Source organism: Aulonocara stuartgranti (assembly GCF_965226115.1).
Source record: "Aulonocara stuartgranti genome assembly, chromosome: 1".
Lineage (NCBI taxonomy): Eukaryota > Metazoa > Chordata > Actinopteri > Cichliformes > Cichlidae > Aulonocara > Aulonocara stuartgranti.
The window spans coordinates 34,522,006-34,666,184 of record NC_138939.1 but is presented as its reverse complement, the minus strand read 5'-3'; the positions used below and the strand labels follow the sequence as shown (position 1 = coordinate 34,666,184).

At 40.7% G+C, this 144,179-nt stretch overlaps 1 protein-coding gene across 2 annotated transcripts; it reads left to right on the top strand.

Annotated features, from left to right (window-relative positions):
- The first annotated feature begins 49,734 nt into the window (after positions 1-49,734).
- Positions 49,735-129,796, top strand: mpped2a (metallophosphoesterase domain containing 2a). 2 transcript variants are annotated; one of them, XM_082535733.1, is made up of 8 exons: positions 49,735-50,237; positions 51,585-51,694; positions 52,496-52,767; positions 78,245-78,426; positions 86,718-86,943; positions 124,975-125,090; positions 126,477-126,590; positions 127,862-129,796. In XM_082535733.1, the coding sequence occupies exons 3-8, from the start codon at positions 52,655-52,657 to the stop codon at positions 127,978-127,980; spliced, it is 870 nt and encodes a 289-aa protein (XP_082391859.1). In that variant the 5' UTR covers positions 49,735-50,237; positions 51,585-51,694; positions 52,496-52,654; the 3' UTR covers positions 127,981-129,796. The 2 variants fall into 2 exon arrangements, with proteins under 2 accessions (XP_082391859.1, XP_082391860.1); XM_082535734.1 differs by lacking the exon at positions 51,585-51,694.
- The last annotated feature ends 14,383 nt before the right edge of the window (positions 129,797-144,179 follow it).

The window sequence follows — 144,179 nt, the reverse complement described above, 5'->3', positions numbered from 1 at the left end:
ATTTTGCATTTTATTTGGAAATGAAGGTTTCTTAGGTCTGAAAGAGGAGAGAAGAGGTAGAGAAGCAAATGTCTCTGAAGTTCAGCATGACGTTGCTGCAGACTGTGATGATTTGGGGCGTCACATTGGACCGTTGTGTTTTATCAAGATGTAGAAAATCTCTGCAGTATGAGCAAGTGAACGATGAGAAGCACATCATCTTAAAACAAAAACAAAAAGAGCTTGAAAATCTTAACTTTACATGCAGTGAGTATAGAATATATGAAGGTTTACCTTTTTACATTAAATTCTCGGATGTGCACTTGTACAATTACAGAACTCTATAATAAAATAGACCGCAGTGGGTATGGCTTGTATGGAGCACCTACCTGCACTCATCTTGAAGAGAACAAAACAAAAAGAGTAAATGTCCCCTCTTATCCAACAGTGAAAACACATCAGCACCTTCTTAAGAGATTATTTTTGCACCTTTACAACTTATTCTGACGTCTTAAGTCCTCTTAATTTTGTAATTTTATTAATCTAAACATCTGTTAGCCTGTGTGTGTGGTTAAGGAAAGATAATATAAACCTCGAGTGCACACACATTCAGCTAAAAACAGGACGGGATCCCTGACATTTCTGCAAACACAGCCCTTGTGGTCCCTCAGTTAGCCTCTCGGCCTCTCAGCTGGCTGATAAACTTCCCGTGACGCCTCGTATGATTAATGATGGTTAACCGAACTGAATTAAGGTTAAGAAAGACGTGGCTGCGGTAGGAGGGGCGGTCAGAGGGGAGGGAGGGGGCAGAGCTGGGTTGAAGGTAGCAAGTGCGGTAAATAACTTCTTTAGAGGAAATATACGACGGCCCCTCCTTTGCGCCCTCGCCGCCATGCCAAGTAATTACTCGCCCCGGCCTCCTGTAATAATTCCTATTACAAGCAGAACGGAAGAGTCGGTAACTCAGCGCGCAGGACAAGGTGAAGGCAAGGCCACGGAGCAGCGGATCAATATTTCATTTACTCACCCCGCTTCACCATCCCGGCCCTGGATCAAATTCACGAACACGGGCTGACGTAGGGGGAGAGAGGGAGAGAACAGGCGAAGGAGGGAAGGAAGAAGAAAAGAAAAGAAACATGGTCCACTGAGAACAACGACACAAGGCCTCTAATTTCCTCTGGGTTTTGGGGCAGTGGGGGGAAGCAAGCACGGGCTCTGAAGAGAATGCTTGCGGAGGTCAGGTGTGCGCATGTGAGCGTGAGTGCACAAATAGTATAGAGATGGTCCCACAAGCGTGCCAATCAAACACAATGATCGGAGAAAAGAAAAGGAGGAAACAGTGTTGTCCTTGTGCTTGAATTTCTAAGGCAATTCCTTCTTTTTTCTTTTTGTCCTCTCATATGAAACAGGTTGTATTTCCAACTATTTCCAAACATCTAACCTTATAATACTGAAAATATGTTTTTTTCTAAAGCAATCAAAATGCTGTAGATGTTCATCTTTTCTTCCCAACTCCTTATCTAGGTAGATATCCAAGACATCCACTCCAAGTGTTTTCATCATGCCGCTTGCTCCAGACTTCAGTTTAGACTCACTGAAGCAGAGTGTGTGTTTGATACTCCTGGATCAGCCGTTTGCTCTGCGCTGATTGTACCGAATCAAGGGTCATTGCAGTGGCAAGCAGTGCCTCAGTCAGATTAACCTGCTTTTAAGGTGTGCGTTCCACACCTGAAGCCTTCCTGAAAAAAATAAATGAAAGCCAACTCTTTTTTTCTTTGCATTTACTGGAATAATCAATATTTTTGTATTAACCCTTTTCACCTTACACATATCTGTAGCAGGACAAGCCACATCTATTTAGACTGTTTAGACATCTGCCAAGTGTGGCATATTTAGTGAAGATATCTGATTGGAAGTGGGAGTGTCCTGCTTTATTTCTCTTTCTGCATTAAATCTGGGATTGTGATTGACGGCTGGTTTATTCGTAACTAAATTATGTGAATAATGTTTTTACTCACTCTCCAATTAGGAGTTTCCATGAGATTTTTAGTGTTTCAAATTACCTTTCAGCCTGGTGACTGGAGCAAAAAGCTTTCTTGTATTTAAAAACCTCCTAATTGATGCCATATGAAAGTTGTTTGCAGTTTTGAATCCACATACTTTTATCTATGTTGCTATTTTTTACCTAAAAACCTCAAAGTGCTTTATTATCTTTTGGGTTGCTAGCAAGCACCAATAAAATGAGTGGTTCAGATTGTAAGTGACTAAGTTGGTCATTTTTTTCACCTAATGATCAAGAGGGATATACTACAAATGAAGTTCAACAAGGAAATTTCAACACAGTCAGAGAACATGAGCATCCCAATGGTGGTCATCAAAATCATCTTTCTCTGGTAAGTCGGGTTTTCTGCTTCAGGCTCTGTGTGAGCTCACATGAAAAAAGGAGGTGGTGCAGCCCTAACTATGTGTTTTATCAAAAAAGGAAAATTTTAAAGTTTGAAAGTAGATACAGTCTGTCTTCCAACTCCAAACTGGGAACTGGTCCCATAAAAGAGGCGTCTGACAACTGAAGGATCTGCCTCCCATTCAAAATAAATTCCAATAATTTTCATTTTATTGATTGAGTCTGTGTTCTTGGTTCTAAATAGCCCAATCAGTTTCCTAATCTGTGTTCTACAATATAATCGATTATTAGCAACATATTAGAATCAAGTCTGAAATCATTTGTGCTTTTTTTGCATCAGCAACTTAATGCATGCAATGCATTACCACATTTGTACTATTGTGACTTTACAGCTGGACTTCATCATACGGTAGTGCGTTTCTTGCTCCCAACCAGGTACTGTGTTCAGCATAATTTCTTTATGCATGCTCAATTATCCAGGTAAGTAAGTCCCAAGAGGTTGATTCTGTTCATCTGGACGTAGAAGTCACTTGGATGAGTGACGAAACGTTTCTATCACTGAAAACGCTACATTGAGATGAACGGAATCAACCTTTTGGGAGCATAAGTTACAGCGTGGTGATTTAGTCAGGTAAAAAGAGAGCCACTTTTGTGAAACAGAAAACTCTGAGTGTCGGCTCAGAAAAGCTCCCAAACCCATTAATCTTCAGATTATTTTCTCAGGAGCTAGCGGAGAACAAAGCAAACCCTAAAAGGAGAGTGAACACTGGACTTATCTGGCTCGCCTAAACTGCAAACACTCTGAGAGGCTGGTATACAGTCAGTAGTAAAATTTTGAATTCAAACTACTTCATAATTATTATATTAAGTGTCAAAAAGACTGACTCTAGTTGGTGAGCTGAACAGTATTACTGTTGTGGGTAAGAGTCCAACATATGATATCAGGAATTTGTGAAATGTGGGCGTTCAGGTCTAAATGCTAATCAGAGGGTTTGAAAAAAGAAAAACAAGAAGTAAAAAGACTCCAAAGCCAGAAACCATTACATAACCACACCAAATTTATCATCTATTTGCAAGCAAAACACCACTGGATGTTCACCAAAGGAAATTTTAATTAAAGTCTTGCCCAAATATTTATCTCTGAGATTTCCAGCTTCCTATCTGTGTGTGCAGACGCAAGAAGAATTTAATGAGAAAATACTGTGTAATGCGTTTTGCAGTTTGGGTTGAACTAATGCTTTTAGTCCCCCGAAAAATAAGGACACAAAAACATTGTTGATTCTGGTGTTTGTTTCTGCATGTGGGTGTGACAGAAAACAAATCAGAACTGCACTTTGTGCCCTGCAGTGTGACCACCGTGGCGTAAAAATATTCCAGGCCGACTCGCTCCTTCTACCAAATCAAAGCAACTCGTCGTCTGCTGCAAAGCTGACGGGGGTTTGGATCAATAAGTGAGAACACTCCTGACTTCCCTGGTCTTCTCTCGCAATCGTTTCAACCCAGTCCGAACTGCAAAGGTCAGATTACCTGAAGAGAGGACAGGAGAAGAGAGGGCCAGCTCATGCATTAAAGACTGAAGGGAGTTATGGGCTTTCGGGAGAAGGAGGTAGAGGAGTGAGTTTAATAAATAACAAATTCCCCTCAGCTCCACAGAGCCTTGCTTTGTGTTTAATTGCACTATATTGATTTTTCTCTCTCTTTTTCTTTTCGTTCCTGGGTCGGGCATTGCTCTCATTTTGGAACAATCAGGTGGCCAAGGTGGTCCTCAGAGTCGAATGTCATTTGTTCTCCACCTCCTCCTTTTTCACTCTTCTGTTCTCCTCCTCCTTTTCCTCCTCCGTCCACCTCTCAGCATCCTCGTGATTTCTTTGTGCCTCACTTTCAAGGTAATCTCAGAGCACTTTCTGGCTTTTTTCTGAGGTATTTTGATTGCATCAACAGGCATAAGAGGTCTTTTCACCCACAGGCATTTTGTATTCCTCATACTTGTGAAAATGGACGGAAAAGCGAACAAATAAGGGGCTGACTACAGGAGCTAAAAATCTAAGAGCACATGTGAGTTGTGCTCTATGAAAAGGGAACATCCTGCTGTTCTTTACAAAAAGCAAGCCCCATTAAGATAGGAACTCGAACCTTTATCGCATGTGAGTCACTCAAAATTCGGCCACAAAGAGAGCAGTCTTTAATTACATCTTTTACAATACTTGAGGTCAGGTTTTTCACGTATTTATTATCATAATTTATTTGTCCTTTCTTTTCTTCAGCATCATTGCTCATGTTAATCAAAGTGTCAGAAAGTTTGAAAAATACTTAGGAGGTGACACATTGCTTAGCGGGAGCACCATACACAAAATAACATGAAAATCCATCATCAAAAATAATAAAACTCAGTGGTTCTAACGGTGTGTCAGCAGCCCTAACCTTTAAATAAGAGTGTGTGGGAAATTATGTGTTTCCAGCTGACAGGGGGGTGCAAGTTAAATGCCATGAATAAAACTACAGTAGCCCAACCTCTGGTCTGATGAATCAGGTAGAAAATCACACGTGTCAACAGTGCCATCACACAGCCCAAAGCCTTGTCCGTGGACAGAGGTGTATATTTTCATCTAAAAGGAAAGCAATTTGCAGAGATCCTCCCCTTTAAAAGCTGACTTGACATTTCCTGCCATTATGAGCACAATGCGCTCTATTATGAAATGAATGGCAATTAAGCACATAAGAAAATGTCAGATGAATTAGACGAACCTGGTGACACGAGGTCACCGTCACCCACTTCGATCCTCCTCTACCCAGCAGCATCGCACCCCCTCATCTCCTCAGACAACCTGATCGGGGGAAGTTCTTTTAGGTGCACAATAAACTTTTATTGCTCGCTCCCAAGAGACAAAGACAGAGGCAACAGATCCAGCACTCAGTGTTCCTTTTAACCACCTCAGCATCGCAGTTTGAGTGCTTTGCTTACAAGTGGCTCTAATATGCATTTCCTTTTTTTCTGTCATATACATATATATATATAAATATATATATATTAGGGGTGCAACGATACACAAAATTCACGGTTCGGTTCGGTTCGATACTTTGGTGTCACGGTTCGATATTTTTTCGATACAAAAAAATGTTCATGCATTTTTAATTTGTCATTTATTAAAATTATAAATATATATTTTAACTCAAAAGTACAGTTTTTAAATTTAACCCTAACCCTTGTGCGTGTTTTTTATTTTGACAGCGAATGCGCACCTGCGGACCACTTATGTGCAGCCCTGGTTATTTAGCTCATCATATTGCAGCCACAGAAATTCTTTTGTCCATGAAACCATAAAGCTGCACTTTCTTTTTGCCTTATAGTCTGATTTGTCATAACTTCTCCGTTTTGTGGTAAGCTTTTCTTTGGCTGTCACTTCTTCACCCTGACCTGTCTTATTTGGCTCAGCAGAACTGAAATGCTTTTACACGCTCACTCACATAAGCTCAGCGATTCTCTGCGCGATCAACCTCTCACATGTGTAAGCTGCGGGAGATTTCACTTGTCATGTTTGCATAGTAAGCTAACGATTAATAAGACGATGTCAGAGGAATTGGTGCACAAATTATCATCACTCACAGATCAGTGCTGTCGCTCTCTATACACAGTTCGCACAATTGCAAAGTGAAAGCAAAAAAACAAGCGCAAATTCAAACGCGACTTCAATATGTCACATATTGACAGTGGCTCACCGATGCCAATGACATAATTACCCAGCTACATTTCTGAAAAAATGCAAAAGCATTGACATATATTTTTCCTACAATAGCCCGACGGGCAGGGAAGAGAAAGATTTTGGTAGCCCGACTGAAAAAAATCGCTAGCTCCAGGACGTCGGGCTAGCGATATTGCGAGCCCTGTATATGATTGAGGAATCACTCGTCTTTGGAAAAGAGAGTTTATTACAGAGAAATGGCTCTTTCCAAAATAAAAGCTATACTATCCGCTTCTTCTGGGCTATATTCTCAGCAGCATAAGGAGAATCATGTGCTAACAGCTGTCTAAATGACTCGGCTAAAGTTAGTAGCATGCTTGCTTTTTTTTGTCTGCTTCCACTTGTCTTTGCACTAGGATGATGTCGGCGTAAATGTGCAGTCATATTCGTTGTGTTCCCACTAGTGCTTTCAGGTTAATCTCGTTGAAATGACCTTAATGCCACAACACGGCAAATCTCCGTTAACGAGCTACCGCCGATCACTCCGTGCATGGGGCTAGACGGCCAACACGTTAACGAGCTAACTGCGCTAACACACTAGTTCACACCAATGTAATTGAGCATTGCATGGCACATCCAACATACTGTTTTACTTTAGTCCATGATTCGCTTACCTTCAGGGTCATACGTCACATGAAAACCAAAATAATTCCAAACGCCAGATCTGAATGAGGTTCAATTTGCCTGTTGCAAGTAGAGCTTAACTTCTGTCTCGCTAGCTTGCCCTGCGCTCTTCCTTCTGACTATGCTGTCTGTGTTGAGCGCTCAGTGGATCTGCGCTCCACTGCACTGTCGAGCGCAGATCCACTGAGCGCTCAACACAGACAGCATCGTCAGAAGGAAAATTAATAAAATAAATTACAAATGTTGTATTGTTCGATACGTATGCGTACCGAACCGAAAGCACTGTATCGAACGGTTCAATATCGATACGAATATCGTTGCACCCCTAATATATATATATATATATATATATATATATATATATATATATATATATCACAAAAAGCCAAACAAAGGGAACATATCAGAACTGGACCATGGAGCAATTGAAGGGGGTGGCGTAGTCTGATTATGTTTTCTTTAACATCACGTGGATGGAGGCACTGTGACGCTTTGAGCAACCGAGCAACTGGGAAACCTTGGGTCCTGTCATGCACGTTGATGCACGGAACCAAAGCATTGTTGGAGACCATGTATACCCTTTCATGGAAAGGCTATTCCCTGATGGCTGTGGCCTTTTTCATCAGTTTATGTGCTGTGCCTCTAAACAAAAATGGTTTAGGAATGGAACAACGAGTTTGAGGTGTTGACTTGGCCTCCAAATTTCCCTGATCTCAATCCAATCTGTGGGAGATTTTGGAGAAACAAGTCAGATCCATGGAGGCCCCACCCCACAACTTACAGGACTTAAAGAATCTGTTACTAACTTAGTGGTGGCTATCTTGGTGCCAGAGACAACAGTACACCTTCAGCGGTCTAGTGGAGTCTATGCCTCGATGGATCAGGGCTGTTTTGGCAGCAAAAGGGGGACCAGCATAATATTAAGCAGGTGGTCATAATGTTATGCTTGATCTGTGTATATACACTGTTACAGTAGTGGATGCTGATATTAAATATGGCTTTGGATGCCGCTGAATATGCTGTTTCTGATAGATTTTCCATTCTTGGCTCTAGATAATAGCTGAAAGCAGACAACTCAAAATTTGTTCATGAGGGGCAGCCAATCAAAGTTGGCTTAACAGCAAGGAAGGGAGCTTGCTAATTTTAGATTAATTTTAGTGTATGAGTTGAAGGCAGGGGTGTTTTTAGCCCATTTTGAATCAAAGCATGCCCAAAGATTTCTTACTTTCTTTTTGACAATATTCTGGTGCCCTTTGTGCCAGAGCGATGGTGGCTGAGACGCAGCAGAGCGGAGGTGGAAGTGCCTGGCTTAAAACAGGACATGTTAGCTGCATTTAACCTTCAGTTACTCTTTATATAGTTAGGTAGGAGTCAGGCCATGTTTCTTTTTAGCTAAAAATGTTTGCTACCCTACAATCCGTCCTACTCTGTAGTAAAATCAGCGACATTTGACCGTCCTGTTGCTCCCATTGAAATGTATACAGCCTATTTAAAATCTAAAACTTAAAATTGTCCGTAGCCTGCTGTTGTTGCCACTGTCCTGTTTGAAATGGAATGAGAGAAGCTGGTACTTTTGTCATATGTGCTTGTGCCAATATTGAACCCAGGAGCAACATTCAGGTAAAAGTGTAAGAACAAATGATCTGCCAATAAAGGATAATGTTGGATCAGTGTTTCAATATTAATATCTTTTATTAGATGTCCATGTGGTTGGGTTATTTGCCTTTTGGTTGAAAGTACACTGAGAGAGGACTTTTTTTTACTAGTGATCTTACTAATATGTTTTTTTCACATTAATATAATTTTTTCATCTAATTAAATACAACCTATTTGTGTATGATTGTCAGTCCAAAGGGGGAGAGAGGTATAGGGGGAACGTGAGGAGAGAGTACAAGGTCAGGAAGAACCAGGTATGAAAACAGACAGGGAACAGTGACAGGCAAAACAGAAACCGTTTAACTGCTTGAGAGAGTTGACCACCAAAAAGTGATAGACAGATTTGCCAACCTCAAGGTGAGGTGACATAGTTTAAAATAAAGTAAAAAATCTGCAGCGCCATATTAGTATCTGCAGTAAAGATATTTTCATACATTGTACCACAGGCAAAGTTGCCTCCATTTTTATATATTTTTTTATCAATATTTTGTACATTTGTACATTTCAAGGACTCTATTTTTGGAGTGTATTTTTATATATCTGTATTTTATTATACATACACATTAAAAGTGAATCTCTGTCCAAAAAATGCACTCAGTTTACTTCTTACTCACTATGAGCATCATTTTCCCCCAGTAATGAAGGTTAGGATATGTATTTTTTTTATTCCAATCCATTCTTCTTTTGCAGCATTTAAATAACCTTTATCAGATTTGATGGTTTTGTTACAGACTTTTAAAAAAGTGTTTTGCTTTTCTTTCACAAATATGGGGATTAAATTGTGTTAAAATGTACAAAACAGTGATGTCATGTTTTGAGACGAGGACCCAGGCACAGAGAGACTTAATGAATTTAAGAATCTTATGATTTAATAAAGAAATTTACAGACTTGCACAGAGATGGTAAAATTATGATGACTGATACGGAGATGAAGACAACAGTCGATGAGGACAGGGAAGAACAGGGGTTTAAATGCACCAAGGAGACAGTCAGAGAGAACTCGGGACAACTGGAGACATTTAAGGATGGAGGGACTGACAGAGACAGGGAAGAAGTCTCATCGTGACGAGTAAAGTTTATCTTGCCTGGCTGGGCAGCTCTCTGGGTGCTCAGCACCCCCAAAGCTCTGATCCTAGAATCGCCCCTGGTTGAAGGTCTACGGTGTTAGAGGAATCATACAAAGCTCTCCTAGCTTGACATTACAATACTGAAAATAAGCACAAGGTCAGCTTCAAGCAAAAATAAAGAAACTAAACCTAATCATTTTACTGACATGTTTATCAGTCAGTGTTGCTGAAGGTTTCAACAAAAAGCTATTTGTCAGTCTTTCTGCCCTCAGGTGGGAATATGTCTCAAGGATTAACATTCAAAAATATCAAACAACATCCTTAATGTTTTTTTAAGGTTCTTATTTAAGCCTGCTGTATTTTGGTGAAAGTAAAAACCTCTGAGATGTATCGCACAACCTGGTCATTAAAAGCTTCAAAGCCCATATGTAGAAATACAAAGATACAAGCAGCAATGCTTCTGTGAACTCAAGGTGAATTATTACTGAGATGAAACCTCAAGCATTTGACTGTTTCTGTCCTTACAGTGACTCAAAACCTGTGTTGTCCCCAAAATTTGAAACTGAACAACTGGTTCCCTGCTTTCATTTTCTCTCTCAGAATCTACTGGAACTGAGAGGGAAAATCACATTGACATGGATGTCCCTCTGCCGCTGTTATTACTGGATAAAGTTTTCTAACCTTAGCAACAGTAACCACGTTGAGCGGAGAAGTGTGGAATGTCATTTGATTGTACAGGAGAGATTCACTGCTGTTCGTCTGCTCAGACGGTCGTTCCGCTCTATGTCTGCTGAAGATTCCTTTGTTAAGCAGTCATTTTGGCCACCTTGAGAGAAGCAAGATAATGTGACAAATACTTGTGGTCTTTTAAATGTCTGATGGATGTTTGTCATGTTACAGCATGACAACTGCTCTAACAAAAGCACAGACAGAGTGTTAATCTCTGCAAGTAGTGCACATTTTTTGAAATTTATCTTAATAACTGAAAATATGACCATGTGAACAAAATGAAAACTAAATCTCTCAAATTAAATAAAAGCAGCATCGCTATTAAACGCAGTGTTTCCTCTGTTTAATGTGTTAGCATGTTAAGCATTGCATAGTATAATTAAGATGGCAAAAAAATGAGCACAAGACAGAGGCAATTACATGCAAACTGTAGTGATAAATCAGCAAAAATTGTCTTTTTTCAAATATGTTGCTGTATACAAACACATAAATATACACTTCTTACATCCAGAGTCAATCCAAAACCTCAAAAGAAAGAACAAAAATATAAAAATTCCTTCACAAATAGTGATTTAGTTGCTACAGGAAGGTGATTTAACTGCAAAATTACTTCCAGTTAAATCAGTAACCTTGTTTTCATGTGGAAATATAACTTAAAGCAACCAGTTAAAACCAGCTGCTACTGAAGGGTTGCACTCATTGGTGGAGATTTACTCAGAATGATTTTAACATGTTGGCGTTTTGTCTGTGTTAATAAATCAAATGATAATTATTTAGAATACATTTCCTGTCTGCAGTCAGCCTGAGGCAGATCATAATTGTTTGGAGACAAGTTGCTTCCTATTAACATGTCACCTGAAGTGGTTGCCCAGAGACTGAGGGTGTTACATGCTCACTGAAGCATATCACCGGAAGTACTGCCATTTCCGACACTCTTATGCACAATCTCATTCTTTTGGTCACTACCCAAGCCTCGTGACCATAGGTGAGGGTAGGGACATAGATTGACCGGTAAATTGAAAGCTTCACTTTAACGCTCACTCAGCTCTCTTCACCACTTCACCCTGAGATTCTAAGCCTACAAGTTCTGTCCATAAAAAATATGAACAGAATCAGTGACTGGCGGAGTGCAACTCCTTGCAAACGGTTGTATAAGGATCGAAGGGCTCGTACCAATGGACCAGACACCTCATACTGCCGAAGCGCTTCACACAGAGCACTCTCAGGGACATGGTCAAATGCCTTCTGCTTGGACAGATGGACTCTCCTTTCCAGCAAGCACCCTGACATAGACATTCCCAGGATGTGATTCCGCTATAGTTGGAGCCCGCACTCTAGTCCCTCTTCTTGAAGATGGGAAAAAATCTCCTGGCTCTGCCAGTCCAGAGGAACCAGGAGGATCCAGGAGACTGGTTCCAGCCCAAGGGACCAAGCCATTTGTTGAGGTTAGCCTGACTATATCTAGCCGGTATTTCTCAACCTCACGCACTAGCTCAGGCTCCTTTCCCACCAGAGAGGTGACATTCCAACTCCCAGTCACTAGTTCATTTACCTGTTATTACCACACACCAAATCCGGTCGTTGGTACTTGCTGGCTTGTGTAGCCACTAGGTAACAAAAGTTCAACATTGTCCTAGCATCCTGGAGCACTTCTGTTGTCTTTTGTACGTGTTTTGGAGTTTGTATGTGCTTCGGAGTTTGTACGTGTTTTTTACGTGTTTTGGAGTTTGTACGTGCTTCAGGGTTTGTACGTGCTTTAGGGTTTGTACGTGCTTCAGGGTTTGTACGTGCTTCAGGGTTCGTACGTGATTTGAAGTTTGTATGTGCTTTGTCTGTAGGGGCCACCGTAAAAATATGCGAGATCTCGCAAAACTTTTGCGAGATCTCGCCAGAGATCTTTGCCGAGATCTTTGCCTCAGGGCTCTTCCACTCCAAGCTGGAGGAGAAAAATAAGAACATTGTTTCTGCCCTGGAGAGCCTGCTGCCTCATCAGAAAACTACTGATCATTAGGGTCCAATGTCTCCAAATTTAACACAGCTGTGCTGTTTTCAAAAGCTAATTTATAAATTTGAAATTTCACAAATTCTCGTGTCTGAGGCGGCATGCTCTCCAGAGCAGGAACAAGGCTGAGGAGAAAATATTCTGTTGGAGACGGGCGTGGCCTCTTTAGGGACTCCAGGATGGCCAGCTCCACCGCCGATGGACCGTCCTGGGACCCGTCCCTCGCCCGCCTTCGAGCTGTCCTCCTCTGTGGGCCTGTAAAACACAGCACAAAACAACACAAAGTAATGAGAAGGCTGCTACTAGATTTTCATTTTCAAAATTGAAAAAAAAACCAGGATATGAAAAGATTGGTTGTAGATATTTAGTAAAGGTGATCACAAGGGGATTCAAGCAAGTAAAAAGCTATCAGTGCTTGATGTTCATACCTGTGGGTGCAGCAGCAGGAGCTGAGGGACCAGGGACCAGTGTTGCCAACTTACCGACTTTGTCGCTATATTTAGCGGGTTTTCAGACCCCTTAGCAAAAAGACGCGAAAGCACGTTTCGCTTTTGTTTGGTTGTCGCGGCGCCATTTGACGCTGGAGTTTAGATTTTTCCAACTCAAGCGGTAGACGCGTAACGTGCGTATGCACAAAATGCAACACAAAAACTCACGCGCGTGGTTTTTTTCGCGAGTCAAACGCTCCAAACGCGCTAGACTGACGCGCGTTTCAGGCGTTTTGGTGTTTTCGCGACGCAAATCTGCTCCCGAATTTTCGCGGGAGCCGCAATCGCGGGTCATCTCGCTTTTCCATTGACTCTACATGTAAACCTGATGCTCTGGCCGCCTCTATCGCGTTCAGTGTGAACACACCGTAAGAGCCATTTCGTTCGTGACCGACCCATCACTATAGTAAAGGGACCTCTGGCTAATATGACAGGTTCCGTGTCAGGCTTGTAGCCGAAAAATAGCTTTACTTTGTTGTCTGGGTCAACTTTGCTTGTGAGAGACAGAGAGAGGCGTTGAAAGACTGCTCCAACGGAACTTATTGTTTCGGAGGAAAACACAAACACACTGTACAGGCAAGTCTTAATAGCTTACTTAAAACTGGGCTCGTCAGGCACTCTTTTTGGCTGCAGTGGTTATTATTATATTTACATGCTTCCAGCTCCCGTTTCTGCTCGGTGACAACTCGTACTTTTCCACTCTCCTTTTTCTCCCTCCTCGCGCTCACAGACACATAACGGGTATGGCAGTCCATTCTCCCCGCAGCACGGACTACACTGCCCATGAGGCTACATTCTGCCTGTAGCATCCTGCCTATTAGCTTAGCACAACAACAACAACAAAAAGGCGCTCTCTCTCCCAGGAAACACACAGTCGCCGAGAGAGAGCGTCACCATGGCAACCGTAACGCTGCCGCCTGGAACAACAGAACGTAGCTGTCAAACAAAACCCAAACAGTCCTGACCCGCCACAATATGAAACAGGAAAGTACCGCAGTGTGATCCATTTATTTCAACAAAGTTGGTTCTAAATACCACCTTTTTAAACGGTAACTATAACGGAATACAGTTACTCATATTTTGTATTTTAAATACGTAACAGCGGTACATGTATTCCGTTACTCCCCAACACTGAAAACCAGACACACTACACACAGGACAGGGACTATCAAAGTAAAACAGGATATGCAACAGGTATGCACAGACATGAGCTTAACACAAGACATCACACATGGCAACGGGGAGGGAACACATGGGCAACAAAACAGAGGAAGCACGGAACCAAAACCCTAAGAACTAAAAAGTCTAAACCCAAATACATAGGCAGAATACACTAGAACACAAGATCATAATAATAAACAGGGGTGTATAAAAGTGGTCCGCAGGTGCGCATGCAAAAGACGCGCACCAGATAAGAAGTTGTAACGCGCGTTTGCGTGGAGGTAAGCTGGCTTCAAACAAATGGCAAACGGCATATTCTGCACCACATCTCTGTGTGTTCATCATTTGTTTGAAGCCAGCTCACCTCCTGCAACCACTTTTCCGAGAATACACGCTTGGTTTTTTTCTGACATTTCTTTGGAGGTGGAGGATCACCAAAGTAATTGCTTAAAGGAGCTTGAGTTCTAAACACATGTCTGTCTTCCTTAAGAAAATCTTATATACGCATGATAATAAACTCAAAACGCTGGGTCAAATGACCCAGGACCATGACACTAGGTCTTTCACTCGTAGAAGTTTTTGAATCGCTCTTTGTCTGGTCACTAACCCAGACAAATTTGCCATGGAAAGCCCCTGACAACATAGCCCCTGGGAACCCTGTGACACACAAACCCCTCCACCATGGTAAGGTAGTGATTCACGGGTGGAACACCCGAAAATACCGTAGTTAAAGTATTAAGTTATTAAAGTAAAGGATTTTATTAGCTATTGCCAAAATAGACAAAAAGATGACCAAACATCTGTTGACAATAAAATCCTGAGAGTACTGGACCAATAAAAAAAGTTTAAGCTCTCCAAAGTTCCTGGATTTTAGGAGTGCACTTCCTTCTAATGAGGGGCTTTTTAGAGGAGGATAACAATTTCTTGAAAATAAATTTACACTGTGAATTCCTCTGAAGGTTTCTAGGCAGTGATGAATTAAACACTGTTCATTTATGTACAGTGTTTGTTTAATGTATTCCTAGTAGGCACTGTAGTTAGGCTCTGTTGCAATCTTTACTGGTTACATCTTGATGAAGATTCACACCAAAAATATATTCAGTCATCTTTTTCCAGTTAAAGTGGCTACAGTTGGAACAGTAAGTCAGAGAGGAACAGTAAAGAAAACCAAAAACATTCATGCTCTGTTGCTACTCCTAAAAATAGACAATGCCTTGATCTGTGGATCCTTACCTCATACTAACACAAAATCATCAGCGACAGATTTCCAATGCAATCTCTCCCCAAGGTCCTGCCTCTTTAATTATCCAAACAGGTCAGAGGTCACAGACACTTATCATGTGGCAAGAGGTCAAAGGGCAGCCAGCAGGGTCACAAAGGTCAAGACAATAGTAGGGGCATGAGGAGAATCTGGCAGCAGATCCTGCTGCTTACTAACCAGAGGTGATTAGTGCTGGCCTTTAGGGAGTTGATCACTAGCTGCAGCCGGGCTTCCAATGCCTGATGGGTAATTTAAGGCAAGAGGAGACTGCATCTGTTTGGCAAACTGAAATGTTGATGGCTGCAAGGAATATATTTACCTTCCCGAGCAAACTGTTTAAAACTATGTGTGTTTTAATGGCAATGCCCTGCCATATATGGAAGAAAATCTAATTTAAAAAAAACACAATAAAATAAAAGTAATCAGTCATAAAATATATAACACATACAGTGCTTAACAAAATTATTAGATCACTTGCCATAAAACAAGAAAAAACTAATATTTTAGAAATGTGTCAAAAATGTGTTTAAAACCCAAAATGACTAAATTACTGGCTTACCTGTGGTTTCTAGGATATTAAAGGTAGAATGGGAGGCAGAGCTCTGTGGAACCAGCTCCCAGTTTGGATTAAGGACACAGGCACCCTCTCTACTTTTAAGATTATTCTTTATAAGATTATAGTTAGGGCTGGATCAGGTGACCTTGAATCCTCCCTTAATTACACTACAATAGGCCTTGGCTGCTGAGTAGGGGTGCAACAATACTCGTATCGATATTGAACCATTCGATACAGTGCTTTCGGTTCGGTATGCATATGTATCGAACAATACAAATTTTTTTATTTATTTTATCAACTTTTCTTCTGACGATGCTGTCTGTGTTGAATGCTCAGTGGATCTGCGCTCGACTACTCCACCTAGGCTGCACTTTTGAGTGCAGATCCACTGAGCGCAGCGCAAGCTAGCAAGACAGAAGCTAAGCTCGTTGCAACATGGCAACTGCCTCAACGCTACCCGAAAATGAACCTCCCCCACCCTCATTCAGATCTGGCGTTTGGAACTATCTTGGTTTTCATGTGAAGCATGACCCTGATGCACGTCATGGACAAAAGTAAAACAGTATGTCGGATGTGCCACGCAATGCTCAATTGGTGGGAACTAGTGTGTTAGCGCAGTTAGCTCGTTAACATGTTGACGCCGTCCAGCCCCACACACGGGGCGATCCGCGGTAACTCGTTAACGGAGATTTGCGGCGTTATGGCGTTAATGTCATTTTAACGAGATTAACGCTGACAGCACTAGTGGGAACACAATGAATATGACTGCACATTTACACCGACATCATCCTAGTGCAAAGACAAGTGGAAGCAGACAAAAACAACAAGCACGCATGCTACAAACTTTACCCGAGTCATTTAGACAGCCGTTAGCACATGATTCTCCTTATGGGGACCTGATATGTTTAATATGCTGCTGAGAATATACCCCAGAAGAAGCGTATAGTATAGCTTTTATTTTGGAAAGAGCCATTTCTCTGTAATAAACTCTCTTTTCCAAAGATGAGTGATTTCTCGATCATATATATATATATATTTTATCATTTTGTTGTTTCAGCAACATTAAATTTTAAAACTGTACTTTTGAGTTAAAATATATATTTATAATTTTAATAAATGACAAATTAAAAAAGCATGAACATTTTTTGTATCAAAAAAATATCGAACCGTGACACCAAAGTATCGAACCGAACTGTGAATTTTGTGTATCGTTGCACCCCTACTGCTGAGGGCTTCCCATGATGAACTGTTTCTTTTTCACTCACCTCTTGTCACTCTCTGTGTTTATACATCACTCTGGATTTAATCATTAGTAATTTCTAATTATTATTAATCTCTGGCTCTCCTCCACAGTCTGTCTTTTGTTCTCACTCACCCCAGTCAGTTGCAGAAGATGACCCTCCCTGAGCCTGGTTCTGCTGGAGCCTTTTTCCTGTTAAAAGGGAGTTTTTTCTTCCCACTGTCACCAAGTGCTTGGTGGGGGAGGTCATCTGACTGCTAGGGGTTTTTTTCTATATTACTGGGGGGGCTTTACTGCACAATATAAAGCACCTTCAGATGACTGTTGTTGTGAATTGGCACAATACAAATAAAACTGAATTGAATTATTATACTTCATAAATCTGAGCTGGCACTTTGCATTGCTCTGAGAATCACTTTCAACACTGAAACTTATTTTTCTGTTCAGGAATGCAAGTAGATAACTGTAATTTGAAAAAAAAATTTAAGTGTGCTTTACTAATTTTTCTGCTATTTTGTAAAACAGTACATTTGAACGTTCATGTAACAGTAATTATATTTTAGCAGTAAAAAAATCATTTCCATTAAACAGCTTGTGCATGCTGGTGGATTAACCATTATAGAAACATGAAAGTTGAGGATAGCTGTGGCATAATCATTACATCAGGTGGTGGTTGTTAAGCACTGTGTATATATTGTATAATAATTTGCGATTAATTGTATAGTAAAGTCACAGTGTTGCACTGGTTAGCATTCAGAGCTTCATAAGAACATGATATAAGTTCTAACTAGAGGCTTGAGTATACCTTCCAAGTAAAAACGCACTTTTACAAAACATTGTTGTAGTGCTATCTTAAATCTTTGTGAAGGTACAGTGCAACTATTTTTAAATGATGCAATAACTAATTACATTTTCAAAATTAACTGACATTTTATTTGGAGCTATTAATCAGTGACTGTGGAAACAGTGGAAGCTATAAAAGTGAATATGTATGTCCAGCCACTTTTGCCTCACACACGCTTTTAATTGACTTTTGCTGCAATTTAATTACCTTCGTTAACAACCTCTCTCAGTTTGAATTTACACCACCCACCTTCCCTTCCCAACTTAACCCCACCATATACTACAATACACTACACACACACACACACACACACACACACACACACACACACACACACACAAAAACACATTGTACATAGTTGCACAACCACTGATCACTAACATGCAGTGATCAAAGCAGACAGGGACGACAGGTAGAAGCACACGAGCCAATTAGAGTCAAGCAACACAGGGTGACCTTGCTGAGCCACAGCTGATTGGTGGTGTCAGAGCTGTCAGTCATGTCACGAAACCTGTGACAGGAGAGAGACAAAGGAGCACACGTGTGTGTGTGTGTGTGTGTGTGTGTGTGTGTGTGTGTGTGTGTGTGTGTGTGTGTGTGTGTGTGTGTGTGTGTGTGTGTGTGTGTGTGTGTGTGTGTGTGTGCATACCAACTAAAAGAAGAGATTCAAGTGAAACATAGGAAATGCATAGAAAAATCACCTTTGTCTCTTTAAGACTTCATGTCTTGTTCTCTGTGAGATCATGTTCACACTCTTTCAGGCCTGCACACTAGAGCACTGTATCGTTGTGTCACTTACTGAAGCAGGCAACAGGGCCAAACAGACCAATATGTAAGAAGGCAATTACTAATGTGCCTTTCTTTATTCAGCCTACCATCAGAGAGATTATGGGAATAATCAGCTTAATGAGCTCCAAACTAAAGATGGAATCCAGATTCCCTAGAGAATCAAGGTTATTGTACAAAGGCCACAGCCTACACACAGCTGCTATGTCAAACAGTCCCACTGCTGAAATGCTGTTTGCTCCAAATGGAAACATGGGCAGTTTTTTGTTGTTGTTCTTCTTCTTCTTCTTTGTGCAATACGTAGAGACGGATCCCTACAGGTAGAATCTATTGTGAACACATTTCATTTATGAACAATAAATATTTCTGATCACTGCAATGAGCACAATAACTGATATGAAATGAAGCCACAAATGTTGTCCACCTTGTAATACACCTTTTTAAACATTCATTAGAGGTCAACTATTCAGTCATTCAGTATTTGCACAATTGTTTGTGTGTTGTATTTACACCGATTCCCACAGGTGTCTCCTGTGATGTCCCTCCGGCTCAGTAGGCAGTTGGTTGCATCCTGAAATATTTCTGCACCACTGCCAGTGAGGAAAAGTGATTTATAATAAGGTTGTTACAAAATGTTACAGCTGAAAATATTATGTTATAAAGAGGACTGTCACATTCTACAGAACAAAAGCAGCTGATACATTTATGTAGCAAATTGCTGTTAAAAATATCAGGATTACGTGACATGCACATTTGTCTGCTGCATCTTTGCATTTACTTAAAAATGAGTTTATAATTGAAAAAAGAGGCTATGAATAATATCTTTGTGCCTTATCATGCATCCATGTTAAGCACCTAGCATGTCCTGAGCCCCAAGGTGATTTCAAAATTGTCAAAACCTGACAGTTGCTGTATTTCTATAGCTTTTCTACATGGTGACATGGCATTCACTCCAAATTGCACAAATATTATCTTCCAAAAAGAGTGCACATGATAACAGTGTATTTTTTTTAACCAACAGCAGTCAAAAGTCAATAACTCTGTTTGTTTGTGTCACTTCACAAACAGCACTTTCATCAAAAAATCCCAGCGTGAAACAAAGCTCATGTGAATAGACAGGTTTGCTGCAAAACAATATAAGCTATTAGTAAAATTACCATCAGTTCAATAACATCACTACTGTAACAACGTTTGTGTAGTGTAGTGTTGATAATAATGATAATAATAATGGATTGCATTTATATAGCGCTTTTTGAGACCCTCAAAGCGCTTTACAATTCCACTATTCATTCACTCTCACATTCACACACTGGTGGAGGCAAGTTATAGTATCGAATGGCTTGAAACTAGTTTCAATGGAGACTGTCACGGTTCGCTTGAGGACTCACACGCAGGACTCAGAGGCACAGTCAATATTTATTACAGTTCCACCAGGTGTATATACAAACAGTGCAGGGGATAGTGCTATATACAAAGCGGTGACAGGGAAAAGGCTCCGGGGAAATCCAGGTAGGGAAAAGACACTTGCTCCTCTTCTGACTCTCTCTCCACACACTCACACAAAAAGGGAATCCGCTCGGGGAATGCAGGGTCGGGTCCGGGGGATCTATGTACAGAAGAAAACACATGTTAGAGGTTTTGCACAGGGAAGCACTGACGCAAGTCACACACAACGATCCAGCGATGAGTAGACGCCACTCCCTGGCTTAAATGCTGGCTGCATTGATGAGGCCCAGGTGTTTCCTCTTCGGAGGGGCGTGGGCCGAGGGCGTGAACCCACCATGAGTTCTGCCCTGGCGGGAGAGCGAGAGAGAGAGAGCAAGAGAGAGAGAGCAAGAGAGAGAACACTACTAGTCAGCGGCCTGCTAATCCCCTGGCCGTGACAGAGACAAAAGTTACTTTTTATATTTCTAGTATATTTCTATTTTTCCACTGGTACTTCTTAAAGAGACAGAAGCTAAAACAGGCCCCTCTTCTGTGGAACCAGCTTCCAGTTTGGATTCGGGAGACAGACACTATCTCTACTTTCAAGATTACGCTTAAAACTTTCCTTTTTGCTAAAGCATATAGTTAGGGCTGGACCAGGTGACCCTGAATCCTCCCTTAGTTATGCAGCAATAGACATAGGCTGCCGGGGGATTCCCATGATGCATTGAGTTTTTCCTTTCCAGTCACCTTTCTCACTCACTATGTATTAACAGACCTCTCTGCATTGAATCATATCTGTTATTAACCTCTGTCTCTCTTCCACAGCATGTCTTTATCCTGTTTTCCTTCTCTCACCCCAACCGGTCGCAGCAGATGGTCGCCCCTCCCTGAGCCTGGTTCTGCCAGAGGTTTCTTCCTGTTAAAAGGGAGTTTTTCCTTCCCACTGTTGCCAAAGTGCTTGCTCATAGGGGGTCATATGATTGTTGGGTTTTTCTCTGTATCTATGAAGCGCCTTGAGGCGACTTATGTTGTGATTTGGCGCTATATAAATAAAATTGAATTGAATTGAATTGAATTAAAACAGTGAATGCGAATCATGCCAAGATACTTTAGTGACCTTCACGCCCTGGGTCTCTGATCCAGGGCTTTGAGTGTCATAGCATCTGGGGTTCTTTGTGTTTTGTATCTGGGTTTTTACGGCTGTAGTTCTGATTGCTTTTGTATTCTTGGTTCTGTTTACATCTTGAGTATTAATTTGTATTTACTTCTCTATGTTTCAGTTTAGTACAGCCTCCCTGGTGTCTTTTCCTTATCTTTTCTTCTGTGTGTGTGTATATAGTAGTGTATATATATCAGTATATCAGTCCTTGTCACAGTGTCTGTTTTTGCTCCTTGTGTGTCCACTGCCTGAATTGTCTGATTCCTGTGTGAACTTTGTTTTGCAGATTTTTCCACCAGTTTGAATAAACATTTATGTTCAGTTTATTCTGCTGCTGTAAGAGTTTGCATTTGGTTCTTCCACCTGCAATTCTGTAACAGTCCAAGGACAAAAAATATATAGCTAGAAATGACCCCTTTAGGTCCTCTATATTGGTGCTAAGTGCTCCATTTCCTGTGTGCCTGTAGTTTCAAGGTATCTTTCGTGAAATTCCAATATTTAAATATGCTGTTTGTCCCCAAGAGTAGCAGCAAAAGTGAAAAAATCTTTCGCTTTTCTCTGTGGCAGACGGCTTGCAGGTGTAGCTATTCATATCCCAAAGGACAGATGGAAACTATGAGAATGACTGTTGTTGCTGCTGCTTCCTCTGCTGCTGGCCAGTGTGATCTCCACCTCAACTGACAAAGCTGTCAGGAGCTCAGCAGCTGCATCCAGGCAGAGCTCTCCGCGGTATACTGACATTTTATCACTGTGACTAGGATTACAGTGGACCTTTTATTCTCTCTGATAGTGTGACAGTCTTGCAACATTCTTGCTACACAACCAGCAGCATAAGCACCAAAATTCATGTTTCATCAGTAAAAAGAAATGAGACCTGCCAGGTATGAACCACGAGACAGGTGGAGGGTTCAAATATGGTGTGGCTTGGGTTATTGGTTTTGTTTCTAGTGTCACATTTACAAAAAACTTATCACTGTGAAATTATGTGTTAATCAGACTAAATTCCACTGATATAAAAGTGCAAGATGATCTGAGTGGGGGAATCCTCTTAAGAGACACTTAAAAAACAGTCTGCTATATGGATACAGTGCTCACTCACTCAAACTATTTCACTTTATTCATGCTCACAATATCAGACTGGAACCTCTGAAGCAAACAGAGACCTATTGTGTCCTATCATAATGTGACTCAGTCTTTTTTCTAAACTCTAATGCAAGGTTGCATGGATTTTTGCGTAGTCGTGTTTTCCCCAGCTAGATGATTTGTTAAATAAAGTTAACATCGTTCTCCCTTTTCTATAGACAGTGGCAACAAAAGTATTTGTGGCAGGAGAGAGGAGTTCAAAGGAGTAAGGTGTAATTGTATTTTTAGTGTGACTGTGAATTTTAAAGAGGTAAGATGCTGTTTAATAGAGCAACTCCTGCAGCCATGAGGTCAGCATTTGGAGTCAGACAAAAGGGGAGGAGCGAATGGAACCAAGGAACAGGATGGTATGAATATTGTAATGACAGGAATGAGAATCAATGGGTTAACTTAAGCTTTTGGACCAACAAAGACATTACTCTCAATTTAAGGTGAATAAGTTACACTTCTGGTCAGCCCCCACGTGTTCATTTAATTAAGAGAACAAAAATTGCATTGTTTTCCATTTACTGTTTACAGCAGATGATAACCAGCATCAAAATACAGCATACAGAAGTGTATACCCGATAATTATGACAGTGTTATCATGGGTTTTGTTGTCACGATATCTGTTTATTTTTAATGTCAGTGGTTATTGTCAGTGCTAGTAGATATATTCCAACAACTTTAAGTTGGAATATATGGCATTTACTGGATTTCACTTCAAACACTCCAGCAGAAACGCTGACGTTCAAAGAGACCCCGGCTCATCCCGTTAGTTTAGACATAATCAGACACAATCAAGAAACTGCTTCCCATTACAGACCAATGGCAGAGAGTAAACACCGTACACTGAAACCTTATTTCTACAAACAGGGAGACAAATCTACTGACAATTAGAAACATCTACAAGTACATGGAAAATATTAGCGACAGCAAATGTCCAACAACACAGAAGGAGATCAAAAACGACAGCATTATGTAGTTAGACTTTGATGATCTGCACTAACTAATTAGCTATTGAAACAGGTCAAAGGTCAGATGAACTGTAGTGGAGTCCACTTCAATAGTGGGGTCTCTACAATACACTGACATGTCCTGATGATGTCATCTGACCTCTGTGACCTGCCCAGTGTTTTAGAGTTCTAATTAGTCATCTACCTTGTCTCCTCCCACTTCACCGATTCACCCAACATGACGTTGCTGACCCCGGTGATGAGGGCACATGCCCGTTAACATCAGCAGTCTTTAGCCTTCTCTTTCATTATTTGCATTTCTCTAACTGATGGACATCAGCTGATATAACAGATTCTAATAAACAAGAAATCAGAGGACAGGCATGAGTTTTTTTTCCACTTTTTTTCTGTTCAAAAAGCTTTTTTTAATCACTCTTTAGTGTTGCAGTTGTTAATGTTTTAATGATTTGGTGATAGCTGTGTTTACTGTTAGCCATAATAAGTTTAAAGTAATACTAATCCACTAGCTAACTTGAACTTCTACTTTAAAAAAAATGCGATCTGATTAAGAATGTCCACAATATTTTCCAAACAAGTCTTCGACTAGTCCTAGTCAAAAGTCAAAAGATCAAAAGTCTTAATCCACAGGAACTATAAGAGTGAACTATCAGCAGAAGATAGCTCAAACAAACAGGCAAGGGACCCCCCTTTATGGAGCTACAATGCGGTGAAAGGTTAGGAAGACGTATACCTTCAGTTAGGGCTAGAAAAAGATAGGGTTTGGGGTTAGAATAAGTACCTCTTCTACTTTAGAGGACATTTTTTGTTATGTGTGCAGTATTAAAACTGCTGTTAAGCTTATAGAAGAGTTATGAACAAATGTTGAGAGTTGGCTTGAATCAATAAACAAACAGCTGTCTCCTGTGTTTAAAACCGTTTTTTTTGTTGGCCTGTCTATCCACCCTCATCACACTGACTTTGTGACTCTATATAACTTTCTCTTTTACTTCTTTAACAATCGCTACAGCCACTTTAGAGCAGTGGTTCCCAAAGTGCCTTGAAAATTAGAGAGCAGTTTATTTATTGTTAACAGTCTACATTTGCATTTACTACAGTTATGACAAATAGAAAAAGGCCAAATGAAATCAGCATATGAAAAACGCCATGTTAATATGCAGTTATGTTATAGTAATGTGAAGACTAATAAATCAATAATTCCATCCATCCATCCATCCATTCACTTCCGCTTATCCTTTTCAGGGTTGCGGGGGGCGCTGGAGCCTATCCCAGCTGTCATAGGGCGAGGGGCGGGGTACACCCTGGACAGGTCGCCAGTCTGTCGCAGGGCCAACACACAGGGACAAACAACCGTTCGCACTCACATTCACACCTAGTGACAATTTGGGTTATCCAATTAACCTATCCCCACACTGGTGGTTAGCACTGTTGCCGCACAGCAAGAAGGTCCTGAGTTCAATTCCAACATCAGGCCGGGGTCTTTCTGTGTGGAGTTTGCATGTTCTCCCCGTGTTTGCGTGGGTTCTCTCCGGGTACTCCGGCTTCCTCCCACCGTCCAAAGACATGCAGCTTGTGGGGATAAATCAATAATTGTTATTGTAAAATAATTTGTTTTTCCAGTTCATGCTTTTCAGTATTTTCAGTTTTTCAAATACTAAGTTATTGGGAAAAAAAATTGGGCTGGCTGAAAAGATTTGAAACAGTAGCTTAAAAATATCCTGTGACATTGGAATCATTTTTAAAGGCTTTACAGCTGTTTTTCAGACATATCTGGGACATTGCAGTGCATGCTTTTTAAAGAAAATGGACAAAAAATAACTGACTTTAATATTTGTATACAGAGCACCTCCTGACACTAAGCTGCATACTGTTTAACTATGTAAACTGTAACTATGAGTTTTGTCCAGAAGCAAAAAAAAATCACTGAGCTTTTTAGACTGACCTGATCTTTCACAAATGTTTGTGAAGGCAGACTTCAGGTACTTGGTTTTATGCACCTGTTGCAGAGCTGGAAACACGTGGCCCGATACTTCTGTCCATGTAGTGTTTGTCAAAACAAACCCAGACATGGTGCTGGTCTTAGCACACAGTGACTTGCATATTTTGCATGTGTCAGGCTGGGCCCATCAAACATCTCAGTAACAGTATTGTGCGGTGTCTTAGTTATGGAAGCAACAATTTACAACTCTTTAAAACTTTTTGTTTAAGGTGGCATACCACCATAAACAAAAAGTACTCTTTATAGTGTATGTTTGCTAAGTGATTCCAGTGACAAATACATTGCATTTCTAAGTTTTCACAGTAAAAGCAATAACATGTTTTGATAGTTGAGCCAAGTAGAAAATCCTTCATTTGCATTAGTAGTAACTGCTGCTACTGTGCAAAGACAACTTCATCTATTGACGGACTGGAGACCTGAACCATTAATGCAGACTACTACAGTAAGCACATAAATAATTAGTACATGTAAATGTCAAATTGATGCTGGATTTAATATCTAATGCTGGGTAGGCTTCTGTTAAAATCATGTGAACTCTGAACTTAAACTATTTCCACAAATTGTTAAACAGAAAACATCACAAATTTTCTTTGTAGACTGTCTCCAGTATTAATCAAGAAAAACAGCGGGGAAAGTACAAATTTTATAAAAAGGAAAAATCTCAAAAGGGAATAGAGGATAAAAGTTATTTTTTCTCTTAGTCATGCAATTGCCTGGCAAATGGACCTTCTTTGATTCTCTGTAACATAGAAAACAATAGTTTTACTCTGGGAGTTGCAACGGTCATGGTCTTGAATCTTGAGGTTTAATTGAATTTTTCATGTGTCCAATTTTTTATTTTATACGTTTTCAGGTTTTAAAACAAATATATAACAAATTTCCTATAACAGATGTGGGCTCAGAAAAGATTAAAGCAAATTTTAGACATGGAAAAATATAAGAACATGATAGGAAGTTCTAAAAAAATAATGTGGGGAAGGCAAGATAAGAAGATTTCATTGAAATTTAATTCATCGTTGAAAGGGAATCCAATGATGGTAAGAAGATGAAATAATGATAATAATAATAACTTTAAAATAACAGTTTTACTTATTAACCACAGTCTTTAGCCTAACTTAAAACCTGCAAGAAAACATATGTTTAAAGATTTTAGATATGAAATATTTGAGAAATCATTGTGTTCATCCTCAGAGTGAACCTGATGAGGTGTTGGTCTGAGAGATTACGAACAGTATGTAAGTAAACAGAAATTTAAAATTATATTTCTCAAACAGTTAATTCAGTCTAAAAATTCTTTGCTATGTATTTAAATCGTGTATGAAAACACATATATGTATGTTAATTTATCGTGTAATTATTTTGAGCTTCATTATATCGCTGTTTAAAGTGATATGGCAAAAACGGCTGTTCATAAACACCAAACAAACAAATGAGACAAACATATATTTATTCTTCAACTTCTGTGCAGGTTACATATCCATGTGTGTGTACCCATAAATGTACATATAACATGTATTGTGAAGTACACAGAATGTTCATAATGTTGTCAATTGTTTAGTGATCAACTACTACACATAATTTAATTAAGTTGTATGGATTTCTTGTAAAAAGTTAGATAGATGTTGACAATCCTTGTACCCTAGGCAGTTTACATAGTAAGTATCAACCAGACTGACTGACACATCTTGGAGGAGTTAGGGAGTAGACATACACAAGAACATAAGCTGCTATCATTATAGTGAGAACCTGCAATTTTGCCTAACCAGGTTGTGCCCCACCTTTCAGCCAACAACCAAACCACCAAAATCATAAATTGTAGAGAACCTTCTAGATCCTGAGTCAGCTTCAACAGTTTCTTGGAGCCACAGGAGAGTTGGGTAAGCGCTACATCTGCTATATGTGGCTGAAACTAAATTGCTATCCCAGCTATTACACACCAGCACCTTGTTATCAAATTAATTTGAAAAAATAAAAATAAAAGTTTGAATCTGAAACAAGGAAACTTCTGAGTAATTTCAGGTTTCTGAGGCCAACTCCTGCATGGTCAAACAAGTATGATTTCACATGGTGATTGTTCAAAAACAACAACGTTTTAATAAATGCTGACATTTTTTTTTCTTACTGGAGTCCCCAGACCCCTTGAAAATGGCCACCATGTTCTATTTTCAAAGGTTAATGGGACTAATAACCTAATAACCATATAAAATAGTATATGTGCTGAGTTGGGTACTTGGAGCCTTTTATGAAAGGTTCACCTGCAATGTTATCTGCACTGTTGATATAAGAGAGACAGAAAGAGACAGAGAATGCTGGTTCAGGATCTGTTGGGGTGCCTTAATAGAACAAGTGAAAAGTTAGAAACTGGATGGAAATTTGTATTGTAGTGTTTTCTGTTAGGAAGCAAAACTCTATAGGGCCTTGAATTAGACCAAGAGTAATCAAAGTTTTTGATACTTCCTTGCCACCTGAGAGACAATGGGTGCCAGAACCAGTGAATAGGTGACTAATGTGGACATAACTTATACATCATAAAAGCTCACAGCTGAAAACCATTTCTAAGAGCCAAATGCCTTCTTCTAGCATCTCAGCACAGGAAGTGGGTTTAAACTACCCCAACCCCCAGCAAACCAGCAAAATAAACTGACAAAGGGGAGTCTGTTTCCATGTCGTACTCCATCAGACAGACAGAAGGAGACAGACTGACAGAGAATACTGTGTGTATGTAAGATGATAGCCTGGTATTCAGTCAGGGGAGATGGGCAGATGGGTCGTCTATCTACACCCTAGCATTACAGACGGAGATACCAACAGAGGGGAAATGTTGGATTAGACAGCCTAACTCCATTTCATGAAATAAAAGTTTTTATCTGCAGGAATTTTTAGGAACAAGGTTGTCGGGGAGGATAATAATATCTCCTGAAAAAGGTGGATAAACTAATTTAACATGAAATTCACTACACTTATACATGATCTAAAGCATCAAAATGGTGCAAGCTGAGCAAGCCTTATCTCAAAGGCCCTGAAACCCTATTTTCTCAGTCAGCACCTTACGATGAGCGATGAGTCCTGTTAGATCACAAATGTTTCTGCATAAGCAAAAACACTTATGTGTGTTTTATGTGACAGATTCTGTATTTGTGGTTGTGCCTCAGAATCTCTAAGTGAGGGGAAACATCTAGGGGAGAAAAAAGTGGCCACATATTTCTGTACACAAGTACAATTGTATCACCATTTGAATCATCACAATCAGCTGGAATTTAGGCTGAAACTGCTAATATTTATAAGTATGACAAATTTAATGTTTAATAAACCTCTTTTACCTTTAAGAAGGGGCTGTTCCTAATAAGCTAATAAACATTTAGTTTGAGAGAGAGCTATTTAAAAATTCAGACTCAGATTTCAGGGCTTGTAATATCTGATTTACTCGCCTTACATATTTTAGCCTGCAGAGAAAATAACTCAAGGTTTCTCTAATCTGGACAAGGCCACTCTTAATTCAAACCACTTAACCAGTCTCTTTAAAATGAGCAGGATAAGGGGGGCTATTATTCTGTTTTTCTGCTCACATTCAACTGACAGAAGTCCCAGGGATAGGGCAACACCTTCTGGGGTTGTGCTACAATGACTGTGAATGCCCAAGGATCCCCCAGGAAAAGTTAGAGGAAGTACCTGAAGAGACAAACAGGGTTTTCTCTATAACCCCATTCAAGATTATTTGAATAGAATTCATGCTGATACAGACCCTCCACAGTTCACAGATGGAGAGGGAGTATTAAACTGGAAATATGAGCAACACTGGTTGCACAAGGAATGAGCTTTGTGTATGAAAAGAAAAGTAGGCAGCTTTTTGATGATTTATTGGAAAAGTTTAGCCTGATTTCTCATACTGTAAAAAAAAAAATTTTGAGTTGTGTGTAACATGCTATGTAAATGGTCCAGTGTGAACAGTACTCCTAAGAAATGTCTGTTCTGTTCATCAGTATGATTAATGCTGTGTTCAATTTACCTCGGAAGTTGGATGTCCGTTTAAGGTTTACTGATGATAAGTTAAATGCCACCATCTTGGATTGTTAAGTTAGGGTTGGTGGGGCTACTCTGATATTCCGAGTTGGAAATCTGCCCTGAGGGGCCATTCTTCTTGAACATTCTCATTGAGAACGTCCAACTTCAGCTGGAACACAGTATTAGGTAGAGAATGAAACTAGTTCTTGTGAGATTTAACTCTTCTTAGTTTTTCAATTTTACAGTTTCTCCATGAAATAGAAGTCTGCATAGACAAGTGAAAGATGTTTGTCAATAGGACGCAGCACAGAATCTCTCTGTGTGACTTGTATTTTATTTTGAATCACATTAACTGTTCCCACGAAATCTTTTCATTTTCAAGTGTTGACAGACTGGGAGAGAGCACAAGTTTGGCTGACACTGCATGTCAGCATTTTCAAAATATTCTCTCCAAAGAGCATTTTTAAGATGCTTCCTTGCAGTGCACTTATAATTTAGTGAAAAAACATTCAGTAAAAGAAGTTTGGCTCTGTATTTCTGCCTTTACAGAAAGTGTGAACGCAAGGTTGTGGCTTGAAAACACATAGACAGTGCTACAGCATGGACATGCTGTTCTCCACTTTGGATGTCCCCTGTGACCTGAAACCCTAATGGACAAGTGAACTTTGGGAAGTATATGTGAGCATGTGTCTGTGTATGTGGGGTGAGGGTTAAGGGGCGTGCTGAGTTACACTGTCAGGGTCACCTCTGCAGCCCCTGGTGAACACCCTCCACAATAGGCCACCTTGAGGTAACAATGACTCCATTGTTTGTCCAGACAATGCTGTCTGAAGGACAGGGTTAAAGGGGTGGATGGGAGAGGAGGGCTGACTGGGCCAAGGGGACAGTACGGGGGCTCAGCACCTGGTAAAGCTGTGTGGATGGGAGTTGGAATTGAAGGGGGGAGGCAGGGTGGTCACACTCCGTCAGTCGGCAATGGCGGTTGGTGTTCAGGAGCCTTGGGGGGAAATGTGGCACTGACAAGATTGCTGGATAGGAAATCATGCACTCTCTCAGAGCTTCTGTAGGCTTAATACTGTGGGTCAGCTGTGGTTGGTTGTGAAGAAGATGCTACATTGATATTTTGAACAGCAAATTTTGCTTTCAAGAGTAAATGAAATTAGCTACAAGTATTAGAAACTTGAAAGGGTTTGTGCCAAAAGTATATTGAATTAACTTACCAACTTTTAAAGGGCATTTTACAGCATGGTCTCACAGGTAAACTCAGAAAATGGGAAAAGGAAAATTCTAGCTTTCTTTTACAACAGGTGTTTTGCAACAGCTAAAAACATGTTGCATTTACAAATGAGTCTGAGTTAACCACATTCTGTCTTCATCCTTACAGTTGTTCCATGCTTTCATGGCTCTGAACAAAGCCCAAGTGTGTCATGGCTACTGAACGGACCCACGCGCAGACAGTTCTTTCAAGGAAACAAAAGGGGATTTATTTACAATAGGGATCACCTTAGTGCAAAATATATGTACAGTGAGTTGGGAGGGGGTCCAGGGCTCCAGGGAGAGAAGGGGGGGGGAATCCACACACACGCTTCCTCTTCCACTCAGTCACCGCCACCGCTCCTCCGCACACACGCACTCCTCTTCAGCCGCACTCGCTCCAACACTCCACACACTGCCCCACTTGGACAGGTCCGGTGATTCGGTCCAGAATCTACAGACAGAAGGTCAAAGGTTAGTTCCACAACATAAAACACGTGTAAGCGATTCTTCTTTGAATATGCCGCGAGCACGAACTCAGGTGGTTCGACGTTCCAGCGGTGAGCTGCTCTGTGCCACTGCCTTAAATAGCAGCTGGGGAAATCAGCCAGATCAGCCGCAGGTGGACACCATCCACAGGGGTGCGTGGGCCAAGAGTGAGAGCCTGTAATGAGCTCCACCCAGGCAGAGAGGAGGAGGAGAGACAAAAAACTAAAACTAACAACAACAAAACCTGTAGCCAGCGTGGGCCAACCAGAGAGACACGGGGACCGTGACACAAAGTGAGTCTCTGATGCAATGTGGGGATCTTGCTAGGGATCTTAATAATATACCAGGAGACCGTTTTGTATTTAGAGTTAAATTACATTTATGTAAGATTCTGTAATCATTCCATCTATCCATCCATTTTCTTAAGCACTTATCAGTTGGGCAGTGGTGCCGGAGCCTGTCCCAGCTGACAATGGGCAAGACATTGGGCAGGTCCCCAATCTGTCACATAGCTAAAGCAGATAGCAGTGACTTTTACAGAAAGGCAAGCATGAACAATGATTGAAGCTTAGCTCAGTTTAAATACTTTAGATTCAGTTAAATTTCCCATAATAGTTTATATTTTGTAAAATGATGTTTGCCTTTGATGTCCTATGAGAATATAGCTTAAAAAATACATTTTTAATTACCTCAGAAAAACAGGCTTACACCTTGATTTTAAAAAATGTATTGAATATATAAATAACAAAAAGAAAATTTAGCTGAATTAAAGGGCCTAACCACTGTGTGATATGGTTAAGTGTCAACGTTGATGACAGGATTAAAATTATTATATTTATTTATTTATTTTACTACCCCATGCAAACACTTTTCAGTGTATAATTAAGCCCAGGTGAGGGTTCAAACACACATTCAGCATAGCCTTCAGCTGACTGCATGATTTATAGGAAGGTCTGAGGATGTTATGTACTGTATGTGACTCACACATACACATGTATACAAACTCACTAAAATCCTACACTCAGGGCTGGAAAACAAATATATCCCATTATTGTTTGGAAATAATAGGCCTATTTTTCTCCCACACAGTGGTCTTTATGAATAGTGTATAAACCTAGCCACGCGTTGGATCCTTGGGGGGGGTTGACATTGCCACGGGAGGAGGAAAAAGAATTTCTGCTTTTTATCCCCACCCACCCCCTGATGAAGAACTCCCACTTATACAAACATACAGTAAGACACACAGGCGCAATCAACAAATACACTCAAACACACACATGCTGTTTGATTTCTCTTTTTTTCTTCTTCTTTTTGTAGTCAACACAAGACATCCGAGTGCTTAAAAGCTCTGTCTAAACATAGACCCAAGGCCAACAGTGAGTGCTGTGGTCCTGAATGGGGCTCCACCATTGGAGCACTCTGCTGCCTGCATGGCAGTAGAATTAGCCACAATAGCTTTCCCGTGTGCTGGGAGAAAAAGCACTTTCTTCCATTTCCTTTGAAATAACACTAATGGCTGAATATGCCTTGAAAGCAGACTCTTAGTTTTATGATATAAAAAAAAATGCCGAAATTCCATCACGTTTTATTGCTCCACTCCTGTTGGCAGTGGCATAGGAAGAGCATGTGGTGGTGAGTGTAAGGATTACTGAAGGTCTCGGTGTCTCTTGCTTTCTCTCTCCTCATCTTGTCCACTGTGTTGTAAAAGAAAAAAGAAGAAAAAAAGCCCCTTGTTGTGCTCTGCACTATAAATCATTTACAGGCTTTGCATAAATTTGTGTAATCTCCTTCGTGGGGGCTGGGTAGCCTATCTGATTCACTTAAAACCAGGGAGGAAGAGTTCATGTTGTGTGCATCACAAATATGCTTTTGGTGTGGAAACTGAAACCTGAGTACAGTTAGTTACAGTTACACCATCATCCTGTTTCTGCGCAACATGTGTGAAGAGATGGTCAAAAACCATTCCAGCAAATTAAAATACAATCATGAAATACATAAAGCATGTGAAGTGTTTGCTTCAGTGTTATATACCACACTAAATATACCATATATCACAATGGTTTTTATAGATCATAGGCTGTATATGAATGTGAGTACATGCTGTGAAAAGTAAAGCCAGCGTGGCTTAAAATTACATACTTTCCAATAGCCAGTAGGGGGAGATTCATGTGTTCACATTGCGTAGAAGTTCATGGGCAAAAATACCTCCTACAGCTTGCTTGATCTATGACCTCAATAAATTATTTCCTGACATCATTATTGTCTCAGTCACTTGTTTCAAGTCATACTCAATGAAACCTAATGTTTGTATTGTAAATTATGGTTCTGTCATGTGAAGGCTGTGTGCAGGCAGGAAAAGGACCCAAAATGCAGACTCACAGAAACCAAAGGTGAACTTAAATACAGCTTTAATGCTGAACTCAAAAAGTAGCAAACATCCAAATAAACGTACGCAGACAGACAGAACACACAACATGAATGAGAGCAGATTGTGACATGGACACAGAGAAACACAGGGCCTAAATACACAGAGGGAAACATAGCTGGGACAAATCAGGGCTGATGAGACAAAGGAAGCAAAACCAGACACATTAACATGAGACACAGACTTTCAAAGTAAAACAGGAAACACAGACTCACCTTTCACATTACTATGTGATGCCTATAGGCGTGACAAATTGTCGGTATGTTATGTGTTCAAGACACCAAGGTGGTGATCACTAAAAGGGTCAAGATGAAACTTCATGAAACAATTTGTGGTTAGTGTTTGGTTTAAAACTTGCTAGCCTTTGTCAGTGCAAATGTTACACTCAGTTTTTAAATGTATAAATGACAAATTCATAAATAAAAAAAGTAAACAGAGATATGCTTTGTTGAAAAGCACATTTAATGGATCAATTTACAAAGTGCTCATCTGTTGAGCAGGATAGAACCCGATAAAAAAAGACAAATGTTTTACATCCAATAGGTCACAGAGCAAAACAGCAAATACTTCAGCTTAAATAAGTATGAGAAAGTCATCTGTCTTCTCTAAAAAGGTTGACTTTTGTTTTATAATTGAAGGAGTTGTGTGTTTCTGAAATTATGCTGCCAGTGTAAGACTTGTGTATAGGCTTCATCCATGAGGTTCATTACCTGTACCTTTCAGTTCTGCAGGCATTTAGAAGGTAGTGGTGTTGTGGACATAAGAGGACAGTAATACCTAATCATCCAGTAGCTGGATCACCGGGAACATTTCAAACATTGTAAATTTAAACTCTCAGTGCATAGGTTGTGAGGTATTTGCGGTCTGTTCACCAACTTGTGTTTCTTTATGCAATTATATTATTGACCGGTTGCCATTCATTCATTCATTGTAAAATCCTCCTGCTGTTTATTTTAGTGCCATTCCATCCTTTTGTTGTCCCTTGCATTGATTTTTTTTTTCATTTTACATAGAAAGCAAACACAAAGATTTTATATTTTTAGTGATATTTAAGTAAATAGCTATTTTATATGAAACTGGTAAAAGATGTGCTATGTAAGGTACATTCACATACATAAAAAAGACGTTAAAAGCAAATGCAGACAAAAAGTGGTGGGGCATTTATGTGATTTGTTGTGAAACTTTGGCAGTAGATCATATATCCTTTAATTTTCCATTTGCTTATTTTTAATTATGGATTGTGTGACATATAATTTTATACTGTAGCTTGTTTAAACCTTTTGAGGGGAAAAAAAACTAATACCGGTAATGAACGAATGAATTGAAGAGTGTTTGAGCTGTGAAAAAGTATTACTGTCTCTGGAAAAATTTAAGTGGGCCTTTACTCTCTGAACCCTGGCTGGTTGATACAGCTCTGCCCTTCCCTCTTTTCCCTTAGCCAATTTTATTTTATTTGAATGGAGGGGATATTCCAGTAGAACCACTATGTCTGCAGTCACAGTGTCCTTGTAATTGTTCCATTATTCACTGTCCACAGAGGAGCTCCTGGATTTTTGTCTCTGGGTGACATCATTGCTACAGCCTGTCCCTCCGTCCTTCAGTCTAATTTCAAATCCATTAATTATACAGTAACGTACAAGTTGTACTATATTATGGAAATGAGATGAGAATTTTTTGTTGGGGGTTGGGGGGATGCTTTTAATAGCATGAAATCAAATTAAATTCTAGGGCTGTATGAAGACCGGTTTACTTAATTTAGCGAAATAATGCTGTCAACAAATAGATAGTTAATATCGGGGAAAGATTTCAATTAAATTACATTTTTGAGACACTTTTTTTATTATGTTCTCACGTATGTGTTCTCGTACCGTCAGTTTCTTTTGGTGCTGGGAAATACACACTCAAAGAAATGCACACACTCCGTCAGTGCAGTGCCAGGGCTGCTGTACGACAGTAAATCACTGAAAGGCGGAGCGCAGCGCTGAAAGCTCAGTGACAGAAGATAAACCACGCACTCTCAGACTCTCCACAGTGAACTGTGAGCACCTCGACCAGCTCCCTCCCTCTCTCCTCCGGGAAACACTGATGATATTTAACCAAGTAAAAACACCGCCATACTGTGTGACAATTTGAGTCACACATTATTTCCATCATATGTTAAAACAGAAAAGTGTTGACAAACGAATGCAGGATTATAAAATGTGTCCAATTAAGAGAGCCCTGTATTCAGATTAACCAACTCTCTTTAATACCATGAAAGTTCAGTGCATCCTCATCACTGTAAGAGAGAAAAAGGGAAGTTTTTCAAGTCGAGACAGAGAGTATAAGCATCAAAGTACTTACACAAATGGCTTAGCCTCCTGCTACTCTTTTTGACTGCTGTTGCTCTTGCTAATTGGCAGCTCATCACCCTGTTGCCAGTTCTGGTGCTCTCTCTATATTTGGGTCATTTGATATTGGGGGTAATTATCCTGTTGGTCTGTTTCAAGCTAGCTCTGTCCTCAGGTCACTTTCAGATGATGTTTGCATTGCTTTGCCCATTTTAATTAATTTATGCAGTTCGGGCAGGTTTTTCCACAAGCCTGTTTTAAGATCTTGCCCAAAAGTATGGAATAAAGACCTCAAGCCCAGATCAAATGAGATCACTACTGCAGGGTGGCTGAGGGAGCTGCCTCTTCATGTAATCCCACAATGTTGAGAACTGGGCTCTGTGTCGTTAATACCAGGATCATTCCTGTTGATGAAGACAGTTCTTGGACACTCTGACTGTTTGCTGGATTTCATTTCATGATTACTTACGAATTCAGGACCAGTCAGTTGCCTCTCTGGTGGTATCATGTGATAAATGGGAATCTGAACAAATAAAATGCCCTGAAGTCTTGCACAATACCTTATAACGCTGATAGAAAAACATGTACATGGAGATAATATAAGCCAATAATATTTAATAAATTGACTTATTAACAAACTAACCACAGTCTAATCTCTCATCACTCACCCAGACTGACACTTAGCACAGGTACTCCTCAGGGCAGCATTCTAAGCCCACTTCGCTACTCCCTGTCTCTACTACCTGTACACCCACCATTCCACAACACCAACACCAGCCAGTGCCCACAGGAATGAAGTATGCAAACTATCACTTTGGTGCTCCATCAAAAACTTGACACTCAGTACCTGCAAAACAAAAGAGCTGATCTCTCTTCATCTGGACGTATCGTTTTCAGTGGGAGAAACGTTTCGTCAACAGCATTCCGAGGGAGACTGGGGACATTGAGTCCGAATGGACCATGTTCAGCGTCTCCATTGCCGAAGCTGCTGCATTGAGCTGCGGCCGCAAGGTGGTTGGTGCCTGCCGTGGTGGTAATCCCCGAACCAAATGGTGGACACCAGAGGTGAAGGGAGCCACCAGGCTGAAGAAGGAGTCCTATCGGGCTTGGTTAGCCTGTGGGACTCCGGAGGCAGCCGACAGGTATCAACAGGCCAAGCGGAATGCGGCTCGGGCAGTGGCTGAAGCAAAAACTCGGGTGTGGGAGGAGTTCGGAGAGGCCATGGAAAAAGACTTTCGGACTGCCTCGAAGAGATTCTGGCAAACCGTCAGACGTCTCAGGAGGGGAAAGCGGTGCTCTACCTGCACTGTGTATAGTGCTGGCGGAGCGCTGCTGACGTCGACTGAGAAAATTGTCAGGCGGTGGAAGGAATACTTCGAGGACCTCCTTAATCCCACTGACACGTCTTCCGAGGAGGAAGCAGAGTCTGGGGAGGAGGGGAATGACCCGCCAATTTCCGGGGGCGAGGTCACTGAGGCAGTTAAACAACTCCTTGGTGGCAGAGCCCCTGGTGTTGATGAGGTCCGCCCCGAGTTCCTGAAGGCTCTGGACGTTGTAGGGCTGTCCTGGTTGACACGCCTCTGCAATGTTGCGTGGAGATCAGGGGCAGTACCTGTGGACTGGCAGACCGGGGTGGTGGTCCCCATCTTTAATAAGAAAGGGGACCGGAGGGTGTGTTCCAACTACAGGGGGATCACACTCCTCAGCCTCCCTGGGAAAGTCTATGCCAGGGTGCTGGAAAGGAGAGTTCGTCCGTTAGTCGAACCTCGGATACAGGAGGAACAATGCGGTTTTCGTCCTGGTCGCAGAACACTGGACCAGCTCTTTATCCTCTCCAGGGTGCATGAGGGTGCATGGGAGTTTGCCCAACCAGTCTACATGTGTTTTGTGGACTTGGAGAAGGCATTCGACCGTGTCCCTCGGTGTGTCCTGTGGGAGGTGTTGCGGGAATATGGGGTGTCTGGCCCATTGCTACGGGCCATTCGATCCCTATACAACCGTTGCAAGAGCTTGGTTCGCATTGCCGGCAATAAGTCGGACTCGTTCCTGGTGGGTGATGGGCTCCGCCAGGGCTGCCCTTTGTCTCCGGTTCTGTTCATAATTTTTATGGACAGGATTTCTAGGCGCAGCCAAGTGGCGGAGGGCTTTCGCTTTGGTGGCCTCAGAATCTCATCTCTGATTTTTGCAGATGATGTGGTTCTGTTGGCTTCATCGGGTGAGGGCCTCCAGCTCGCACTGGAACGGTTCGCAGCCGAGTGTGAAGCAGCGGGAATGAGGATCAGCACCTCCAAATCTGAGGCCATGGTTCTCAGCCGGAAAAGGGTGGAGTGCCCACTCCGGGTTGGGGATGAGTTCCTGCCCCAAGTGGAGGAGTTCAAGTATCTCGGGGTCTTGTTCGCGAGTGATGGGAGAAGGGAGCCGGAGATCGACAGATGGATTGGGGCTGCAGCTGCAGTAATGCGGACGCTGCACCGGTCCGTCGTGTTGAAGAGGGAGCTGAGTGTAAAAGCGAAGCTCTCAATTTACCGGTCGATCTACGTCCCTACCCTCACCTATGGCCACGAGCTGTGGGTAGTGACCAAAAGAACGAGATCGCGGATACAAGCGGCAGAAATGAGCTTCCTCCGAAGGGTGGCTGGCCTCTCCCTTAGAGATAGGGTGAGAAGTTCGGCCATCCGGGAGGGGCTCAGAGTAGAGCAGCTGCTGCTCCACATCGAAAGGAGCCAGCTGAGGTGGTTTGGGCATCTGACAAGGATGCCCCCTGGGTGCCTCCTGGGTGAGGTGTTCCAGGCATGTCCCACCGGGAGGAGGCCCCGGGGCAGACCCAGGACACGCTGGAGAGATTATATCTCTCGGCTGGCCTGGGAACGCCTTGGTATTCCCCCGGATAAGCTGGAGGAGGTGGCTGGGGAGAGGGAGGTCTGGGCCTCTTTGCTTAGGCTGCTGCCCCCGCGACCCGGCCCCGGACAAAGCGGATGAAGATGGATGGATGGATGGATGGATGGATGGATGGATGGAATTTGCCCTTTTGCATCTTAGGTTGACGTGGCTGAGCTCTCTCAACCAGCTCACATATCAGGCAGAGGAAGCACGTCTGACCAGACGAAGGAGAGTTCAGAAAATTGACAGCCACTGAAACGAGTCACACAGCAACAATCAAATAGGTTTCCCATCGGTTGTGAGGTAAAATGAGAGCTACAGCATGACACCTCATCGCCTGGGTTTTCAATCAGACTCACTTCCTATCTTACCTGTTCGCACATAATTGTAACACAGGCACGCACACACACACACGCAACACACAATGACTATCAGAATACACCATCAACCCTACCTGTCTTGCTCCCTTCCTTTCTCACACACACGCGCACAATCACACAGAAGCATGCGCAAATCACTTGCCAGGATCATTTTGCACGTCCTCAGTGGGAAACCCCATCAACTTTCACAGCAGGGAACAGCACAATGAAACACATCCCAGGCTGCCGTGACTAGCTCTCTCTCACACACACACGCGCGCGCACACACACTGCAGATGTAGTTACTCAGAGAACTACGGGGAGCCCAACACTGTGGCCGCACTCATGCACATGCACACCACGTAGAGATGTAGCATGCTGTGGGAGGCTCTTGTGAGGTCTGAAACAAGGAATGCCAAATGGCTCCCTCAGGTAACACTCATTCAGTCTGCCTCCAACAGAAATTACTGAACGCACATATGGCTTCAGTGTGCTGTAAAATAAAAATCAGACCTTAAAAATGTGCATGCACTGAGGAAACTTCTCATATGTGATGTTGAGTTGACGCTGTTAAATACCGCTTTCTTTATAAGTAAGCATCTACTGATCAGATTATGACAGAGCCTAATCCCCTTCTAGTATCTTCCTAAAGTCTGAAATCATTATGTGGTGTTAACTGGAACTACACTTTTACCATAAAATGCTGCTTCTGTGCGCAGTTTTTCTACACTGTCAGACAAACTGGAAGCATATGTTCCCTTGATTTAGTGTGTAGTTCAGCATCCTCCAGGAACACATGGCTGTATTAAAGAATAAATCAGTCTTGCATCCACTCTGACACAGAAATGGTGCTACCATGTAGCACCATAACAACAACATCTATAACTCTGTACACTTTAAATGATTTCATCATTTATTTTGTTAAAGTTAACACACATCATATGGCCCAAAATGCTCTTAGCAGCTGACACCCTAGTTGGACTCCTGGTCTGCTTGACCTGGATGTTTACGTGTGGCACATCGTTCTAACATAAAGAGCAATGAATGAACCATTCAGAGACACAGCCATTTAAACAAAGTCTGCTTACAAAAATATGTTTACATACTACTAAATTGGTTTATCTTTTATATTTTGGATGAGATGGATTTGCTATAAGGATTGTATTCAATGTAAACAATATTTCTGCTCTGTATTCTTGCGGCACATTAAAGAGATCGGTGCCCAGCTTCAGAGAGAGGTTTGAACAACAGGTGCAACAACATGTTGGTTATTCCTACCCCATAAATTCAAGAGCACCATCTCTGACTTATTGCCTAAAACTGAAGCAGTAAATATAGCACATGCATTTTTCAAAGGTTTGGTTAAAAACTCAGACCCCATCTCTCCTTACATTCTGCTTACAAAGTATAGGGAATGTAACATTTAACCATAACGTGTGTGTGTGTGTGTGTGTGTGTGTGTGTGTGTGTGTGTGTGTGTGTGTGTGTGTGTGTGTGTGTGTGTGTGTGTGTGTGTGTGTGTGTGTGTGTGTATAATCTATGGTTAAAACACAGATATATTTAAAATCCAGGTATCAAGTCCCCAAAGACCTCATGTATGTGTGGCACTCAACTGTTACCTCTTAAATACCCCAAAAAGATGCTCAACTTTTTGGGGTATTTAAGAGGTATTTTTACTGACATGTTCAATATTCAAATTTCTGACAACCTCATAAAAGTTAATTAACAACATTTCCTCGTTACATTAGTAGAAATCATGATCCAGGTGGTGTCCTTCAGCATCTATTCACTGCAGCAAATTAGTTCTATATAAACATAATTTTCAGTAAACGAGGCCGACTGTTGTGTCCATCATCCCCACATGCACATGTGTTTTGTGCCAAACTGCACAGAATAAAAGATGCATTTGCATGTGTAGGATAAATAAAAAACAGCCCTTCTTTCAGTACTATGGACCATATTCTCTTAAGGAGATGCAGCTGGAGCTTTCAGGTGTGAGTGTATGACTGTGCAAGAGAGAACCGATTTCTTTAAATATGACTTTCCTGAAAAAAGGTTTGTTGCAGTTGATGAAATCCCTCTTCATTGGCATGATCCACCTTAAATCCAGCTATTTTAGTTGAGTTCTTTGTGTGACACCTGTGACCCCCAGAAAACTCTGTAACATACATATTAGTTATTGCTCAAAATTCCACTAAATACTCCTTAACCCTTGTTAGAGTCATAGATACTGTCAGTGTGAAAATAGTTATGCGGTGCTACATCTGTTATTGATGATTCATAAGTGCCAGAAATCCTATTTTATTTACACACTGTAGAACAAACTGTTTTTAAATAAAAAATGAGTAACTAAGCATTGCTTTCAGACACAATGCACTTTTAATGATGCAGCCACAACAGAAACACAACTTGATGATCTCAAAACTCCATTACATTCTGCTCCATTCAACATGACCTATTATGCTTTTCCTTACTTGCAATGAATGGTGAGTGTTCATAATAAACATGGCCACAGATTCAAATAATTGAGGTATGTACAAGAAAGCCCCGTGAGCCAAACTCTAAGGCTTCTGGCTGCTCTAAACACTCCGTTTCCTCCTCTTGGATGACATCAAAGTCATACGGCTCAAACTGTAAGCACAGAACATGAATAAGGATTATTGTCTTTGAATTGTGAATCATACAAAGCTACACCAGTGGAGTCCAAGAAAAAAAAAACATGGAGCTGGAAACAGGCCTACAGGCATACCCTTTAGGACTAGAGTCTCTGGAAAAGAAAGAAAAGTGGCAGCTGTAGACAGAAGTCCTGTCTAATTGTGCTAATGTCAAACTCTGCAGTGGCTCTAGAAAAATCTAATATACAGCCAACTGATTTTGACCAAGAAAACAACAAAGTAGACCGCAAGATATGCAGGGAAGACAAACTATTTGACTTAAAGCCCACTTGGGTGCCATGTGTGCGGAGTGATGAAATTTGTATTCCCTGGTTGTGTGTGGTTTCTGGAGGGTGCTGGCCGTTGATACTGTAGGTGAAAGAGGGAGCTGTGCTGAAAACGTCCCTGTGATTGCTTTGGCCATTAGCAGATTGCCACAGTTGCTGCACTTTGCATGGAAGACGCCAAGTGGTCTGCAAACACTCACTATCTACTCATGAGCGGTAGTAAAACTTGAGGAAGTATGACGCACACCCAAAGCATCACATTCAAAGTAAAACTTATACCTAATTGGTGCAGCCAGCATGTATCAAAATGTGCAGCTTATACAGTCTGTTTCTGTTTTATGTTGCACTTCTCACAGATTCACAGCCTCTTGGAGAGTAGTTGGCAGCTGTTTGCAGACAAGTGGACATCTCCCACAAAACTATGGGCAGCTGTGGCTTGCGGTTTGCATGGAAGATGTCGAAGGAGGTTTTCACAGCAAAACGCAGAAAGGTACTGTCAGATATTAGAATGGTCCAAAAAATTTTCTTGCCTCCTTGCTGCACACCAGCAGTCAATATGAATAAGCATTTCAACTCAACAACATGTACCTCTTTGCCAACAATTTTAACCCAAACCTGTGCATCAGCACTGGTATGGCAATAGAAGAAGCTGAAACTAGAAGCAAAGAAAAGAAATGTGAGCATCTGGGTTTTTTTCTCCAGAAAGTTTAGTTTTTTTAAGTTGATGCATCATTGAAACGAAGGCAGATGGAACACTGGAGTCTGCAACTCAGCCGTGCCCTCTGCATCAAGAGCTTAGCAAAGCTGAGAGGTGCAAAGCCAGCTGAAACAGAGTATGGTATGCTTCCAGGGATAATTTTAACATTGTTTAAGTGTGCATATTTCCTTTAATCTTATGTTCACAGGAATCATCCTCCTCTCTCTGCTTCTCTCTCTCCCTCTCTGCTGTTTTTGAGTTCATTGGCTTTCATCTGCAGTCTCTGCCCTCTTTCTGTCGCTCTGTTTTCTGGGTGAGTCTCTGCATTTGGAAGATCAGCCCTCACTGTCTGACCAGCTGACCTGCTGACATGCTTTTATCCCGTTGTTATTTGCTCCTTTCCCTCTCACTCGCCTGATCCTTAGAAGCAAGTGTAATGGTGAACCTTTGCACCCACAAATACACACAAGCACACAGAGAAGTGCTGTGTTTTCAACCCTTTTACATACAGCAGACAGAACACTGAAAACAGCATTTCAATATTAGCATTTTATTGTACAACAAGAGCAAAAACAAGTTAAAAGTCTAACCCCTTCCTGCCATTTATCTGCCCAACAAGAGGCTTAAAGTGAATTTCAAAAGAAGGAAGGATAAGTGGCTCTCATGCCAAATGACTGCTGAAAGACATCATAAATATTACTGGAATTTTTTTTAAATCAGTTTGTTCAGGCCATTGAATATGTAATGCACTGTCTGGTTTCCACAATACTAAGTGCGCCACATGCATATACCACACACTGGAATACATCATGTGGACTTACAGGCTTTGACTCATAAAACTGTGCATGGAAAATGCAGTCAGAGGACGGAAACAAAGTTATCACCGTGAAAGACTAAATAGTGGATTCATTGTGAATGTGCCTGCTCAGGTCATCACCTGAGGAGAACAGGAGCCACTTCAGCAGAGCAGCTGAGGACTGAGTGCAGCCCAGTGTTGTCCTCCTCTGAACTTCATCCAGTCAATTAACGTAATTTAATACACGCTCACTCCACGTGGATCACAGCGTGCCTCAGAGTTCTCCTAATTTATACGGTATTGACCATTTTCACACACGTGTGGGGAGAGATGGAGAGATGGAGCGGAGGCACACTGATTGTGTTGAATGGTTGCGAGTAAAGCTGGATCTCAGGGGTGGTGGGGCGGGAAATGAAGTGATTGTTTTATTTTTGCAGTTTACCACTGCTAAAGTTGAAAGGGGCTTGGGAAGAAAGAGACGGAGAGGAGGCAAAAAGAGAGAGACTGACTCACAGAGTCCTCTTGAGTGAGCCTCCGTCTAGCCTTTGGCACAGAAAGTGAGCCTGCATATTACTCAGTCTATCACAACACAGCAGGAGAATGGGAGGGGAATTAATACACTTGGCTTTCATGCCAGTATGCTCTCTTTTTGCCTTTCTTCTGTCCTACACTTCTGCTCCTCGCTTTCTCTTCAAGCTCCACTGGACAAAAGCACTTTATGTGCTAATAAAATTAGCTGGTATGTAGATTTCAGTTCCTCTCCCCTACTTTTTTTTTTTTTTTTATCAGTCCTATAACACCAGGCTGAGGAAAAGTGAGAAAAAGAAAACTTGAATCTTGAGATAGTATTCATTTTTGTGTGTTCATTTCTAAACACAAGGCTGGTGCCAGAAGAGTGCTGCTGCTGCTGCAGTGGCTCAGGGGCAAACATTTTTTTTGTCTGTGTGCATTTCAATGACATAAACAGTATCTAGCCTGCCATACCCTCAGCAACCATCTATCTGCCTCCCATAAATCTGAATGACATTAACATTTGAAAAACCTCAACTCCTGCCTATGTGTGGATGGGCCTCTCAGACAGACAGGCCTTTCGTTTTATTTATCCGCAAGGTGGGCAGTGAAGACAGACAGTGCCACAGACGGGCATAAATCTGTGCAGGTTAGAGCCGGTGAACCGCTGCGGCCGGTAGGTTAAGTGAATATCACCCTGTGCCTCCCGCAAGAAGCTTGCACTCCTATTTCCTTCTCCCATTAAATATGTGTTCCATTTCTTTTTGCCTTATTTGGATGGAAAGTCATTTTACCCTCTTTTATAGAAGGTCATAAAATATATAGTGTGGGGTTTTTTTTAGCACTCTGCATAACATTTACATTTTCTATTGTATAAATGTGATTGGCGCGGCACGGGGCTGAATAAAACATTCACAGCAAAAGCCATTTCTTTCTCTGACATTTGGTCCCGTATCTATCATCAGTTTTCTATATGCAGTCAGGAGAACAAACGCTGGTCAAATGTTTAAATGTGGCCTCTCCACATAAAATTTAAACCCTGCTTTCACATTAACACCCCCCGGCTAGTAGATGGAAATGCTTTTTTTTTTCTTTTTTTGCGCAGATAAGAGAAAAGTCAAATGGAAATGACTTGCAGGGCTGTTGTGGCAGTGGGGGGATGCGCTGATGGTCCTGGGAAATTGAAGCATGTCAGTAAAATTAGAAAAAAGCCAGCCCTGCCTCAACTGGCAGACATGTAAATGTGGTGGAGCCTCTCAGATGGGCCCATTATGGATAGTCCCACGCAGCCTTTTCTCATCAAAAATCCCATCAGTATATTAAAAGGTATAGCCTTGGCACTAACAAATTAATGCTTTATTATTATTATTTTTTTTTTTAGTCTTGAATGCTTTAAATTGCTGTTGAACTCAGTGATAGACAGCAATTGCAAAATAATAATTTCCCTTCATTTTGATTTGCTCTACCTTACGTATAATGATTTTCACCTCAAGATCCTCTGTGGTCACTGAGGTGAGGTGGAGACTGATTCAAAGATTCAGAGAAGGCTGCAAACATGGAGGTCAACCATAATATTTCAAAGAAAGGCTTTATGGGATCAAAGAATAAGCTGCAATAAGCAGTGAAGGAAAGAGGTGGCAGCATTTAAATTATCATCAATTATTTAAAGTTTGTCTGTAGGCAGTTTAACTCATGACCCACAACACACACTCTAGTCTAATAAAGACCAAAGAAAAAATATATAGTGATTTATTGTTTCATCTTTTTAATGTTGCCTAAAGCTGAGACTTTTAATAGCCTTCAATTTGCTATGAAAATGTTCACTTTATCCTCAATACTCTCTTCTTTCTTACAGGCTGTGCAGGTAACTTTTCTGAGTAGATTACATAGTTTGCTGCAAGAGGTTTCCCTTCACAGACACATGATAACTCCGCACTAACGTTAGTTTAATGAGACTATAGCTGAATGACTATGAGTAACACTGAAGGTCTACAATAACAGCGAATTAAGTCAAGGTGAACGGCCAGAAAACGAGACGTGAAGAGAACGTGAACATCGCGTGGCAGCAGCACCCTTACAAACAACAGCTTTAACAATATAATTCAGAACTTTTGGGGGGGGGGGGGGGGGGGGGGGGGGTCATTCTGTGCATATGTGGTGTACATGTGGTGCCGAGCTGTGAATATCCTGTAGATGTGATGCATCATTAACTATGATGGAAGTAGTTGGGCACCTCCATTTTTCAGAAGTGGACAATAACTTACAGCTGGCATGTTTACATTATTTGAAATGAGATTGATTGCAAGACAGAAAATGATTAATGCAGTTATCAGTTCACACTGAGTTACCAGTCAAAGCTACAGTCAAACTCAACAGCACAAACCCTTCGTCCATAAAGCTCTGTGCTGCTGCGCCCTGGAGACAGGGCCTCACCTGGAGGAGAAACTTGTAGTAAGGATTGCAAATGAACAATGAACACTTAGCAAACAGTGCAAAACACAGCACGCCATTCATTGTGCTTGAGCAGTGGATGTTTGTTGTAAACATGTCAGTATGTGGAAGCTTGGATTCAACACCACAAATTGCAAAAGACTAAAGGTGCTTTAAGACACTGATCGATTACCACTGTAGAGCGTTCACTGTTTTCTGATTGGGGTGGTTTCAATTGGCAAAATCAGTTTTTCAAAGTTAGTATGGATCATTATCTGGGGACAAAAAATACATTACCTTTCAAACCACTAAGGAAAGATTACAGAGTGATTATAAAATGTGGACCTCACATTGATTGATTTATTAAGCACTGTTTTTTTTTTATTTTGTTTTGTTTTAAAGCAGGATATGACTAAAGGATACCCTGCAGTGTTGAACATTTGTGTCATCATGTGTCATGATTTATAAACTTTACAGAATATTGTATGAAATAAGATTGATAATACAACTAAATAAGAGAAAAGATCAAATTACACAAGAACCCAACAAAAAAATCAAAGCAACAGGTCTTCAGGAGAGATTAATCTAAATCGAGAGTACAATGCGTTTTTACAAAGAGTCATCTGTAACAACACGGTGGTGGCGCTGTCATGGTTTGGGACTACATTTTAGAGAGTGGTGTATGGGATTTTGTTAAATCTGACAGAATTATAAAAATAGAAATGTACCATCAGATTTTAGAATTGTACAAAATCTGTTCTTGCCTTATCTACTGCGCCTCTGTCAGTGCGCCCCAGGGCAGCTGTGGCTACAATGTAGCTTGCCATTGCCAGTATGTGAATGTGTGTGTGAATGGGTGAATGACTGAATGTAGTGTAAAGCGCTTTGGGGTCCTTAGGGACTGAGTAAAGCGCTATACAAATGCAGGCCATTTACCATTTTACCATTTACTGTATTTCCAAAAATACAGTAGATAAAAATATAAAAAATGAGAGGTGACTGAAGACTTTTGCACAGTATTATATGTTAGTTATATGATACAAGAGCAGGGGTGGACATAAGTGGTCCGCAGGTGCGCACGCGCTGTCAAAATAAAAAACACGCACCAGATAAGAAGTTGTCCGCTAAAGTGGGATTTTCATGGCACATTCTGCACCACATCTCCGTGCGTTCATCATTTGTTTGAAGCCAGCTCACCTCCTGCAACCACTTTTCCGAGAATACACGCTTGTTTTGCGGTTCGGACTCCTTCTGACATTTCTTTAGAGGTGGAGGAACACCAAAGTAATTGCTTAAAGGAGCTTGCTTCTTCGACATCTTTAAGAGTTCTAAACAAATGTCTGTCTTCCTCCAGAAAATCTTATGTATGCAAACGCGCGTTGCAACTTCTTATCTGGTGCGGGTCTTTTATTTTGAGAGCGCATGCGCACCTGCGGACCACTTATGTGCACCCATGTACAAGAGTATAGTTTGAATAATTGTGTTAATTCCCACTGAGCCAAACTTGATTTTTTTAAGATGGCAGATACCCTGCTTTGCTCAGGTGATGACAATAGAGTCTGTACCATGCACTGAAAAAGAGTATAATTCAAAGCTGATGGCACCCAGACCTTGAGATCAGATTATTTCTCTACACGAATGCGATATCTGATGCTTTATACCTTGAATACTGAAAATGTGACATCAGTTTCATGTGGAAATACATTTTAAACAAACAGATCATAGTAAAGGCTGCACACCATGAGAGAGAAACACAAAAAAAATCAAGATCAATCAAAAAATTGTGTTTGAAGAAAATCAAGACAAGCCTTTTTCCTAGACTTCACTTATACTTCAGAGAAGTGATAGTCGGTGAGTTAAACCCTGGTGATCAGGAAGCTGCTTTTACAACCAGTCAGCCAAGTTTCAGGATTTTCCCAGTTTGGAAACTGTGCTGCCCCATTTCAGGTTGTGTGATGGACTCCCACAGGTACTCATTAGTATTGTTTACTTGTGTACCCAAAGGGGCCATGCTGTCTTCTAATCATTGATTTTACAACACCTTCTACACTCTGGCACCATTTCCCACACATCTGTGATCTTATGAAAAAAATATTCCAGGTCAACATTTTCACTGATCTATGTTTCAGTGTGAGAATGTGCATGCTAGCTGATGCTCAAATACAAGGAAAGAGTGAGGCATACAGGTATCCAGTTTACCCATAAAAGATAAAGTGCATTCCTCTCAGTACTTTCCTGTCTGTCACTGCCAGGACAATCAGTTAGCTTCAGTATATATGCTTGTTACAAACAAGTTCAAGGTACAGCTACCAAAAGTATTGATTACTGCATATTTCAAGGAATAAAATCAACAACCTTCTTATTAGACCATGCCTGATATCCAAAAGCAAACCTTCCAGTCCACAGCTTTCTTCATGGCCAACTGAAGACACAGAGGGAGAACAGTAAATTTCGGAACCTGGATGGATGCTTCTTAGTATTTCAAGGTTTAGGTTTTCATGTTATGAAATATTCCTCAGATGAGTGTTTGTCATGGTGTTACTCTGTAACTAAAGGCTGTTTGGTAATCTGCCAAGTCTATTGTTAATGTTCTCAAAAGACACTGAATGAACTATTATAGATATTTGGATTTGTCCTCTAGATAATAAAAGACAAAGCATGATAATAGCAGAAGCTATAGGTTAAGACAAAAACTTTGATCCAGCTTAATAAGCATGCATTCTATGACTTATAAATCATTAATTAAGTCATTAGGTATACTTACAGACTCTTTGTAATGTTCTTTAAAAAACAAAAAAAGTTATATTTAATAATTTAGAATTTAGCTTTTTTCCAGGTAACAATCTTCTGTGCCACAAAAATGCATTAATTTAGATTTTAAATATTAATACTATCAGCCAATACTTGGAAACTTATATTTATTAAAAGCTAACTCACTTGACAACTCTTTATAAATAACGTATTTGCTACTACTTGTAATCCCTTTTATAAAGATCACATCATTAGTAAGTTGTAGCATTTATACCAGACATACTTGTTTTCTTCCCCACAGACATGTATTCCCAGCATCTTTTGGTCGCCACATAAACGACTGATCAATCTTCAATAAATCAATTGAATATTACAACATATCACATTTTTGCAGTCTAGGCTCTATAAATACTTATATAGTTTGTAAATTAGCTGGCAGTTTAGAAACATGGGCTTAAAATAATAATTATGTAAATATACATTGTGGTTTAATAAAGTATTATTTATTCCAAAGCAACGTTGTTGTTACCACACACAAAAAAATACTCATCCTGTCTAATCATCGTTACTCATTTCATTCATTTGACAAGACTTGCCATTTCCGAAAGTAAGTGAATGCAGCATAGAGCGGGACTGCGCGAGAACCCTCCTCCTTCCCCGCCCTCCCCTCCACTTCTCCTGCCTCTTGCGTGTGCCCGCCGGTAAGGGCACGCGCACGGGAGGTGGCGGGGGGTTGTGCTTGCTCCTGCTCTCTGACCCCAGTGGCAGCTTCGACTCACTGCACTCCGGCTCCCCCTCCGTCAGACCCAAGCTGTTCTCGCGCTCTCTCTATCTCTCTCTCTCTCTCTTGTCTGTCAGTGTCTCTCGTCCTTCTCTCTGGCTTTTACCCCCTCCGCTCTCTTCTTGTCTGGTTTCTTTCCACAGGAGCCAGCAGAGGTCCCGTCGGGTCGAAGGTTCTGCCCTATCTGCCGCAACCCCCGGACGGTCGTGTACGAACCTGCCCGCTCTACTGCTGCTGCTGCCGCATGGACCCACGTCTCTCCGCCGCCGCTGCCGCCGCCTCCTCCGCCGCCGCTGCGTAGAGGGCGACCCCGACCCGACACTATTTTCTCCGGCCACAAAAAACACGCACAAAAAAAACCCACACGACGAAGGTAGAACAACCTTTCCGCTTTTCTTTGAGAACCGAAAAGGGAAGGGAATAAGGGGGGAAAGAGAGGAGACTAGGAGGGGGAAAAAAGCAACCCCTGACACAAAGCTGTCGGTTATAAGGTGGCTTGTCATTTACGAGGAAGAGCCAGAGGTTAGCGCGACGGTGTTGTGACACTGACCACCTTTGGGTGCTTTTAGTATCTCAGAAGCAGAGTTCAGGATTGCACGGACCTTTCTTTTTGTGTACGTTCCTGCAAGCGGCGGTGTTAATAGCGAGCGGCGCATAGAACGCATCGTTGTGTGAGCGTGTGATCAGAAAGGGTCAATTTATTCGCCTTCAACCCCTCCTCTGCTTACCGGAGTGATTTCTACTCCTGAAGTTAGCTATATGCTGGCGTACGAGCGCGCTACATATCCGAGGACTGCACCGACCATGTGTGCGCGCACCGACGTTACAGAAAAGCAGCTCAACGCGAAGCTACAGCGTGCATAATAATAATAAAAAATATCTATTGCCAGGGCAGGTTTAGCAGGCTAAGCTAGAGTGCTAGTTGCTACTACTGTAGCCATAAGGTAGAGACAGACAGGCGAGTTTCGGCAGCCCAACACACACATAGAAACACACACACACACAAAATCAGAAGACTGTGGAGCATGCTGCACACAGATTTTCGGCCTACATTTGCAGAGAAAAAGCACATTTTCCGAGTAACTGCAGCAGAAGCAGTACTAGGTTCAGATTTTTTAATGATTGCAGAGGAGGTGAAGTGCAGGACATCCGATAGGGCAGTTTTGTACAGAAGTGCATTTTCTTTTCTTTTTTTAAATTTAAGGCCCAGGAAGATCAATACACTTGTTTCATGTGTAACAAGGATTTTAATGTGACTCTTTTTTTCCACACTTTGAAATGTAAAGAGTTGAGTGTGCAGTGGAGCTGCTTAGATTTTGCTCATGCATTTTTAATTTTTATTTATTTATTTTATTTTAAAAGTCTAGTTTAACCAGCTTTTTCTCGGCTGGCATATATCTTTTTGGCTTAAATTTATAACGTGCATAATAGGAAGCAGGATGCAGCCGACCCAGAAAACATAAATCAATGCTTTAGTGAAAATAGGACATTTTCTTTAAAAAACAAACAAACAAACAAAACAAAGTTTAAATTGGAGTCTTGTTTATCCAGCAGCCGCTTTCTTTGTTTTTATCTCACTTCTCCATCCAAGGATTTAACCATCATGTGAACTCTCGAGCTTTGTTGATTTCCCTCCAAAAGATATGACAGACTTGTTAAATTGAGGGCATTTTTTCTCCCTCTTTCTTTTCTTTTCTTCTCTTGCTCATGGCTGCATCAGGAGGTCTGGTATAAAACGGCTGTCAAAGCCCACAGTGGCCACTCTACTATCAGTTAGGGAGGTCAGACAGGAGGGAGGCTCAGGGTGCAAGGAGACTCACAGCGGATCTGGTGAGTGAGCTCCAGGGATGCATCATAGCAGCATTTTCTTTTTTAAGTCTTTGTTGTACAGTGGAGCAGAGATGCCATAGCATCTCATTAATTGCTATTGGATCCTTTCAAAATTGGAGCATGGATATGTTTTTGTGCTTGGCTTACAGTCAGTGGGGAAGGAGACCTCTTTGATGCATGCATGCATTGTGAAGAATTTCTCATTTTATAGAAGCAATTGCAGCAATTCCTCACCAGCAGACATTCTGCCTGCAGCCTTTCTTTTTGTTTTTGTTTTTTTGTTGTTGTTTTTTAATTTGCTTGTAGTGATTGAAATTTTTTATGTAAATTTAATTTTTTTACATTTAAATATGTTTTCATTGAAGCTAATAAAGTGCTTTCCAGAGTAGAAATTGTTGCTTAAAAAGTCAGAGAAGAGTTTTTTGTAAACTTCACTCTTAAAAAATTCCCTTGCTGCTTTTAAAGGTAGAGTACATCTGCTAATTGTGTTTAAATTGCCTCATTGTATTTTTCTATTGAGGCTTTTATGAGGATGTGTTTGATGAGCTGTTTGAGGATTTTTTTCCTAGCAAATTTCAGGTGGTTTCTGTTCTCTGAAGCTGAATAAGACTGTACATGCCGTCACTGCATGCATGCGTGCTTTATCTTTAGTCTTTGCATTTACATTCACTTTAAAATGTATAAGTCTAACCTGCGATATTTTTTTTATTTTCTTATGTGAAGCCCTTACTCGTGAGTGTATTCAGAAGAAAGTGCACGTCTTTTTAAAACAGCTGGTGTGTGTGTCTCCTGTCGGTGCAGAGAGCAGTGTGTCGTGGTCGAGTCAGTCGGCTGGGTTGCTGCTGCTGCTGCAGGGAGGCTTCCTGGGCTTCTGGAGAGCAGCTCTGAAGGATGACCGCCGCACGGCTCGCTGCTGAATCTCGGTGAACGAACAGCATCTCATGTCCAAACTGTGGAAGGATGGCTCATGGCAAAGTGACCATCACTGTGGACGAGTACAGCTCCAACCCCACACAGGCCTTCACGCACTACAACATCAACCAGAGCCGCTTCCAGCCCCCACACGTCCACATGTAAGTTCACGCTCACACACGCACACAAATACACACACACAGTTGTTATGAGCTGGCAAAGTTAAATCAGAAAGAAATATTTTCTCTCTCTCCAAATGAATTTTATTTGTGATCTTTATTCCAAACTGAGTTGGTCACGAGGAACATTTAAATAGAATAGAATAGAATAGAATAGAATATATAAATGACACATTGCAGCAGTGTCATTTATAAACCTGCACTTTCTGTGACATTTTAAACTAATTTCAGAATCATGCATACGCTTTAAGAACAATACAGGAAGCCAGCAGGTTTAATGCAGTCTCTGTTGTTCACTGAGTGTATGGTGGTGCGTGATGTAACGCAGTACAAATCATTCTTTGTGAATAAAAGTTTTAGCGGCAGTGAAGCACTGAACAAAAGCGCAGCATCTGCAGACTAACACTGATTCTGTGCATCACACATACTTGCGCTGGTTTTTCTAACTTGTGGTGTTGTTTTATTTATTTATTTTTGTAATCTTTCTTGCGTGTGCTGTTGGTGCGTACTGCTCACCGGTGTGTGCTGCGGTCTCGCTGTGAGACGGTTATCATTTGTGCCATGTTGTCATTGCGGTATGTGGATGCTTTGTCTGCATTAAGGCGCTCTCCTTAGTTATTTATTAGACCAGTTACTTAGTGTTGCTCTTGTCTGATGTGGTTATGCTGCTCCTCTCATTAGTGGGTCAGAGCGCTGTGACCCATCAACCCTCGACACACACCCTCACACACAAACACACTTTACAACGCTGTGTTTTAGCTGTGACCAGATATTAACAGAGCTGCAGCTCACTTTGTGTCTTCTTCCAATTAGAGCAGTTGTGAGATTTTTCCAAAAGGTTGTTGACTGCTGGTTTTGTGTACACTGCGTGCTCGTGACATTTATTCTCTGTGTATGTTGTGAAGTTAACCTGCAGCAGGGCCAGGAAGAGATTGAAGAGCCTGTTTGTAGTTTCCATCATCGCTGTAATGGAGTTGTTTGTCATTTCTTTCTTTTCTCCTGTTTTCTTTTTCATTTTTTTGCCTTTACGTGTGCATTTATTTATGGGGAAAAGCACAGCCCATCAATTTATTTTCTTTTTTCTACATCGTGAGCGGAACACACAGGGATAAATGCAATTTATGCCCGAAATAAACATTGTAGAGCAGTGTCGATGGTGACGCTGCTTTGAATTTTTGAAAGTCAAAACACCAAAATGTACAATAATGTGAGAAAATCCAGCCCACGCCAAAACATAAGAGCGCTAACCAAAGCATTCTAATCTTTGTTGTAGACAGCTTTCACAGTGAGGTCTGTACAAATGTGCCGTTCCCAAGTCCTCACATATAATTACGTTGTTGGGGGTAAAATCACAGCAAAGCTCATGGCTTTTTTCCCCTCCCAGCTTTCCTTGTTAGCACAGAAAATGGTAATTATAAAATTGTCAGTTTAGGCAATGTTATGGTAAAAAAAAAAAAAAAACAACAACATATGATTGACTTGTGAGAATCCATTCAATCCCTTCAAAATCACATCTTAGAGATCGCTGAGACGCTGTTCCAGAGAGCTGCAGAGCCACGATTACAGATTTGTGCACACATGTTCGATCTTGTTGCGCAGTTACAGCGTTCTTAGATCACACTGAAATCAAAGGTGAAGCTGAAAAATCGGCAAATCAACGTATTAAGTGGAGTAACCACGTCACCTTGGTGTGTATGAAGCCAAATAAGAGGCCGGGAGAAGTCTTTGCTTTGGGCTGCAGATGTGGTGGTGGCACCGGGCTGAACCGAGATGGCAGCTGTTGGGATTGTCGTGTAGGACTGGAGTTTTTTTTAAATTAATTAATTAATTTTGTATGTGAAGTGTGAGAGGCTGAGATAATGCAGATATGTAAACAATCATAAAGGAGATGTTTTTAGTCAGTCCAAGATCTTCAACAAACAGCTGCACTGATTCACTTTAGGGAGCAGCAACATCTGGCAGACAAGTTTTTTTTTTTTTTTTTGTTTTTTTTTAAATATCATTTGCCTGAAACACTCAGAGTCCCACAATCCTCTGTGTGTGTGTGTGTGTGTGTGTGTGTGTGTGTGTGTGTGTGTGTGCATAATAATCACATTCATGTAAGCAGGATTATTTTTGGGAGATGGAGTATTGTAAACAGCTCAATGGAGTTTTGCCTTCCTCTTGGTGTTGGCAGTGTTCTCACAATTGTGCCACTGTGTTGATTTGGGATTCCTCAGCTGCAAGTGGGGCTGCCAAGTACAGCAAGTGCCCGTGCTTCCGAGTGTGGTGAAAAGGGAGGCGACCTCACCTATCAGCTTGCGTTACATCAGTCCTGTTTTAATGGATCGCAAAGACAACATTAAAAATCAGAACAAATGCGCCGTCGTGAGTCTGGGTTAACACATGTCGAGCAGCACAGGATTCACCAGAACAGAGTCTGGTTTGATGTTTGGTGAGGCTTCCGCAGTCTTTGAAAAGGCAAATAATAGAACATCCACACAATATTTTTTCTGTCTTTATAAAAATTTAAAAAAACCAAAGAAAAACAAACACATCCTCTCTGAGGTAACATTTTTTCTGAAATACCATGGTTTATTTTTGGATTTATTATTTTTATGCTTCTTGAATTGACAGGGTTTGTTTTTGGTTCCCTGGGAAGTCTTACTATGGTTTCTCCCTGCCTTTTTATTTGCAGTGCTGCAGCAGTTGTGCATAAGTTGAGTTGTGAAAGCCTTACAAAAAACATTTTTGGAAGAAAATGGAAAGAGGAGGAGGGGAAGAAAGCAAAGTAGGAAAAGGATGGATCTTCCTGATGTTTACAGGGAAACTTAAAAACATTTTCCAAAAGTGGTTCATCATCTTCATTCGTCACCTGGAGACTGTTTTACTTTTATTCCAGACGATGACAAACGAGAACAGATGCGGCTGTAAGAAAGTCGTTATAAGGTGTATTTTTGGTGTTATTTTGTGAAAGAGGGTCTACGGTAGGAGTTTCAGTTCAGTGCAAGAGGAACAGAGTGGAAAAAATGTAATAATACAGTGGTTGAAAACTTTGAGAATGTAATCTCAGTATTTATTCCTATAATCACTGTAATCAGGTTTTTTTGTTGTTGTTTTTGTTGTATTTTTTGCTCATTGTGGGGTTGTTTTCTTTTGGGGGGGGTGTTTTAAGTCCAGTTTTCAGTGTGATTCTTTTTGGAGGTGAGCCCGTGTAGAAGGGGATGTGTTAAAGCCATGGGGCCTCTCAGCAGATATGTGTTTGGATAAATACATTAGGCTGTTTCCTGGCTTCCACAGAGCCTGCAGTGTTTTACCCTGTCATTCTTAAACTCGGTCTGGGAACCCTGAGATTACACGCGCTCACGCACACACACACAATCCTCCGAGCCCATCCCCCCACCCCCTTCCCTGCTATGTTTAAGTGCTTATAGAATACGAGCTCTGTTCGAGGAAAGTAAAGGTTTGTTTAGATTTGGGAGATAATAATCCGACTTGCTCGCCGTTCTCTCACTGCATCTGCAGTATTTGGACATAAATAAAGTTGTTGCTTCTCTGCAAGCAGAGAGAGGGGTGGAGGCTGGGGGTGGGGGGTTGCCCGCCTTTTGAAATATAATCCTCGCTCTAATGTTTTTTTCCCCTCCCGTCCTAGACAGAATATTTAGATTTCTCAGATGGAGTACAGCAGTGCCTTTTGTGTGGCGTGGAAGGTATCATTCCCTGACCCGCATATGAAAACATGAATGTAGAGCACGTAGAAAGTCACGCACGCACACAGTGGCGCTCATAAGCTGATGCTGTGGAACGGGACCCCGAAGTCAAAGTGGACTTTCTTCGGAGCATGGGACGCCCCTGCCTCTGTGTGAGTGAGCGACAGGCTCAGTCTGGCCCAGTTTGCGTCTGGTTTATTTTTCTGTGCCGACTGTGTTTCTTTTTTTTCTTTTCTTTTTTTTTTCTCCTTTTAACTCCCTCTCCTCAGCCCCCTCGTCATCGTCTTGTGAAATGAAATGCTCAGCAACTTGGAACATATGCTTCGAGTTGGGACACTAATGACTTCGTATCCAATTTGGGCAGGATCTGGGCAAGACTGTGGGAAGGCCTGACACACAGGCACATACAGACAGACAGGCAGAGCTGAAACTAAAAGGACTCCTGAAAAGCTCTTGAAAAACATTTACATTTCAGGATTTAATAAGACTTTAAATGATGTTACTGGACTTGGGGGGAAGGTTGGTGGCAAGTCATATCTCTTAACATTTTGACATAGACAGCTGAACTGGATTGCTCTTAACCTTTAATTTCTTCAGGTTCAAAGGGGAATTAAATCCTAGTTGTACTGCAAGAAATGATCATTTTTCCAATCAGTTACATGTTGATAGTGTTTTTTTTATTGTTATTATTAATAACATGAAATTGTCAAAAATGTAAAAAGTGCCCAACAAAAAATCCTTACCTTTGCTTACTTTTATTCCTAAACCTAAGATTTCGTAATCACATTTTAAGCAGTGGAGTGTGCAGGTGAGACATGGAAAAAAAAACACCCAGCATAAAACACTGGAGGGAGAAACGCGATCCAGGCCTGCAATAACGAGGAGTTAATCAAGTGCACCGGATTAGATTGGGCAGAGATGATGTTGTTGGTGGTTGATCTTGATCGCAGATGCGTTGGCATTTCTCGCTCGATGATTTAACTGCATTACGCCATTAACGCCTTTGGAGTGTTAATTTATTTAATTCCCACTGGATGTGCGTGCCATGCAAGCCAGCAAAACAGTGTCAGCGGAGAAAGCTTTCTCAATCACCACCAGGGTCGGTGATGGGAGACGTTTTTGTGTCATTAAAGATATAATCGGATTGAACAACATTATTTATCCATTCTTGAGGAATAGCCGATTTAAATCTCGAATTTTATTCCTTGACTTGTGATATCTTCTTTCAGACCCAACCTGTAAGCCCCGTTAAATCATGTTTGTCATTACGGAACGAGTTTCCCTGCATGGATTCAGCATCACTAACAAGAATCATGCTGGGATTTTTAATGAAGGCCCAATGGCAGTGCCTCAGGGAGAAGAACCTACGCTGCAAAGTTCTTGTCCATTCCTCACTCTGAGTTTTTTAATGGCACCTGAAAAGGGACTCTGCTGAGTTAAGAGCAGTCGGAGCATTTTTAAAACCTCTGTGAATATGGACAATGGTGTTTTTGCCTTTTCCTCTCTTTTTATTTTCACAGTGAGCCCGTTGTACCCCTCAGCTTTTCTTTGTGTTTCAGGTTTAAAGTGTTCAGTTTTAACTTTTGTCACAAGAACAAGTAAAACAAGCAAATCATTTCCCTTGCTATCCCATGGTTATTAAGTGGCAGATATAAACTTGACTTTCCCCATTACAGCTGGATAATTTTTAAAAATGTATTGTTATCAGCTGATGCACCTAAATAAATAATCAAATAGAAGCATTAGGAGCAGCCTGGAATTTATTCTTACATGTTATAATTTTTAGCATTTATTAGGATTTAAAGTGGTGTGTGTGTGTGTGTGTGTGTGTGTGTGTGTGTGTGTGTGTGTGTGTGTGTGTGTGTGTGTGTGTGTGTGTGTGTGTGTGTGTGTGTGTGTGTGTGTGTGAGTGAGAGAGTGAGAGAGATTGGAAAAAACAAATCTTGTTGCCGTCCAGAACATTTAAGCAGTGGAGAGAAAAGATTTTTATATTGCTTTGTAATTCCTCGTGTACTTATATTTATTCAATTTCATCTTAATACAAAGCAGTGGAAATTACCTATGTCGATACTACCAGAAAAAATTATACTTTTAATCTGATAAATGAAAAGCTTTTCCTAAATTAAGGAAAATAAGAATTGCATCCATCTATGTGTATGTTGTAAAATGTGGCAGGATTTTGAAGTGTTTTTCAAAATTTTGAGAAAGCCAAAATTAAAAAAAAAGAATATAGCCAACCGGTACAGCTTCACACCCAAAAATCACTGGTGAATACAGAGATGCTCCACCCTCAAACGATGGTGAGGTTGTAGAGAACAGAGAGTCTTAAAATGTTTTCTTTTCCCTTGTGATGCTGGTGCTTTATTACTGTTTACTGTCTGTTAAAATCAGTTACTGGAGACACCTGAGCTCATTACATTGACTGCAATGCACAAAAATGGAATTTCCCCCGACCCCTCTACATGTGAAAAAATCTTCCACATTTAACAAAGTCCTTCTTCTCCACGTGCCTCGTTAATTATTCCTGCCCTGTGAATAATTGAGGAGATTGTAAGTATGAATCATTTACCGGTGCATCAATACACGTGGATATTCTGACACGAGCTGGTGAGGAAACGCCAAGAGAAGCACACGCACGGCTTTGACACTTTCATTTTCAGCACAGTCCTGGTTTTATTAATGAACTCCTGAAGGATTTTTTTATGTGCCATATTTCCTTTTTCTAGTCTGTTAGAGGAGAGCTGTAAAAGCAGCAGAGGAAATGGATTTTGGAACTGGATTTGTGCACAGTACCCGTTTCTGAGCCAATGCTGTAGTGTTTGCGTTTGGTGAAATTCAGCTTTTTTTTGTCAGTCTGAGTTGGCTCATTGCAAAGAGGGAGGTTGCTCAGTATGTAGAGTCACGTGACAGAAGAATCCTTTCGAGGTGGCAGGATGATAATTCAACAGGACGTTTCCATCTCCGAGTCAGTAATAGTAGCTTTTCCACCCATGTGACTCCACTTTTAACATGAAATGGACTGTGTCTCCATCCAGGAGATCCTGCTTTTCTTCGATCACATTGTGGATAAACAAGTTAAACCTTGTTTACGCGAACCCTTCAGCAGGGGGGTTGCTTTGAAGATGAAAAGGCTCACATAATTGGTGATATAATTGTGGAATAAATGTGTGATTTGTAAATAGAAAAGTTTTAAAGCTCCCTCCTTTTGTCTGATTTGTCAGTGAGCACAGCACAACAAACACCTTCTCCTCAGAGCTTCAGTTGGTCATTGCAGACCAAAAGTAAAAACAGGAGAAAACAGAATGTTTCTGCTTTTGATTCATGTTTGTTTGAGTTCTTGAGACGAACCAGCCATTTAGAACAACAAGGCTCTGTAGTGTCACCACCATACCAGCACATTAACCTAATATTATAGTCAGGCTGCAGCTTGCAAAAATGTTGGAATGGATAACTGTTTACTATATTTGATGTATGTACATAAAGATTTGACAGTATATATGTATATAGATATGCAAAACGTATCAAAAATGTATATACAGCACACTTTAGTTCAGCTGTAGGTAGGGATGGGTATTGATAAGATTTTCACGATTCAGATTCCATTTTCGATTCTGTTTAACGATTCGATTCTTTATTGATTCTCTTATCGATTCTTTTTAAAAAAAGGAGAACACTAAGGTCGATTAGCTTAGAACTTTGTTTTATATCTTCTCTTTGAACAAGATAATTTAGGAGTAACATGGCCTTACAAACCCAACAGTGAGATCTTAAGAGATCCTTAAGAGAGCCTACGGCTCTTAAATGGGGTGTCACAGGGTCCCCAGGAAAAAAAATTGTAAATGTAAAATAATAAAATAAATATTCTTCTGTAGCAATAACAAAGTACAACATAAATTATTCTGTAGCAAATACACAAGAATATCCAGTAATGTCCCTGCCTACAATTAAACACATTCACTTACTGAAAATCGGGGGCATCTGCTGTGGGTGCAAGCCTTTTACCACAAACTTAGTCACTCGGTGACATTCGTCTATCCTGGCCTGAAAAGAGACTCTACCGGTAGACTGCAGCGACAACTGCCAGCATCTGAGCCAGCCAGACTCTGTCTGTCTCATCATGGTCACCTAAATGCACAGTAATGGCAGGTTTTGTAATAAGGCAGATCGCGCTAACATAATATGCACTGTTGTTGATTATTTACCTGCCGCATTAACGGGAGAGGACGTGCAAACGTTACCGCTGCTGTTGGGTTGAGATTCACGAGTCCGGAGCGGAATTAAAAACACGACATTCATTTAAGGTCATCGCGTGTTTTGTGAGCAAATGCTTTTGCATATTCGTAGTGTTTCCTCCCTTAAATGAAATATCTACTTTGGAAGTATTGCAAGTTGCCCTGTTGTCATCCGTTCTCGTAAAGTATAATCAAACTTTTGAGTGTTTGAACCGCCATGTTTCCTGCCAGGTAAGCGACGCTCCGCAACATGGTGACGTCATTCGGGGCGACTGGAATCGATAAGGGAATCGTTTGCAAAAATGGCAAACAATTCCAAGGAATTGAAACAGTGGGAACCGGTTCTCAACAAGAACCGGTTTTCGATACCCATCCCTAGCTGTAGGTACGGTGGATGTTTTAAGTGTTGGGTGGCACGGTATAGTTGTTAAGGAGACCTAATATGCTTTTCCATCCTTTGCCGTATGTTGTTGCAGCGGTGAATTTTCACATTAAATGCATTATGCAGTCATCTTATGTACAAATAACCTGCTGCTCAGTTTCAGGGTTTTTTTTTCTACTCTCAACTCTCTATTACGTCACAGAGCATGGATAGTCGTAATCTATTTAGCTAAGCAACACAATAAAGGCTATGAAGACAGATGCCCCACCCCTTAATTTTTTTCCCATACACTGGATAAATAAATTGGTATTAATAAGGCTGCTCTGTTTAGAAGTAATTACTCCTAAAATACACTTGCAAGTGTTCTGGTCAATATTCAGGGTTTTGTTTGTTTTAAACACGAATCACAAATACTCATATTCCTTGGATTAAAGGTAGATTCTGTGGTCTTCATATTGATTTGCATTAATTGTATTTTAACTGAAATAATTAAGAAAACAGTGTGAGCTGAACAGGGTTTTAATAGTTTTGCAATTTTCATTAGTTTTTATTTTTTATTTAGTTTTGACTTCAGATTTTCAATTTTATATCAGTTTTAACTCATTCACTGCCAGCCATTTTTCAAATCAGGTAACTCCTCACTGCCAGGGTTTTTGAGCATTTTTACTCATTTTTGAAGAGCCACAGAAAACTGTGTGTTATGATCATATAAACGCTGAACCTACCAAAATGAAGAACAGACTCTCTTCTTTCATCCAAAAAGAAAAGCTTGTTTCTACCATTTTCCATTCTTTAGTAATCAGCTGTAGAAGAGAGGTGGGTTCCACCAAAAATGCCTGTTTTGACCAAAAAAAGGGAGAAAACGAGCTTTTTGTGAAAAATACATTTCAAGCAGAAAAGTGCCTTTGACACTAATATTTCTTGCTTTGTGACACCTCTAACATATAAAATAGTTTTTCACTTCTATAAAACAGAAATAACACTGAGAAAGGTTATGTTTTATCAAAACAATTTATTTACAAATATATGAAAAAATAAAATATACATAGTGAAACATTTATTCACAATGAATAATTCACTTTTGTGTGGTAATCATTATAACACTCTCCGGGATGCAAGGGCACACAACGAGACTTGCACCACATTTTTGTCTCACTGCGCAATCCCTTACGTACGCAAACCCTGCACCTCCTTGCAGGTCTACTTTTACTGCTGGTGGGCTTCAGTTTTCACTGACAAGCTGCCCTAGGTTGTATTCTAGCCCCTCCCATTGAAAAACGTAATTGACGTCTATAGACGTCAATGGCAGTGAATGAGTTAATTAGTTTTTACCAATTGTTTGCTAGTTTAGTTTTTATTTTTTTGAAAATCCTTAGTTTCAGTTTAGTTTTGATTAGTTTCAGTTATAGTTTTAGCTGTGTTTGCAATAATTAAGTGCAACAAAATCCCAGTTTCATCATATCAGTCATGCTCTTCTGCTTAACCTTGGGTATGTTGCTATTCCAGCTACCATACCCTGCACCCTGGACAGGTTGCCTGTCTGTCGCAGGGCTAACACGCAGAGACAGACAACTCACATTCCCACCTATGGGTTCTTTAAATAAATAAATGAATAAAGGCAGATGAACAACCACTGATACCAGGCAACTATAAAATTTATATCTTGGCCCCAATGAGACTATTAACTCTTGCAGCATCGGGTGTTCGTAATTTTGGTTCAAGTGAATTGATAAACTTTTTGAGGGCAATTGACTCACACAGTTATGTCGATATCCCAGTCCTGTTGTCTCGTGATGCATCACGCTAGCTTGCCTGGGGTTAGCTTCTGTTTTCTGGGGATGAGGGTTGAGTGTGCTCCCTTCTCAAGGTAAGCTAGGTTAGCCTTCTTGTGTGAACTTTTCAAGTGCACTTTAAGGTTTGTGGGATTTTTTTCCCCTTTAGAAATGTCCCTCATAATTTGTCTCTTTCCACACTTGCTTTATCCAAAACACAGTCATGTTCAAAGTAATCCCAAATTGGACTCTGGCGCTTTCTCCTGACTTTTCCTGACATGATTCTGCGCGTGGACGGAGCGGTAACACAGACGACTCGACTAACGTACTGCCACCTGCTGGCATAATGAGACAGCAAGAAAAAAATCTGGAAACTAAACTTCATTTTCACCCTTGACTATTGTATGACACACACACATCTACCAAAAATAAACACATTTTTGCTATAAATTCAGTTAATTTTAGTTAGTTTTGTGAACACTCATTACAGTTTTAGTTAGTTTTCCTTTTTTGTTTTTATTTTTATTTCCGTTAACGGAAAATGTTTTTTCACTTCCAGTTTTCGTTATTTCGTTAGTTTTCGTTAACGATAATAACCTTGGAGCTGAACTAAGGCTGCCAGCTTGGGTAAAAAAAACTCTTATTGGACCAAATATGTTTAATTGTAGTGTTTCTTAAAGCAGCAGCTACACAGTCTGCTTTTCACTGGTGACTATTTCACTGCTGTTGTTGTAATGCTGTTATTTTTTATTAGTTTGTAGTTCACCTACACCCTGAAGGTAAACCTCTTTCCAGAGTCTGTTCCTGCTTGTGGTTGTCTGGTTTAACCAAAAGTGTCTCCAGATGACAGATGATGATCCACCGTCAGGAACTAAAATATGTTCAAGATTTTGTTTTGTCTGATGTGAGGCGCTTGGTGTGAGGTTTCCCTGCTGCTTCTTCACCTTTGTTTATTTGGGTCACATGGTTGTGATTTAGATCGGTTGTAATGGCAATGCTAGCCCAGATTTAGATCTCTTTAATCTCTACCCACGCCTTCGATTTATTCATTGATTAGAAAAAACAGCAAAGAGAGTCAGATGTTTGGGTGGTGCAGTCATCTTTCTGATGCACTGGTCCCTTTCTACTTTACTCTAACAAGGAATGGTGACAAGTGAAAATGAGATGGACGTAGCTGTACAGGTTGGTGTCCTCCATCTCCCCTATTCAGTCAGTTTGACCTAGCAGTCTCTGTAGACTAGACTAAAAAAAAACTGTTATTGAAATTATACATCAGGCCCTACTGAGAACAAATGGCTAAAATGAATGCATCAGCCTGAATAATAAGAAAGTGAAGAGCAATTCACTCGCATTATGAGACTATTGATTCGCCATAATCAGACTTTCCCAGAATTGAAAACGCCTCAGTAGCCTGTGTTCACGAGTCAGTGGCATATAAAGAGCTCCCAGCCTCATGTTTACCCCTGACCTCGGCATCCCTTCTTCTGTTTTAACCGCAAACAGTTTGTGGAGGAGCAGCAGTCACAGTCACAGCTCTCCTGAGAACAAAGCGCTAGTCGCGTTCGGTTGCCTTTTGTTTCTGTCGGCCTGCCACTGCTTGCCAGCAGGAGTGGAGGGGCTTTTGTAACAGGAGAACCCTCTGATTAAGTTCCCTCTCTACCCCTGACCTGCTGCTGGGGCCTGGCGGGATGGTGGTGGTGAGGGTTAAGTGACAGTTGACATTGGACAGGTCTCCTTTTCTTTCTTTCTTTTTTTTTTTTTTTTCCTTTTTGATGTCTTTGAGATTTTGGTCTATTCTTGCATGCTGGACCTGGCATCGCAGGGCACAATCGCTTGATAATGTCACGTCATCTTTAACATGAAGCACGCTCAGCCTGCAGCTTCTCAATGTGACAAGTCGTCCGTTTATGCAGTTTAAAGAGTGTTTAGCTTGACTTTAGCAATGACTCATTTGTATAGTCGTTTTATGTCTTTTCGTAACACTTTGTGGAAGTTGATTTTTATGGAAGATGTTCCTTTTCTTTTCACAGAGGTTTTTGTGAATCTGTGAGTGCATCCTACTGTTTTTAAGGGAGATAAATAACACATTTCTCTGTGAAAAATGAGGAAGACTGTTGTTTTTAAAAAGTGATGTAGTGTGTGTGTGTGTGTGTGTGTGTGTGTGTGTGTGTGTGTGTGTGTGTGTGTGCGCGCGTTATGGTATTTTTCAACTGAACGAAGCTGCAAAAATTCTTAAGGAAGGAAATGATATATGGCTCTTAACTGGGTAAGATAACTGGGTAACTGGGTATGAAGCCAATCAGATCTGCATGGCTAGGCTGTGGTTTTTAATAGTTCTGGTTGGTACCACAGTTGTTTCGGAGATCAAACTCTATCCTATAAATCCTAAAAAATTCTTGGCGCTTTAAATACATACATATGTATTCTAAATGAGACCTTAAAACCAGCTCTGCTCTTAGTCTTTGGAATAATCTTGTTATATTAAAAGTCACTTTTTAATACAGACTTGGTCCCATGTTGTCTGTCCAGGTGAACACGCAGCTCCACTACTTTATTCTCCCCGCAGTCTGCTGGTTGGTGTTTGGCCCCGGGGACCACGTCATGACCGTCTCCTCAGCCTTTTCTCCCATCAGCCCTGCAGCCAGGCAGACTGTCAGCAGCACAATTAAGGGCTGTGCCATAATGAAAGGGGCATTAGCAGAAGCAATTTATTTCTCAGCGCAGTGCCGGAAGGTTTCTCCAGCGCTGATATTCCAGTGCAGGCTTTGTGTGCTCTACTCAGCCATTAAGGGAGGGATAAGGAGGACACACACTAGCTGAACAAATGAAGTAGGGGGGGAGCATCAAAGCATAAGGCCACATTTCACCATTCTTGAAAATCAATTCTGATTTGAATATTTTTACTAATATACTTGTGTGTTTTCATTTTTTTTCTTAACTATTTCATAAATGCACGTTCTGTTTGTGCTTTGCCCCCTCTTGGATTTTTCTCGTCTCCCACCTTTGCCTCTCTTCTCTGCTCAGTTGTGCACCCCCCACCACCAGCGCCCCTTTCTCCATTATTCCTGTGTTCATTTTGTTCCTCTGAAGTTTATTGAATTAACGCAGACAGCTGAAACGCAGAAGATAAGAGAGGCGCTCAGTGCTCCTCTCAGAGAAATGGTATTGCAGTGTGGATGAGTGAGCGGTGTGTTTGTGTGCGACTCTTACAGCAGGGGGAGGGGAGCTGATGCAGAGGTTATAGACAGAGGAAATGGGGAGCATTGTGTGTTGATGTTTCTCCTGAAAGGGCGATAAAGGGAGTTTGAGAGTGGTGAAAAAGTAGTCTTGTTGTTGTCTCCAGTTTCATTGTTTGCCTGAGCTTTCCATTTCTTTTTGCAAAGTCGACACGTAATCAAATTTCTCTTTATATTCTAAAAAAAATGAAGTGCATTATCATTTGTCAGCTGCTATGATTTTTTTTCTTATGTCGTTCTACCGCACACTGCTCAGTTTACAATCAAAACAACTTTTGTGACCAACGGCATGATACTCACTAATAAACCAGTGTAAACATCACGTTGTTTTCAGTTGGTTCTTCTTCTTGGAAAGCGTTATGGGCTGCAACAGAAAAAAATTATGTAAAAAAAAAAAAAAAAAAAAAAAGGTAAAAATGTTTTCTTGAAATGACAAATTAATGTTTGAGAAACTGAACCCAATCAGAGCTTTAGCCTTTTGCTTGAGTGGTTAATATAAATTGCTGATACCTTTTCAAATTAACAGCTAATTGATTATTGGAAACATCTTTTTAGTAGTACCAGAATCGGACATAACATTTTCAGACAGTAATTCAATCCTGCAGTTTCCCCTTTAATGTGGTTCTGTACCGCAAACCTCTGCCCTCTTCCTGTTTCCTACAGATTTCCCCAGCACTTGAAGCAAGATATCCTGAAAAGTCTATTTGCTTATTTTAATTTTGATGTCACATGGGAACATTTTAGCACTGAGTATACACATTTAATCAGTTAAAACAAATATTAAAATAAATATTTTAGAGTCAAGCGGACATGAGATGCGTCTTTCAGCTGGTCAGTGAATCACTGAGTATACAAGTCGTGATCCTCTGTATCATGTATGGATAGGCTGACAAGTTTCGGTTAATTTGCAGACTATTTCCACATTTTCCTTTTGACCCTGGAGGTTTTAGATAACTCCACTCCACTGGTGGTCTCCATTGATTAATGGGACAACTCCATTAACAACTAAGAAACAGGAAGAGGCTAATCCTTTGGTAGCAGGTGGTAGCAGGTATAAAATATATGGGCAGCTGAGACGGAAACAAGGGGACAGCTCAGATGTCATTAGCTTTGCTGGTGTGGAGCAGATCCCAAATCAAAGCCTATTGCACCATATTGATACCTGTGGTTTTCAGATTTCAGGCATGCTCATTCTTTGCTAGACTAACTTGCTAAGTGAAGTTCATCCATTTATTTATCCATCTTCTTAACTGCTTATCCAACTAAGGGTCACAGTGGAGCTGGAGAATGTCATTGTTAACCCTTTAAAGCCGGTCAGAGCAGCATGCTCCGTTTTGTGTAACTATTTTTTTAAATCCCTGTAGAACCTGAACTGTGTAAGCTAGCGCAATAATTTGTTTTGCATATGAAACCAGAGGAGTTGTACTTACATCTTATGCCATCAGCTTGTCCTCGGTCTCGGTTTCCTTGCATAAAAAGCGCTTGCAGGAACAAAAACATAATATTCCAGAAACACGCTTTGCCGATCCGATCAGCTGTTCGTAACACTTCCCACAGTGAAACAGACGTCCTGGCCGAAACCGGAAGTGACGTCATTTTCGCGGAAATTGTAGTTTTTTACTTGTAGGCCTTGAAAGCCTACACTGGTCATGTTTGACTTTTCTGAATAGTTTCTGGGATGCTTAGAACTCGAATTGCACTGCTGGAAATAGTTTATTTTGATGCACCTGCTGTTTTCTTTGCAAATTTGCATCATAGGATTGTTTTTTCGTTTTTCCTGCAGTATATAAAAATTGCTGTATCTCCAAAATAAAACTATGAAGACAATCAAAATAAATTTCCTGTTGTTGTAAACTATTTTTTGCAACTTTTTTGTATTTAAAGCTTTGAGGGATAAACCTCTTAAATTTCTCCAAGTAGAAATATATGTAAAAAATACAAAAAATGATTTTCAATTTTTTTGTAGTTTATTGCACTTTTTTGCAATTAATGTAGTTACTATGGACTTAATGCATACATATTATTAAAATATGGGCTATAACAGTTGTATAGCAACTTGAAATGCTCCCACAAATGGCACTACAGCATGTAAAAATATAATATAAGCTCTGGCGGACTTGGTTCTATAGTAGGTCTTAAAGGGTTAAATAAATATCGTCAAATAATCGAGATCTCAATTTCAGTGAAAATAATCATGATTATCATTTTTGCCATAATCGAGCAGCCCTACATAATGTTTATTCTTGTATACAAGTCCAAAATCATAAAATCTCAGTAGATTAAAACTGATTAGTCACAACAGTCACTGATGGTGTTAAAAATACATTAAAAATGTTGAAAAGACTGACAAAATTCCCTGCAGTGCTTCTGTCTACTCGCGTCTTTCTGTAGCTGCGCCTGCGTAGTGGCATCTGGAAGACTGCTGCTAACTTCAGTGGAGCTTGGAGAGCGATTACCGTGACTTATTAGAAGCGTGACAGTCAAACATGGTTTTAATGATGATTAAAATTCGAAACGGTAACGCCTAGCAATTGGGAATTTAACCACGGTAACTATGGTAACTGTGTTAACCGGTAAGTGTGTGACAAAGAAAAACAGAAGCTCAGTTGTTATGATTTTGAATATCTTGCATAGATGTTTTTCTTCTTTCTAGTGAGAAATCAGCTTAATTCTGTGTATTTATGTTTAATCACATTGCATTATCCCTAAAAATGGCATAAAGTTTATTTCAAATGTCGGAGCACTCCTATTGGAAGAGGATAATTACAGATTTTCTAAACTACTAAAACACTCTCTTCTATTCTCCGAAGCCCATTATCAGTGTCCACAGCCAGTTTATTGAATCAGTCACTCTTCTGGCAAAATCTTTAACAGTTTTCACCACGTTAGAAATAATTTGCAGAATTTATTTGGCCTTTTTTTCTTTTTTTAAAACAATAACAGTGAGAAAGAAGTTAAAAAACAACTAAAGCACAGATGTCATTTCCAAAGCACACTTTGTTCACTCTTGCTGTTAATGATGTCAGTTGACCATTATACACCAGTGAGGGTGAGCTGAAGGTCAATAGGTGGGAGCAATTTGAGAAGCAGAGGAGGAAGATGAGGAAGAGCCAGATCAAGAACAGTAATAACAGATGAAATTTGAGCACCTGTGATAGACCATGTTTTTGTATATGAATGATGAACCACATGAAAAGAAAGAGGGGAAAAATATATTCTGGGAAACTTGGACGATGAGTGCCTCCTTTCACATTTTTCACCTACAACATAATGTTTACTTGATTCATACTAAAAGTAAGGACGGTAAATAGTCCTACTTCATGTTTCATAAGTCTTGTCGGATATCCAGTATGTATTAAATATAAACATTTACTGTGTGCTTTATTGTGATTGGTCTGTAAATAAAGGAAGTAGAGCAAAATGAACAACCTGGCCTAAACAGGTCATCTGTAGCGTCCATAGTAGTCTTTACTGTATTCTGATGTTTCAATGCAACACTTATAATAAGAATAAAAAGCAAAATTTGAGATGGGGGTGGCAGTGGTGGGTCCTGTTTCTGTTTTTGCATCCCATTTTTGTAGCTTTTGCAGAATTACACAAGAGCCACATGTGGTTGGAAAGATCTGGGTTTTGTGTTCTGAACACTGTACTGTTATTATTTTGACTGGCTCTGTGTGATCTAAAACACTACTGTGTGGTTTTGAGCATGGATAACACTGTTTTCATGCCATTCGTGCGGTTTTTGCCAGAAGGGTCAGGGGTTTTTGTTCAAACCCAAATTGGAAGTTGGACTTTGTGATTAGGAATTTTGAAGAAAGGGGTCTAAGGTTTCAAAAACATGAATGAACATTTGTGACAAACTGTAACTAAATGGCTTATAAAGACGACCGCAAAAACATTTGGACAAGCTTTTAAAACTTAGGCTACAAAAAAACATTTACAAGCAGATCAGTCAGAGCGCAAATGATTGCTCAGACTTTACCCATCTTTGATCTCTGACTTCATATTAATGCCATTCTTACTCAGAACTGCCTTTGTGTCACTTGCTATAGTAGGTGTATCCTATTAGGAACACATTTTGTCATCATTACGAACACGCACAGATTTCCAGAGTAAAACAATACAATCCCTGCTGTCAGAGCTCAGACATTTGAGAAAGAGGCAATAAACTCTCAGACTATGGTGTCTCTAAGAGTCTTGGGATCTTCAGGCTCACCTATCTCTCTTTTGTCTTTGTACTCTAGTTTCTTTGATAAAATAATGACTTTCACGGTGGCAATATTTGGGAGGTTACAGTTCTGCAGTGACTCCTGGTTTTTTTTGTTTTCTCCTTTAGGTTGTATACATGAAGTCATCTGTTTGTGTTGGACAGCAGGATTTAAATGTAACCGGCTCTTTGTGCTGTGCAGCACACACTAGAGATCTGTGGGGGGGGTTTTTTTCTCCACTAAGAAAAAATGAAAATGGAAGAAATGCAATCAATCATAATGATTATGTGGACTCCTTAAAGAGCTCAGCGAGCCAGGAGAGTGACAGAGATGGCGACCTTCTTATCTCCACCGAGTTAAGAGGAGCGAGCTCAGGCAGCACTTTGACCCCGTTTGCTTGTGTGTTTTTTCAAAAGGCCACGGAGCCAAGTGCGCTCAGTCAAACGAATGTCCTCCTACAGACATCAGAGAGCACTTCTCCTTTCCTCCTTTGCTCTCTCCCACACAGTTGTTTTTCCTCACAGTTGCACTCTTCTGCAATGACACATGTGAGCAAGAACTGTATAAGGTCCACGCTTTAGCTGCGCTTCACATTTACTTTGTTCAGTTTTCCTCTCTGCAAAGCACCTCCAGCTTGTGACTTTAATGCTGCTATTGTGAGCGCGGTATTTATGTGAGGGTTTTATATTACTCCAGACTCTAATGTTAATAATCACATCATGATATTGAAGTGATTAATTTACAAAGTCCTTGTCAAATTTCAATCTGCTGCATTGTGTGACATGAATAAATGACTTTAGAAGAGATACTTAACTTTTTTTTATTTATTTTTTTTAAATAAAGCAGGGAAGAAAGAAAAAACAAGCTGTTGTTTTGTTAGAGAGAAGAGCTTTTCAGTTCCAAAATGTAGATTATTTATAGTCATCTGCAAATTTTGTAATTAAAGACACAATAAGGGCATGACAGTAAGAATAAAAACTGTTGCAGCAGTGTAGTTGGATTTCTTTAAATTGACATTAGTAATGTGTTGCAGCCATAGGTGAACAGAGTTAATGCCCTTCGGTTTCCCAGCTGAAGGATCACAGGCATTTCTTCATCGCTGAGATATTTCTGCAGCCGCAAAGCTCGGTTTTGTGTCAGCTCCAGTGTCATGGCGGATTTCAAAGTGTGCTCCTGCCCTCCCCAAGTGCATTAGCATTTCTCCTCTCCCCCCACCACTCTTTTTTTTTCTTTTTCTCCCCCCACCCCCCCCACCCCCTTCCACAGTCTTCCCTCTGATGTCACACCGAAGCTCAGACATGTTAACACAAACCTTCATGCTAACACAGTTCAGTCTGTCACTGGAGAATATTCTTTTACCTGCTTCTGGAGCACAGGAAGACTTTTTCATTTTCGCTGTCTCCGTTTACAATAGATCAGAGGCCTCTGCTGCACCGCTGAACTCCTGAACTCCTGTATACATTACTAATGAACCTCTGGATTGTTATACAGTCATATGTTAACAAGAAAGACAGGGGCGCACTCTCTCTCTCTTTCGGTGTGCGTGTGTATGTGAGACCAATGCATTACTGTCATGAAGGTTTCTTGGCCTGGGCCTGCTCTAATTGATAGGGGCTGCTGGTATTTACTTACATTCTCTGGGCGGATTAAATCTCAAAGGAAAGGGGAGGTTGTTTTTCTTCTGGCTTTGTTTTAATATCAATGCTTTTGAGTGTGTGTGTGTGTGTGTGTGTGTGTGTGTGTGTGTGTGTGTGTGTGTGTGTGTGTGTGTGTGTATTTTTGTCATCCCATGTGGTTCTGCATTTGTCCTTTCTCCATGACGAGAACTGTCCAATCCTGTAAAGCTGCATGCCGCCCAGGTACCACAGAGCACCAAATCTAATCAGCTGCTACAGTCAAATGTACACGCTACTTTGCTGGTTTTGTTTGTTTTTTGTTTGTGTGTGTGTGTGTGTGTGTGTGTGTGTGTGTTAGGAGTAGAGAGACTCATTTACTGCACACAGTCAATAGTAAATATCATTAACTCTGTGGCTACTTTTTAATTTGTTCAGTGTGTTTAATATGCAGTCGAGGTCTGCCTGGATAACTGAGGCACTTCATATGCTACAGTGTATCAGAGGAAAGCTGAGGTCTCCCAGCTGAGGCAGTGGAAGAAGGGACAGAAGCAACAAATAGCAAATGCTGACTGAGTGCAAAGGACATGCAAGAAAATGTAAGTCGAAGGCTAGATTCAGATTTCTGGTTGAATACTGCGGACACAAGCAACTGGTCAGACTGTAGTCAGTAGACCAGAATCAGGCACTGGGATAGGACTGATAGGACTCGATATTTTTTTAGCTGGATGGCGATACACAATATATATCTCGATATTTTTTTTAAAGCCATAAAGTAAAAACAAAAAGAGAGTTCTTAGTCAAAGCTGTGTCCCAGATGTCACACAGGCACTTTTATTAACATACGGGATAGATGTACATGAAAACATTACTCAAAAATAAATTATGAGCATTTATTAAATAATAATGCTCCATAAATAAAAGAAAACAATGTTGTTTTTGTGCATAACAAAAAGCTCACAATTGTGCTGTCAAAATGTAAACTAAAAGATGCTGAGCATGATAACAAAGACAGACAGATTTTACAGCTGCTCTGTTCCCAAGTTCTACTGCGTCATTGACAGCCTGGAGTTTGAAATCCTCTTTGTAACCACGTCGCTGAACAGGCGCCATTTATGGTTCTTATACACACACAGTACGGTAATATTACGTTGAAGCACAGTACGTATTACTCCGCGAGGCTCCTCGGCAGCCGTAATGCTCCGACAATCCATCAAGCGGTGCAGCTCCGTCGTACCAAAACATTTTTTGACAGAGTTCTGAGGGCCGTCTACCACATAAAATCGGTTCGCGGTCATCAAGCACAACCAGAATTCATACATAAGGCGCACTGTCAACTTTTGAGAAAATGAAATGATTTTAGGCCGTGCAGCCAGTGTTGCCAACTTAGTGACTTTGTCGCTATATTTAGCGAGTTTTCAGACCCCGAGTTTTCTAAAAAAAAAAAGTCGCTAAAAAAAGACGTGAACGTGCGTATCGCTTTTACTCTCAACAAGCAGCGGGTGCTGTAACGCAGTCAGTTCTTGTTTTACTCTTTTACTCTTATGCTGTTTTGTGGATCACAAGGATTAAAACTACTTATAAACACACACACAAAGTAACTCCACCAGAGTGCCTATTTCGGGTCACTTTTGCTGGTCCAAGCCCGGGTAAAGGAGCAGGGTTGGAATTGTGACATTAAAAAAAACCAATAATTGCTAAAAGAAATTTAATTTGTAGCTCTAAATAAACTCTAAATGCATTTAGGACGTTTTTTACTCACTTTATGTCTCTTCCACGATGTTATTTCTCTCTCCAACAACGCGTAGATTAGATTAGATTTGGTCATGCTAATCTGCTTATGCAAATTAGGCGATGATGTCATTTAGCGACTTCTAGTGACTTTTAGGACAACCAATAGCGATTTTCCTTGCTGAGGAGTTGGCAACACTGCGTACAAACCCTGAAGCACGTAAAAACTCTGAAGCACGCACAAACTCCAAAACACGCACAAACTCCAAAACATGTGAAAACACGTAAAAACTCCAAAACACGTACAAACTCTGAAGCACGTACAAAAGATAACATAAATGCTCCAGGATGTTATGGGCAGTGTTGAACTTTTGTTACCTAGTGGCTACACAAGCCAGCAAGTACCAACGACCGGATTTGGTGTGTGGTAGTAACAGGTAAATGAACTTTTTTTTTTTTTATTTGACTATATATGAATGCTTGTGTATAAATACACAAACAATACACATATGCTTTCATGCTTTCAATTGTGTAATTTAAGTGATCTAGGTAGCTCTGTTTTGGAAGTTCAGTTCATGCTAGAAATGTGTTTTGGAGTTTGTACGTGCTTTTTGGAGTTTGTACGTGTTTTGTCTCTAGGGGCCACCGCATATATTTATATATAAACATATATAAATAAAACCACTTTTTTTTTTTTTTACATTAGTAATTCCTTTTGTGCATAATTTTATATTATTGTTAATAATAAATTAATTAAAGCAACAAAACAACCTGAAGAGCCGGTTCAGAGCCGAAAGAGCCAGTTCTTTAAAAAGAGCCGGAAATCCCATCACTATGGGGAAGGGGGAGGCGAGGCCGAATAACGTTGCGTAGAGACAAAAGTGGATGAAAGACAGGCAAACTTGCGGCTCCACGAGTGTAATTACGTAACTTATACTATATCGATATAAACGATATTGTCACATCTCATATCTCGTATAAAAATATATCAATTTTTTTTTTAAACTCGATATATCGCCCAGCCCTACACTGCAATGTACATTAAAGATCTAAAAATTTAAAAGGAACAATATAATAACTGAAGAGGTCTTTTCTCAAAGTTGCTCTTAGATTATTGGTATTGGGTGTGAATGGCATAGCTCTGCCTTTGTATTTAAGAACAAAAGAGAAGGTAAGTGAAGGGAAAGTTTGTTTCAGGTATTGTTAGTTTTGTAAGAGTCACAGATCCATGATTTTAGAGCTTTATCAGATGAAATACTGCACAGTGGTTTACTTGTAAAAGTATTTATTATTCTGCTAAAGTATGCGTGCCTTCATTTATCTAACACGTTCAAACAATGCAGCGCTATGGTTACCAGTGTCGTCTTGGATTTCAGGACCCATTTCATTTTCTGCTTTTTCTGTTAGTTTTGTTTGTTTGTTTGTTTGTTTGTTTGTTTTGGGGGGGGGGGGGGGGCTGTTGGCTGGGGTCTGCAAACCTCACAACCTGTAAACAGCTGATAAATGGTGGGAATCTGTAAGCTTTCCTGTCTGAAAATCGAGGGGTTTTTTATGTAGTGCACAGTAGGGATGGGTATTGATAAGATTTTCACGATTCCGATTCCATTTTCGATTCTGTTTAACGATTCGATTCTTTATCGATTCTCTTATCGATTCTTTTTAAAAAAGGAGAACACTAAGGTCGAATAGCTTAGAACTTTGTTTTATATCTTCTCTTTGAACAAGATAGAAATTTAGGAGTAATGTGGCCTTACAAACCCAACAGTGAGATCTTAAGAGATCCAGAGCCTACGGCTCTTCAATGGGGTGTCACAGGGTCCCCAGGAAAAAAATTGTAAATGTACAATAATAAAATAAATATTCTTCTGTAACAATAACAAAGTATAACATAAATTATTCTGTAGCAATTACACAAGAATATCCAGTAATGTCCCTGCCTACAATTAAACACATTCACTCAAAATAGGGGCATCTGCTGTGGCAAATGGGTGCAAGCCTTTTACCACAAACTTAGTCACTGCTCGTGACATTCGTCTATCCTGGCCTGAAAGGAGACGCTACCGGTAGACTGCAGCGACAACTGCCAGCATCTGAGCCAGCCAGACTCTGTCTGTCTCTCTCATCATGGTCACCTAAATGCACAGTAATGGCAGGTTTTGTAATAAGGCAGATCGCGCTAACATAATATGCACTGTTGTTGATTATTTACCTGCCGCATTAACGGGAGAGGACGTGCAAACGTTACCGCTGCTGCTGGGTTTCACGAGTCCGGAGCGGAATTAAAAACACGACATTCATTTAAGGTCATCGTGTGTTCTTTGCATATTTGTAGTGTTTCCTCCCTTAAATGAAATATCTACTTTGGAAGTTGCCCCGTTGTCATCCGTTCTCGTAAAGTATAGCCAAACTTTTGAGCCTTTGAGCCGCTTAGGTACCATGTTTCCTGCCAGGTAAATGACGCTCCGCAACGTGGTGACGTCATTCGGGGCGACTGAAATCGATAAGGGAATCGTTTGCAAAATGGCAAACAATTCCAAGGAATCCCTAGTGCACAGCGACGTTGGCATGTCAGTCAGTGTTTAAGCATATTTTTTGCAGTACATTGAGTTCATGTAGTTTTGTAGAGTCAACAACAACAAACAGTTGTTCTACATGGAGATGCAGACATGTTGAGATGATAAAAGTTTGTCAGCTGGATTTAACTTTTCTGTTTCTATCAAAGCATTTCTGAATGTGCGAGGCCTTTTATGGTCAGTGCTACAAAGCAATGAATATGACTTTTGAATGATTTTTGCTATTCAGTGAGTTAGTCATTCTTTCATGTATTGATTTTTTAAAATCATATTGGTGAAAATATATTTGCACCTTTTTTCTTTGGCTTTTGATTTAAAAAATTATACTCTAAATCACAACATAGCACTTCTATGTAGGGGTCACTGATGGGTATGATCAAGCCACTAAATGAAGTCGCGTCTTTTTGAAGAGTGGTATTTGTAATGTTTTGGAGGTTGAATGCTGTGCATACGTAAGGTTTTCCTTTGAGGGTGAGAATTGACATTGACGGAGGCTAAGAGAGGGTTTCTGGAATCAGACCGACAGCAGACTGCACACTAGAGATGTTTGTCACAGACAGTGACCAGCTTGTTCACCATTGTCTTACTATTAACACAATCCTGCGACATTTTAACTCAACAAAAAGTGTTTTAAAAAGGGAGCAGCACCAGTATCCAGGCTGTCTGTTGGCTGGCCACGTCTAATATTCTGATCTGTGTGGCACAGAAAAAAAAACGTGAAAATGTGAACACACAAGTACAGCCGCACACACACACAGACCAGATAAGATGTTCTTTTGTGCAAAAGTGCCTATTTTCTCCATCTCCTTTAATGGCGTTTCCTCCAGTCTGAAACCTTTTGATTTCATCTGCTTCTCTGGCTGTTTCCACGCCACGTTTGTGCACACATGCAAGTTTAACTCTGTGTGTGTGTTTGTGTGTGTGTGCACATGCATACTTGTCAGGTTGGAGATTGCAGTGTTGATTATGTGTCTGATGTTGTCGACGGAGTGACATCCCTTCTAATGAAATAATGGTCTAGTGCCAGAGTGGTGGAGGATTGCACATTGTAGACCTCAATTATAGACAAGATTTTTTTTCCCTCCTGTCAGGAAAAAAATACAGGTTTTTCTTTCCTTTTAACACAAGTGCTTATAACAAACAAAATGCTAAATAAAGGAGTTACTTTTCAGCCAGACTTGGGTCTAAGTGATTTTTCTTTAGATAATGGATAGAAAGGACACAGAAATGCCTTAATTCACCATCTCTTTAGCCAATCTGATGCCACAAAACAGCTATTGCCCTCACTATGTGCCGAAATCAGCCACAGCAAACTGGTTGTTTTCCAGTCCACACTACACTTTTTTTGTTTTTTTTTTTCTTTGTTTTTTTCGGTGCTCTTGTAATGTCCCCTCTTTTCTTTGAGATGGATTTTACTCTGCTACATGCATTATCCTGTGAGCCGTGTAATTTATTTTGCACAACAAATGATCTTTTTAAGCGTCCTATTTTCTGCTGTGTCCCTTCTAAAAGCTGCTGTGAAATTAGTATATATTTTCTTCTTTTAAAAAAATCAAAAGTCTTGTTTTGAGGATACTTTATATTTTATCACAAACGGGGAGAAGATTTTCAGATGGTCATTTTCAAAATTGGAAATTGAATAAATAAAAATCAGGTTTGACTACTTTCAATTTCATTATTTTTTAATTTTTTGTTAATGACACGGTAAATAGAAATTTCTTGAGAAAGTCGAAGCTCAGGTCCTACAGACAATTCAATTATTATTATTTTTTTAATAGACGGTAAAGTGTCTTCAAACAATCTCAGTATGTAGCTATTGTCACAAATGGTGGCAAAATGTATCAAATCACCATTTGTGACAACAGCCACACACTGAGATTGTACTGCGATCAATATACTGACTCTAATTAATCACTAAATAGTCTTTGGTAATTAATTCAGTTACTGAAAAAGAGCTAGTCAGGTCCCAGTCAGTCATGTAATGCAGCTTTAGTGATGACAACTTTCTCTCTGTCTTTTTCAGGGTGGACCCTATTCCGTATGACACTCCCAAGCCAGCGGGACACACCAGGTTTGTGTGTGTTTCAGACACACACTCGCGTACAGATGGCATCCAGATGCCCTATGGCGATGTGCTGTTGCACATGGGTGACTTCACTGAGCTGGGCCTGCCCTCTGAAGTTAAGAAGTTCAACGACTGGCTAGGTACTGAACTACTTAACCCACATGCTCAGTACAGCTGTTCTAGATCCATGCATTGTTTTTCTCTCTCACACAAACACGTACAAATGCAAAGTCTCTAAAGAGCAGGAGGCAGGGCCTGAAGCATGTTTAACTGTTAACCAGACAACACAATGAACCCCTCCGCCTCCCCTCTGTTTAGCCCCAACTGCTGTGCTAAAGTGTCCAGTTTAACCCCTTTGACCTAACACCCTGGATCAGTTAACCTTTCACCTCTCCCTCTGGCCCCATGCTGTAGGTAAATCTTTAGCTTTCATGTGTGTATGTGTTTTCCAAGTTGTGTGGTTTCAGAACCGTTAGCCAGTGCTTTGTTTGTGGACCCATGAAACCATTTTTGGCCCCATGTTATAGACATGTTTCACTCAGTAGAAGCACACATGCTCCATGCCTGTGCCTCTCACACTCTAAATCAGTAGGTACCACTAACTAGACTGGGCTATAGTACTTCAGGATTTTGAATTATTTTTTTCTTTAGTTTTAACTGTTTGCATTTGTCTGTTGATCAGCCAGAACAGTGTCCTGAAATTACATTTAACCTTTAAGCTTTATGACTGTGTGGCTTACACGTTCACACACCCCCTGGTCTCCCTGGTTCAAGACCAGGAGGGGGCTCAAGCTGAGCAGCTGAAAGAATCTTTAAACTTTGATTGCAGTCCCTGAGCATGTAGAGTGAAGACTGCTGAAGGAAATTGTTTGACGAATTGGAGTCCCTCACAAGCTCTTATGTTCTGAACTGTCGCACAGAGACAATTCACGATGTTGTCAAGCCCTACATAATATTTCTGGCCGGAGGGGTTTAATAAACATGGCCTGCAAAATCAGTTCATCAGCAAAAAAAAAACAACTCACTTTGTGTTCAATCAGCGCATATCGTTGATTTCAGTAGTTTGATCTGTGTGCTGAAAAGTGGACGGAAAATGGAAAATGTTGAACATGTGGCATTGGTGGTGGTGTTATTTAACTGTAACGAAAACAACGTTTAATTTTAGAGAATAAACATTGATTTTTTTTTTTTTAAAGTTGATTTATGAACCTGTCACGACTTATTTTCATATTTTCAGAGTGGAAACCTTTAGCTTGTAAACCTTTTGAAGTAGTACTCCTCGAAATCTGTGTTTTGAGTTTCAAACACTTTGCCCCCCTGTAGAGTTGAAAGGTGGCTGTCAAAGTTGTGCCTCTCCAAAGATGACAGGGGCTGCAGTCAGTCTGCTTTCACTGCATTTACAGTGGATTCTAGCACTGACCCAATTTTCACAGCCAAATAAAAATCTAGTTTACAGAAACTTCTCAGCCCTTTCCTGCAGCATGATCCACTTCTCCAACACTCTGTATCCACTTTTTAATTCATTTTTAATAGAGTTTGGCTGAAAAGGCATTTTCATTTCACTCCTAATACACAGTCTTGTTGAGTTCACAGCCTACTGCTCTTATACTCCATGTAACATGTAACACATGACTGCAGATACATTGCAAATATTTTTATGGACCAGGGTTACTTTCCTGTCACTGTGTCAGTCCACACTAAGATTTTTTTTTTACCTTGGTGTGTGTATATATATATATATATATATATATATATATATATATATATATATATATATATGTATATATATGTATATGTATATATATATATATATATATGTATATGTATATATATACATACATACATACATACATAAAATATTGCTAGACATGATGAAGAGTAGAGGAGAGAGGACTTTCTACACTGAGACGCATCTTAAACAGTTCAAACTACAATGTGAAAGGCTGAATGTGAGTGTTGAAAGTTCAAAACCTGCTGCAAACGTTAAAAGTTGGTCAGAGCTGATAGAACACATTTAAACCTTTAAAGTCTGCATTTTCAGCTTTATGAATTATGAATGTGATTGGTTGTCAGTCACAGTAGTACGCCCACTTTGCCAGCTTGACTCTTTAAAGTACTCTCAGGTGCTTTGCCCTTAATTACCCTGAAACGCGCGCGCGCGCGCGCACACACACACACACACACACACACACACACACACACACACACACACACACACACACACACACATCATACATGCACTCATACCAAAAAAAAGAACAGACACACACACACACACACATCATACATGCACTCATACCAAAAAAAAGAACAGACACTAATGCTGGCTTTTACGCGTCCCTTTTCTTTCCCCCTTAAACAGCACCTGGCCCCACCAGGAGGTTGTCCATCAACGCAGACAGTCAGTGCGTGTGTGTCTGCGTGTGCAGACGTGGTTGTGCGCTTTGTTCATCCAGAGTGAAAACAGAGATATTGGCCATAATGGGGAATCGATGCAGAGCAAAGTGGAAAATGACTTTGTGTAGTTGGGAGCACCCTGCCTGCTAATGCCTCATAGAAGACTGTGTGTCTGCAGACTATACACCTGGTCCTCCAACTCAAATGACTGATGTAGAGTGGAAGAGGTAGAAAATGGCAATGGGGTAGTCTAGCTGCTTGTTGGAAAAAACCTTTAAATAAATGAATTTAGTTTTCGGCATCGTTACACTTTTACATAATTAAATTTAAAATGGAAACTATTTGATTGTGCTGTATTATTTTTTCTTTTTTTAATCATATTTATCATTTGCTCTTCAGATGACACACAGGTCTCTGCAGCCTCCACAATGAGAGAAATGTAGTTTATTTATCTTGTGGCTCTTTCATTTCTGCTGTTAGCTTTACATGGCTAACAGCTTCGAATGAATGTGAACCAAGTACTTGTCAAAGGTTTGATATTGGCTTAAAGGTCACCTTTGGACCTTGTTGATGTAGCAGAGTTTCAGAGAGTGAAAGTGAGACCAGGAGACTAGACCGTCTTTTACATTTGTCAGGCACAGCAGTTCAGTAATTGTTTTCAGTGTTTCTCAGGGTGAAAGATCCAGATTAAAATGTATGGAATGTTTGCCAGGTCAACACAGTTGCGTAACACAGTTTAATTATTGGGCAGAAGCGGCGTCCTGCAGGTAGGTATCTTAATGGTACAAAGCATTATTGAAGCTGAAACTGGGGGAAAAACAGAGGTCTCATCAGATAAATCTGAACAGATTTTCTGTGATGGAGGAGGAATTTGTTGTAGGTGTGCAGCTTTTTTTTTTTTTTTTTGGAAAAGTCTGTGCCGCCTCATCTATCTGCTCCTCTCACACTACAGAGGAGACAGCAGTTTGTCCGGGCCATCGACTGCTGTTTGGCCTCTTGGAGGAGATCATTGGAGATCGATGCTGAGAAGCAAGATCTCCCTGACCCGGACTGTCTGATGGCTGAGCATTGACTCTGATCTCCTACTTTAAGCTGCTCCCAAGCTGCTCTGTAGTGTGTGTGTGTGTGTGTGTGTGTGTGTGTGTGTGTGTGTGTGTGTGCGCATTTGTGTGGGTAAAGAATAAATCATTTGGCCGAACTTAAAAACATACAATCACCTCAATTACCTAATCAAGCTGCAAATAAACAAACAAAAAAACCGAAACCTCTCCAGTTTTTCTCAGTTGTGCTTTTTCCCCCCTGCTAAACAGCATTTGAGGTCATCATCTTAGAGATGTAAAATATCCACATTTTACGCCTCCAGCACACACATAGCATCATTAGCATTCATTAATGTTTTTTTCCCTCCAACGATCACAGGATAAATGCTTTCATTTGTTTGTTTTTTTGTGTTTGGTTTCTTTGCTCTGTTTTGTTCTCTACCAATGGTGGAGATTCAAAGAGAACCCAGTGAAAATCAATAAGGAATCGAATTGATAAGTCATATTGCTAATGCAATTCGAATCGCTAAATTCTTCTTCATTCCCATCCCTACTCATGCACCTCTTTATTTTTTTTTATTATTATTTTTTTTTTTTAATTTGTAGGAATTTCAAAGACACTTCTTTCACCTTGTCATTATAGGATATTGTGTGTAGGATTTTGTGGTGAAAACTGAATTTAATCCATTTTGGAATAAGGTTGTAACATGACGCTGTGTGGAACGAGTGAACCACAGTGAATTCTTTCCATATAGACTGTATCTACGAGTAGGTCAGCGAGGCTATAGTTAGGACAAGCTCCACTGCAATCAGACACTGGGGTTCAATGATGTCAGTCCATTGTTTGTTTTCTAGTAATTAACAGTTGCTGGGAAGATTTTGATGCTGGATTGTCATCATCTCTATTCACTATTTTCTCTTCTCCATGTCTTACCTCACTGACTACACACTGCTCTACCCTCCAGCTCACACACACACACACACACACACACACACACACACACACACACACACACACACACACACACGGTGACAGTTGAAGAGACAAACTATGAAAGGGACTAGCATGATCAAAAATGACTAAATTCATCTCAAAATATATGGAAGTAAGTAGGTAAATAATGTTAATGAGGTCGGTGGGTTTTATATATCTTTTTCCTTTGGCTTCTTAGTAGGAAGGCAGAACACTGGAGTGTATTCTTGCCGGTCATGTTTACTGACATAGGCCAACTCTGAGCTGAAACCCTGATATTTAAATATCTAGATACTGACTAATGAGTGAATGTTTGTTTTGTTAAATAGGGGTATATTTTTTGTTTCGGCTCTAATTAAAATAGGTTTTTAAATAAAATTGCATAGCTTGATTACTCTGCATGTCTTAAGGGATGAATTTATAGAAACAGACAAAAGGATGATTTATTAAACTCCTATTCAACCCTGGCAAAGTGTGTATTTTTAGTGTTGCACTGTGGAAAACACTTTCTAAATGAAATGTTTTTAATGTGCAGATGTCGTCTTAAATGTCTCGTCTGCCTCTTTGAGAGGTATGACAAAACATTTCAGTGCTTCGTTTTCTTCAGAGTTTTGTTTTGATCTTTGTACTCTCCTTCATACCTCTGGCTGTCGGTGAAGAATGAAAAATAAATCCAGGTGTATCACAGCATCAGGACTCTGTTAGATGTATCACGGTAGCAATAAAAAGCAGTAGAAATTCCCAGTGGAGTAATGGAGACGGAGTTTGGTGGTAATTATGTTTTCCCCAGATTTTCCCTGCCTGGTGTCGGATGATTCGCTTTGGGTTTTGTGTGAGCGTACAAATGGATGCGTGATCCAGTTAGAGTGCTGGGGGACTGAGAGACGGCGCTCTCATTTAAGTTTACACTGGAATTTATGATCCCGAGATGCATCGAGAGCTAATTTAGAGCAGCGGGAATGAAACCTATAGACCGGGGAGCCATGATTCTTTCATTTCCAGTATTAGAGAACACACACACTCTTTTCCAGACATGCACGCACGCACGCACGCACGCACGCACGCACGCACACACACACACACACACACACACACACAGACACTTGAGCTGGATGTGGCAGACTTTTTGTTTGTCTTGAGCTGATGTCTTTTGATTGAATTTTTATTCTCTTGCATTCACTTTCTATTAGTTTTAGTTCCAGTTTTGGTCTTTGCCTCTGCAGAAATTGAGCAATATGCTCAATTTTTTTTTCTTCCACTTTCCGTTATGAATCCAAACCAATTTTAGTCAATAAATACTCTTTATTGGACTTTTTATTCAGCATTTTATTCAATTTATCCTCTTCGCTTGCATCACAGCATTCTTCTATAAATGGCAACACTTAAAACAAAGCACAGAAAAGCATTTTACACAAAACCGGGATCACCTACCTTCCTGTCAAACTCCATTTTTATAGATGGATATAGACATCTCACTTATAAAACTGTAATAGCACTGTAGTGTTACACACACTGAATTTCTACCATTTTTGTTACTGAGCATGTTTAGCAGATCTCCTAAAGTCAGCTTAAACCTGCTTGAATACAAACCTCTGTCTTCATCTGGACAACCAAGGGATGCTGACTGCACAATCATCCGTTTAGTGTCATTTTTGTGTGTGTTTCATCTCATATTTAGACTGTGTAACATCTGCAATTACACAACTCCTTTTCTTTTGAAGTTCCATATATTAACGTTCACAGCTTGTTAAATTGTGTATGCATTATGAAACAAAAACCAGACTCGTACCTTGTTGCAGAAGGCCACTACAGTACCAGGTATGAACAGTCACTCTTTGACAGAACTATATGGCATGACAGCCAGCAAGTGTGGCAGCGTGTGTTAAGAAATGTACTTAAGTAATCAGGATGAATTCATTAGCATACCAACAAGTCAGTATTCATTTTATCCAAACCTTCCCACTAAAGTAGATCCAATACCTGACAGAATGCGCTTGGAAATGATTGAAAATTAATCTGGAAGGATGTTAATAATTGATTTATAATTTGTATAATTTGTTAAGCAGAAATGCCAAACATGCATTAGCTTAGACTCGCACGTCTGCTTTTTTTTTTTTATTTGATACTGAGCATAAAATGTTTGGATTTTGGAGGTTGGTGTAACTAAACAATGAAACTTGTTGAAAGACTTTTTGGCTAAAGAAACATTGTCTAACATTTTGTAGACCAAACAGTTTTTAGATAATTCAAGAAAATCCCAGGAGGTTAATCTGTTATTTTAAAACAAAAATCATTAGCTGTGGTCAGATTGTGTGTTTTAACAGTTGTGTTTGGGGGCGGCAGAGTACTACCGCTCCCTCAGAGCTCATTCTTCTCATGGCTTTTTCTCAACTGACTATACAAAATGAGCCTGCATATTAGTCTATACATATTCCGCAGGGCATTCAAGAAGACAAAGGAAGGAGGACTGGAGCAAGAGCACCAGGAAGCCTAAAACACAGAATCCAGGAGGGGGGAAGAGAAATATAGAGAGTGAGTCGAAGGGTGATGAAGGCCAGGCCCTTTTGTTGAGTGCTCAGTCGGCTGGAATAAAGTAGTAAGTCAGTTTCTTGATGGCGAAGGGGTACCAGGACAAATCACCTCGACAGAGGAGAGCGAAAAGGGCACAGCAGAAGTTGAAAGATGAGGGGATGAGAATTGTAATAGATGTTCTTCGCTATTTAGTTCAGGTTCATGCCTTTTCCAGCTGCCTGGCATCTACAGAGATAGACGGTAGTCTGTTGGGGTCAAACTGAGCCGTCAGCTGTGGTTGTAACCTCTTTGACTGTCTGAATTGAGGGTATTTTTCCCTCCAATTATCTGAGTTTCTTTCCAGCCCTGATCTGTACTCAGGGTTAGGTATACAGGGAGCGATTGAGGGAGTGTATTCTTTATATACAAACTATTGGGATAAACTGCTGTTTCTGTAGAGAGGGAGTAGGTGGAAAATACATACAGCTACTGTGTGATTTTTATAAAATGCTGTTCAGCCTTAAACTGCTCGATATAGATAAATTAACAGCCTTTAAAAAAACTGCTAAATCTGATTTGACTCAGAACACCTTATTCGATCTAGGGACTGGAGGGCAAACTCTAAGGCAGGGTACACAAATAACGTGCCAAGCCTTGGTGTATGCCATGTTTGTATAACTCCCATGAATTAAAAAAAAAAATTTGGTCAAAAGAAAAAAGGTTTCAACTTTTCTCAGTTTAAGTGAACTTTTTTAATGTTTCTTTCATTTCTCATTGATTTAATATTGCAGAGGGGCACTAGGAGAGCAGCAAAGCTAGTTTTAAAGAAAGTGATCCAGATCAGCATCAAAAGTTAATGAGTTCTCGCTTTGTTTGGCCTCCACCTCTCCTGCAAGTTTCTCGAAACTTGGTTTAGTGGTTTGTGTATAAACCTTGATGTTTCTCAGCCTCTGCTTTGGCAGAAGAATAATATTAAGGCTGAATCACGTATTGTGCTCATAACAGATCTGCAACTGAAGGACACAGGATATTAAAGCCTTTGACAAAGATCTGTACAGAAACGCACAACAAATCAATTTCAAAGGATCAGATCAATTTAAATGTTATCCATACTCTGACCTTTAGGTCTCTTTAAGTTTTTACTTTTGACACTATAATGCTGTCGACCAGTGATGTTAGAGGATGAGAGGCTCTCTTTAGATTGCATCTACAGGAATAAAAAGACTAAGGTCATTATTAGAGTTTTAGCTCTAACGTCCAACTTGCTATAATAAGCAAAACTCTGAGAGATCTATCTCACTATTTCTTAATTTTTTTGGTCAAAAATATACCACAAAAGTCCCATATCACTACACTTAGTGTTTCGGAAGTGCTAAAAATGTCTGAGGAAGGCAGTCTTGCCTATCGAGCCCCCGAAAACAATTCCAACCAGAGCTTAGTGTGTAGATTTATGTGTGGATTTGGGACTTCAGCTCACCATCCTCTCCCTGGCTTCTCTTCTATCTTCTAGGTGGCCTACCGTATGAGTTTAAGGTAGTAATCGCGGGGAACCATGAGCTGACCTTCGATAAGGACTTTATGGCTGAGCTGGTCAAGCAGGATTACTACCGATTCCCCTCAGTGTCGAAGCTCAAACCAGAGGACTTTGACAATGTCCAGTCGCTGCTCACAAACTGTGTGTACCTGCAGGACTCAGACGTCACCATAAAGGGATTCCGGATATACGGGACACCATGGTAAGAGTGCCACCTGTTTACTTGTTTTTTTTTTTTAATGACTAAAACTGCTCTCCTCACTGTCTGCCCAGCATAACCGCTGAGTCACGTTTCTGTCTCATCGTGCTGTGGATCCCTGAGGTGACAGTATGCCTTCTCCAAGTCTGTCAGTTTCTGGCTGCTTTCCAGCTACTCGCTGCAGTAACTCTGTAGTCTGCTGCACGCTCACAGCAAGGGACCTCTCGTACATGCAGAGCGTTATTCCCAGAACGCACATTCCTTTATGAGCTCAGGACCTTCGCCTGCACCTCGTGCTTATGTTACACCGGTGTTTTGACACAGGGTTAAGTGATACGTGTGGTACCAGGACGCTGTGAATAGCCTCTCAGGTGTGGGAGTAATGCTGGAAGGGGAGCACGTTGGGTACGGAGATGGTGTGAGAGGCGTTCATTCAGCAGACGACTGCAGAGGGGAGTTCTTCTTACAGTGAGAAGTGTGTGCGCAAAGAGTTGAGGATGAAGAAAACTCTCCTGAGATTACTGCTGAATCTACTGTTGTACTTAGTAGTAGCATTACACTGTCCCTTTTTTTTTTTTTATAAATATTCATATAAAGCATGGATTTTTGCACCATGGAAGTAGAAATCCACACCAGATAAGGATTTGTTATGTGCGTGTTTTATTTTAATACTTATATTTCATATTTTTAAAGAATGCTATCATCCATTCGCTAATTGATTTTAAGAATTTATAGTTCTCTGGAGGAGATCTTTTAGGAAGGTGAAACTTAAAACACACACACCATACATAAAACCTGATTAAGCCGAATGGTAAAGCAAATATATTTAATATATGCTATATTAAATGTACATCTATATGAAAGCAGCCCCATAACGTACAACCTGCAGTAAATCTAACCATCGGTCATCTCTGCTTAAAACATCGCCACACTCATCCACCCTTGAGTTATTTTTTCAGTGATTCACTCCATAGAAATGTCCATATGTGTCTGTATCTGTTAATCTGATAATTAACTAATTATTTTAGTCTTAAATTAAAACAAATTATCAAATTAAATCTAATGAATCCCAGAAGCTGCAGTTTTGTCCTGGTGATCTTGGACCACTGCTCCTTCTTTGCCAGTATCCTGTGTCTTAAGGTCCTTTTTATTGAGCTATCTGATCCATTTGCCTTTGCTTGATAAGCCAAATAGAAAGAAACCTCTGTAGCTCAGTGTGAGCTGCTGTCATCTCCCAGTATCTGAACAGTCTTGCAGTCTGACCTTGGCCCGCCTGCACTGCAGCTGTGTGTCTTGCTGTGTGACAGTTTAGGCTGGAGCTTTCCCCGTCCTGCTGTGACTGTCTCTGCTCTCTTTGCACAGCAGACCTAAAATAACTATTGAGGTCACACGTTCATCCTTTAGCGGCTATAATTAGCAGGTTTGCAGCCTGGCTTCAGAAGTGGCAGAGGAGAGTGGCAGGGAAGAGGCGGGGGCAAAACGCAGCATTCCTCAGACATCACAGGAGCAGGAAGATGAGATTACACTCTTTTTTTTTTTTCTCCCCTCCATCCTTCCTCTATTCCATCCCTCTGTTTGAAAGGGGAAGGATGCTACCCCTCCCCTTCTCCCTGGTGGGTGTTTAGTGTGAGGCCTGGTAAATGTCTGTTGTGACAGCTGGGGGTCTCGTGAGAGGCCGAGTGGACAGCTTGGCCTCCCCCCCCACACCTACTCCTGCTCAGCTTCCTCAACTCCTTCACACCCATATGCCACCGTGGCCTGAGGTCTGGACTCCTTGTCCAGTGTGAGGTCTCACTTAGCCCTGCAGTGACCCCTCACTTCATCAACAGCTCGCCATCTCGCCGCCTGGGTGGCCGAGCCCCTCCGAGCCTTCAGCGGTCTGCTGCTACAGGCCGGGACCCGACAGCATCACTCAGGAAATGTAGCGTGTAACAACCACCTGATAAATGCGGCTCGGGGTTCAGTCGTCCTCTAAGCTGCTGCTGCTGCTACTGCTTTAAAAGCAAGTTGATTATGTTTACGTGAGTGAAAACCTGATGTGAAATGAATATTCAAACCTGAACATCCATCAAAGCAGTCAGAGCCACAATAAAGATCTTTGCAAAGAAAATGGGGTTTTTTTTCTAAATGTCCTGTTCAGGTTGTTACAGAGTAAAAAGCTGAAGGTGCACAAGCAATTTGAAAGTACTCACTGTAAAGAAATTAACACTGTGCTTCTGGCTCTCTTCCGCAACCTTCCTTCACACCCAACCATTTTCAGCAGCTAGCTGCCCTCCCTAAACCACCTCCTGCTTTAACGGGTTTCTTCTTGTTAAAAGGGAGTTTTTCCTTCCCACTGTTGCCAAGTGGGTTGTCTCGATTGTTGGTTTTTCTCTGTATTATTCCAATCTTTAATTTGCATAAAAAAGGTCCTTTAGGCAACTGTTGTTGTAGTTTGGCCCTATACAAATAAAACAGAATTGAATTGAAGTGCTATTTATCAATCTTTATTTGTCACTATTTTCCAGATTTTAGATAATTACATGTCTGAGCAGTGAACATTTTCTACCACTGCAGGTTGTCCTTGTATTGTCTGAACTAACCTCTCCAGTTTTGGGTGGTTTAACCAGAGAAATTGTTTTAATGAGCATCTGTTTTCATTCATTTTCTTAACTCATTCACTGCCATTGACGTCTATAGCCATCAGTGGCAGTGAATGAGTCAATGGGTTTAACTCATTCACTGCCAATGGCTGGCAGTGAATGAGTTAAATGTCCCTGAAAATACAGTTTGTGGTGTGTGTGTGTGTGTGTGTGTGTGTGTGTGTGTGTGTGTGTGTGTGTGTGTGTGTGTGTGTGTGTGTGTGTGTGTGGGGCAACTTTTAGTCTCATGATAAATGCCACTAGCCTTTTTCAGAAAATCATGCCTTTTAGATATTGCAGTTTTCCCATATATGTTAATAAATAGTTCATTTGTTCATATCCCCAGTGACCTATTTTAAAAACACGTGAAATGTAATAATAATAATTATTATTATTATTGCTGCAGCAGCCTTGTCTAGTTAAAATATATGTATTGTTAACGACGGGTACAAAAAATGATCGAAAGGCAGTCTGGATGTTTCTTGTGATTTGAACTTCTGTTTTCAAAAGCTTGTTTGCTCCGAGAAGAAAAACCTGATTTTTAGTTTTTGAGTCCACTTACCACTCTCTGCATGTAAGATGAAAGAGCTGATTGTTTTCACTTTGAAGGCCTGGCCTGAAAGGAGACGCTACCGGTAGACTGCAGCGACAACTGCCAGCGAGCGCCAGCCAGACTCTGTCTTTCTCTCTCATCATGGTCACCTAAATGCACAGTAATGGCAGGTTTTGTAATAAGGCTGGGTTGAGATTCACAAGTCCGGAGCGGAATTAAAAACACGACATTCATTTAAGGTTATCGCGTGTTTTGTGAGCAAATGCTTTTGCATATTCGTAGTGTTTCCTCCCTTAAATGAAATATCTACTTTACAGTATTGCAAGTTGCCCTGTTGTCATCCGTTCTCGTAAAGTATAGCCAAACTTGAGCGTTTGAGCCGCCATGTTTCCTGCCAGGTAAATGACGCTCTGCAACATGGTGACGTCATTCGGGGCGACTGGAATCGATAAGGGAATCGTTTGCAAAAATGGCAAACAATTCCAAGGAATTGAAACAGTGGGAACCGGTTCTCAACAAGAACTGGGTTTTGATACCCATCCCTACTTAATATTTACTATACAGTAATGGACTTCTATACATTTTACATCAGATTAAAACTTTCAGTGTAAGATTCAGATAATTATTTATTAAAAGCTAGACATTTTAAATGAGAATAAGAAAGAAAAGTATGTCTTTGTGCCCCCTTTTCCTGTTAATGCCCCCCTGGCTAAACTTTGCTAGAGCCGCCCCTGCACAGTTACCAGCCATGGTAACTGTGCAGGTCTTATTCATGAAAATGAGATTCTACGACAGCATAATCCGTTTTCTATTTGTCTGCAGCAGGTCATTAGGTTTCCATTTGCAGTGAAAATATTTGGATCAATGACTGAAGAGCAGCTATCTGTTTTTTTTAATTAAGTAATATTCCCACACAAATGGATTCAAGTTTCTAATCTCCTTAAACTGAGAAGTAAAGTTTGTTCTGAACTCAGCTCTTCAGGGATAAAGGTGGATTTGAAAAAGGTCGAGCTTCACCACTGACATAGCTTTGTGGTTGCTTAATTATGGGGTAAATTTTTGCTGGCAACTTGGATCGGTCAATTAATTCCGCTAGAGTATCTGAAAACCAGCTATGAAGGAAAAAATGCCCCAGATTTTTGATGTGTCTCCCGTGCTGCTCGTTTTATTAGTGAGGGGGGGGAAAAAATGTATTGAGAGATGAGCAGAGATGCAAACTCCTCGCTATCATGCAGCTCCAAAGAGAAGTGAACTCTCTGTGAACTGTTATTTTTCCCACTGATATTCTGAGATCACCCCCCTCACTCTGCCTCTGATTGACTCTGACATCAAGTTTTTTTGTTTTTTTTTACTTTTACCATCTCACGTACTCCTAACCCCTACAGGTGAAAATCATTATTAATAGTTATAGTTGATGTGTGTTGGTTAACTAGCTGTAGGAGTTTGGGAGGTAAATTTGTAACATAAGTCTGTGCTTTACTGAGAGGCTATAACATCTTGGCCTTCTGCAAGCTCTGTGATTTTTAGAACCACTGTACAGGTTTTATGTACTTCATAGTATTTACAAGTCAGCATGTAAAGCAGAGGTATTTAAATTCTGCCCTTAGACCCTGTCGGCCTTTTTCTAGCCACAAACCTTTCTTAGCTTTTCTTCCTCACTTCGGTTTCTTTACCGGACTTATTTTAGAATGAAAGATTTAAAGATTGAGCTATGAATTATAATTCATTCAATCCTTTTATTTCATTTTATCAGTATTTAGTTATAAAATTAAGTTTCTCTTCCCTTCTTGACACCATTTCAGTAAAGTCAAAAGAAACTGGCTGGCCTTCATAAAGTTGAATTGATCCTTAATCTAAGAACTCCTTCCTGCCATTCTCCTCCCCTAAACAAAACTCTGTAGTATTTGCTGCACATGTCTTTTATGCGAGAGAGAAAAAAAAGTTGACCAGAAAAATCTACAAAATAAATTCTTTGGGTTTTTTTGCTGTCCTGTGGGTTGAACTATTTCCACTTGTGGCTGAATTAAGGGTTTGAATTACAGTAACCTCCTTGAGAACAACAAAATGCAGCTCCTGAAACATGAAAAGGAAGATGGTGAATAAATGTTGTACAAATGTCTTCTATAAGAAAAGATCCTTGAGCTTTCAATGGCAAAGAAAAAGGGGGTGATGTATGGAAGCGATTAGCAAGAGGTTACACAAAACATTTCTTGTGAAAGTGCTCTTTCTTTGTCGTTTGAGCTCCTGATTATTATTTTGTAAATTGGCCTTTGAAATGATCACACCTGCACTTTCCTGGGTGACATCTACTTGCTGATTGTTCGGTTCAGCTGGAAATCAAAGCAGCAGCTCCTCGCAGTGGAGAAGCTGAAACCAGGAACAGTTTGAATTGTTTGATTAAAAGATTAGCTTTGGTGATTCTTTAGTCGTCAACGTCCTTTCTGTTATTTTTTGTCAACCATTTGCATTTTGATATCCGCTCTATGAATGCAACTTCTGTGTTACAAAGGACAAAATGTTGTCAGCGGATGCCCACGTGTCCGTTACAGTGTGTTCTAAAACAAACATGTTCCACCTCTTTCCTGTCGTTATCAGAAGCTAATTTTATTTGACTTGGTAAACACTCTAATGCCTCGTGGCTGCCGGTGCTGCGTTCGGAACATTTTGAGTAAAGCCGTGCTCGGGCCCGGTTCACTCCTGTTTGGAAAAGAGAGGTGATTGGAGTGAAAGCAGTGTACTGTGAAAGACACACAACTCGCACTGTTTAATGACAGATGCTTAACAGACCGAATAGCTAAGCCTCCCCTCCTCGTATGTGCACACTGTGGAAGGATGAGCGGGCTTCTGCACCTTGTCAATCAAAACTCTTTAAGAGCAGCTGAAGGTCTCGTGGAGCTGGACAGTTTGGGATTTTCTTCAGATGAGGTGTTTATGCTCCGGGAAAAAAATATTTTAACTAAACAGAAAGTTGTTGAGTTTCAGAATTTGCTTTATATTAATCTACTTTTTAAATACCAACATCATTTCCATTTTTCTGGCCTCTCTAAACGGTATAAAAGTAAAGTCCCGTTCCTGCAGTCTTGCGGATTTTGCTTTAGGTTTAAAAACTTGAAATGCTAAGATCTGCGCTGAGACACTGAAGAGCAAAGACTTTGATTCTGCCTTTTACCAACTACAGATCAGGCGTTATATTTGGACAGCTTTTAAAGTATGAACAGGGTCTTTTCTCTGTGTGAGATATAATTGAATAATTTAGCGCCATTAAAATATGTGGCTCTGAAATCTTGGCGACATTGTAGCTACTTACAAACTAAGCCTTCTTGTTGGACGCTCTGTTCCTTCAGAGGTCAGCACTGTCATCAAATGGAGCTTTTCAGCTGCTATAAAATGTCCTTGCTCACTCTGAAATATTCCGAGTGACTTGTTTTTTCCAGGTTTTTTTTTTTGACTGTTTGCTGTATTGTTTTGGGTTCTGTCAGTGTTTGTCAGGCTAAACAAGCTGTTTAAACATAATGTTGTAGCGGTAGTTTTTGTTTTAAATTAGAAATGGATCGTCTTCATGCACCGCGTGATCAGCGCACACATTGGTAGAGGGGTGGGTCGTGCATTCAGACTCTGATAAGCTCTGCTCGCTGTAGAGACAGGCCTGTTTTGTGATTCTGGACTTGACCACAACTTAACTCTTTGGCTGAAGGTTAAACTGTTAGTTATCCTTGTGTTCTCTCTCCTTTATCCTCCCAGCCCTCCTCCTTCTGCCATCCACTTTAGAGTGACTAGGTTTCTCCTACTTTTCAAATCTGCCCCCCCCCCCCCCCCCCCCCCGTTTTTTTTCTTTTTCTCTTAATCTTGTTCCTTTTTTTCATTTCTCCTCTGTTCTATTTCATTTTCCCTTTTCTTCATTCTCCCATTGTCGGTCTTCTCAGCACTTATTCTGTTAACCAGCGAAATCGCAATCAAGGTTTGCTTGGTATGTTCAGTAGCAAATCAGTGTGTGCCAAGTGTGTGCCTCCCAGAGGTGGCAGATTAAATCCGACTGCCCTCATTTGACTCTCTGATGCACACCTCAGGGAAACCTGGAGGGCCAAATGCAGATTTGTCATTTGCAGATTTTAGCTGTATTCATGTATTCATTTTTCACTGTAAAGGTCAGCCGTGTGTGTGTGCGCGTGCATGTTCCTCTGAAGTCATTTTTGCCTCCTCTCCCCATCTCCCCAGATAGATACTCTATACAAACACCCTGACCACATACTTTTGTCTGCATTTGATCCAAAGCTTTTTACTTTTTACTGCAAATCGTTATGCTACAGATTACATGTTAAACAATACTGTGTTACTTGACTTTGTTTTAAGAGAGAGCCTTTCTAACAACAGTTTGGTTTCTATCCACCTCTTTTTATGCACACCTTGATCCGTCCTCATCTGCTTATCTAATGCAAGGCCACAGAGGGGCTGGAGCCTGTCCCAGCTGTCGTAGGGCAAGAGGCAGGTTATTACAATCTTTAATTGGTCCTTAAACCAAAAAGAAGGCTGAAAATCTGAAAATAAAAATGCATGTTAGCTTAATTCGGTGATTCTAAATTGGCTGTAGTTGTGAATGTGTGTGCACATGGGTTGTCTGTCTTGTCTGTGTTAGCCCTGAGATAGATTAGCGGCCTGTGCAGGATGTGCTTGGTAGCTAGGATAGGTTACAGCCCTGCCAGGTTACAGTATAGCAAAACTGCACAGTGGATTTATTTATATCAACTAAATAACTACAGCACATCAACCGAAATGTGTCAGCAGTATCAACTTTACTTTGGACTTTGATCCTAAAGTCCTACATATACCACAGTTCCCTCGCAGTGTGACGCTGAATTCTCCATTTAACTTTTATGTCTTCTTTTTGTCGAACTAGCTTTTCCTTCTTAGGCCCAAATCCATCCTTATCGGTTGGGGAGGTCGTTATGGGCCAAATATGCAATGTTAAGGATTTCATCATTTCTATTAACAGCATACACTAATTGGCACTTAAAAAACTAGAGTCATGTTTCTCTTTTCTCTCTTTACAACAATTTCTTCACAGTTACGCAGTTATTTCCAAACTTTAGTAAGGTGAGTGGAGGCAGTTTTAACTTGCGCTATTTTCATTTGTCCACGTCAACAAGATCTGGCATTTGTGTTGGCTGCTTTTAGCTTAATCACCCCTAAGTCACCTCTCTGTTGGCGCCAGCCTCTGTTAGTTTTTGTTGGCCGTCTGCCCACCACATACACACAAAAAAACACGCACGCACACACATGTGGTGACACACTATTTTACCTGTCAGAGTGAGAACACATCTCCAATGAGGCAATGGGCCCTGATAAATGTCCGTCACCAAAAAGTCAAGGGCTTCACAGCCGTTCTGCCCTCTTTCTTTTACTCTGCAGAGACCTCACTCAGTGAAACTTTCTGAACCTGACGCGTCACATTATGCTCAAACCACGCAGTGGTAACAGCAATTTAAACACTTCATCTCTGTGTAAATGCATGCCAATGGCTTTGGTAATTTTTTATCCAGAAATTCTTGTAATGTCATAGAAAACAAATGGATGGAAGCAATATGTCTTAGAAAATTAATGTACAGCTGTTTGATAAACTACCTCATAAATTAAAATGCAAATCATTCTCTTCTCAGATTTCCATGAAAAAAAAATAACTTAGCTACTAATCTCAGTAGCTAACCCCTCTCACAATGGGTTAAAACAAGTAATGTGAATATAGAATAAGACTGTCGGAACCAGCAACCTATGAACATAAACTCACGGTAACAGTCTAATACTTACCAGGGTTTAAAGACATTTTATCTTTAATTTTAAAGAGTTTAACCCATTCAATCCCTGTTGCAAAAGCCCTCTTTGTCTTTTTAGCATCTAAAGCAATTCATCAGATTTGACTTCAGTCTCAAGACTCTGATTCTTATAGTCATGCTCTTAGTTTCCCTTTTACTGAAGTGGAGCGATTCATTTATTCTTTTTTTTTTAATTATTATTATATTAAAGCCTATACATTCTGTTAGTACTAAATTCCTTCTGAAGTTTACATTTAGTGTAGTGCGAAAAGTTTACATAGAGTTAAAAATTAGGTGACCATCTGAAACTGAACTATACCGACAACTTTTATATCTAAGGATCTAAAAAATCATAAATTTTTACCCAGACTACAGACTTCCAAGTGTCCCATTAATTACTGCAATATTTCAGCTCATTAATGAGCTAATGATTTATTGATGTTCAAATGGTGCCACCTTAGCTTAATGGCGCATAAAACAGAAATCATCAAGCATCTGTTAGCTGGGCTCTATTGTGGTGGATGCGCCTGCTGTATGTGCGCACCCATGGGTGCTACTACAGCTGCAGAGTTACAGAGATGCAGACTGTGTGGAGCCTCCTGCAGCTGGTGTTGGAGGCAGGATGGGGGCATCCAGGTTAGCAGCTGTGTAAAGTGTTTCCAGTGTGTGCGTCAGAAGAGTGAGTGAGAGGGTCACTCTCCACATTATAATGGCTTCTAGTGTTTCCTTCCAAATCACTCACAATATACATACACATGCAGGCACGTATATTTGTCAAATGGGCATTATGCAACAAGAACATCAAAAGTAAAATGTGTAGTGTACTAGGGGGAAAAAAGTACAACTGTAGTGCACATCCTCACAGCGGTGTGTTAATACAGGCCGACTAAGTGTTTTACGTCTCTCTGACTGCTTCTGGTTGCACCTCCCATCCCCAGCCCAAGGTGAGCCCCCAATATGTCAGAAGGAGAGTGATGGGTCTTTGCAGTCGTTTAATAAAGCTCTCCTCCATGGCCTCATGCGTATCAGTCACCGGCTGGCCAGGCAGAGGTCTTCCACGCAGCGGCCGGCCGCTCCATCATACACTCGCAGGCCTGGATAAAGGCTGACACAGCCAAAATCCTGCTCTGGATCTCTGGGCTAAAGTGCAAGATTCACTTGGAAAAAGAAAAGATAATCCATTTACTCTGGCTTTCAATCTTGTCAGCTTGTTAAGTTTCAAGTTTGCAGAAATAAGATCAAGTTTTTGTTTGCAGTGAAATCACAATGAATTTCATTCCAGGTGACAGCTGTTTTACTTTAACATGGCATAACTTAAATCTGCTCCATGAAAACGCTGGCACGGCTGCCAGATTCGGTGTAGAGGTTTACAGTTTTTCAAGAAGAAACACTTAGACATTTATCTAGTGTCATATCAGAATCTCCCAACGGGGACAACAAGAAGCCCGGCTGTCTCCATCTGCTTTGATCCAGCCCATTTCGTATCCAGACGCTGTGGGAATTGTGGTGACGTTTTCTTGACACTTGTGGTGGATCCAATAAAAGACACATTAGTCATTTAGTTTGGTATCGATTTAGAAGCCTCTCCGGACATCAGGTTTTGGTTTGTATTGACTGATTGTTTTTGTTATTTTGGATTGAAGCTGTTCTGTGTGTCTCTGGTTGTAGGATTTCTGTTTTCATCAGAAAATCAGTTCTGTTAGAAATGAAAAAATATAAAGTTAATGCATAATAAACCAAAGTTGCCCTTGATTTTGATATTTAGTGTCACATTTTCCCTCCTTTTCTCCAAGGATGATGAATAATTTCAAACGTTTGCTCTGTTTATGTTAGCGGTACAGTCATGAGTTAGCTGTAAAGTGGGCAAAAAAAAAAGTGTTCTGTGTATGAAACTAATAATTTTATATTTTGCTGAGCCAAAGCTGTGTTTCATCTCTCATGGTGTAGCAGACTGTTGGTGCTGCTGAGGTCAGGTTGCTGTTGGTAGTGTGGACAGGCTCTGGTTGCAGAATGCGCAGAGCCTGTGGCTGGAAGGTAATTGTTCCTGACGGTTTGCTGGTGTGTGTGTTTTTTCAGAAAGTGTGATAGCTCGGTCCACACTATCCGAGATGGCAGTGACCTCATCCCTGGGATAGAAACTTCCTCCTCTTCTTAAATTTGTGAAGCCAAACTTAAGGAAAATAATGCATCTAAAATGTACCTGAAATATAGAACACAGTCTCTACTTAAAAAAATGACATCAATCCGCAGAACTGCCTGCTATGAGTCACCTGGCTCTTTTCACCTAATATGGTTTCCATCTTTTATGTGGAAGCCCTTGATTTTTTGCACAAGGGTGAGAAATGCCATCCATCTGTGGCTGTGAGACACTTAACAGGAGGTGAAGAGGAGATGCATCTCATCTTAAGCTAAATTTGGTTGCGTTGACAGAGATTGATGTGTTTCTTGGACTCATTTTCATTTTGTCTGTCTTTCTGATCTTTAATAAAAATATAACCTACCAAAAGAAAAGTTTGCATCCTATATAAATATATCCATTTTTTGAGAACGTGTTTTTCTGGCTTTCTGTGTCTCTCGTTGTGAAAGAGTAGTAACCTACTCAAGATGTGCCCAATATTCCACCACATGACATCTGTGACCTTAAGTGGGATAAATGATTGAGAAAATGGAAGACTGGATTGTGTTCACTTATTTCTTCTGTTCCACAAATATTTATTTGCTATAAATTTAATAAAAAAAATGTGTAATAATCTGATGTATTATCTGGATTCATGCTGATAAATATGTCCCATGTCCCATCCACCCAGCGATGGGTGGTAACTGTAACATCTGATCCAATACATTGTAATTTTGCATTCAGGTTGTCAGTGTGTTTGCATGTGTCTCCATATCAGATAAACCACCAAACTAGACGAGACTAGAATAGGATTGAACACGTAAATTCACGTAAAAGAAAACTACATTTAAAAAAAGAAAACAAAGAAAACAACACAATAGTTTCTGGGTAGGAAAGTGTTAAGCTGGATGTTAACAACCAGCAGCTGATCTTGGTTTGGAAAGCTAAAAGGCAAAAAGAAGTAGCAGTGATTACTCCTCTGCAGCCTGTCGTGGCTGACCTCCAGGGTCGGCCTGTTGCTACAACTCTGACCAGTAAACAAGAGATCTCTGAGTCCGTGTGACTTGTGTTTACAGCTCAGGTTAGTTTTCGCTGGACCGAATTCATCAAGGAACTTTCACGCTGCATTTGAAGCAGTTTCTGTCCTCCCTCCCTCACTCTTTTTTTGCATATATATATATATATATATATATATATGATTGTGATTGTGATTAAATGGACCTCTTTGATGCAGTTGTTCTCCTTAGCTCAGCATCCCCAAAGAATTTTTCACTGTATTTCAAGAAGGTCCTGTTCCACTTGTCTCTTACAGAACAGATATGTAGAGGTCAACATTGTTCCTTTGTTCTGATGAACACACTGGATCATTCACATGAGAGGAGCGTGCAGCAGTTAACTGCTTCACCTACAGTATATTTATTTTTCTTCAGACATGTTTAGCCCTCTGCTGATGGCCTTCAGAGAGATGGTTCCCACACGTTCATACCTAAAAGGCCTCTGAAGTGCGAGTTTCCTATAGATGTTCAGTCATTGTTTAAAAGCTCTTCCGCTTCCTCCCCTTGCTCTTTTCCTTTTCTCCTTTCTACTCTTTCTCCTATGTCAGGACGAGATAAATGCATGAAGGCAGGCTTCCCCCCCACCCCCCACCCTTTTTTAAAGACAAAACTCTGAGAAGCAGTAGAGGAAATTGAAGGAAAAGCAAAGGAGAAGCAAGGACCAAGGAAAGTGTCGAGCTAAATAAATGGGGGAAGGGAGACTGTTGGCGGGGGTTGCCTTTCAGCCTGTTTCACAGTGGCTGAGTACCTGCTTGTATCAGGGGTTGGGTGGTGACCTTTGACCCTGGGATTGGCAGGCTTCAGTTGGAGCGTCAGGTTTAATTAGAAAGGCACACCACGCAATGCTCTGCAGAGCCTCTGATCCTAGACTGCTAACCCTCAGATTCAGGCCTGATCGGGCAGAAGGGACAACAGATGCATGTAATGAGTAAAAAATACACACAGAGCACGTGAGGTCATCTGCTATCAAAGGCCCAAGAGAACAACTGGGCAGCAATTACATTTTATCAATATTTAATCAAAATGTATCTGGTTCTCATTCTTGAAACCAGTATATGTAGAACAATATAACCACTACATCATAGAAAAAAATTATCTTGTTATATTCCTGTTATTGTCTTTCCACATTTTTAGCCTTTACAGTGAACAGTGCTTTCTTCACATGCTTTATGCAAAGCACACTCTGCTAAATTTACTCATTTTGTCTTTAGGGTTTCGCTTGTTTAGCAGCATGGCTTCTTCACCTGTCCCTTACGCAGTTTCCCACTCAGTGTGTCAGATGTTGAGCTCCTCCTCGGCCTTCTATAGTAATTACAATACTTGTACGAAATGTAGCCCATTTACAGCTCTGGAAGCCATGCTCAGTGAATTGGAGACCCAGCTCTGCATGCACGCTTGAATATCTAGCAGTGGCTGCTCAAAGGAGGTCATCTGATGGTTGTGGTTTTGTCTGTATTATTATAAAAGCTTTACCTCACAATATAAAGCACCATAAGGCAGCTGTTATTGTGAGTTGGCACTATATAAATAAAACTAAACTGAATTGAACTGAGATGGAAAGAAAATGCAGAAGGGAAAAGGGATGATGGAAAAACTGTGGCGGTTGAGAACAGACAGTATAGTATTCTTATGGTGCTAGCAGAAAGCCCTATTATGACCTGTTTTGTCCAGCAAGCTAACGTGTTGAATTGTCTTCTGTATGCTCCACTTGGCTGGGGTCACAAGGACTTGGCTCTTGCTTTTAGCACTGAGTTCCTCTAACCTGAAGCCAAAGAGTGTCCATTCTGATTTAATGTTCGTACATGATTGCTGGTTTGTGAGCTGTAACATAACGACTGTTCGCCTTCTCCACTCTTTACTTAATGATGATGGAGTAGAGATGAGTAGACCATGTTTTTATTGTCTTGCTGCATTTCAGCTTAGGTCCAGCATGCAGCTGCAGATCGCCGGTCCTGTTTGCATCAGGAATTGGTTTGTGCTCGTGACAAAAAGTCCTTGGTTGTTCTCAGGGCCATGCAGGCCCACGGCACAAGTACCAGCAGTAAATGCACTCAGGCTTACTACAAAGCTGTTTGCCTTCATTATTAGGTAATTCTTTTGTTTTGTGACAGCAAATGTTCAAACATTCATTCAAAATGGATGACACATAAGCAAACCCCTTAAAATGTACTTCTCCACCCTTCCTGTGTGTTTTTGTTTTGTGTTTCATGGGAAATTGTACTTTATTGTGCATCTGCGTCATTCTTAGGTTTGTGATCTGTATCTGCCTCAGCTGTTAAGCGACTGTCGCTGTTACTGGTGTCTGACCCACAAACTTTTCCTTTTTCCTGCAGCAGCTGTATGGTGCACTGAATTTCCAAGAGGATTATTTCAATTAAACAGGCTGTTTGCTGTGTTTGTTTTCTCCTGCAGGAAAGTGTGGCAGTGGTTTGGGTTTTTGTTTTGTTTTCTTGTCTTTTCCTAGAGAGTATAGTGAGAATCAGCCACATTAAGGAATAATGAATGGGTTGGTTGGCGATTTGGAGCCTATGAGACAAGATGGTTGTTTGTGGCTCCAGCATGCAATCATGCAGTGTTGATTTACAGAGTGTGCACGCATGTTAAACGTGCACCCACCTGGTCAATCTATTAGATGATTTGTTTTTGTTTGTTTGTTTGCTCTAGAAGCACCTTAAAAGAGAAGAGGACTGTACCCCAGTGCAAGTAGAATATAGAGATACAAGACACAGAAGAGAAGCTTACTGAAATAACAAACTAAAAAACTCAAGACATTTGTCATATCTAGCCTGTAATAATTTTGCAACTCAGGTATGAGTTAAAGTGCCCAGGTCACTCTAAAATACATGAAAAGCTGTTGAGAGCTTGTGTGTTTAACCAGCTTTTGCAGTACTTGCATCTGTCACGACAAAGTCTGGCTTGCACACAGGTTTACTGGGAGGGATGGCCAAGTCGGAATGTCTTAATACTTTTCCCGCCATGCCTTATGCACCATCTGCAATATCAGCACGTAATATTAAACAAGTAGTTATATCCATTGTCAGAACATTGTTTGCAGTGCAAGTGTTGTTAGGGAAAAGGATATAAAAGGCTCCAAAAATAGTGATACTAGCTATAAACTAGAATCAGAATCTTGCCGAGAATCTTCATTGTCACAGGTACAATGAAATTAAAAATGGTCCCCGATCATTGCATCATCCCTAACGATATCAAAATATAAATAAAGCAATAAAATTCAATAATAAAATAAATAGAATACTTAAAGTGTTAATAAGCGGTATCAACAAACATTCACATACATCCCCACATACATGCTTCAGTTAGCGCATAGATTAATACAAGAGTGGCATGATGGACATTTTTTTTGTAGCAGTATTCAGACGTGTTATTGCAGTTGGATAAAAGCTGTGTTTGAGTCTGTTAGTCGTTACGCTAATTGCTCTGTACTGTCTGCCTGAGGGCAAGAGTTCAAACAGGGAGTGGCCAGGATGTGAGGTATCTTTTATGATGTTTTGGGCCTTTTTAAGACAGCGGGTGTTGTGTAGATCTTCCAGTGTGGGGAGAGGGCAGCAGGTGATCTTTTGGGCGGTGTTAGTGATCCCTTGGAGTGCTTTCCTCTGAGCCACTGTGCAGCTAGTGTACCAGATGCATATGCAATAGGTTAGAACACTCTCAGTGGTGGCTTTGTAAAAGGACTAAACACGTATGTTAACAAACGATGTGGGAGATGTGATATGTTAATTGTTATATTTTGACAGTAGGAATATGAGAGTAATGAGCAAAAACATAAGAATAAATTATATGGCTGAAGGAGGGGGGGAAAAGTAATTTCTTCATGTTTTTGTGTTAGTTACTAAAAATTCCCATCTTTTCCCAGTTCCATCATGTCTGTTAGTCCCTAATGACTTTTCACAATGTGTGTTGGATTTTGTCTTTCATTTTGACCTCCAGTCTCAGCTAGCTTGCTACACAGTGACTTTGGCTTGTTCACAGTGGAAGTGGAATTAGCAGCAGTTAAGCGTGAGCGGGACTCACCTTCTCCTTGTCAGTTTTGGCTACCAAGGTGAAACTGGCACAGTTCACAGCAGCACAGGTAGAAGAATTGCTTCACTGTAGGGTGCAGTTTTTCTAAAACATAAACCTTTATTCTACACTAAAATATTTGTTGAGGCATTTATTTAAAATTGTTCTTTTAGCCCTGCAGTCAGAGGTTTAAAGATACGGTCAGAATAAGAAAGAAAGACAGGAAACCTGGAAGCATTGGCAGTGTCTTTTTAATTAAACCAGGGAGAGATTGTTGTCAAGCAAATGCAGCGAGAAGGGGTGAGGGATGAAAAGAGAGCCAGTGTTGGGGATACAGCGGGGGATTAAAGACAGTGAGCGAGTGTTACAGACCCCTGGCCAGCTTGCTGCTGTAATGAACATTAGGGCTGCGGCATAAATTTAATGACCTGTGAAACAAACAGCGTGGCTGAGACCAGTGCCTCTGAATGCTAAGTGGCTCTATTATTAATACCAGCTCAGAGATGCCACTGTGTAAACACACTGTTAGTCTGTTTCCCCTGTGAGGCCCGTTAACCACACGGCGGTCATGTGATGGCACCGCACCCAGCTCACCATGGCTTTCTGAAATGGGGTCACGTCTCTTTGTACCTGCAGAATTAATGGCACGTCGCCCATTAACAGCATACCTTCACTAACTAACAGGATATGAATAGCACTGCAGCTAATGGCTGTGCGGGTTAGTCACCTTGATAATAAATAGCTTAGCGATGGGGCAGGTGAGGATGCGGTAATAAATGGGTTCCATGAGGCTCACAGTTTAACAGGTTAGAAAATGCAAATGAATAACACAATTTGTCTCCCAGTGTGTTAAAAGATAAGTGATTCCCCCAGCAAGCAGTCTGCCAAAGTTGAGTTTTTTTTTGTGATCAACATTTTATTGATTTAAAACGGGGGGGGGGTACAGACATATACAGCACAACTGTAAACTGCAGTAGCAAAGCAAACATTAGCAAACAAGGCATAGGGACAGCAAAGAAAAGACACAAATACACAAAGTTAAAACCAATTATTGCCTCTTCCAGGAGATAACTCTGGATGAGAAGATTTTCCAAGCGTCAACAGTCGTGGGTCGAGCTTTCAAAGTTGAGTTTTAAAGATCAATCAAAATCTTTTTCTTTTTTTTGAGGGGGGGGGGGGCAGTGTTAAAATAAAAAAAACTTTTAAAAAACTTGACAGATGTTTTGCAGTAAAAAGGAGAAATAGCTCAAGAAGTGTTAATTCATTACTTCTTGCTTGCTATAAAAAAAACAAACAAACAATATCAATAATGTGGAATTTACGTATAATAAAAGACATAAAAAAAATCAGAAACGTTTTATGCATTCTGAAGGAGGACAGTGTAAAGAGCAAAAGGCTTTCCATTACATGTTCACACTGACAAAATAACCAGATCAATATCTTCCTTTTTTTGTAACCTGTAAATAAGATTAACATTTGAACAGAAATATTAGATTTAAAGAATTTCTATCTGATACACTAGACACAAAACATGTTGGGGATAAAAAGTCATGGTGGCAGTTTTCTTAGATATCAAACCTCTAACCTCTCAGACTAGAAGGGACCTGCTGCAGTGGTTTCATTTGTTATTCCTTTTGTTGGGGTCAGGAAGTTGGGAAGCAGGTCTGGAGATATGGGGTAGAGGTTGGAAGAAGTTCTGAGTCTGATTACAGGCGATGCAGGCTTAATCAAACGATCCAGCACAGCAGGGAGCATAGAAGTGACTAGAAGAGCCCAGAGCTACCCAGATGTCTAATACATGATGAGGGATACATAACATGAGGAGGCTGCTCAAGGCTATAAAATGCAATCAGAATTGCCTGGATGGAAGCCCGAGATGGCTCAACAACCGGCAAGGGAATAAAGGCAATCTGTCAGCAGACGGTCCTCTGGTCACCCCCTGAACGCGACCTCGGGCTACCTGTTCATACGACAGAACTGGCTGCTACTTCATAGCAGCTGCCATCATTATCAGCGCTGTAATCCTGGTTAAAAACTGGGTGCATGTATGTGTCCGGATCTGCCCATCTGTTTGTTTTTTCGCTGCCGTGTTTGTCCTGGTGTATATGTGTGTGTACAGTGGCAGTTCCTGGGCCCAGCAGGACTCCATCTTGTTTTCTGTCCCATGCTGTGCCTCGCGCTATGAGGGGATAAATATTTGAAAAGCAGAGGAAACCCTGTGTCCCCAGCTGCCGAGGCCCGAGGAGTGGCAGACCTGCATTAGCTGCACTTTTTACCACAGTGTCTTATTTTTTTCCCACCTGAGCATAGACTTCAGCTCAAAGTGTACCTTACTGTCCTTGCCATTATTGTCTGCAGAGCTTGGTGTGAAAGGTCACAAATCTAAGTGGCAGCGCAGCTGAATTCAACAGCCATAAAAAGCTGAAATAAATAATAAATACCATCAATGACAACAAGTCTGGACACGGCCCTGCAGATGCTAAGTGCTGCAAGGTTTTTGATAGAGTGAAAAAAGGTGCACTGAGTTTTCTTGCAAGTTGTAAAGGAAAGAAAACATGAATCATTTAAGATGGAGCGAAATGTGAAAGGATGAAGCAAAGGCTCAGCCAGTATGTTACTTTTTCACAGTAGCTAGTCTCTAAAAGTACACCACCATCAGGTTCGGTCCTTTGTATGAAAGTTCACATTAGTGTGTGAAGATTACACCTCAGTCTTCTCACTAAAGATAATTAAGCTAAGTTCTGGTGTCTGGACAAAAATCTACTCACTTTTTGAAATGGAGTTGGTTTTAATTTGTTTGGGTTTCTTAGTGCTAAAGAAACGACTTTCAGTAACTTATTTATGCACAAGGGGGCGCCATAGTGGGCGACTCTGAAAGTGCTTTTTTGTGTGCGTAGTTCCAGTTGAGGGAAAATTTCCACTTACACGAACAACGATATTTTAGACAATAGTGCTTCCATTTTTGTTGAGGCTGTTTTTTAAAGCCTCTTTCGTGTTTGAACACAAAGCTAGGCCCATAAATAAAAAATGCCATAAAAATAAAACAGTTTACTGGCTTGCACAGATACTGACCTGAACCACATCAAACACATTTGGGATGAACTTCTCCCTGATCTCCCACCATCAGAAACATGCTAGGTTAATCCTCTTATTCCTATGGCCTTGACCTAAGGAACTGGCTTTAATCTAAATTTAGCCCATGAGCTTTTTATGGTGACTTCCCACTTCCTCTAATTCTTATTAGATGAAATTAATATTCCACTGTCCATATAATTTTAGCCATCTAATTTTTTGGATTACTGTGTAAACATTTTTATGTATTTTCTTTTTTAATTTATTTTTAAAAGTTTAGGATTCAATTAGGAAATTATTCTTAAAGTGATATATAGATAATTAAAGCTGGCCTCACTAGACACGCAAATGTAATATCGTTAGCTAATTTTAACATACAAAAAAATGAAAGAATAAAATTCATCAAATTTGTTATTTCACTCTTTCACACACTTTGGCTTTTCCCATTTGGTCTCCCACCGTGTGGCCCATGAGGGCGATGTGGATTGTCTGTAGTGAGCCATCAATCACAGCAGTAACGACAGCTCTGTAAACAGAAGGGCAGCCTACCGACTGGTCTCTGCTCGGCTGTGATAGCATTCACTTTGTCCCGCATTCACTTCCCTTCCTTCCTGCTGACCTCTGCACAGCTTCAGTAGCAAGGACAGGACTCTGCTTATCTCCACTTGCTGAATTTAGACCCCCAATGGTGGTGGTAGGAACACACAGGTGTCAACAAGGATGTAATGTCGTAAATAAAAAGGTGAGAAAAGTGTGACCTCTGTTTAGTTATCAGGGTCAGGCAAACAAGTAATAATGGAAGGAGAAGTTAAATTAAGGTGGAGTATTTGCTAAATTAGTGGCAGAATTTAGGCTACGTCCACACAATAGATTTGAAAACGGCGTTTTCATGTGAAAACGCTCCGCATTCACGCTATCGTTTTCAGTTGTTTTCACAGAGTTGTGCATCCACATTGAAACAGCCGGAAACGCTTACGTTCCAGTACTGCGCATGTGTAAAATGCACGACGATTTGACCTGCCTCATTTCTGTCTGCTGTTTATTCACTTTCCGGCTCTTTGAAACGTCGCAGCAATGGGTCGAGGAAAAGCACCGAGTTTTTTAAATGGACTAACAATGAAGTGGAGTTGTTGCTGTGAGTAACACAAAAGTACAAAGTTGCAAAAGCGAGTGAGAATTAAAGAATTTGAAGAAAAGCTATCTGGAGCATGTACAAACTGATATTAATCTTTAATAGGGCTGTCAAAATTGAGAGCAAACAAAACAACTGCTGTATAATACCCTCCGCTATCTTAGTTTAATTGGTCACTTGACTGCATCACATGACTAAAATGTGTCATCATTTTCAAAAAGTCTCAGTTTTCACTGTCCACACTGCGACGCAAAAGCACCGTTTACAAAACGCTGCTTTTTCCTTCAGCGAAAACGCCATCTCAGTGTAGACGGGAGGCCAAAACGGAGAGAAAACAATGCCTTTTTGAAACAAAAATGCATTAGTGTGGACGTAGCCTTAGTGGCTCTGAGGTCAGTGGGCTGCCTATCGAGTTGTAACCAGTAATTTTTAAGTTTAAAGCAGAAAATCTTCCCAGTTTTGCTTGATAGGTTACTTATTAATCAAATATCAAAATGTTTTCCAAGGAAGTTTACCTGCTCCCTGATATCTAGATATCTAATAAATAGGATTTGTCCCCCAAAAAGTCTGTATTTACACAAACTTGCTATTTTGCGGTTTATATTTTATGGGTGCATCTGCATAACTCCTACGCTCCGTTGCACTGGCTGCCCTTTTCAGCCTTGTGTTTTATTTTGTCTCTGTTCTGGCTCTCTGTATACAAACCCATGAGAGTAACAATGCCAGTTTGTGTGCTTTCCGGTGCCTATTGTTGCCGCTATGTTTCTGTGCCCTTGGTAACATCCACTCGTTGTAAGGTCGAGACAATAGCTGCAGACAGAGTGCCATGTATCTGCACCGGCTTGACCTCGTGCCCCTTCCTGTTGCCTTTAACACCATCCCTCGTCCTCCTCCCTTGGCCTTTAACTTCTGCAGCAAATACTGGTCGGCCTGTCATGTCACGACAAGGCAGGTTTTGCTCCAGGCCTTTTGACAGGACTGTGTGAAAATGTGCTTCCTTCTTTCCCATTAGTCTCTGAGTCTCATTCTACCCTATGGGACAAACAAATAGCAAAAATAATCAAAGCGGGTAATTTGATCATAAACTAGATTATCATCATGTTAAATGAAGATTTAAAAAAAAGAATTAATTAGCGTCCACCCCCTTGGCATTTCTCCATTTACAGGATTTTTAACCGTAGCATATTTGATAAAGGTGATCTGAAATGTTTAAAGTTTAACTGACTGCTGTGTGGAACTGACCTATATATGTTACTTATCCTTTTCCGTTTTGTTAGTGGGTCCAAATTACATCATTTACCCATTTTTGGCCAAGCAAGCAATTTCATGTAATATTCCGAGTTTCTAGTAGCAGCCTTTGATGGCTTACCACACTCCAATGGACCAATATAATGAAACAATTTTGACATAGGTTTGATCTTAAGGATCTAATAGTTTGTGTTTGTGCATGACATTGCAGCACAAACATGTTGATAGACTGGAATAAATAATGACGCATCAAACATTACATAGGCTGCAGTGAATTTCTGTGGATGCAGGCTATTGAGCTTTGAGGTTCCCAGTCAAATTTAGCTTTGAAGCACATGTTAAAAGCACTTTTACTCTTGTATTTTTCATAAAAAGATACCACAACCAAAATATTAACTCTAGAAACAAAAACAAAACCCAATCACAGGACATTTTGCAGAGTTCAAACCTGCAGCTGCAGCGCAAACAACAACAAACACTGTTTGTAAACGTGTCCTGGAGTTTATGCAGGTGCAGACAGTGCTACTGCTGTAAGTAAGCCTAACAGCTTCCAGATCATTTATTCTAGCGATATAGCAAGAAGGTCATCACTGCTTCAAGCACTGCCTATATGATCTGGTCAGAGAGCAAGGACAGCAGCAGTCCTCTCCCCTTGAAGAAAAGACATCTGCCCAAGATGAAGAAACTTCCTCTCCAGAAAATGAGGGGACAATCTCCAAAGAGGCTGACTGCATCACCACTGATGTTGAGTACTAGCCAGTGCCTGAATCCTCTTCTTTGGGTAGGATTAGGGTTGGGGGCATGGAGGTGGAGGCCGAGCAGCTGATGGAAAAGAACATAGGAGCACTTTCTGAGACCGATCTGCTGTGCACCCTTACAAACCTGCACGGGAGGCGAAGGTTTGAGGATTGGAGGATTATAGATGAAGTGGAGATGTGAGCCTAAACCAGAATAAAACAATACATAGCATGTTGGATGACAACACTGGAAGTTCTCAGGAAGTAAAAAAGGGAAAGGGGTTCAGACTCCAACTGACGGAGGAGCTCCAAGGACAACGTCTTTCCTTCGGTCACCTTGGCAGAGGAACCCCTCAGATGAAAACTGGCACAGGGGAAACAACCCAGAGCTTCCTCCCCAGCTCCTCCAGTTGCATCAGAGGAAGATTTTGTTGTCTGTCTTTGGCTTCACCAAAACTACCACGGCGATATCCCACATGCCAAAGCAACGTGGGAATGTGCTTCTTTTGACAGCAACACACAAGGAACCAGTCAGTGATGGGGAATAAAGGAGCAATCCTGCAAGAAGCAATCCTGAACTACAATAGGCACAAATATTGCTTGGATAACTTAGAGCGTGTTGGCACCTCGAGTTGTAGGAGGAAAACTAACTGATGGCTGATGGCTCTTTTCTCCAATCTCCTGGATGTCTTGGGATACAATGCCTTTGTCCCGCCGGAAACAACTTCACTGAAGTGGGGGAGTCCTCTACAACTTACAAATGAAGAGTGATCCTGGGAGAGCTGGGACACATGCTGGTGACCTCAACAACTGCAAGACACTCTTCTCCTTAATTCTCAGCCACTTCTGCCATTGATCTCACGATACAGTAGTCTGAACCAGAGTGTGACCCACACCCCACCAACAAAATGAGAAGAAGGTGCAAAAGGTGCACCTCCTGGATTGGAACAGCAGCCCCTTGCTCCAGGTGTAGAAAGTGTGCCTACAAAAACCACTCTACTGTGGTTAGTACATCTTGCTGCTAATAAGGATGCACACAGAGGCACACACTGGAATATAAATTTTGATCATTTTATTGGTCATTTCAGTGGCTATATGGTCATTAAATTGCCTTTCTGGCCACTAACACACCATTTGTGATTTTCTTTGTGGCCATTCATTCACAAATTTCAGTAGCAATGCAATTATATAAAATTGCGAGATTTGGGGTTGTCTTCCAGCTAGTGCAGTGGACAAACTGGTGTTTAAAGCGCTAAAAATTTAAAAAGTAATAACTATTTTATATTTTTGAAAAGAACTGAAGTTAGTCAAAAGCTTTATGCAGAAAAAATGGCAAAAAAACCCCATAAAAATAATAAAAATTACAGACCTAATCTTTTGGTGGCCACTTTTGGCCACGAACAAGCTGAAAGGGTAGTGATTTTGAACAAGCCCAGAGGGTTAAACAAGCAGCTGTTTTTTATGTGCATTAAAGCTATATAAAAATTTAACAGTGCAAATGCAAATTTCTTGCTGACAGTTTAACCAAAAAAGATTTCCAGTAGAAATGGGCTGACATATCCTGAGCATAACCATGTATAATATCCAATAAAGTTAAAAAGAGGTGCTTTGCAACATTAAACTGCAGTGTGCCAAATAAAAAAGTCAAATACGTATTTTTCGGACCGTAAGGTGCACGGGATTATAAGGTACATTAAGCAAAACAAAGCAGTCAGATAAATCAAACTTTATTCAACTCACACTTCTGCTCTATTCCCATGTTGTTGCAGTATATTAACAATAACCTCGTATTGTGGATGAATTATCTCAGTTGTTCTCCTGACTGAAGTTTGGTTCGTTTACAGCATCCTGCCATGCGATTGCATTTGTATCTAACCATCAGGAACTCTCGCGTTAACTTTTATTGAGTGGAAAAGTGTTAGCGTTCATCCTGCAGCTTCACTGTTTATGTTAAGCTAACATAGCTGTGTCGCTAGCGGTCACGTAGCACATCATTACATACCAGCTAGCCTAACTTCAGTAACCCTACAAACATCACTGCTGTTTAGTTTTCTGTCTTCATTTATGTTGGAAGTGATAGCAGAGCTGTATGTTTAAATTTTTTCAGTAATCTCAGAACAGAACATGGTATATCATGCTTAGGTAACTAGTGAAATTAACAAGCTAACTTCCGCTAACTTCTTGCTAACTTCTAACTCTGTTAAATGTAATAAATTCTGTTTTCATGGATGCCTGGATATTAAACTTAATTGTTACACCTGGTAAAGTGGCAATGCTGATCGTTTTATTAAAGATGAAAGAATTTAGACAGTTTTTAACTCAGTGATGCCGCAGTGTTCGTTTAACTTTGGGACCCTAAGTGGATGGAGTTTTGGACCCAGATTACTGCCATTTTACGAGCACCTTAGTCCAACAAATATGGCAATAACAACGGCCCGCTTGCATGTTCTACAAAAAAATGTGCTTTGGTGGGTATCTGACAGACAAACACCAAACCAGTTCCACATCACTGAAGTTGCACCATTTTTTACAAACCAATTCTGGTTCATCCGTTTCACTCAACAATCCGCTTTTCCCCTTCTTATTCTCCGTTGCCACCATGCTTTTTCGGCCATGTGCGTATGAAAACAAAGACACTGCACATGCCCGCTTTACCCATATTCTATCGCGATATTTAATTTATTTATTGTTGCCTAACATTGTATCAGTATTACCGTGAACGGTATAATATCGCCCAGCCCTAGTTGTATGTACAGGTCGAGTAGCAGTCACCATTAACTTTTGAGCTTAGAAATTAGTGAAGATGGTTGGAGTAGGGGACAAAAAGAAGAAGAAAAAATTCACTTTGAAGTGGCACTTGACGTCAGTCACCAGAATCTGACATTACCCTGACCGTGAAGCTTCCGTAAAGGTAGAGGCCATTCAGAAAAGTGTCCTTAAATGCAGGGCATAAAAACTAGCATTGCAAAGTGCCTAGTAAAAGAATGCACAGGGACCTGGGCAGATAATACAGACCTGACGTTTTGAAAAGTGATTTATTTTGAACACCGTGTGTCTTTTTCATAAAGAAACAAGGATTTGAAGTCCAAATTCTTCTTAAGTTATAACTTTTCCATGTCAGACAACTCAATTTATTTTTCATTATTCTTTGACTCTGTTTAAATTCTGTTCATGTCTGATGTGCAGCAGACCTTCAGCTTTAGGCCTGAATTGGTACAACAACTGGCAGAGGCCAAAACGCACAATGGCTGTCTTTAATAATTTCCTTTCATGTCTTATCTGCTGTCAGTATTGTATGTCAGAAATGAAAGTTCAACTGTTCAAAACAGCTTTTTCAGTTCTTTTTTTTCAATTAACTTGTAGACCCGGAGCTGTCGTCTTTGTGCCGAGGAAGAAAAGCAGTAAGACTTTGTAATTGTCTGAAAGACACACCTGTGCGACTGCGTGCATTCATTCCATTTTCACCTTGTCCCGTTTTGAAATGCGTAGAAAAAACGCTGCAGCCATGGTCCTTGGAGCAGAGCTGGGTAATGAAACCTTGCCTGTCAGTTATTGTCACAGAAGAAAACTCACTAATTTCCCAGAGATATTATCCTCTCCCCTTACTCCTTTCCCTCCCGCCACCCCTCCCCCCCTTCATACATTGTTCTCCAGGATCAAGTTCGGTGAGGCCGGGGCTGGAGGAGGGTAATGGACCCTTGTCCCTGTGTCTCAGGGAAGGTTGAATGGGTCTTGGCCCCTGCCCCCAGCTCCCATACAGCCTCTGAATAGGACCCAGATTCCCTCTCTTTATTAGTCTGGGCTACAGTTTCTCAGACCAGCCTTCCTTCCTGGCGGATCCATATTTCAAAGTGTTTGGACTCCGTGTTCCATGTAGTCGTGTCTATGTTCCCATAACACCTAACTGCTCACTCCAACCCCACCTGAGCTGTCCGCAAGCAGCTCTTATACCTTTTCTCATCTTGCTACTACAGCTGCTTCACACAAAGCCTTGTAATAAGCATTTCACAGGCACCAAAACAGATTTAAGTTGAGATCTGTTGGAAATGTAACTTTACTGCATTGTTACATTAAACTTCAGTGGGACCAATGAAGGCAAATGATGGTCTAGAAAACAAAGTCACTACAACTAACAAACATGTTTGCATTCATGCCTCAGAAGAGTAACGCTGAGTAGAAACTGGTCCTGTGAACTGGACTTGAAAGGAAATTGGTAAGATTAATAAATCTGAAAAGAAATGTAGAAAATGTTAAAACTGAAGCAAAAATGATTATTAAGTTATTTTACAACAGTTTAACAATCAGTTAATAAGCATTTTTAAGGCGAAATTAAAAAAATAGTTTTTGCCATTTTTCATTTTATTTTGATTATCAGTCTGAAAATCAAGTAAACTACGGTGGACATTTTCTCCGTTTTTGAGATAAAAAAAAAAGAGAGAGAGAGAGAGAGATGTGTCTGTTTCACCCCTAATATTAGATTGGGGCAGAATTATCACCCAGTGCCACACCAGTTAATACTGACACTGAGGTCGATCTATGGTTAGAGTGGGACAAAAAATGATTGGTTAATTTACCATAATGCAGTGTAATGCATTATTGATACAATTGTCCTACAGTGTATTGTTTGTGCAGAATTGGTGTTTTGGGAACCAGAATTGGTGTTTTTGATTATACTTATTTATTTTATTTATTTATTTTTAGAAAGAGGGGCAATACATATTAATGAACATTTTAACAAATGTAAATATGCCAGATTATAGCCTTGGGCTAATTTCCATCTGCAGACCCTCTGGCAGGTTGGTGTTAAACATAAGTTAGTAAAAACATACAGAGACACTATTTACAGGTCATGTGACAAGGACAAAAACAGTGATCACATTATACTAGAACAAACAATGACAAGGAGAGTGGACACAGAGGACAGTATAGATAACAATAACGGAAACACATCAATTATATTGCACAAACCCCAATATTGTACATGCCCTGACCGTCGTGATATTGTGTTCACCCATTGAACTAACAGTTGTTCCCTTTTTGTAATACACTAACTCTTTTTCCCGTCCAATATAAAACATGATTATTAAACATGATTACATGTTTGTGTGTCCCTCAGCCGCCCTTTTAAGTGACTCTTAAAGATGGGTAGACTTGTACTTTCCCTCACTGACAGTGGAAGACTATTCCAGAAGCTTACACCCTGATATGACAGAGCATTCTGTGAAAAGGTGGTCCGCCTGAATGCCATTTCACAATCACCTCTAACAGTGGCTCGAGTTAGTCGAGACCCGGCAACACTGCTAGACTTTTGTTTAATAAAATCACTCATTGGTGGAGGCGCCAGACCATGTATAGCTTTGACAGACAGATTTAAATAATTTGAAATTAGTAAAATTCAAAAACTTGTATTTTTCTAAAATTTGACAATGGTGATATGAAAAAGGTTTTTTATCTAATATTTTCAATGCTCTTTTGTAGCATACTTCAATTGGCCCAGTAGCAGCAGAGCTCGTATAGGACCAACTTGTAATACAATATTCAATATGAGCCAGTATCATAGAACGCAGGAATGTAATCGCTGCTGTGTCTGTTAATGATGTGCGGATATGTCTAAAGTTCTGTATATTAACATTTACAGTTTTTACTACTTTTTAATGTGTTTTTTAAAGGATAATTTAGAGTCTAGTAGCACTCCCAAATATTTAAATTCCTCAACATTAATTAATTCTTGTGCACCCAAGCAGACTTTTACTGCAGCCACGGTTGTTTTAGGTTTACTAAAAAACATTGATACGGTCTTTTTAAAATTAAGGCACAAGCCTTCTTACATTGTAATCAAAATACAGAAGTCAGAAGTGTCTGAGGCGTTTATACCAGCAAAAAAAAGGCAAATTGTGTTTTGATTTTGTTTTTCTATTTTTGTTGAATAGTTGTAAGTCACCATTTTTCTGTGGGTTGGATGTAAATCGTTTTAGCACTCTTGGTTCCATTATATTAACAACTTAATGACTAGTTCTTACATAAAAGCCACAGCTTTCCACATTCTACATTCAGTTCTTGGCAAAACAGACAACATATACACACACAGACACACAGATGCATTGCATGTATTTTCATAGACGGGCACTTTCAGGTTCAGTTAGTGGAGTCTGTGGAGTCTTTGATGTCTGTGCTAATCCATTGTACCTACGGCTGCTGTTAGGCTGTGAGTTTGTGCTGCAGAGCGAGGCGGGGGGGTGTTAGGTGTTTATTGAGGAAGTCTCTTAGATGTAATAATGGCAGGGGATACACTCTGACCCTCTCTACTCTTATTTGATTTCCTGTTACATCGTTGGGCACTGGCCCTTTGCCGTTTCTTTTCCTCTGTTTCTCGTGCTGGGAGCTGCCGGGTCGTCGAGAGCAGCTGTGTTTGCTGTGAGGTGTCTGCAGTGCTTGTTTTACATTAGCAGCCCGCAGGTCAAACTGCAGCTGGCTGCATCTCGGTGTGGAGACGAACCCCTGGGAGACTGTGTGTGTGTGTGTGTGTGTGTGTGTGTGTGTGTGTGTGTGTATAAAACAGCCGGTCCCCATGGTTATAGCCTTTCCTAAGTGAGCTAAGTCTGGTGGCTAACCCTTAGCGCCTCTGTGTTTGGCAGCATGACTGCAGCAAGATTAATCCATTCCACACTCCATCAGTCACCAGGCACAGGTTATTAGTGCTGGAGCAGAGCTCAAACACGCACACACTCTCCCACTCTCTCTCTCACACACACACTCACACACACACACACACACACACACACACACAACAACATGGCCCCTTCACCCTTGTGACTTCGCCTTCTACCTTGTCCCCAAAGTTTGCAAAGGTGGCCTTGGTGTTGAGAGGCCATTTGTCAAAACCCAGCCAGTCTCCACTTGGCTCCTTTTAATAAGGCTACCTGGGCTCTGGGATTGTGCACACACACACACACGCACACACACAGGGAATGAACTCTGCTTTGCACATACTCATACGGCTTTCAGTGTCAGGCGGTGCGTCCCGCGGGGCTTATAAAAGTCCCATTAACATGGCCCTCCTCATTGGTTCTGACAGGTTGATCAATTAGACCCCTCCCCCTGCTGACCCCAGGGCTGCTCTGACTCAGAGGTCAGACACGATGGATCGCTGGACTTGCACACACACTCTTAACTCTCCCTCCTTGTTTCTGCTGTTATCTCTGAGCTGGTCACAGGCACCTTGTTGGTCCCTGTTTTGTGTTCAGCACCCAGCTGATATCCCAGTGTGCAGCTGTGCTCCTGCTTTTAGCCAGAGTATCATACTTTACCTGTGACATGTTTCGAGCTTATCTCTGCTCTCAACATGACCAAAACACGCACACGTGTATGCACAATTTTTCATCCTGCTGGAACATTCCTTAGGGGTCTAGTTGAGTGTCAAGCCCTTATTAAGTATGGAAAAGAAGCAGAAATCCTCTAAATGAAACACACTCTTGGTTACTGGGTAACATGGGTACGGTCACACACTGACCTGATTTTAGAAAAGGGGACAATACTGTTCGATACATTGAGAGTTTGCAGTATTTTCACCTGTGATTTTGGCAGTGTTGCTCAGAAAGAGTGTGATAACAGGCAATAACTTAATCTGAGCCCCTTAAACTTGATTTTGTTTGCAGCTTCATTGCATGCTGGTCAGTTTCCTACTTCTCTGCTTTCACAAATGATTGTCTATTTCTGCTTGTGAGACTTTCTGTGAGTGCTGAATGCAAATGCCAACTAAAAAGAAGCATGTCCTTTGCTTCTGACATCAGAAGTCTCTTTATGTCAGTGTTTGTGTGTTTTTTAAAACAAATGTTAGTGGATGCTCATGTATATGAGATGGCAGCCATTGATCGGTCTACCTAGCAATAAATACTGGCCAGATTTCCATATAATTAGGTAAAGAAACATAGAATCAGGTTAGAATTTTTGCGGTCTCAAAGTGACCAGTTTTTAATGTTGTTTATGGCGGCTAGCTGCCCTTCTCGTTGATAAATCCATTGGTGTGTTGGCTTGTCTTGTACACAGGAAATATATAAAAATGATAGGTGCTTATCATCATTTGTTGTCCTTAGATTACAAATGAACACTTGGTATGAACATAAAACAGGTGCACCAAAGCCTTTTAGGGCCTGATGCAGTGTGTGAGGAGCCAGTCTTTGTTCGGTCTTTGAGCTCAAAGAATAAACAAGGTGTAGTGATACAGTAGCACAGTGTCAGTGTTTGCCTAATGTTTCAAGCATCATCATGTTTGTTGTTAGGTCTGTAGCGCCGACTCAGATGTATGTCGAGTGAGATATGACAAGAAGTGGCTGTGAGTCTGTACTGTGTTTGGTAAACAATCTCTTTGCACACGGTAAATGCAGGTGTGTGTGTGTGTGTGTGTGTGTGTGTGTGTGTGTGTGTGTGTGTGTGTGTGTGTGTGTGTGTGTGTGTGTGTGAGAGAGATTTAGGAACATAATGGAAGAGTTTGACCTTAGTTTAGACTGGGTGGATTTACAGTCATCTTACTGCATTATTCTTTGTGATCTATATTATGAAGGCCAAAAAATATGTTAGACTGCACTAAACAAAGAAGCTCATCCGTAAGAAAAGAAGCTGGTGTCGAGCAACAGTGTCAGTTAGTCAACATGCTGCTATAAGATAAGTGTTGTAAGATCAAAAACCTGAGTAGATGTCTTTGGTTAAAACAGAAGGTGCACATTCAAATATGGACTAGCAGTGATTGGTTCTTTAGGTACAGTTTTTGTCTGATATGAAAACCGAACGATTGAGACTTCTTTTGGCTCCCCTTACTGTGACTTGTTCTCTCCTTCAATAGAGTCTTTTTTTTTTTTCCCTTCTTCTTGCTGTCTGTACATTTTTTGTCATGGAAGCAGATTAGAAACCAGGTTATGTGTAAACACGGCACAGAAATCAACAAGAGGGTGTCGTGTAGAGCAGGGTGATATGACCAAAAAAAGAGGTTATACACACACAATACCATAATATTATGTTGAAGCACAGTACGTATCACTCCGCGAGGCTCCTGCCTACTTCGGCTTCGTAGCTTAGCAAAGTCAAACATAAACATTTGACAGATTTTCGAGCGCCGTGTACGACATAAAATCGTTTCGAGGTCAGTAAACACAACCAGAATTCATACATAAGGCACACGGGATTATAAGGGGCACTGTTGACTTTCAGAAAAATCAAAGGATTGATTTTAAGTGTGCCGTATTTTCCAAACAACACGGTAATAAAGACGGCCCGCTAGCATGCTCTACCAAAAATAGTGCTTTGTTGTGTATCTGACGGACAAATGCCAAACCAGTTCCACACCACCGAAGTTGCAGCATTTTTACAAACCAATTCTGGTTCATCCGTTTCATTTAACAATCCGCTTTCGCTCTTCTCATTCTGCGTTGCCGCCATGTGCGTATGTAAACATAGGCACTGCGCATGCGCGTTTTACCCATATTCTATCGCGATATTTCATTTTCCTATCGTTGCCCAAAATTACACCGGTATTACCGTGAACGGGATGATATAGCCCAGCCCTAGTGTCGTGTTTCTCTAATCTCCTCCCCTGAGCGCATGATGTTTCTTGTTTACAGGACGCTAACAAATAAGCTTACCGCACTAACCTGATTACTTATCTGTTAATTAATACTTTTTTGTAATGGTGATAATCACTGAAAGTCTGATATCAGCTGTACTGTCACAAAATCACAGTTTATTTCAAACTATTAACATAAACACCAACAACACGTGTTGGCTCATCATGATGTTACTGAATAATGTGGACCTTTACCATTACCTCTGTCAGTGCACCCCAGGGCGGCTGTGGCTGCACTGTAGCTTGCCATCACCAGTGTGTGAATGGGTGGATGATTGTGTATAGTGTAAAGCGCTATACAAATACAGACCATTTACCATTTACCATTAAAAACAGCTGATCCGATGAGATGTGGTGAGAAGGAAAATGCTTAAAATGATCCATTTAGGAAGGGAGGAGTCAGAATAAAAGATGTAATGAGAAGAATCAAGCATTGTGTTTTTGTGTGTGTGTGGGGGGGGGGTCCTGTAGCTTATCACAGGACCCAGAAAGAACAGCTCGGGGGAGTACAGGGGGTTAAGAGTGGTGTCACGCCCATAGAGGCTCCGTGCTGCCGTCCTAATGATGTCCACCGGCCTAATTGAATATTGGCGTTCTGCACACGAGGGCTAAATGGCTTCTGTCTGGTTTACCTCTTACTGCCAGCTAAGGCTGCAGATTTTTAACCCATTGGCACTGTTTGATTCCCTTGGGGGTTGGGGGGGGGGGGGTCGGTTAATGTTCCTGTTACTATGGTTACCCATTTCTTGTGCATTTAATGCAGCGTTTCTTTTTGTTTTGCGTGTTGGTGTTTGAAACCAGTGGTGTTCGAGTTAAAGACGGTTCACCTTTCCTGATGATTTCGTGACGTTTGATTATCCTCCCGCTGAACTTAAACACTCGCTTTTCCCAAGTTTGCACAAAAGCAACCTGACAACATCTGACAGGTGAACTTTTTCATTCACTCTCCACGTTATCTGCACAACTACTCCTCCACTTTCTCTCCCATCTTTGCGGTGTTTGCACATCCTTCCTCACTTCCTTCTCCTTTTCTCTTACTTCTGCTTCTATTTCTGTGGCTGTGTTTTACTTCCCACTGCGCTTGCCTCCAGACGCTTCTCCTTTGTTGCCACGGTGACGCTCTCCAGATGGCGAGTGTCAAGGCAAGACTGGGCTCAGAATGTACACACATACACATGCATTGGCCTGCATATATGCAGTCAGGAAGGAGACTGGTAGCAGTACATTTTGTTTGCTCACATCCTACTCGGAAGCTTCTTGGATGCGCACTCTGCCCACTACACACGCACACATACACTCAACAGTACAGTATAATAAAACCTGTGTCACAGCCACGCAGGAAACAGTCTCTCCTTTATGCGACTGGGATGTCATTAATCTTGGCAGAGGTTAACAAATGCACTTGCATAGAAGGTATATTTCATAGGCAGACAGCCGACAATGGGGGCATTGTGGTGTCGATCTGTAGCAGCCAGTACTGCATTCAGTCAGGACCTTTCAGTTTGGCTCTGGATCCACAGCTCATGTCGGGAGTTATGTTTCATCTCTCAGATGAATGTGTTTATGTGAGAGAAAACATGTGAAACACAGAGCAAAATCAAGGGTCCAGATGTTTATTTATTTCTGCTGCAAGAAACCATGATTTATTTTACTGGAGGGGGGAGGGGGGGGGGGACCAATGTGTCTGGCTATTTTTCAAAGTTTGGCCTTGTCGCTATTAGTCAAAACCTGAGGCAGACAAATGCTCTGCTGGTGCGTTCTGTGTGCAGCAAGCCGACCAGGCCAGCTCTGCTCTGATTCACCAGCTTTCTAAGTTTGTCCACACCGCAGCGGCAGCACTGTTTCCATCGGAGAAGTGGCGAGTCTTCCCAGTAATCCATTAGACTTCCATTAGCTCCGATTTGTGTGATTAGTTCTAATTAATCAGTTCAGTCTGTGGCCTTCACTCCCCTGCGCACTCCTCACATTTCATTTTTAACCTCATTTCTCAGCTCTCCACTGAGCGAGAGAACGAGGCAACGATTGAGTGAGCAAATCAAAGAGCAAGCTTCTGCCGCCGCCACTGGCTTTTCTTTTTTTTTTTCTTTCCAAGCACATAAGAACACTCGATACTCCAAACAGGTTGAGCTGGAGCTTAGACTGCATTATAATGCTTGTTTCTCTCACCACAGTGAATTAATAGGATTTTTTTTTTTTAAGGCTCTTATTTTCAGCAGTGTAGTTTTGTTGCTCAGTTGTGTTTTAGAATGATCCGGGGGGATTGTGATCTTATGTTTTACACATCTCAAGTCTGTGCTAGCTCTGTTTAGCCCCTCTTGGCCCTCCTCTGGAACAGTAGGTATTGATCTGCGCTGGAGCGTCCATCTTTCACTGTAACAAAGCCTATTGATGTTTGTGGAGCCCTGATTTCCCCTCGGTCAAATGCCATACCCAGCACCACTGCTAAGTGACAGGAAGCTGGTCTAAACTCTGCAGTCTGTCCCAAAGTAACCTGGGAATGGTGTCATCTTTTCATCAGTGACTCTGCTGCACTGAACTAAAACCCTAAAATTAAAATCAAAAGATTTTTTCTTTCTTTCTGGGTTTCTAGCAGTAGGTCAGCTTATATACTGAGGTATTATGTGATGATAATCTATCTTCCTTTCCTGTGTTGTCAGCCTTCTTCAGCTATTACCACTATTGTGATAAATGAAGGCTCAATTTATCAACCAGCCTCTCCTCGATTTCTGTTTCTCCCTTTGGTTTCCACAGCTCTGCTTCTATATCTAACCCCTGTGCAGTTCACTTTATTTCTTCATCTGTTTCTACCCCCTCCATCCATCCATCCAATCCATCCATCTATTCCTCATTCCCACTCAGCCAGATCGAGGCTCTTTGTGTCTGCTGGGGAAGGCTGAGATGCTGCCTGTCACCCCAGAGAGGCAGACTCCCATCCAGGCTGCTGGAGGTGGCCCGGCTGCTGTCAATCAATCTGTAGAAAGGAAGCAGAGGGAGTGGGGGTTGACATGTGATGTGGATCCCTGCTGTTTAGAAATTCACTTTTTTTTTTCTTCCTCCTACCAGGCCTGCACAGTCAGTCATTTATTTTGGCTTCTAACATGAACAAATCAACGATTGTGACCCTTTGAATTTAAAGCTTCTCCAGTCCTCCAAACTAATCACTCCCATGTTCACGGGTAAACAGTAGGGGTGCAACAATATCGATATTGAACCGTTCGATACAGTGCTTTCAGTTCGGTACGCATATGTATCGAACAATACAAAATTTTTAATTTATTTTATCAGCTTTCCTTCTGACGATGCTGTCTGTGTTGAGCGCTCAGTGGATCTGCGCTCGACAGTGCAGCCTAGGCGGAGTAGTCGAACGCAGATTCACTGAGCGCAGGGCAAGCTAGCGAGACAGAAGTTAAGCTCTCCTTGCAACATGGCAAATTGAACCTCCCCCACCCTCATTCAGATCTGGCGTTTGGAACTATTTTGGTTTTCATGTGACGTATGACCCTGAAGGTAAGCGAGTCATGGACTAAAGTAAAACAGTATGTTGGATGTGCCACGCAATGCTCAATTACATGCGTGGGAGCTAGTGTGTTAGCGCAGTTAGCTCATTAACGTGTTGGCCGTCCAGCCCCATGCACGGGGTGGTCCGCGGTAACTCGTTAACGGAGATTTGCCGTGTTGTGGCGTTAAAGTCATTTCAACGAGATTTATGCTGACAGCACTAGTGGGAACACAACGAATATGACTGCACATTTACGCCGACATCATCCTAGTGCAAAGACAAGTGGAAGCAGACAAAAACAACAAGCACGCATGCTACAAACTTTACCGAGTCATTTAGACAGCCGTTAGCACATGATTCTCCTTATGGGGACCTGATATGTTTAATATGCTGCTGAGAATATAGCCCAGAAGAAGTATTTTGGAAAGAGCCATTTCTCTGTAATAAACTCTCTTTTCCAAAGATGAGTGATTCCTCAATCAGATACAGGGTTCGCAAAATCGCTAGCCCGACGTCCCGGGGCTAGCGATTTTTCCAGTCGGGCTACCAAAATCCAAAAATTGTGTGTGTGTGTATATATATATTTATTTATTTATATTTCTTCATACATTCTTATATAGTTCTATACTGTGTATTGTGTATTTTGTTGTACAGTAATTTTATTTTTAACTTTAATTTATATATTTTATCTTATTCTTTCCCAGTTAAATTTACCCTTCATTCTAATTTGTGTTGTACAGTTATTTCATTCTTTATATTTTATATTTTATATTCTTATATTTTATTCCTTCCTAGTTAAATTTACACTTTTTAATTTTTCATATTTATTTCCTATCTTATTCATAGCCCTTTCCTTTTTTTTTCTTTAGGTCACGAGCAGTTGTCTAAGCATTTCACTGCATATCGTACTGTGTATGACTGTGTACGTGACAAATAAAAATTTGAATTTGAATTTGAATTTGAAATCTATCTCTGCCCTGCCCGTCGGCCTATTGTAGGAAGGAAAAATATATGTCAATGCTTTTGCATTCTTTCGGAAATGTAGCTGGATAATTATGTCATTGGCATCGGTGAGCCACTGTCAATATGTGACATATTGAAATCGCGTTTGAATTTGCGCTTGTTTTTTGCTTTCACTTTGCAATCGCGCAAACTGTGTATAGAGAGCGACAGCACTGATTGGTGAGTGATGATAATTTGCACACCAATTCCTCTGACATCGTCTTATCAATCGATAGCTTACTATGCAAACATGACAAGTGAAATCTCCTGCAGCAAGCTTAAACATGTGAGAGGTTGATCGCGCAGAGAATCGCTGAGCATTATGTGAGTGCGTGTGTAAAAGCAGCAGGATATATATTTTAGTTCTGCTGAGCCAAATAAGACAGGTCAGGGTGAAGAAGTGACAGCCAAAGAAAAGCTTACCACAAAACGTAATGACAAATCAGACTATAAGGCAAAAAGAAAGTGCAGCTTTATGGTTTCATGGACAAAAGAATTTCTGTGGCTGCAATATGACGAGCTAAATAACCAGGGCTGCACATAAGTGGTCTGCAGGTGCGCATTCGCTGTCAAAATAAAAAACGCGCACAAGATAAGAAGTTGCAACGCGTGTTTGCGTACATAAGATTTTCAGGAGGAGGTCAGACATTTGTTTAGAACTCTTAAAGATGTCGAAGAAGGTCCTTTAAGCAATTACTGTGATGTTCCTCCACCTCCAAAGAAATGTCAGGAGTCCGAACCACAAAAGAAGCACGTATTCTCGGAAAAGTAGTTGCAGGAGGTGAGCTGGCTTCAAACAAATGATGAACGCACAGAGATGTGGTGCGGAATGTGCCGTGAAAATTTAATAAATGACAAATTAAAAAGGCATGAACATTTTTTTTGTATCGAAAAAATATCGAACCGTGACACCAAAGTATCGAACCGAACCGTGAATTTTGTGTATCATTGCACCCCTAGTAAACAGCAAAACTGGTGTCTCACTGCTGAAACCACCACATTTCAAAAGGGGAAACTTTTTTACTTTGAAGGCAAATGGTCTCACTCTTTGGACTCTTCAGTTTTTGCCTAGCGACCAGTCATTGCTAGGGGCGCCGACCAGTCTATAGGCCTATGTGATTGAGGCCTTAATGGGACAAATTGAACTGTAGTTATGTGTTGCACAACTTCCTGGAGTCGTCTTATAAGAAAAACCCTATCCTGTTCTGTAGTTTGGAAACATTTTAGACTTAAGTTTGCATTATCGTTGTATGAGCCTTTTTGCCAGTTGTTATTACTACTATGTTACCTTTTTCTAATCTTTGGTTTGGTTTTTAACTGGTTAAAATGTAGCATTTACATAATATATTAGTCAGTGGAATAAACCGGGACACAAGATGAGATGTGCTTTTATTAAACAGCCATTTATCTGCTACACTGACTTGGTAATGTTGCACAGAGGTGCATACATTTTGTGGTATTTATTGCCTTCTGATATCATCTTTGCTTTGCGTAATCATGGTGCAGTTGCTCTCCCGAGTGATGTTAATATGATCTCTTCCCCTCTGCCTCTGCAGGACTCCGTGGTTTAACGGATGGGGGTTCAACCTGCCTCGAGGACAGTCTCTGCTGGATAAATGGAACCTCATCCCCGAGGGCATCGACATCCTGATGACCCACGGACCTCCACTCGGTGAGTCCAATTAACCAATCACAGCCCCTGCATTGCAGTTTCTAATGAAGTCGGGGCTCTTTCTTCAAAATGCATGTGAAGTCACTGGTGGCTTGACAGTAGGTCGTCTTTGAGCAGATCTCCGCATGTCTTACATTATAATCAATGTTGTTTCCATCTAAATCCAACAGTAACTAAAGTGAACACTCCGACATGCTTCATAATTCAATGTTTGTGTTTGACTTCATGAAAAACAAAGTGAATATATATATATTAGTTTTCCTTCTGGTTGTTTGGGTCCTGTTTTTGTTTTTTGTTGTTTTTTGCTATGTGTTTGTGTTGTTTTTTGTGTTTTTCTCCTTGTGCTTTCCATCTGGCTTTATTGAGTGATTTCCTTTCCTCTCGCCTACGGAGGGTTGCTGCTGCTGCTGTTGTTGCGGCAGCCACTGTGGCTGTTTGATTGCATGGAAACTCGATTTCACAGCAGTGTGACAGATGCTGCGAACAACTGGAGAGAGACCGTAGGATAGGAAAGCAGCACTGGAGGAAGGGGGCAGCTTAAGATGAAAATTTAGGATGATTCTCCAAAGATGGAAGATCCAAAACAATGAGATGGGAAAAGAGGGGTGTTGCACAAGTGTGGAGAAAAAATATGGATTCATCAGACACATTTTAAAGCTGTGAAATTCAGATATGAACCCAGTAAATGAACAGTTGTTTTATTTCTGCTATTACATAATTCTTCTGAAATAAGACTTCTCTATTGTGGTCAAACAGTGCCAAAAGTGAGCCTCAACTGGTAGTTTGAGTTAATAAAAGCTGTGCGTGAATTGGTAGTGATTCACCGAAATTTTAATATCTGCTGAAAAAGTTTTGGGGGGAAAAAGGTCCACTCCCAATTTGACCTGTAGTAGTCATAATGCTCTGAACTGCTGACTCAAGTAATTCAAACTATAAGGGAAAGTTTATTTGACCTTGTGCATGGAGACTATCTCAGCACTCGTGATAAATGGCTGCTAATGTCAGCATGAATCTGCTCAACATAAAAACCCATTGTATGTTCAGAACATGATAGATGGAGATATACGTATATTCACAGATATTTTTACTGTAGAGCTTAGTGTTGGCCATATGGAGTCGTCCAGTTAATAGTACTGAGTGATATGTGTGTGCGCACATGTATGTTGGTGGTGATTGTGTTTTTTGTTTGTTTCCACATTTACATTCACGCTTGAGACATTTTGTTTTTCAGCTGTTCTTGTTGGGGTTTCACGTCATTAATGCTAACTTACATCTTTCTGCTGCTTATTTTAAGGTGATGTGTTACAGGTAACAGTTGTTTTGATCAAATGGAAGCAAAGACAGTAACACCAGGACTGTTTTGACAGCTGTGAAATCTTTCTGCAGGTTTCCGAGACTGGGTTCCTAAGGAGCTACAGCGGGTTGGCTGTGTAGAGCTGCTCAACACGGTCCAGAAAAGGGTGCGACCCAAGCTTCATGCCTTTGGAGGCATACACGAAGGTACTGGGAATAAAACCCAAACTGTTAACTGTCCTTGACTCTGGGGACCTCAGAGGAGAATACGTTCTGATTGCATGATGGGGAGGTGGCCTTTGGCAAGTGCAAGTGTAGAAAAAGGATCTTTTACACACGTGCACATGCTCACAATCAACAAATTGTGCTCTGTTGATTTTAAAATGTGTCAAGACAAAGGAAGATGAATCTAATGTTTCTTACCTTTCTAGGGATGCACAGATTCAGGGCCCATGAATTTCAGGAAAAAAAATAATAATTTGGACAGTAATCATTTACTTATTTAATAACCACTATTTTTTTCTGTTGGTCTATTTTGGTGCCAGGGAACACACAATACAAACACATTAGCGCTTTTTGCAGACCTTAGTCTACAAGGTGAAGCTTTTCAGGGTGAAGACCTGCAGCCAGTTGGCTGTTGTGCTGTTGTTTTGTGGAGAACTGCGCACACATGCAGCTGTGTTGGTTGAATAGCCAAAGTCCTTCATTGTGTGAAGACAAATACACAAACAAGCACAAATGAGCTACTGTGATTTCCACTTGACCAAAAACCAAACAGAACTAATCACATAACTTCCTTGGCAATGCGAATGATCAGTTAACTGAGAACACAATAAGTAACGTTGATTGACTCATACCAACCCCACGGGCCAAGTGCTGTGACATATTAAACAATCACTTACTGCAGTCTAGGTTTTGGTTGCAGGAGCAGTGGGTCACAGAACTTCATCTCCCAAACACTGATGCTTGTGTGGTGCTCCCCCACAGCATTAGTGAGCACGAGCTGCCTGTGGTCCAAGGAAGTAACACAGCAAAAAAGCAGGCATAGCTGGAGGGATGTGCTTGAACAAGCCTGATCCACTGCCGGTCTCACTCGCAGCTTATAGGACTTAAAGGATCTGCTGCTAACGTCTTGCTGTTTGATGCAACATGCAAAGAACCTGCAGCGTATTCTGACCACGTGTGTATGTGTGTGGTCTAAAGTGTTTAACCGCTGCATATTAACTGTACCCAAATCAAACAGTTCACAGCAATTAGTGGCAAGATGAGAAGTAGAATAAAGCTGAAAAATGAACCTTGTGAATTCATGGAAACACTCAAAGTAAATTCAAGCATACAAATTGCTAAACTGAGTGTGTGAAATTGGTATATTGAGTGATCAAAGGACTGATTTGGTAAAAACAGTGTATTACAAACTCTGTTACATGATCGAATGTTACCTATTTCTGGCACTTATTTTCCCCTTCCCGCCTCCCCAGGGTACGGGATCATGACAGACGGCTACACGACATTCATCAACGCTTCAACCTGCACCGTCAGCTTCCAGCCCACCAACCCCCCTATCGTGTTCGACCTGCCCAACCCTTCCAGCTCCTGAGATCAGAGGATGGGGGGGCGGGGAGGGTCAAGGGCTGGAAAAACAATTTCTTTTCAAAAAATATGTCAAGTTTAAAAAAAATAAAAAATAAAGTTATAAGTGGTTCTTTGGCAACTTTGAATCTTCTCCAACCTGTTGTGAGACGGAGAGGATTTAAAGACAGGGTGGGGGTGGGAGCGTGTGTGGGAGTGTTAAAGGAGAATACCATTGCTTTTTATTTAGGTTTTCTGTTTTGTTTTGTTTTTGAGCTTGTGCCAGCAGTCCCGGTCTGTTTTTTTTATTCTTGTTGTTGTTGTTCATCTGCACACAGTCAGAACAGTTGGAGATATCAGGGCCCGTTTTCCTCCAGAATGCTTTCCAGCTTTGTTCGATATGAGAAACGGCTTTGACAAAGCAAAGATAATCCCTGAAGAAACTTTCTTTTGTCCTGATTTTGACTGTGTAGGGTCGAGTGTTTATTATGTCGGCGCAGCTTCATTTCACACTCCGCTTCCTGTCAGCCACAGGAAGAATTAATCCCTCAAAAAGATGTTGCCTTAGTGCAGAACGGCAGATGAGAACAATGCTTTCAACTTGCACGCTCTTAAAACACTACTTGGCCACAGGGAAGAAATCTGTGATCTCAAATTGAATTTTATCTTCTTCTTTTTTAACTAAATTAAATGTACGGTATATTCTCTTTCAAGGCTTCCATACCACCACATGGTTTGTTACAACAGAAATTTGGAATGTTTGAATTAAAAATATAAAAATGTTTTAAAGTCTAAATGTGTGCAGATTTGGAGGGACTGCTGAGCTATGAGCCTGGCTGATACTGGTATTCTCCTTTTTAGGGGGATTTTTGTGATTAAACAATCTTGCTCTTGATAAATAATGGTCAGATCTGTAAGATAAATGATGCTATGTGAATTTGTATAATTTTTTTTTTTTTTTAACGTTTGGTTTGTGTTAGCCAGATAATGCATACCATGGATGTGTCATCACGATATTTCATATTTGGGTTCTTCTTGTTTGTTTCGAACCTCTTGTCAGTTCCTCTTTTTTTCTTATTGGCTGACAGGGACGCTGCCTTAAACTAGCTTTAATGTTCTCAGCTAGAGCCCCCCTTCTCTGCAAGCTCAGAGAAAAAAGTCCTTATTTATTACCCATCATCCCCGCAAAACAACACCTAACCAACGCAGGGACAGAAGACTATCCAGTTACAGCCGGAAAAATTCCCTTTGTATTGCCCCGTTATGGATTTCTGATCTGGAAAATGTAATGTATAAAAATATATATATTATATATTCATGTTGTAAAACATCTGTACTAAAAGTTGTTTGACAAAAAAAGTGCATTTTTTTCTGTATGCACCTGTATGTTTGCCATGTTTCTTTAATTCTCTCGTTAAAAATCTCTTGAGACGTTTCTTTAATGATTTTTGTATCAATTCTCCCAGTAGGGTAGATGTTTATTTTGGATGAGAGAGGAAAAATTTGTCACAATCCAACAGGTGCTGATTGTTCCCAACAACACACCTGCCTAAACATGGTTAAGTTGTCCTTTAAAGTGTAAATTTGATAGTATTTGTGTTTTATTGCTTTTTTTCTAATTTTGCACTGTGTGTAAATGCAATCTTGCTAGCACAAAAAAAAAAGTTGCCAATAGTTGTCTCAACTTTGCCGCTGTAAATGCTCTTTTCGTGCTCTGTTCCTCTCTCGCTCTTTCTCTGATTGTATCCCTCTTCATGGAAATGTTAGTTCTCTCTTTCAGTTCATTGTGATATATTTAGCTGCCTTTATATGCAAATAAAATTGCAAGATTTTTACTTATGAAACTCCATCTTTGTTTTTATTCCAAAAATGGTTAGCCACCACCAGTTTGTCCGTCTGTATCTGGAAGTCCAACAGGCTCGACCATTCTCCACCCCATTGGTGTCTCCCATTTTGACCTGGGGACTTCCAGGCCATACTCAGCACAGATGCTTCTGTATATTATGGCACTTAGTTATGGCGTTCCATGTATTCCCTGATGTTATGTGCCATATGTATATCCACTTTTACTGTGGCAACAATCCACTTTATGCAAAACCAACCAAGAGTTTTGCTTTTTTTTTAAAAAAAGGAAGCTGAAGTTGTATGAAAAACGATCTTGGTTTGTATCAGCCAGTCAACACAGCTGCGAGCAGGCTTGGCCTACTTTCTAATACTTATTTGAATACTTATTTACAAAGTAAATGTATGCTTATCTGTACAGCCTAACCTCACAGCAGGTGTTTTGCCTCAACAGGCAGCACACCTGCCAGCCCTCTCTGTGGTGAGGCCAGAACAAAACACTTAGAAGTCTTGACCCCACAGTTGTAAATAAAGTGAAGCGGATTTTTATTCCTGCTGTGACTGTTTAGATTAAAAAAAACTGCTAAAGCGAAATTATCAATTTGTTTGCACCCTGAACTCATCAGCTTGCTATATGAAAATGACTTCATGACTACAGGTAAAATATTGGATTAGTCTTACGGTTTATTAGTGAAAGGTAAGATCTGTTACTGACGGTTATATGCTTTGAATATCCACAGCACTCAATCAATATGCTGACATTTCAGGTGCCAGATTTTAAAAGACTACATACATTTAAAAATAAAAATAAAAATAGTTTTTTTAGTTGTATCACAAACGATGCTTGGTAAAAACAGAGATCAACAGTTGACTCTAGATGCCACAGTAAAGTGACAGAGAATTCAAATATGGCTCGCGTTTCTCCCACACTCATCTGAATATTCACAGTGTTTCAGCTGCAGATCTGCACATTGGTTTCATCAGGTTTCATTCCTTTTTACCACTTGCCAGCACAGATCCCTCATAGGCCAAAAATAAAATGGGCTCGAGTTGTAGAGCGCCTTTGCCAGCCTTTCCCACCAACCCCATTCTCTCATCACCACAACATCAAAGCATCCCAACCAATTAACTATTCCCCGAAACGAGAGCAGCAAGGCATCGCCCCACACCCACCAGATCCCCCAGCACATTACCATAATCCAGTCTAATCATATTAACATAGGCCACAGATGAGCAGGAGGAGACATGGCTGCTCTGGCTCTGCTGTTCGGTCTCTTAGAGCGGGTGTGAATGCATGTGGGCACTTTTATTCAAATCGTGTGTAGGCACATGTTGTGGATCTGCAGTGTTCAGTCCTTTGATCCAGACCCTCATATAGTGTCAGTATATATGAAGGCAATATGATTGTTACAGAGCAGTACAATTTGAATTAGCTTTAACATGTTGCCTGTTATCTAGCCAACTGCACCTGTGTTAATATGTTGGAACTCCAGTGTTAATGTTAAACACTGAACAGTCAATGCTAATTTGATGAACAACATGCTCAGCTAACAAAGGTAAATGTCCGAACGTGGACATTTGCACATTTATAACATCAGTTTTAAGTCATCCACATATAAAGCAATGAGCTTGTCATGCACCACTTTGTAACACAGTCGGTGGTAATGTACAGTAGGGGAAATGTTTTTTTGATCACTTGAAAAGTTAAAAATTGATTTGCATGTCATTGAGTGAAATAAATATGTTCGAAGCGAAGCATAGCTGAGTAGTTACTCAAACTTGTAGTTGGTCACCAGATTTCAGGAGGGATTCTGGCCCACTCATCTTCACAGAAACTCTGTAAATCCTTTAGGTTTACTGGCGGCTGCTTGGCAACTTAAAGCTTTAGCTCCTTCAACAGTTTTTCAGTAGGTTTGAGGTCTAAAGAATGGTTTGCCCAACTCATGATCTTAATGTTCTTTTTTTAGCCACTCCTTTGTAACTTTGGTGGTATGTTTGTGCTCTTCAGTGTTCTGGCTGAGGGATGAAGATCCATTGAAGATCCATTGGCCCCTCAATGCAGTGAAGTCATCCTGTACCCTTACCAGAAAAACAACCCCAAAGCATAATGTTTTCACCTCCGTGCTCGACTGTGTGTTTGTTGTTCTTTGGTTGATTCAAACTTAAGAGGGGCTTTTAAATGTGCCCTCTTGAGTAGGGGGATCGTGCAGGCGCTGCAAGATTCCAATCCATTACGCCGTTCTGTGGTCGTTCCACCACCTTTGTTATGATCATCCTCACCCCATGAGTCAAGATCTTGTATGAGTGCGATTTATGATCAGATTTATATTTCTTCAATCATACCAACAGTTGTCACCTTCTCACTAAGCTTCTTGCTGGTGTTTTTGGTGTGTGCAACTCTATCTTGTCCCTGCTGTCCTTTGACATTTTTGGTCTTGTCCATGGTGGTGGAGAGGCTGGAATGAAATAAAATGGTTCTATGAACGTGGGCTTTATACACAAAATGAGTTGAGATCTATAATTAATTGATTGTAATTTGTGGCAGGCACACAATATGTGGGAATCTGAATTCTGGGTGGTTGATACTTTTTCACTCCATGGCGTCAGTCAGCTTATATGGTTTTTGTTTTGTTTTTGGCTGATAGTCTTTCTGCATTAAAATGAAACAAACACGATGATTATTACTTGTTTATTACTTTGTAAATGAGCAAACTTACAAATTCAGCGTGGAATCAAATAATTATTTGAGCCACTGTAAACTCCATGTTCTGGCTGGGGAGGTAAGACCTCCCATTCTGGTAATAATTTCAATTGTACACCTCTAAGTTTAGATAAATTCAACCTGTTACCCACCCAGCATTGGAGCCATATGCCACACAACCACATCTCTACTACTGGTATTTGCTATAATAGACCGTCTAAATTGCCAACTGTTAGTTTGCCTGGCATTTCTGCAAGTCTGTGAATTTCATTTCCATTCCACTTATCTCTGTGTCTCTTCCTGGCAGTCCTACGTAGGCAACACTCATTAGCGCCATTACCATGAAGAAAATGCCAGTCAGGCAGCGTATGTGAAGAGAATTATTGCTAAAATTACATTTAGGAGTCAGTACTTTAGATTTTTTTTTTATTATTAAAACCAAATTGTGCTGCTGAATTTACCTGATTTTATTTTATTTATTTCCTTGGTAAAGTTACTCAGCATGAAGAGTTTACATATATCAGCCTTGGAAGTGCTCCAAACAGTCAGTCAGCTAACATCAACTATGCAGGAAATGAACAAAGGATTGTCTTTAAAGTGGATTTATCCTTTGACAGTGATAATTACGTTTGGTTTTCTTAGTGTGTCGCAGACAGATCTGTTCTGTTTCCTGGATTATCGTTGCTTCTCCCTCTTCCTTTCTTTGTCTCCCTCCTGCCCTCTCTGTTAATGATAGTTTCTCTGTCAGTCAGCCCTTGATGTCTCAGCGTCAGGACATTTATAGCTCCGCCAAATTGCCGGCTGTATTAATTATCCTTGCCTAGGCAGCTGCTGGTAATATTGGATGTTTGTCAGGTTAGCCTTCATCTGCTCCTGACGGATTCGAAGGAAGACAGGGTGAAGGCTCCGAGCGCCCACATCAACCTGTGGGAACGTGTGCGGCTTATCCTGGTGCCAGCGCTCTGCATGCGCTGTTTATATGGACTTAATTGCCCGCTGGTGGTATTATTGTAATCTGGAGCTCATTTGGCCTGAGTGGGGTTGCTGTGAAATAATTCTCTAAATCAGAGGCATGCAGGCTCATGCTTTCCATTTGCTCATCTTTCCCACATGGTCTTACTTAACATCTTTCATACCAAATGTTTTATTATAACAGTTTACATTATTTGGGGTTTATTTGAAGAAGCTAATTGAAAATGGGGATTAAAAAGAGAAAAAAAGAGTTTTGTGACGTTTAAAAGAGAACAAAAAAGCCTTTTCGCATTTCCTAAGCGAAAAGTGAAAAATGGCGTGCATTTAAAATGTCACCCACAGCTTTGTGCAAACCAGACACAGGCACTGCTTCAGTTTTAATTTAGCCAGTTCCAAGTGTAAAACTTGATTGAATTAAATCAAATTGAAAGTTCACTGGGTGATTATTTTCCCAAGTTAATTATTTCCCCCGCAGGACTGGATTTGTGCAGCTATTTCTCTTCGCACTCAGAGTTTCAAAAGAATCTCTGAGAGCTGATTGAACTGGAAGAGATTTGACCCCCCGCGACCCCGATACAATGCGTGATTATCACAAGTGGATCTGCTGACTGACTGGAGATGATTAGCGCCTCCACAGTTTCTTTACATCACCGCAGAGACAAAGGCTAGATTTGTCTAATGGTATATAATTTACCTCCTTCTTGATTTTCACCGTCTCGCTCGTGTTCTCCTTTCTTGCTGCCGTTTTGTAGGCGCCTCATTGAATAATTGTGTGGGGTTTAGTGAATTACCGTAATTACAGTTATTGGCCACCGTTGTCCCATTACTCACTAATCAAGAACATTGCAAATGGACAATCAGAATTCGTGACAGTCAAATGCATCAGTGTAGCTTTCCCATCTGACGGTAAATGTTTTGATTTTGCCAAACAGGTAACAGACAAATTGTTGCCAGCAGCAATAGTGAAGCTGTTTTCACTTGGTGAGCTTGTGTATGCATGTGTGCGTGTCATCATAGGAAATGGCAGTACTTGTAACACATGCTATAGGATGGATGACCAGAAATTACTCTGAGAAAAATCTTCAGGTGCTGAGCATGTGTTTTCAGTGGCCACCCCTGTGGGAGGTTGGTGCAAAGCATCACTTGCAGTGATGTAAAGCACGCTACCACTAGTAATGAGTCTGGGTTTTCCAGTTGCCACGAGAACGGTACTTGTCTCAATCGCATTGTGCAAAGTGTAATGTTTGTTGAGGGAGAATTACCTACCCCCTGGAGTCTACCCCCTTAGCCCCCCCCCCCCCCCAAAAAAAAAAAAAAAAAACATTTGCAGAGACTGTATAATGAAGTCCAATACACAAACATTGAAATGCAAGAGTAGAAGCAAAGACAGGAAAAAATACATAAAGACATCCGGTGTACGCTTCACAATCTGCAGAGGAAACATCAAGAGTTACTCGCCATCCATGACAAAGTACAACAAACAACAATAACATGCACGAGGAAAAGAAAGTTCAAGAAGAAAAATATAAAGAACTGCAGGAGAAAAACAAAGAACTCCAAGAAAAGAATAAAGAAAAGCAACCAAAATTAGAAGAACTGGAGAAACTTTGTAAGAAACTTGAGCTGCAGCATGATGACAAACCTCATAGCACAGAACAAAGATCTGCAACAACTGCACCTGAAAATGAAGAAAAAACACTTCAGGTTTTTTGGAAGAAGAACTCTGCTGCTTCTTCAGTTAAGCCTGGATAAGAGTAGCCCCATATTCCTCCAACAGGGGCAAATTATACAATAAATTTACTGTGCTTTAGGATCTTATTCAGTGTTAATGTTGTTTAGAAACATTACTGATGGTACTTAAGAAAATCTGAATAACTTAAACAGAGGTGGCCCAGGAGGTAATAACGAAGAGAGTCGACCGCCCACTGGATGGCCAGGCACTCGTTCTCCACCATACCACCTGGCCTCCCACTCACACAGTTTCCTGCTGATGTACACAATTGGGCGGTCAACCGCCCCACTTACCTGCTGGGACAAAACTGCCTCCAGCCCTCTGTTCAAGGCGTCAGTCAGCAGAATAAAAGGGAGGGAAAAGTTTAGAGCAAAGGTTCCCCATAGAGAGACTTCCTCACCTGCACGAACGCCACCTGGCACTGTTCTGTCCACCGAACCAGATCTGGGGCACCCTTTTTGGTGAAAGGGCTTGTCAGCTCTGCAAAGCTAGGTACGGACCGGCGGTAGTAACCCGCCAGCCCCAAGAATCGTCTCACCTCTTTTTTGGTCTTGGGACATGAGCAGGATGCAATGGCTGCTCTTTTATCCATCTGAGGGCACACATGCAACCTCCCAAGTGGTACCACAAATACTGTACCTCCCTCCATTCAGCAGCACACTTCTTTGGGTTGGCCGTGAAGCCCTGCCTGCTTCAGGGACACCAGGACCACGGACCATCCGCTGCACTTACTCCTTTCAGGTGGCACTGTTCCATACTTTAAGGAGGTTGAGGTGATATATCTATGCAGCTCCTTCCCTGTCCAACTGTACTACTTCACAGTCAGCGTCACCCCTTATTACATCTTTGTATCTGTGACACCAAAACTCAACTGTTTCCTTTTTCCAGTGGAAACTTTCCAGCTTTTCAATACATTTCAAATGCATATCAATTATCGAATGCAATCATATTAAAAAATATAATATGAGGAAAAATGACAAAATAGATGACAAAATAATGTTGTTTTTCATACTATTACACCAACGGCCAAGACTAAACCACACCACCGCACCACACCTGCTGCACCACATTTCCATTTTATTAAAAAATGAAAAATGTCTTTTCCATTGTGGATGATGTGGATAATTTATTTTGCCTTCTCAAATACAAAACTTAGCCACAAAGTCAGCTTTCATGTCAGCACCATAAAAAGCAGATCTTGAACTATCAGCCTTCCAAGGAACAGAGCAGCAGGTCGATGTGAGTGGAGATGTAAACAGGCAGGCAGACACCGCGAACAGCAGTGCAGTGCAGAGGTTAATACTTCGTTAATGTCTGATTAATGTCTTCAAGCTGATTAATTCAATTGAGCCCTTTATTACAGTGTGTGTATTAATAGAAATCAAGGAGTCCCTCAGCAGGAGATGTTGTCTGCCATATGGAGAGCATTATGGCTGTGCTGGCTGATGAGGGTGCCAACCACAGCACTGGGAGGGTCAAGAGGGCACTCTGGGAAAGGCTGGTGCCTTGGCAAAAACTTGATTTAAAAAAACAAAATTGTTTTCAAACCTGCACCACAAACTGGCTGAGGAGCCAAAACTGGAAGATGCAAGCTCACACTAAATAAAGCAAGGAGTCAGACATACTACAAAGAAATGTATTCTTTTCTGTTTTGGGTTGAGGGTAATTTCAGGGTAAAACTGCCTCTTAAAGCCTTACAATATCATAAGACAAATGACAAGACTTTTAAATCCTGGAAAGTAATGGGAGAATTTTATGTGTGGGGAAAAAAGGTCAAATAAGCAAAGTGACCACACCAAAAGACAAGTAGGTGTCATTTGTGATGGCACAAAACATTTGAAGACTTTCCTTGTTGTCTTTTAAAATATAGTGAGTCATTTAATCGTTTATGAATGTCAGAACCATGCTGAGAAACAAGAAAGAAACAAAAGAGAAAAGCTCCCAAGGACTTCCAAGACATTTAGCATTAACGAAACATTTCAATTTCTGCTGCAGCAGTTCAGTCACATGCAAACAGCAAACAGAATTAGAGACTGATGAGACTTAAGATGGTCAGAGAATCTGAAGAGGATTTTTCTTCTCGTAATCCTGAAGAATTTCTCCTTCTGTCCTGTGAAACCCTCCGTTGGCGCCAGAGTTTCTTCTTTTTCCCTGATGACGCAAATCTCTGGCACACTCTCTCTCACACACACAGACACACACACTGAGACTCACTCAGACGCACTACAGCTGTTATAGTTGGCACACAGTGTCAATTGTGTTTGCCCTGAGAGTTAACAGCAGCCACTCGACATGAGACACCGCCTCGCCCTCGGCCCCTCTGCCTTCTCATGACAAAAGATCTGTTTCTCAGCTATGGCGGCTTAATTGAGTATGATAACCTCGGTGTCACAGTTGTTTATCCAGCAGCTCTCCTTTCTGCACTGCCACGCAGTGAAATTCAAAAGGATTCGGCAGAGAATGTGAAAGCATTTGATGTCTTTTGTTAGATGAATTAAACACTGTTTCTTTGGCAAATGCTGCATAAATACAAACAAGGTCTTTAAGGATACATGGCACATAATTAAGGCAACATTTGCACTTCATTAAAACTAAACCCTTAATAGAAAACACGTCTCGTTTGTGACTGAGAGCAAATTCAATGAATTCTGCAGCAACAAACACCATGAAGTTCTAATTATTTCTTTGCAATTTCTTTGCAATTTCCTCAGACTTTCTTTTGAAAGTGAAAGCTAAAATGAATTCAGTTTAATTCAATATATATACTGTAACAAAAAATAATTTCCCCCAGGGATCAATAAAGTATTCTGATTCTGATTCTGATTCTGAATTAAGCTGAATTCCTATAGCACTCCATATTGTAAGATAAGCATTTGTAAGGTAAGGTATTGTAAGCCTATATAATGTCTTACTTATTGATGTACTGTTAAAACGCATAAAACATGTTTCTCTGTCCCAAGTTGTCACTTCTGATCACTTCTTGCTGATGCATAATATTTTTTCTTACAAATAAAAAACATAAACGTTTCCTGTAACCTATTACTATTTAATACAGGCAAACATCTTCCCACTTGGAAATATCTGACCCTTTACACACCGGACACATGAAATTCATGCAAATATATTGTGACTTGAAAAATCATTTTCAGATTCATCTATTCTTAATGAATCCTTTCACACCGCCCATGTAAATAAACAAATCTGACCAATCACGCCACTGCATTTGGCAACTACAGCTCTCGTAGCTCAAATTGAACACAAGTACTGAATGTACAACAATGTGGAAACAGTAAAATACTGTTTTACCTCAGACACCCCACACTGTGATCTGATGATTTTTCTGCCTCCTCAGATGTGGTCCCAAATCTACCAGCCTGGCATATGTGCAAAAGCGGTTATGATAAAGCTTCAACTCTGGGATCAAACCATGAAATGGTTAGAAATTCCAAAAGCAAGTGTTTCAGGAAAGGTAACTTGAGTTACTTTACATTGTTTTCTATTACTGTCACGAGGAAACATTGTTTGCTTCAAGTCTCTCCAGTCTTGCAGTACAGATATCCCCTTGCAGTGAGACGAGCATCATTGTACTTTTTATGTTTGTCGGTGTATGGTTAGAGTTCAGGAAAGACCATTGTCTGCTATACGGTAACAATATTGACGTTTCCCTTTAAAATCATTTGGAACATACACCTGGAATAGTGTGGAATACATTTTCTTTTAGTTGATTAAACAGAACTTTAAGCAAATATCAGAAAATCTCTTACCAGCAGAAACTTATTAATGCTTTTTTCCCTTTATTTATTCACTTATTTTGACTGTTGTGTTCCTCCGGTGTTGATCAGAGGATTCAGCCGAGGGACGTCTCTCATCTCTCTTTTTCTCAGTGCGGTGGCCTTGAGTCAAGGTTTAAATCATTTAATTAACGATTCTGCTTTCTTTTTCTTTTTTTCGTAACTAGCCGTGTAGGTGCATGGCCTCCTTTAATTGAATGGCCTTTTGTGTAATTACTGTCTTTGTGAGCGCTGGGTAGATAACAAGGATATCCTTCTCTCTCTCTCCTGTGGAACTCAGTGAAGATGAGCAAACCTGTGGCACCCAGAAACACACAATGTCATTTTATCGATGTCATCTCGGTAAACAAGCTGGATGTGAGTTTCCATCAAGGTGTCTGTGTGTTAGGAATCAAAAACCGAGTGTATTTAAGGAAAAACACTAGCCTGAGGAAAATAGGAAGTGTGTGCTCACCATGTGATGCACACAAATATTTTGAACCTGCAGAGAGAAGGTCAAGCTGTCTTTGTTCTCTGACTAATTAAATCCTCAATTACTGCGTTTGAGAGGACGTCACAGGAAAGCAGATGAAGAAAAAACATTTGTGCGGAATATAGATCTACAGCATCTGCAGACAACGTTCATCAGGTTTTATTACAGAGCCGTTGTTATGACCGTCATCACGGCTGCAATTTGATCCAGGGTTTTTTTTCCAGCTCATTTACAAAGCTCAGCTGTTAGGTTCACTAGCAACAGAGAGAACAGGAGCTCAAAGGGCTGAAGGAGCATTCATTATTGTTCTTGTTGCTATGCAACTCACTAATTAGCCTTAGCTAGCTAACCTGAAGCAACAAAGGGGACCAGGTAGATAAAAAATAAAAATGGAAGAGGTAATAAAATAATTGCCCTTCTTGCTCCTGACATGGAGGTTGAAGAGCTCCCCCTGGTTCGAGATTATTATTGGGTTTTTACAGCATCTGCATGAAATTCTACTTCTCTGTAAATTACTTTCAGTGAAATTGGTTGCAATTTCATCTCCAGTGGCAGTCAGGGAAGAAGGACAGCTCCACAAAAATCTCTCTCTCTCATGTGTGAAGTGGAGTTCATCAGTGAACTCCACCTACTCTGCATTTACAGCACCCGGAAGCCTCCCTCCACACTCCCTGGCCTACTTCCATCTATAAAACATCCAAGATCTCCCTCCCATCAACATGGCATTCACTCTCTGTTCCACTACATCAATGTAATCGCAATGACACTCTCACAGACAGCCGCATCTATTGCACCAGAGACTCTCCTAAATCTGCATGCATAAAATTTCTGTCCCCTTGTTCTGTCCCAGAATTCGTCATCTTTACATAACAAGCCATAAACCCAGAGTGTGGCTCTGGAGTTCGAAACAGTTAAAATCATCAAAAACTTCAGTCATTTACATTGACATTGTTTCCTTCAAATTGTGTGTCCTACAAGAAAGTAGACAAAGGGAGTCATCTTTGTCAAAGTTAATGATGAACACATGCAGAAAACCAAAGGCCAGCTTGTGTGTGTTACAGGTGTTAAATCAGTCAAGATAGATGCGGTATGATGTTGTGGAATGATTTTCAGCCTCCCAAGCTGAAAAAAATGAAGCCAACTTGGAATTAACAGAAACTTATGTCCACTTGAGGCTGGCTCCAAAACCGAGTCAGTCTCCATACATTCCCATGTTAAAATGGTAAACTTAACAGCATTCAAAATCAGGTTTACAGCCTGGTAGAAATGATGCTTTTGAACTTTGAGGATAGTTTATCCCTTCATAACAACCCTGAGTAGGGGCAATTTTTTAGAACTCTTCCTCGATAATGGAGCAATGTGCAAACGCGTGTCCCAACTAGAGATGGCACGATACCACTTTTTTATGTCCGATACCGATATCATAAATTTGGATATCTGCCGATACCGATATGAATCCGATATAGTGTGTTTCAACAAAACTGTTTTTTTTAAATATCTTGCTGCATTTTGTATAAGTTCATACTCAAGTTTAAAACAACAACTACACTAAAGCTATTCTGTTATACCTGTATGCAAAAAAAAATATTTCATAGTTCAGCAATACTGATCAATCTAATAAACTTAAACCTACACCATCCTCCCTATTCTGGTATTTTAAAGAGTACTTAGCGTAAATATTAAGCAACCTAACTAATAGGGTTCCAACTCCCAGCAACAACAAAAATAAATAAATAAAAAATAGGGAACCACCCCTCACGCTCCACCTCATGATGCTTAATCGACGTAATCAACCTTAATTTGATGCAGTGTGGAAAAAAAATGCACAGAAATCAATTATTTTTCAATGTATTAAAATATTAAATAGATTCAACATCTTTCTTCAACAAAATTGCAGACTGCACAGATGGTGCCTTCCCAAAGGAAAAAGTACTATAGCTTACTAGGGTATATTAGACTTAATAGTTACTATATACAGTAATTGACTTCTATTCATTTTGCATCAAATTAAAACTTTGGGTGTCAGATAATTATTTATTAAAAGCTAGACATTTTAAATGAGAATAAGAAAGAAAAGTATGTCTTTCTGCTCCGCTCCGCTCAGCTGATCATTAAGCAGTTTCATGATTGAAGTAGCAGCAAGAAGAGGCAGTCGCTCCATATATCGGTTGTTAAGCTTAACGCAGGAATGCTTTACAAACATTCAGAGATGGACTTACACACTTGCTTTACTTCTCTCGGGGATAACTTTGTCGGAGATGAAATGCCGGGTTGCTAGCGAAGCTCCAAATGCTATCCAGACCACCGACAGGTCCCGCATGCCACAGCCGCTCTATCACGTGATGCATACTGCTCCGACGTGCTAACGTTCTGAGGCGAGTTACGGCGTGTTGCAAGTTTTGTGAGGTGCTTTTGTGATATTTAATGGATCGGATTACATTTTTTATTTTTCTCCGATATCCGATCCAGTAATTTAGGTCAGTATCGGACCGATACCGATACGTAATATCGGATCGGTCCATCTCTAGTCCCAACACAGACAGCTGTAGTTGATTGGAGTTTAACTAGGCCTCATCCACTACTTGAAGTTGTTAAACTGGACCTTGTTGCTCTAGTATTTTATTAGACCATTACTTCACACTAGTTCAAAAACAGTGGGTGATGTCACCTACTTGATATTTTGAAACTTTGAAAGGCTTTCAAAGATTTTCCTCAACAACTTTCTCAAGACTTTAAAAATGTTGGAAGCAAAACATTTGCACATTATTATATATCTAAATACAATTTAAAGCTAAAACCAGTAGCTCTTCATAACATAGCCTTCAGCCAGGCTAAATGTTTCCTCTGTTTTTGGTCTTTATGCTAAAAGATTTTTGTGAATGCAAAAACGTCATCTTTGGTCATAAAGTGATTGGGTAAACTTTTAGACAGTCAGTACTTGGATATATTCTTGGTGTTTCAATGTCTTACTGTGAGAGCTCACACATATTGATGTGCAGCCCAGTGTGATGTTTAATGCCAGCCCATCAAAGACATTACACAACTCTTCTCCTGTGTGCTATGCTTTATTCATCAGGGTGGTGACACACTGTTCAAATCGTCCTTACTTTCTCACCGCTACATATGTGGCATGGAGTTTGAAACACGAGAATTTTTTGACAAACACAACAACAAGCTATCAAAAAGAACCAAAGTTGTTCCCATGATGATGTGAAAGCAGCGTAATCTGTTAAAATCCACCGGAAAACAATCTCTGTATTTTAACTTTTTTGCAGACACAGGTTGTTGTTGCTTCATTTTTGTGTTTTGAACAGAACATTGTCTCAGAAAAGCATTTGTTTCAATCTTTGCCTTAGTATTTAAAACAAAATTGTTGGTCAAACTGAGCTCAGTTCTTTTTACTTTCTTGCCATTTAAAAGTACCTAACTAAAGGGATGAATCTAAGCTTTGTCAACATATGAAATTCTTTTTGGTTGGAAATGCCAAAGATGACACCGTTTGACAGGCATTAAATAGCCGTTTTATACATTAAGGTATTCCCAACGAGTTTGTAGCCAGAAACTTGCCATATCTTGGTGTGGTTGTCATAGATGCCAGGTAGGACTTCAAATCTTACAATTAGAAGTGTATTTATTTACAGTCCAGTCACCAGGTGCTATATACAACATTGCTGGGAAAACGGGACTCCAGAAATCCAGGGAAAAGTAACTCACGTCTAGGCTCCACACTCTTCACCGACAGCCACTCACCGCGGGAGGGGAAGGACATGTTAGAACACAGAAGCATGACAATGGAAGCAAGAATAGGTGCGAGAGCATTTCAGCTTTGCTTCTGAGCAACCTGTATTTCCATGTCTGTTTCCATGTTTCAATAATGCACTTATTTCCAAGTTTTCTTGCAAACTGTAAAAGAAAATAGGGCTAACTCAAGACTTTTGCACAGTACTATAAATTATAGTTTTGATTAAGCTCTCGGAAAGTAAGAAAGAGTATTTGAGAAAATGTTAAACTACTCCTTTAATCCTCTAGCAAAGGTTTTGTTGTGTTCGTAAATTCATGACATTACAAAAAGGCTGTGAGAGATTACTGGTCCTCTTTTGAACATTTTTTTGAGACCATGATTTGTAAAAATAACAAATTGCTAGTCAGGGCAGGGGCACAGAGTTGGAAGTGATCACGTGTCTGCATGCGTGTTAGGAGTTAGCAGCAGCAATCCCAAAATTTGGTTTTCCTATCATTAAGAATGAGACTCACATACCCAAGGCCAGTTGGACCAATCTGTGATTGGTTGGCAGTCTTTGTTACCCACAGCAGTCCTTTCCAAAGGCACAAAAGGTCAGGCTTGAAAGCTCTTATTGGAAGGGGAAAAAAAACACAGAAATGATGAAAGATGGGCAACAGGGAGAAGCTACAGATTGATGGTCTCCAGTACGGAGCGGAGAAGAGGAATCGTGTCCTGGAGAAAGAGACAAATGTTGAAAGAGTTGTTTGTTGCACTGATTGAAAGGACTGTGGAGTTCACAGAACATTTGGTGCACAAGGCCTCCTTGCTGCTTTTCTGCCTCCTGCAACTGGTTTGCTGCTTTAATGCCTCCCTCCTGTGTGTATTGATTCAAATTATGTGCAAACACAAGAATATGCACGCACGCTGGAAAACACGGGCACGCGGACATACACAGCAGCTCTTCTCCCTGAATTTGACATGTGTTTTTATTAA

Bases quoted from the DNA above. Each gene is read 5' to 3' on its own strand.
- mpped2a (XM_082535734.1), top strand. From the start codon at position 52,655: ATGGCTCATGGCAAAGTGACCATCACTGTGGACGAGTACAGCTCCAAC. The intron at 86,944-124,974 runs GTAAGAGTGCCA...CTGCCTCTGCAG, and splicing joins CGGATATACGGGACACCATG to GACTCCGTGGTTTAACGGAT. The intron at 126,591-127,861 runs GTACTGGGAATA...CCGCCTCCCCAG, and splicing joins CTTTGGAGGCATACACGAAG to GGTACGGGATCATGACAGAC.